General features: G+C 44.0%; 4 protein-coding genes and 3 pseudogenes across 7 annotated transcripts; 2 read left to right on the forward strand and 5 right to left on the reverse strand.

The window, feature by feature from the left end:
• Positions 1–2495: 2495 nt before the first annotated feature.
• MOB3C (MOB kinase activator 3C) lies at positions 2496–11286 on the reverse strand. 2 transcript variants are annotated; one of them, XM_036854752.1, is made up of 4 exons: positions 11154–11286; positions 7118–7586; positions 4844–5046; positions 2496–4519 (listed from the first exon to the last, which is right to left on the reverse strand). In XM_036854752.1, exons 2-4 carry the CDS (start codon positions 7533–7535, stop codon positions 4490–4492), a joined length of 651 nt encoding a protein of 216 aa, XP_036710647.1. In that variant the 5' UTR covers positions 7536–7586; positions 11154–11286; the 3' UTR covers positions 2496–4489. The 2 variants fall into 2 exon arrangements, with proteins under 2 accessions (XP_036710647.1, XP_036710637.1); XM_036854742.1 differs by having other exon boundaries at positions 4038–4519; positions 11150–11286.
• Positions 11287–28523: 17237 nt separating this feature from the next.
• Positions 28524–54271, reverse strand: ATPAF1 (ATP synthase mitochondrial F1 complex assembly factor 1). The gene is made up of 9 exons (XM_036868054.1): positions 53878–54271; positions 49348–49456; positions 46188–46238; positions 45379–45441; positions 42139–42189; positions 40913–40960; positions 37325–37420; positions 35530–35637; positions 28524–29566 (listed from the first exon to the last, which is right to left on the reverse strand). Exons 1-9 carry the CDS (start codon positions 54204–54206, stop codon positions 29372–29374), a joined length of 1050 nt encoding a protein of 349 aa, XP_036723949.1. The 5' UTR covers positions 54207–54271; the 3' UTR covers positions 28524–29371.
• LOC118899891 lies at positions 50392–51492 on the reverse strand (annotated as a pseudogene).
• Positions 54272–57929: 3658 nt separating the features above from the next.
• Positions 57930–59423, forward strand: TEX38 (testis expressed 38). The gene is made up of 2 exons (XM_036832452.1): positions 57930–58030; positions 58688–59423. The coding sequence occupies exons 1-2, from the start codon at positions 57994–57996 to the stop codon at positions 59293–59295; spliced, it is 645 nt and encodes a 214-aa protein (XP_036688347.1). The 5' UTR covers positions 57930–57993; the 3' UTR covers positions 59296–59423.
• A 1474-nt stretch (positions 59424–60897) lies between these two features.
• Positions 60898–97503, reverse strand: EFCAB14 (EF-hand calcium binding domain 14). 3 transcript variants are annotated; one of them, XM_036859200.1, is made up of 11 exons: positions 96330–97117; positions 94624–94772; positions 89824–89969; positions 79536–79634; positions 75976–76086; positions 73558–73662; positions 72338–72529; positions 70581–70667; positions 68029–68140; positions 66858–66983; positions 60898–64372 (listed from the first exon to the last, which is right to left on the reverse strand). In XM_036859200.1, the coding sequence occupies exons 1-11, from the start codon at positions 96509–96511 to the stop codon at positions 64197–64199; spliced, it is 1485 nt and encodes a 494-aa protein (XP_036715095.1). In that variant the 5' UTR covers positions 96512–97117; the 3' UTR covers positions 60898–64196. The 3 variants fall into 3 exon arrangements, with proteins under 3 accessions (XP_036715095.1, XP_036715103.1, XP_036715111.1); XM_036859208.1 differs by having other exon boundaries at positions 94624–94795; positions 96330–96457; XM_036859216.1 differs by lacking the exon at positions 72338–72529 and having other exon boundaries at positions 96330–97503.
• Positions 97504–136707: 39204 nt separating this feature from the next.
• LOC118894544 lies at positions 136708–136980 on the forward strand (annotated as a pseudogene).
• Positions 136981–139311: 2331 nt separating this feature from the next.
• On the reverse strand, positions 139312–140510 carry LOC118896779 (annotated as a pseudogene).
• Positions 140511–143540: the final 3030 nt, after the last annotated feature.

Raw genomic sequence — 143540 nt, forward strand, 5'->3', positions numbered from 1 at the left:
ATTCTGTAAAATTTCTTAAAAGGTTTGCGTGCCTGTAATTTCACCGTGAGAGTTTCTCCTTGAGTAAAGTATTACCCCCAGTGGGTAATGGTGGTTTAAAATAAAAAAACGTAAAAAGTTCATTTCTTGCAGAAAACTACCTGCAAATAAATTAATATTTCAACCAGGCTCCCCTCCCCTCCCCTAGGCTGCAAGTGTGATGAGGGAGTGAGAGTGCTGACTTGGGGTTAAGTCAGGCCCTAACTGAGTGTGTTTCCTCCGTTGTGAAATGGAAGTCAACATCCCTTCCCTGCCTGTCTCAGGATTGCTGTGAGGGTCTGGCGAGCAATGCTCGTGAAAGAGCCTCTTGGACTTCCTTCCCATCATCCACCCGACCAATGTTCGTTCCCTTTCCCTTATTGGGCTCAGTCTTCTCATCTGTATGATGGAAGGAGGTCTGGAGGTCTGGAACAATAGGGAACATTCAAGGCTTTGCTAGATTTCCCAGTCTGGGTGACGGCTGGAGTGGGGGCGGTTTCTCCCAAGCTTCTGTATTAAGTAAGTCACTTCCAGAATCTCTCAGTTCAACCTGAAAGCCCCTGTGTAAGTTGACCTCCCCCACCATCGCCTTCCAGGCCCATCCAAGCTTCAAGTCCTCAGAGGCTGCGCTGGCCTGTTCCCATCTCTGTTCCCTGAATGTCTCAATAGCTAGATGATCCTTAGGTCTGTGTTCCAACCCAAGTTCTCAAAATTGCTGTGTTCCCTGCATGGCAACCAAGTTCAGTTAACAGCAGAGATGAGGGCTCTGGGGGGCTCCGAGGAAGAATGGCTTAAGGAAGGGCTCCCCAAATCAGATGGAGCTCCAGCCATGCCTGTGGCTCCCTTCACCACACACTCCACACAGCTCCTGATGATGGGGCAGTGGGAGTGGCAGCAGGAAACTTCCAACAGGCTGCAGTGTTCCTGGGGGCCAAGGGTGGTGGGGCATCTTTTACTCAGCAGGTGAATGCTCTGCTCCAAGGTGGGGAGAATGCCTGGGCAGCTAGGCTGCAGACGGGTTTGTTTTCCTGTTGGCTCAAGAGCCGTAAAAATATTTGGAGCAGGGAATGAGGAAGGGAGCCAAACTATCCCGCTACCTTCAATACATTGCCTCTCCCAGGATCCTCTCCTGCCAAGTTTTGCCCTATGGGGGGCTTTTTTCTCTGTGTAGCTGAGGCCTCAGCTCTCTCTTTTATCTTCTCCTTTCTCTGTCTAGTCTTCTCCAAGCATCTGTCTCTGAATTTCTCAAAATAGTTTTGTGAGGGCTTCCTGATGTATTCAGACATTGTCATGTAAGGTGCAGGCCTTGGCCACACAGTTCTGAGATAAGTCTACACTCATATGGTGTATTCCAGAACAACTATGATCCCAGAGCCTGAAGTTTCTAAGAGTCTAAGCTGTCCACTAATTGAGGAAGTAGTCCGTGACCTGTCATAGGAGGTATGCAAGCAGAGCCACCTTTTAGAATGCTGGACTGGGGCCTCCTCTGGTAAGCCAGAAGAAGGGGCTGCAGAGTGCAGGGCCTTACAGATCCTACAGCAATGAAAGGAGGGATACCGGGCACCAGGAAGGGAGCTAGGCAACTAGCCAAAGACAAACGATTCAACAAGCTATTATATGTCAAGCATCTAGAGCTGTACCTAACACATAGTATTAGTTATTATTGTGAATGATCCACAGACTGTAATGAAGGAGCTTAGAGATCAGTAAGTCCCTCACTTCCACACCTGATCGTGAAGTACATGCCAGAGTACCTTGGGGGCTGGGCTGGGGCTGGAACCCAGGTCTCTGTCTCCCAGGAGAGGCACTGCACAAAGCCAGGCTGTCTCCTCAGGTAGAAGGAAGAGCTCTAGGTGGGCCTTTGCTGACTCTTAGGAACCAAGCTGGTTTTCAACTCTTGGCTGGGCAGTTGAGGGTAAGGGGCAGTGGACTGACGGCAAGACCTGAGCTAAGAGCATCAGGTGTCTCCTGGGGAAGAAGCTCAGGAGTCAGCCCCATGTCTTGCCACCACTTGGAGCTCTAGCCAGCACCCGACAGACAGCCTTCTTTTGAGAAGCGTTTCCTCTACTGTGATTACAGTTAGGGCTGTATTTCTGCCCTGTTCCTTAACCCATTAGCTCCAATAAACCACCCAGATTAAGGGGGTGGAGTGAGAGCAGCCAATGCCAGGTGACCTGAGCTGAAACAGGAAAGACTTTCCCAGGAGACTGAGTTCCCCGAAGGTAAGGGCCAGCCCTCCCCACTCTGAGGTTCCTAGCCTAGCCCAGGAATTCTGGGTCTAGGATTCTCAGAGCCCTGGGAAAACCTTGGTGACTCCACCCTGGAGAGCTGGGCCAGACATGACCACATCAGCCAGGCCTCCACATGGCCCAGGATCTCTGGACAAAAAGCCCTCCCTGCCCCATTCTGGCCCAGTTCCTTCCACAGCCTGCCCAGGAGCCATGTGGCACCCAGACCACAGCTTCCCACCAGGGCCCTTAGTTTGCCTCCTTTATTTTACCAAAAATAACAACAATAAAATTTCCCTCTGTTTCACAAAAAAATACACCCCCCCCCCCGCCCCCTGCCGCGTAATCAGCACTGGCCATAGCCTAGACTCCATCTTCCAATCCACAGTCCTCCTTGGCAGAATCTTTGACACCCCCCCCCCCGCCCCCCTCACACCAGAGCTTCTGGCAAAGCTGCTGGGCCAGTGCTTCCCTTGGGAACTTCTCTGGAGGCAGCTGTCCCAGGTCCAGCTGGCTGGACCCAGGAGCCCCATCTGCTTCCCCAGAGATCCGGCAGCTGCGGGGCCATGGAGAGGGGCATGATTTTGGAGGTTTAGGCTCAGCAGACAACCCCAGCAGACCACAGGGGTGGTGGGGCACTCTGACATCAGGCTAGAAATCCTTGCTCAAAGCAGGAACAGTTGTATCCTGGAGAGGGGCTGTCAAACCCTCCTTTGGAGTGCATCTCATCTCCCTGTGTAGCAATCCACAGGCCTGGGGTGGGAGTCAGAACCCCTGGTTTCCATTCCAGCTCCACAAAAGCTTTGCTGGGAGGCCTTGGACAGTTTCTCCCGCCTCTCCTCTGGCTTCAGTTTTCTCTCATGTACGTGGATGATTCTGTGAGTGAGACTGGATGATCCTCAGATTCCTTCTGGCTCTCCATCCTGGCCCCCCAGCCTGGAGTCTCCAGGAGAGGAGGGCCTTGTCCCTGCCTCAGTTTCCCCACCTGTGGGTCTGGGTGCAGGGCTGGGCATGGCAGTACTGAGTAATAAGTGCTGAATGGACATGCCAGTTTCTCTGTGGATAGCTACGCTCTGAGATCCAACCAGCTGGAATGTTTCAGGGATGGTTGGGAAGGAGGCAGGTACTTGCAGGATGGGGGCTCTCCAAGCCTGGAAGAGTCCATTCACAGCTATGTGGTCCTCAATGTCCCAGGCAGGAGATAAGGCTCTGGAGCTTCCCAATTCAAGCTCACTAGCTTTGTGGGTTGGAGGATTATCTTGTGCCGGGCTTCAGATCCTTACAACCACATCTGGAGATTCAGGAAGCTAGACTGGAGTGTATGTTTCCTGATTTAAGGACTGGGGATCTTTGTGGACATGAAGAATCACCCCCGACGCCCATGAGGCTATCTATAATCAGGCCTCCTGGAGGCAGAGGGATGAAGGAAATGACAGCTCCTGGGCATCTCTAGCTGAGCAAATCAGAACCTATGGTGGGCCAGGATTTCAGTCAGGGCAGGGCCCCCCTTCCTACCTGCCCCCATCAGTAGCTCCCCAGAACTCATGCTGATGGAAGATGGTAACCTGGAAGATTCAAACATGGAGCTACATGTACAACCACAGTTCGTGCACTTACACACATAGTCAGACACACCAAATGGGAAGACTGACTTGTCATCATTCCTAAGTGGTCATGGTCCGATGGCCCTAATCCCTACTTCCTTCCTTCCTTCCTCCCTTCCATCCATCCATTCATCCATCCATCAATTTACCTAACATTTATGGAGGGCCTACTATGTGCCAGGAACAGTCTAAGGCAGGTAGCTCTCACAGACACACCCCACAGTCAAAATCATACACATACACACCGATACACACATGTCATCCGTGTCCACTCACACATAGGCTGCTCACGCTCTTGCATCTTTCTTGCCGTTACTTCAGCCACATCCACGTTCCCCAAACAGGCTTGGCAACCACCATGGAAGGGTCAAGTGTCAGAGCAGACTAGACTTCACGCTAAGGGTTTAGCTGCTCCTTTTCACCTGTCTGCCCACCTTTAAGCTCTTCCCTGCTCTACTCACAAACAGTCAGGGGGACATGTGGGCAGACTCCTGAGAACCAGAAGTCCAGGGGCTTTGTGTGTGTGGAGGGGCCCCAGGGCCTTCAGGTCCCTCTGCTACCAGACTTCTGAGGGTCCCCTCCCTGGCCACTCTGTGTTCAGATGGTCCATCTGATGGGCAACAAGGTCCAGGGCTGGGCTCAGTGACAGATCCGCTCTGTCATCTCCCTCTGCAGAGACACAAGGTGGGGAGGGGTCAGTCAGAGCTCAACCTGCCAGGCAGCCCGTTTCCAAACCACAGGGCCCGGCTACTCTTCTGCCTGAGCCTGGCCCCTTCCCGCCACCACCGCCTCCCAACTCCAGGCTGCAGATCTGTGTTTGTAAACTGATACTTGAATGAAGTCGCTATTAAAGTACAAAATCCATTGTTAAATGAATTGCGGTCCCCTAACATATCCACTTGGATATTGGATTTTCTTAAAGCAGGTAGCCTTCGGATCTGAAAACTCAGACGCTAGCCCTGGTGGGGGAGGGCAGTGGGGGCTTGGCCTCACCAGTGGCTCCAGCTCCCGCTGGTCCACCAGGCTGAACTCTCGGATGAAGTAATAGAAGTGCTTGTAACAGGTGTTGACATGCGCCTCGGCCCCCATGCTGAGAATGCTGTCGAAGTGGTGGATGTAGACATGCACAAAGACGCGGAAAAGGCGGGTCAGGATCTTGGTGCAGACCTGCTGGAAGTTCTTGGGGAAGGGAACTCCTAGGGGGCGGGATGGGCAGATATGGGGCATCAGCAATCTGATGATGAAACTCTGCCCAACCCTGCCCTCCCCCACACAGGCAGCCTTTGCCCAGGATGGCCTCTTCCCTAGCACACTTCCCTGTGGGAAACAGAGATCAAAGTTTGCTTTCTCCCGTACTTCCCTTTTTAATGAAGCACTGTGCCTCTCCTCTGCTGAAATACAAATCGTCTTCTGATTTTCCCATCACCCTGAACAGGACTCTGCAACTTTGTTGGGTCACTGACCAACCCTTCTTAGACTATAATGGAAGTTATGCCAAAACTCTCCCCAGAAACATGTGCATCTGTAGGTGCTCGCACACAACACCCTTGGATGCAATTCCAAGGGGAGTTCATCAATATCTGGGGTCCATTTTTAAAAATATGGGCCTTCAGGATTGAGTCCTAACTTCCCAGCTTGGTGCCTGCTCAAGGCTTTTCATGATCTGATCCTGACTTGCCTCTCCAGCCCTACCGACTCCTTCCCCTTCGCAGCATTCACACGGCAGGCCCCAGACGCCAATCCTGAGAACTGCTAAATCTTCATGAACAAGTTCGTATATCTCTCAGTCCTTCAAATAGTCAATAAGACTTACAAGAACCTTCCATCTGTGAGCCAGGCCCTGTGCTGGGTCCTTTGCACCTTTAGCCTGGTATGATAATGGGTATGGCAGCCATTCTAGATATGATAAAACAGAGGTGCATAAATGTGGAACCACTTGCCCAAGGCCACACAACTATTAATTAGTACAGACTGGAGGTAGGATTCAAGCCCTCTTTGCACTGCACTGCAGCACCCCTCAGGGAAAAATGCCACAGACCCTGCCAGAGAGAAGGTCCAGGACCTGTGAAAAAGGCACAATTTCTGTACAGTCCCCCATGCTCACGGTGGAGATCTTGGTGGCTACACCCTCTTCTCTGCTGTGGCAGAGCCATCCCAGGATTAAGGCACAGGCACCTGGGATCTCACAGGTCTGGGGGTGAAGGCTAGAAGGGAACAAGCGCTCAGACGCAGGCCCACACTGACTCACCCCACTCCATGAGGCCCTTCCCCTTCCTCACTGCTCTCGGGTGGGGCTAAGCCCTGTCTCCCTGTGAGCCCTTCCAGGCCCAGCCCAAGTCCCTCAGACTTGTCCTGTCCATCTAGACGTGGGGCCCTGGGCCTCAAGAGACCTGAGCTGGTTCTGAGTCCCTCCTGATTCAGTGCACTGTCCCTCTCTCGGCCTGTTTCCTCTCATGTGAAATGAAGATACCCATGTTGGACATGATAGTGCAGGAAATGGAAGGCCACCGACTGGGGAGGGGCGTGGGCACTGATTTGTGACTCAAGGCCCTCAGCATTCAGACTTCTCCCCTCTGGGCCTGACCACCCTGCCCCACCCATCTCTGATTCCCATAGCCTTAACACAGATGAACAGGAGGCCAGGTGGGGCGGGGCTGCTGTGATGAACACAGGGTCATGCCTGCTCAGCTCCTGAGCCAATACCATCTCTTGCTGCCCTTGGGTGGGGAAGCTGGGCCAGGATGACATCATTCATCTCCTCTCCCCACCCTCACCTGCCCAGGCTGCCCAGCTGAGAAAAGAAAAGGCTCCATGGGTTGGGCTTGACAAGGGAAAATTCTGCCTTCAGAGCCCACTGAGGAGGAGATACCGTCTGGCCCCCATGGGGCCCCACCCCCTTCCCTTTCCTGGGGCCAGGAGTCAGAGGGGACTCCCAGGAGGCAGCAAGTCAGATCAGCCCAAGCAGGGCGACCTGCTAGGAGCACCTAGAGGCACTTGTTCTGGAAGGTTTTGAGAATCATAGTGGTCTTGCCAGGGTGTTCCCTGGAGGGACACTCAAGCTTCAGACAAAAAGAGGCCCCAAACTGGGAGCCAGGCCGCCCTAGCTCAAGATGCCTGATCTTGAGCAGACACGATCTCCCTGAGCCTCCGTTTCCTCTTCTACAACATGGCTGTATCAAGCTAAATGCCTCATCTGCGCGATGGGCCCCGCTGGCTCCCTTCCTCCCTGGCCAGGCCTGACCGACCTGCCTGCCAGGCGGCACTCACCCACGCGCGTGGGAAAGACATCCTCGTCGTTGATGAGTCCCTCAATCCAGTCCATGAGCAACGCCATGTAGCGCGGCGCCGAGAGCTTGGCCGGCCGCCGGTACTGGCGCTCGTCCTGCCAGCGGTACTCGTAGCGGGGCCCGCCGGCCATGACCGGGCAGCTGGTCTCGCTGCAGCGCTCGGCCATGGTACCGTAGATGAGGTTGATGCGGTTGAAGAAGTCCACCACGTGCACGGCGATCCAGTCGTCGATGTTCTCGCCCGGTGGCAGCCTCACCACACTGCGCAGGTCCAGACCCGACTTGAGCGACGCCTGCGCTTTCTTATACAGCTCAAAGCGCTGTGTGCCCGGCTCAAAGCGCTTCCGCGGCCTGAACGTCTTGTCCTTGGCGAACACCTGCTTCAGGCACAGCGCCATGGCCAGGATGGGTCGAGGGCCAGGGGTCCAGGGGCAGGCCCTACGGATGCCCTGCCAGGGCCAAGGGCATGGGGGAGCACGGTGGTCAGGTCCTTACCAAACGGGCTTGACTTCCCAACACATCATTTCCCTCCCACCTCTCAGCTTTTGGCCTGGAATTCTCTGCCTGAAATCTAAATCCTCCTCATCCCCACAGTCCAGCATCCTGCCCTATTTCCAGATACCCTAGCTCCCCCTGCCAAGCGTCCACAGCCCTCCCACCTTGTTTAGTTTCCTCTCCACTTTCATTGTGTCTCAGAGAGGGCTGGGCCTGGGCTCCAGAGAGGTGCTCCTCAGACTTGCTGTGAACCATTAGAGAGCTGGCAGAGGCTTCCTGCAGGCAGAGGCCCCTGCAGGAGGCAGGGGCCTGCACAAGATGACCTCTGGGGATCCCACGGGCTAGTTAGTACAGCGTGGGAGAGCCGGCCTGCATTGTCCTGGGGGTAGGGGGAGAGCCCCCGCCCTCGGCTTCCTCTGAGATATCCCGCAGTCCATCCGGCCACCGGGGATTCCCAGGGAGCAGGAGGGACTTTTCTACCAAAAATGTCCTTTCCTTGTATTACCCTGAAAGGAAAGAGCTCTCATATGGCCAGCTGGGTGGCCTCTGAGTGTGGCTGCAGGCACTGGAGGGAGGGGGAGGTGGCAGGTCTAGAAGGGCACCACTTCCTCCAGCAGTGGCTGGAGATCCTTCCTCCCAAGCTAACCTCCTCCAGCCTGAAACACAAACCAGAACAGCGCTGGCCCCTCCCACTGCACCTGACATTCAGTAGACATTCCTAGAGCACATACTACGTGCCCGGCACTGGAAGGTAGGAAAATGCAGTCAAATCACCCAGCTGGGCCCATCCAGAATTCAGAAGAATTTGCTTTTCCTCTTAGAATTGAAGGATCTCAGTCTCCGAACAGACTTTGGGGACAGTGATGGGGACAGCCCCAGGCTTTGAGGCTGGAGACCTGGGTTCTAGTCTCATCCACCACTGCTGGGTGACCCCTGCAGCAGGTATGGATTGGACCATACAACTTCCTCGGTCACTCACAGGCCAAGTTCCTGGGACTTCCAGGGTAGTCACCTCATCTCCCCTGTGAGTGTGTGAGCTCTTGGGAAATGCAGAGCCAAGTACCAACTGGAATTTAGCCACATGAGCACTGATCCTGACCCCAGACTGAGCACTAAGGCTGAGTGTAGGCGAAACACTGAGCTTTTTGGCTGCAGGCTGAACTCTGACCTGGCCCTGACCCTGGTCAATTTGAGTCCTGGATTCTGACCCTAGACTGAGGCTTGAATACAGCCACAAAGCCTGGCCTTGACCTCAGAGCTGACACTGGAGTATTTTCCTTTCTCACATCTCTAGAAATACTGGGACAGGTTTGGGGAAGGGAGGGTGGGAACAAGGTGACAACTGGGTGTAACCAAAGGTACATGTGGGTCATCATGTCAGACAAGTCAAGCTAGTGGAGAAGTCTGAAACACACAACACACAGGCCAAGAAGGGAAAGTCAAGTAAAATGAGAGGAGTTTGGAGAGTAGGGGCAGGTCTCCCAGCAGGATCTTGTCCTCTTGAAAAAACCTCAAAGATGTGGTAGGTCATCCATCCCCTACCGCTCAACTTCTCACCCAAAGAAGTCCCCACTGTGGGACTTCCTGATCCAAGAGGAGATTTCCATGCTTGAATTGCAGCCTGCATTCTAAACTCTGCTTGGGGCAGGAGCTTCCAAAATCATTCACACTGCAGTTAGGTTGGGTCCATGGGCTCTCCACCTTTGCACAGCCCCCCTCAGTGACAGCTACCAACAGACCCTCACCCTGGCATTCAACACCTCACCCTAGCTTTCCTGCCTCACTTCCCTACAGAAACCACCCTGGGCTTCTTCCTGATCCCTGAACACGCCCCCAACTCCTGCTTCTGTGTGTTTTCTTACACTGGTCCCTTGGCTTGACTCACACTGTCAGGTTGAATGCTACCTCCTCCCACAGTCCCTCTACTGAACCCAGATCTCTTTGTCCTTGGGTGGAGATTACTCTTTGGCCATTGGTCCCCCACCAGCCCCACCCCCTAGCCTCGGTCAAGGCCTGGCACATAGCGGATGCTCAGGCTTTAAGGAAAGCTCAAAATCAAGAATCATAGGGTTGAAATAGCCCTGAGAAATCAACTGGCCCAACCCACTTCTTGTATGGATGGGGAAACTGAGGCCCACTAAGGGGACTTGAGGAGACTGCATTCACACAGCAAGTTACAGGCAGGGGATCTCCAGTGGCAGAACTGGACACTGGGATAAGGTGGGGCATGACAACTAGTAAAGGGCCATTTTCCTGCACTGGCTGGTCGCTGGTCTGGTGGAAATAAGGGGAAAGGAGGGGAGTGGAGGGAAAGGGGAAGCATCTTCCCATCAACTAGACCAACCTAATTCCTGTTCCCCCAGCACACTGAGCCTTCCCCACACCCCACAGCAACTTTGGTGTCCTAACCAGTGAGCTAGAGTCCCACCTTCCTGCTGCAGAATTTCAAGGCCTGGGTCTTTCCCCAGGAAAATGAAAGCTTGGGGGTGGGGGGATGGATAGATGCCCTTGTATCCATGCCACTTGTCTGTCTTCACTTCCCACTCCCATCCCTTTACTGAGTTTCTAACTCTCACAGAATCTCTGTCCCCTCCCTGAACTTCCGAACCATGGCCATTCCCCCTCTCGGCCCCCGTTTCCTAAATCTGGTTGTCCTTTCACTCCTGAAGTGGCTAGTGATGGCTCGCTCCCTGGGTGAGCATCTGGGTTTCCCAAATGAAGACCACCGAGGGGCCCTGCCTGCTTCTGATGCTCAGCCACACCTGCCACTCCCCCAGGCCTGACCCAGGGTCTTGGCCCCAGTCTGAAACCAGAATCCAGCCTAGAGTAGTGCATGTGTGTGTGTGTGTGTGTGTGTGGTATGTGTGTGTGTGTGTTGTGTGTGTGTGTGTTGTGTGTGTGTGTTGGGGTGTGTGTTGTGTGTGTTGGGGTGTGGGGTGTGTGTGTGTTGGTGTGTGTGGGGTGTGTGTGTGTTGGGGTGTGTGTGTGTTGGTGTGTGTGTGGTGTATGTGTGGTGTGTGTGTTGGTGTGTGTGTTGGTGTGTGTGTGTGGTGTGTATGTGTTGTGTGTGTGTTGGTGTGTGTGTGTGTGTGTGTGTGTGTTGGTGTGTTGGGGGTGGGGGCAGGCGGGAGGGCTGAGGGCAGAGATCCAAGAGAAAAGTAGAGGCGAGGACTCCCAGCTCTTCCCCGCGGCGCTTGGCCACCTACGACCATTCCTCGGCCTCTCCCAGGACCCCTGACGCCCCTCCCTCCCCAGCCCAGCTGCCAGGACAGACGGGTCGTAGGACCCAGAGGAGCAGGCCTGAAATTTCCGCCTCCGAAGACACGCCCTCCTCAACCAACTCGCCTCAACCTCAGCCCCGACTTTCCAGCCCAGAGCTTCGGACCCGGACCGAGGGCTGTGGCCAGCCTGCTTGGGCACAGGTTGCCTCGGGACGGTGCCACGCCGGGACGGCCGGAGAAATGAAAGTGGAAACTAGGCTGGGCCGTGTGCGCGGCGGGGCGCGAGGGGCACTCACTCACGGGGTCCGCCGGGTGGGCTAGCGCGAGTCCTGTCTGGCCGCGAGGTCACATCCCCAGCAGGCGGTCCCCTCCTTTTGCTCGTCGCCGGCCGCGCCGGTCCTCTCGCCAGTCTGCCTGCCGAGCCCGCGTCGCCCTCCCGCCCCCAGGCGACGCCAACTCCGCCCCGGCCCTCCCTGCCTGGCCACGCTGCGGCCAGGGGGCGGGGAAGGGGCGGGGAGAGGGGACCCCCCCAACCCCAATACCCCCGCCTTTCCGGAAAGTCTGTATCGCTCCCCGCTTCCCAGGGGCAAAGGACTAAGAGCTGGCCCTCTCAGGAGGGCCAAGGAGGCAGCCTCAACTTCTTCGACTGTAAAATGGGGACAAGCCCAGCTTCTGTCTGGAGCTGGATAATGGTGGTTTCCTTGCCCTCCTAGAATCTTCTGTGTCTCGAGTGTCCCTGAGCTCGAGATCACTATACACTCCCATACCCTCAGCTCCTGGCATAGTGCCTGGCACATAGCAGGCACTTAATGAATGCCTTGGGTACAATGAGCTGAGTCCCTTACCTCAGCACTGAAAGGACTGGCCCTCAAGAGTGCTCAAATCACAGACTTTCACCTCCCCCACCAGGGCTGGGGTCTTGGCTCAGGCTGGGCAGATTCTCCTCACTCCTGGCAGAAGTCACCCCATCTCCCCCCACCACATTTTTGTTCCAGCTGTTCCCACTTTGGGATATCTTCTTTCCTTCCTTTCTTCCAGCCAAATCCAAAGCCTTCAAGACCTGATTTGCTTTTGCTACTTTTCTACTTGGGTTCTTCCCCTGAGGGCAGACAGATATTCTGCAGCAGCACAAAATGCACACGGTGCGCCCCAGGCCCAGGGACCAGTTGGCTGGCTCTGCCCTAGGGTGGTAGGGAAGGTTCGAGGCCTTCTAGGGTGGGAGAGCCAAGGCAGACAGATGGGCTACAGAAGTCACCTTGGAGGGGTATGAGAGGTGAGCAGGCAGGGATAAGGGAGAGCTCGAGGCAGGAGATGGGCATGTACATGGCACAGAAGCCCCACTGGGCTCCCCTTGTGTCTGGATCTTCTGCTTGCTGGATGGCATGAGAACACACTGGATCCTTAAAAATCTTAGCTCATAGAACTGAAGATTCTTTCTTTTGTTGAATACCTATTTTTATCCCGGTCTAAAGCTCTCTTTTTTTTGATGTCTGAGTCTTAACTCAGCCCCAGATCCTCTATAGGCCAACATTTGCATGCTCTAGTGTATGCAGAAGGAATTCAAACCTAGTCCTTCATTTGTCTGATATCCTAATTAATACCCTTTATTGAGCATGGCTGTGCACTGAGAGCAGGGGATCAGGTGACGGAGCTGACCCAGTTGCTGACCTCAGGTGCTGACAGGTCAGCTGGGGGGTCAACACACAGAGATAACACAGGGTCAGAGCTTAGTCATCCAGTTGTGAGAACACGGCTATGGACTGACAGCGAGCACTTGGTAAGTGTGGAGTTATCGGCGTGAAACACATGGAATACCCAAAGTGGGTGCTTTGAGGAGAGTTTAAAGAAAGCAGTATTTAGAGGTATAGACAGGGTGTAGGGAAACCACAGGGATAGCTTATCACCAAAGGACTAGTAGCCCTTTGCTGTCTATCCTAGGCTGGAGGGAGGGGAAAAAGTGGGAGCCATGAGGATGGCACTACTGACCAGAGCTGTGGCCCGAGCCCGAGGGACATACCCAGCCCACAGCAATCATACTGCAAAGGACTGGGGGTAAAAAGGGGCCCCACTTCCCTCCCTCTGATTTCTGGCAAGATTTCCCCATTGGCCAAATCCTACCAGAAGCCAAGGACAAGGGAACCAGTTGATGCAGCCCATAGAGGTCGGCCTCCTGGGACCTAGAGCTTGGAGGAGGAGGTTGGAGTGCATCTGGAGGGACAGCGGAAGATACTCAGCACGTGGGCCCAGGGACTTTGACTTCACAAAGGAAGTAGAAACTGCTTGTGCTTTCCTTATCATTCAGTTCTAAGTATTTCATAATTTCATTGTCATTTCCTCTTTAACCCAAGGATGATTTAGAAGTGTTTAGTTTCTCAACCTATGGGAGGTTTATATCTCTTGTTGACTTCTAATTGTATTTCATTGTGGTCAGAGGTCATGGACTGTAAGATTCTTTGGAATGTGATGTGACTCCCTCTGTGGCTTTGTACATGGTCATTTGCTGTACCTCTGAGCTGGGTTTTATAAGATAGGCAGGAGTTTGCTTGCTGAAGAGTGAAAAGCATGGAATCTTACACTGTGGGAAATTTAGATGATCCATTTTGAAGAAACTTCAGAAGTTCCCAGCTTATCAACGGAGCCCCTGGGTGTCTGCCTCAATACAAGCTGACAGGCTGGCATGTGGGATGGGAGGCAGGTGGAAGGGTTGGGAGAAGCCAGAGATAGCCCAGATCCTACAAACATCTGTACCCCCTTCCTGTGACTCTCAGTCTGGGCTAGAGAGACTGTGTTCTTCCAGGAGGCTCTGTTGGGGCTGAGAAGACCCAGACCTTGGAGAACAAGGTCCGGGCTTTACCATGTATTAGCTGTGTGTCCTTGGGTTACTCCTGCCCTCTCTGATGGCATGCTGTAATACCATAGTACTGCATACCTACACAGGACAGGCACTGTTTCCTGACACTGTGTCCTGAGTATGATAAGTGCTCACATAAGGCCATCTCTGAAGCTTGGCAGGAGTCATCAAGGACCTAGCTGAAGATGTACCCTCTCCCACTGCACAGCCCAGGCTCCTTGATGGGAGAGCCAAGTGGCAGTGGAGTGGTGTCCAGACCTGGGTTCCTGCCCTGCTCTTGTCTCTGGGAAAGCCTCTGCCTCTCTCTGGGCCTCACTTTTCCCCATCTGTACCACAAAACATCTTCCAGCCATACCATTCCAAGTGCCTTATCAAGACCAGCTTCCTGCTCCTGCTTCTGTGGGCCTGGACCCAGTGACTCCACTGATACGGAGTGACCTCTCCCTGGGAACTCCCCAGCCCCTCCAATGCCAGGAAAGGCCCCCCAGTCCCAAACTTCTCCCAGAATGAGCAACAGTAGCCCCAGCTCACCCCACCAGGCATCTGGCTGCTCCTGTAGTCTGATGGGGCCCACCTTCTCCTCACTCGCCCAAGAAAAGGTTTCTATTTCAGTTTCTGACACTCCCTGCCCAGAAGGCAGGATCTCCCATCCTGGGTCTTCCATCCTAGCACACTGAGGAAAAACAAAGGACACCCTCATGGCAGTAAGAGGAATTAAGGTTGGACTTCCTTTAGCTTGAAGAAGACAAGTTTCAAGGGAATGTGACAGGGGAAGACAAGGTTGAGAAGCATGTACATCAAAGACCTCTCTGAGCCTACTTCCGCTTCTGTAATACAGAAACAAAAACAACTGGGACTTCCCTGGGGGTCCAGTGGTTAAGACTCCACGTGCCCACTGCAGGGGACATGGGTTCGATCCCTGGTCGGGGAACTAAGATGCCACATGCCGAGTGGCATGGCAAAACAAAACAAGACAAAACAAAGAAACAACAACAATAATAGTAATGATAAGCCTCCCATGGAAGAGCTGTGAGGACCAGATGTGCTAGTCCTCGTAAACAGCAGAAGGCTGCAGCCAGTCTTTCTGGGGGTGCTGCCTTCAAGCACCCTGCAGGCTTTTGTGTAGAAGAGGGATTGCACTTATTTCTGTGGTCCTGGCGGGCACGGGGCAGAGACCAAGGTAACACGAGGAGACACTTGGCACATCAGAGCTCTCCAACCATGCAGCCTGGATGGCTACACTCACTTCTCCCGAGGGAAGTGTGCAAGCGAAAATGGCACAGCTCCCCTGTGACATGGGCTTCAGAGGGTTTCAGTCCCTTTGAAGAGCAGGAGTGCCCTCTTGACCCTGAGAACCTTGCCCATGCTCCAAGGCCCTCCTCCCTCTCAGCTCCCCATCCACCTCTTGAGTTGGAGGCAAGGAGACCTCTAGAGGCTGTGGTGGAAGCCTGGGGTGCATAAGGGCCTTAGGACAATTTCACAGCCCCCCGACCTGACCCCCAACATGGCCCTGCTAGGCCCTGCCCCCTCCCCCAGGTGCACGCCCTCCAAACACTTGGGTTTGTTCTCAGCTCAGAAGTGTCCCAGGAGTGGAGGTGATAGCTGGGTGGGGGGAGGTTCACCAGTGTCCCAGGCTCAGCCTTCCATAGAACCCACCACGAAGCCTGCACAGGACGTTCTGTCCAACCCTAACCCCTCCTCCGCCACCGTGGTGCCTCACATTCAGCCTCTGAAGCGGCCTGCCTGGAGCACCACCCCAGTTCAAAGCCCTTCTCCTACAGGCAAGCCTCCGCAGACTGCTCCAGTCCCCATGGCATTTTCTTCCTTCCTCCGCAGTATCCTTTGGCCAAGTGTGTTCAGTAACATGTGCCTCAGAGTTGCCAGTGGGGATGGAGGTTCCTTACAGAGAACCATCTGATTCTGACTAGGCCTGGAAATCTAACTATCAGTTATATGAAGGATTGGGAATAGAGGAACAAGTGAAATGACACTGGGGATGAAATCAGCAAAATCCGGAAGGAGGAAAATTCTCTAGGATAGATTCTCAATAAATAAATAGCAAGAAAACAAAAGAGATGAGGGGACACCTATTAGTTAAAAGTGACGATATGGAATATTACTCAGCAATAAAAACAAATCAACTATTAATATTTGTAACAACTTGTATGGTTTCAAGGGCATTATGCTGAGTGAAAAAATTCAACCTTAAAAGGTAATATACTATATGATTTCATTTATATAAATTCTGAAAATAACAAAATTATAGTGATGGAGAGCAGATCAGTGGTTGCCAGAAGTAAGAGTTGGCAAGGTGCATGCAACTGTAAAGACACAGCACATAAACCATAATGGAAAAGACTATGAAAAAGAATATATATACATATATATATGTGTGTGTATATATATGTGGATCACTTTGCTGTACAGTAGAAATTAACACAACATTGTAAATCAACTATACTTCAATAAAATAAATTTTAAAAAAAGGACATAGCACAGAGGACTTTGTGGGTGACAGTTCTGTATCCTGCCAGTTCTGTATCCTGACAAACCTATGCATGTGATAAAATTTCATAGACTTATATAAAAAAGGAAAAAAATGAAAAATGAGTACATATAAAAACTGGTAAAATCCAAATAAAGTCTGTAGTTTTAATAGTATTGTACTGATGTCAATTTCCTGGTTTTGATAATTCTACTATGGTTATGTAAGGCTATCATTGGAGGAGGCTGGGTAAAGGGTACACAGGAATTCTGTATCATTTTTGCAACTTTTATGTGAGTCTAAAATTATTAAAAAATAAGAGTTTAAGAAAACTGACTTAAAAGACTATCCAGTTGCAAGGTATGGATCTTATTTGGATCCTGATTTGAACAAACCAACTGTAGAAAGAAAAGTTATAGGACTAACAGATACACACTACTATATGTAAAATAGATAAACAGCAAGGACCTACTGTATAGCACAGGGAACTATATTCAATATCTTCTAATAACCTCTAATGGAAAAGAAACTGAAAAAAAAAATATATATATATCTCAATCATTTTGCTGTACATCAGAAACTAGCACAGCATGGTAAATCAACTATACTTAAATTTTTTTTAAAAAACCACCAAAAAATTAGGAACACTATTAATAAAATTCATCATTAATAAATCTAGGGTGAAAATCAAATTATCATCTCCATATGTATTGGAAAAACATTTGACAAAATCAACACTTGATTTTTAAAAGTAACTCTATAAGATAGAAATCAAGGGCATTTTTCCTAACGTGATAAAATATATGTTTTTCAGAGCCAGACGGAGTAGTTATGGTACTAATATTTATTTTTTTAAAAACTGCTAATTGTTAAGCGGTAATTCAAGAATCATTTCTACTAAAGTCACAAACAAGATGAGGATGCCCACGTCTATTATTTAACATTATATTGGAGGTAATAGCCAATGCAATTAGGTAAGAGAAAGACATTAGAAGTGTAAAAATGGAAAAGAAGGAAAATGCTGTTATTTGCAGACAATAAGGTTGTCTCCCTAGAAAACGCAAGAAGTCAACTAAAAATTTACTATAAACAATAAGAGAACTCAGTAAGGTAGCAGAGTACAAAAGTATACAGAAATTAATAGCTTTCATATATTCAAACTACAGCTAGCTAGACAATATCATGGAAAAAGAAAGTCCCACTTACAATGGCAACAAAAAATAACTAATAATAAATCTAACAAGAGATGCAAACCTACATGAAAAAACTTTAACACTGATGGATACAAAATAAGATGAGCAAATGGAAAGATAGCATTCTCAGATAGAAACACCGTCATTATTAAAGATGTTGGGACTTCCCTTGTGGCGCAGTAAAGAGGCCGCCTGCCAATTCAGGGGACACCGGTTCGAGCCCTGGTCCAGAAGATCCCACATGCTGCGAGCAACTCAGCCTGTGCGCCACAACTACTGAGCCTGCAGTCTAGAGCCCAAGCTCCACAACTTCTGAAGCCCAGGCGCCTAGAGCCCGTGCTCTGCAACAAGAGAAGCCACCGCAATGATAAGCCCGCGCGCTGCAAGGAAGAGTAGCCCCCGCTCGCCACAACTAGAGAAAGCCCGCTCACAGCAACGAAGACCCAACGCAGCCAAAAAATTAATTAATTAAAAAAAAAAGATGTTGATTTTCCCCTAAGTTAATGAATAAATTTAATCTGATTTCAATAAAAATTCCTATAATGTTAAAAACAGTTATGAGACAATTGGGGAAATTTGAATATGACTGCACTTTTGATAGTATTAAGGAATTATTGTTATTTATTTTAGGAATTTTTAAAAAGTACTTGTCTTTTAGAAATATAAATGGAAGTATATATGGATGAAACAATATGATATCCAGGATTTGGAGGGAAAGTGGGTGGGGATATAAATGAAACCAGATTGTCATGTGTTGAAATTTTTAAATGTTGGATCATAGGGACCTGGGTTCATGCTATTATTGGCTCAATGTTTGAACGTTTCAACAATAAAATGTTTAAAAAAGGAACCACACTAAGGGCAGATTTCTGGGCCTCTTCTCATAGAGATTTTGTTTCAGTGTCTCTGGGGTGAGCCCATGAATCTGCCATTTAGCAAGCGCCCCAGTGGTGTTTATATAGAAGACTAAGGTTTGAGAACCTCTATTATGGACTGAATGCTTGTGTCCCCCCAGATTCATATGTTGAAACCTAACCCCCACTGTGATGGTATTCGGAGATGAAGTCTTTGGGAGGTGATCAGGCCATGAGGATAGGGCCCTCAGGAATGGGATTAGTGCCCATATAAAAGAGACCCCAGGGAATTCCCTTCCCCCTTCCACCATGTGAGGACACAGTGAGATGACAGCTGTTTATGAACCAGGAAGGAGGTCCTCACCAGACACTGAATCTGTGGATGCCTTCATCTTGGACTCCCCAGCCTCCAGAACTATGAAAAATAAATTTGTTGTTTATAAGCCACCCCATCTATGGTATTCTGTTATAGCAGCCTGATGGACTAAGATAACCTCTTCCTGTTCCCCATACTATTGGTACTTGTGGGGTGGGGTAAAAATGGGGGACTTCCAAGAGGGCTAGGGTGATGTCTTCTAATAATAAAAGTGGTAAATTAGTATAGTTTTAACATCTTACAGAGGCAGCATGGTGGGGTGGAAACAGTATATCTATTTCATTCATTTGTTCATTCATTCATTTATTCCATAAGTATTTACTGAGGGCTCATTAGATGGCAGGCACTGTACTGGGGCCAGGTACAGATATTGCCCTTGCTTTGTAGGTGATGACAAAGCCTCAGTCTTCTGAGGAACTTCCACTAGGCCCAGGTGTCCCACTTCATAGCTCATAAGACTGAGGCTGCAGAAGATGCTTAGTAAGCAGCAGGTCAGAGAGGGGGTGGTTCTTAAAGGGGAAGGGTCCTCGGCTATCAGTCTAATCTCAACAGAGTACATGAGAAAACTGAGGAGCAGGGAGCAAAAGGGATCAGCCCACCGATAAATACTGATGATGATAGACATTCTCTGAACCTTCTCTACACCTGTGCTGGAGATGCATTTTCTCTTTTCTTCCTCTCATCAACCCTGGGAAGGAGGGAGGTTTGTCTTTCTGTAGCTGTTAAGTTGTCCTTCCCTCCAGAGGGAGGGATGGAGGGGCATGAAAGAGAGAAAGATAATCCCCCTAAGGGGGAAGAACGCCTTGGACATGTTAGGATGACACCCCAAACTCTGCCCTGCAGTTCTCTTTGGGAGAACCCCTAGGTGCCATCGTGGCTTCATTTCCTGGAAGTGGGAAAACTGTGTCCCCCACATCCAGCAAGCAGCAATTCAGGCAGTGGGCAGGAACTACTTCTTGGTGGAGACCCACACTGCACTCCGTGGAGTCTGGATTCCATGGCAAGTACAGCCTGTGACTTCCCGAAGTTGTTATCCAGCTGGTCATGGGCTGAATTTGGGCCTTTTTCAAGAAGCATCTGTAGGAGCACAGCATTGCCCAAGGCTAAGAGAACTAAGGGCGTGTGCTCTTCTCTTCCAGGAAGTCTTCCTGCCTTATGCCAGCTGCCTGGAACCAACCCTCCTCAGGGGGGAGCCCTTGGCACAGAAAGTTCTTAGTGTTTTGCAGAAATGCTCCTTGCTTAAGCCCATGAGATTATTGTCTTCCCTTTGGACTGTAAACCCTTAAAAGTGGGTTCTTATTTATTTTACCTTCTCCCCTGGAACACTGTAGCAATAACTGACTGTTGTATGGAATTTTCTGGTTTACAAAGTGCTTTCATCACTCCAGGTTTTGAGTCCTGCAACAACCATGGGAAGTGAGTATTGGCAGCAAAAGGTGAAATGACTTGGCCAAGGGGCACAGCCTGAAAGTGGCAGAGTTGGGACTCAAACCCACGCCTCCCAACTCCATTCATGGTCCACCCCCTTGCCCAACATTGCCTGAGCGCTTAGCAGATGTAGTCACATGACCCGCCCTGTAAGTTAGGGAAAGGAGAACAAATTTGAAAGGGGGTAGGCACTTTTCTAAAAGTGTTCTTCTGGGAAAGTAGATGAACACAGACATTTGTACCTGGATCCGTGTTAACGCAATTAACAGCATTAAGATCATCAACCATCCTCAGTAACCTTGACACCACCTTAGATTTCTTGCTTACTCTTTGATACCCTGGCAAAATCTGCTGGGACAGGTCATACTCCATACAGATAACACCCAAGAAAGAACGTCATTTAGTGTGAGCCGAGGGTAGAAAAGGAGAAGGAGATAGGAAGGAGACCAAGTACAGAGAGAAGGGGTTCAGGAGACAGAAGGCTACTGGAGGGTCACTTGGCTTCTAGGGTGGAGGGTCGCCTGCCTCTGGGAATAAGGCACGTGGTAGATCACCTCTGAGATACCCAGAGCTTCCTTGACCTTGACAGCAATTCCTTCTCCACCCGGGCACCCAGAGGACACAGTGCAGGCTGCTGTCTCTGAGAAAAAGTGAGAAGGGCGAGAAAGTTCCAGCCAATCAATCCCAGCTCCAGTGGGGTGTGAGTCTCCCAGCTGAGCTTTGTAGCTGAGTTTCCATCCATTCTCCATCATTGCTGCCTGCCCAGCTCTCCATACATCATCCGCCTCTGCTCCCTCACCACAGGCGAGAGCAAATGCGCATACGATGGATGGAGAGCTTCAGCCTACACAGGCAACACACAATTCTCCATGCAGCTGCAGGGGCCAGGCACAATAATCCAGTGCAACAGATAATCCAGCATTGGGCTCCAGGGGTCACGGGCCTGGGGAATTCTCAGCTCTCACAACTGAACGAGGAAGCTATCTGGACTTCAAGAGTCAGAAAGCCTCTGCTTTCCTCTGTTGTCCCTCAAGGTCCTCACCCAAGACATGCTAGGAACAGCTAGCCTCTTCCCAGAAATTGTCCCTAGAAGCAGACCATAATCAAACCCTTCTTTTTCATATATCTTCCACTTGTGTTGCCTGGGACGAAAGTGCAGAGAAAATTTGCAACAAGAGGATGGAAGGAATGTTGCTACCAATACCCTGTATGATGTAGGGGAAGTCATTTCACCTGGTTTGGGGTCTTTTTCCTCAGCTATAAAATCACTAATTTTTGCAGGGGTTCCCAAACCAGGCTGAGCCTCAGAATTACCTAGAGTTTAAAAAAAATTGTTTTCCAGGCCCCACCCAGACCAAAAAAATCCATATTTCAGTGGTGGGGCCCAAGAATCGACATCTTTGGCAAGTTCTTCAGGTGTTTCTGATGCCCAGCCAGGTGGGTAAATTACAGGCTTTGGTCTCTTTAAGCTGTAAACTGTTATGTGCAGTGAGTCGACAAGGAATTAAGTAAGTAGCGGTCTGTAATCAGGAGTAACTTGGTCTGATAAGCCAAATAATCTGGCAGGCCCTGCACCTTGGCCTGGAACTTCAAGTGCCACCTGGCTCCTGACCCAGATGTCAGCTCCCGGGCTCTGAGTCCTGCATTCACACCTCCCTTTCTTTGTCCAGGTATGGGCACTGGGTCCAGCCAGCTGGTGGTTAAGGAGAGAGAAATAGTGGTCACTCCAACCTGTATGCTCTGGTCTGGGCTTAACCCAGCCTTCCCCTCCTTGCTCCCGCCCGCCAGCTTGTGAATCCAGCCTTGAGATTCCCCAATTCCTAATGTCATGCTCTCTGGCATGATTACTATTGCTCAAGCCTCTTTAAATTCTTGGAAGAGAATTTCTGAAAATGGCAATACAGTGCAGGAAAAATAGCACAACAGAAACTTGTGTTCTAGAAGTAGAAGATCTATGTTCCAGAAGCAGAAGTTCCCACCTCATCTATATAGGAGACGTGTGCCTTGAAAAGGTAAAGTACTTAATCTAACAGCTACTACTCTGCACTTTTATTATGTGTGAAGTATAGAGCTAAGTACTTTACATATATCATTTAATTCTTTCTTAAATTTGAGATAGGACCATTAATTTTTAAATTTACAGGTGAGAATACAAAGGCTCAGAGAGGACTTCCCTGGTGGCACAGTGGTTAAGAATCCGCCTGCCAATGCAGGGGACACGGGTTTGAGCCCTGGTCCGGGAAGATCCCACATGCCTCGGAGCAACTAAGCCCGTGCGCCACAACTACTGAGCCTGCGCTCTAGAGCCCGTGTGCCACAACTACTGAAGCCCGCGCGCCTAGAGCCCATGCTCTGCAACAACAGAAGCCATTGCAAAGAGAAGCCCCTGCATTGCAACGAAGAGTAGCCTCCGCTCTCCACAACTAGAGAAAGCCCGCACGCAGCAACGAAGACCAAACAGATCCAAAAAATAAATACATAAATTTATTTTTTTAAAAAGGCTCAGAGAGATTGAGTAATTTGTCCAAAGGCAGAGCTGAGATTCTAATTTAGTCCTTACTCTTAACATCTACGATGCTGTCTCCCCAGTGTCCTCATTTGTAAGATGAGAGTAATGTTATCCTCATAGTATTGTTGAAAAACATCAAATGGAAGAAACTTAGGTAGTGGAAGCAAATATCTCCGTCTTTTGGAAGTCATGCACCAAGTGAGACTCAGGAAAACACCTCTGTGCTTCCTCTTTTCCCCTGCGAAATCAGTGTCAAAATATAAGATCTGTCAGCTTTTCCCACCTGACCAGAGGCAGGGCCAAAATGCGAAAATAAATGTAGATTGAAGAAATAAGAATGCAAGGTGGGGATTCACGCCAAATCATGAATATCGGAACAATAACAACAAGAGTGATCTGGGGATCACAATGGACCAAAAGTCAAACATGACCCAGTAGTGATGCTTCAAACCAAGGCAAGGATTTTTGTGTGTGTGTGTGGGGACGGGGTGGAGTAAGTGAAACACTTGAGGGGACACCTCTGATTACCTCTGATTACTGTCATGGCAGATGTAGAAGAGCACCAAGGAAAAGCAAGTATCACATCTGTAGGGAGGGACACGGGTTCCGGGCAACAGGCAAGGTTCAGGTCAAGATGTGATGGGAATGCTGGGCTGAAACCAGCCAGATGAAATGATATAGGGATAAGTGTAGAGACCCAAAAGTCAAGAGTTCCAGGTAGGAAAAGCCATGTTTGACAGCAGATCCTGGGAAGACAGCTGAGGGTGGAAGTGGGGATGAGGGTGAGGGGAGGGCACGGTGGAGAGGCAAAGTGGAGAGGTGACTTCGGAGTGGGCCAGGCCAACTCCCAAAGGACTTCCATCCTAAATCCACTCTGGTCACCCCACAAGATTATCTTTGGCTTAACTCCAGGCCCCAACGGTGAGGCAGACACTGGTGAGTTGGTCCAGAAGCAGGGGTTGGGTTTTTGGGTCATATAAGGAAAGACAGAAGTTTGCTCCATCTGCTGAAAAGACTCCAAGGCAACTTGAGAGCTATCTTCACACATCAGCAGGAGATGCTGTGGGGTAGAAAAGCCAACAGACTTTTCTGGGAGGCTCCAGCTATGTGGGGCAGAACAAAGCCCAGTGAGGGGAGGGAGAGATGGTTAGATTTCAGTGCATGGTGGGGACAAACTTGCAATCACTCAGAGCTGTCTCTGCAGGGCCCAGGTCAGCTAGCAGGTAGAGAGCCTGCAGTCCCTGGAAGTTTTCGAACAGTTGCCCAGTGGCTTGGAGATGCTGTAGGCAGGGCTGCTGTGGTGGGTGGGAGGTTAAACTTGACCAGGTTTTTTTCGGTCTTTCTTGGAAACGGTTTCTTCAAATGACAGCTTATGGGAAGCCCAGTAAAAAACAAAACAAAAACAAAAACCTTGCTTCTCTCTGGTTGAGTTGGGGATAAGGACCAGGCTCCCGGGATCCCCACCTCTAGGAACGGTTGGGATGTTCTTGAAGTACAGTCGAAAACTAGTTACTAGAGAGCGTATGGGATCTTTTTAATGCTAAGCCCTGGTAAGCCAAGACAGGAGCTTGAATGTGCCAGGCTGGTAAAAATAATTGTTTTGCTCCCCGAGTTTGTTCGCTGTCTCAGTTCCTTCTGCTTACAAACCCTGGACCGGCTGCCTCCTCTGATGGCTCCTTGGCTTTGTTTTCACATGCAGCCTCTGCAGTAAGAACAAGTGAAATGGCCACTGCCTGGGGCTGGCCTGGGGCATAATCGCGATGGGTTTGCCACGGCTGGGTCTCATTGTACAAGGATGTTTGTGGACACAGGTGGTCTGAGCTGAGCAGTCATCCAAGAGGAAGTTATTCAACAGTCACTGGTATCTTCTCTCTCTGTGCTGGGCTTCATGCTGGACCCTGGGAATACAATGTCCAGTAAGATATGATCTGTGTCTCTGAGGAGTGTCCAGTCTATGGGAGAGACAGCCTTGTAAAGGCAGAGCACAAAATGCTGGGGAAGCTCAGGGGAGTACACAACCAGGTGGGGACAGCGTAGAGGGGGTTAAGTGCCAGGGAAGGCTCTGGTAGAGATGCTTCAGTGGAGCTTTGAAAGACAAATAAGAATTAACTTGATGAAGGGGGAAAAGCTGGCAAAGTCTATGCTAAGATCAGAGCAGAGGGAAGAACAGCACACTGTATTTGGGGAACTGCCGGTCATGCGGACTGACTGGAGCTAAGGGAGTCAGAGGGGCCTAGCAATAGATGCGCCTGGAGAAGTCACCAGAGACCAGTTCTTAAAGCTCTTGTGAGGTGATCCAAAGGGACTTTGTTCTGAAAGCTCTAGGCAGCTTGGGAGGACGTATAAGTCGTATGAACTGATTTTGTTGTAGCTCTTGCAGTCCCTGGGGCCCAGAGGGCTCAGAAGTTGCCCTGTGGATTTGAGGGATGAGCCTGCTCCGTGGGCGTGACAAAGGATACCGTGAAGTCTGGAGCACGGCCTTCTATTCCTGGCTTGGTTCCTCATGCAGCGACCTTCAGGTCATCTCTTGCCTTTTCGTGCACCAAGTCTCTCCTTTAGCAGAATAGGGGTAAAAATGCTGCCACCACCCTGCCACATTAAGAGAATTGCCAAGACCAAAATGTTCCATGTGGTATGAAACAGAGCACAAAAAGGTCCTCCTTTAGGTAGAACATGATGTCCCTTGAAAGAAAGTTTGGATGAATCAGAAATGTTATAATGAGTGCATTCTGTTCTTAAGTTGTTGGCAGGATAACTGGCACACCTGTTTCTCAGAGCAAGGGCTTGTTCAAGAGACACCCATGACTTCTTAAGGCCTGAGCTGGCTATTGGAGCTGGGGTTTGGGGTGATTGGGAAGCTGCCCTCTTTTCTGAGCTGGAGGTAGGGGAAGGCAGGGGGTGCAAGGAGGGCAGCAGCAGATCCCACCAACCAGCAGGTTCCTGCTGATCTCATTGGGTTGTTGGAAGGACTGAGACAATCCAAGTAAAGGGCTCAGTACCATGCCTGGCTCATGATAAGCCCCCAATAATAGATGTTAGTGGTATTGTTAACGTGTATATATTTTGAGACCAACTCTGAACTCAGAGTGCCTCCTGTCTCTTGGATGGAATATATATTCTTTGAGATTTTAATATCATCTACCTTTTATTCCCTGTTAAGCCATGGGTGCTTCAGGGCAGCTACCATGGTCTAGCAAGATTTGCATTCCCCACAGCACCCAGTAGTGTTCTCTAACCCTCCTTGCCCCTCTTCTGAGATGGCACTGGTCAGTTTGCCTTGTATTGTAGTTAGTATTCATGTCAGTGTCTTGCCTCACCGAACTCTGAGCTCATCAACGTTGGACTGAACCTTTAAATCTGTGCCCAGAAACAAGCATGCTTAGCTTGGCCCTGCTTCAAGGCCTTAGCACTTGCTGATCTCTTTACCTGGTACTTTCCCCAGCTCAAGCATCAGCTGTCACCTCTGCAGAGATGGTGTTCCTGAACATTAAGTTATTGCCTTCACTCCACATTCTATCATATTTTAAAATTTTCAGTATTTGAAATAATCTTGTTGGTTTATTCATTTGTCTTCTCCACAAGAATATAAGCTCCATGAGAACACGGGCCTTAGTTGTCCCCTTCATTGCTGTATTCCCCAGTTTCTTATAATTGTGCTTGGCATATAATAGGTGCTCCATAAATATTAGTGAATGCTGAATTGATTCTAAATTAAATGGCTGGGGGAGTGGGCCTTTGTACCTCTTCTCCAAGACTGAACAACAGGTCAGTATTGCAGAGATTGCAAAAAACAGAGCATGTGGCTCCTGCTTCCCAACTGCTTGGGGAAGAAAGAAACAGTAGTATAAACATCATCAGAACAAGACAAGGCAAACTCTTACGAGGCGCTAGATGTGAGGCACAGAATCAGAGGCAAGAGACACAGGTGGTGGCTGGCTGGAACACAGCCTGAGTGCAGGGATCATCGTACTCACTCCACTGTGTCAGCACCTAACTCAGAGGCTGTAGAGGAAGTGCTCTGTGAGCGACTATTGAATTGCACTGAGCAGACAGCCCACCAAAGAAGTGCAGGAGGTTAGCTGAGATACAGAGAATTTGTGTTTAACTTGCTATCTTCCTACTCAGTTAAGTTTTCGACCTTTGTGTGTCAAGAGAGCCTCTTAAATTCAAACTATTTAAATATAAGCATATACAGAACAAGATAATGTTTTGGCTAAAATCCATGTCATTTATTTATTCAACAAAAACCTGAGTATCTTCTCTGTTCCAGACCATGTCCTTGGTGCTGAGAATGGAGATAAACCCTGGCCCTCAAGGAGCTCACAGTCTGGGGGAAAGATACATACATGAGTAAATATAATGTAGCGTATGCCGAGGGGACCCCTACAGGAGGCAAAGAGCAGAGGCACCGGATTCTACGGTTCATGTCCACAGGAATGAGAGACCTGGCTAATGGGTATTTTTTGTGAAGAACAGATAAGGTAGTGGTCCTCAGAGTGTGGCTGGCTAATTATCTACATCAGAATCATCTGGAGCACATATTAAAATGCAGATTCCCAGCACTTCAGCAGGTTGGGCTTTGGGACCTGGGAGTCTGCATTCTAAAGTGCTCTAGGTAATTCCACTACAACTTAAAGTTTGAGAACCTGTGAGATAAGGTTTGCTTATGAAACTGGAATGAAGAATGATCTGCACATCTGAAATGCTAATTTGTGTTGGCCTTCGGTGAGAGGTAGGGCAAGAAGGGAGGAAGAAGGGAGCTGACATTTATTAAGCTCTATATAGTCTCTATATAAGTTAATTTAATTCTCACAATAATCCTGTGAGGTAGATATTATTACTCTCATTTTACAGATAAAGAAACAGAATTAGAGAGCTTAAATAATTTGTTCAACATTTGGAGCTAATGAATCCCAACACTGAATCTAGATTCACTTAACCGTAAAGCCTGTCCACTTTCCATAACACCATGTTGTACCAGGGGACTGATTAATGTAACAATTTTCTTTTAGTCCTTTGCCAGATCTTGCTAGGTAAATATAAAGAACAGCCAGATGGTACTCTGATCATGTCCGATGTAACTGGCCACGGATACATCCTTCTTTGGCGAGTGGGGGATTCAGGGCAAACTGGGAGGAACAATAAAATGAGCAGCCAGTTCTGACTTCTTTCCCCATCATTTTCTCACCTTCTGGTGGAGGTGTTATGAAAGGTACTATGGCTAAAGCCTGGGTCCATCTGGAGGGAAAAGGAAACATATCCATGAAAGTAACTCCACCTGATGTCAAAGATTCCTGGGACTCCAAACATCCAGACTCAAGTTTCTCAAAAAAAATTAACTGTCAGGAACAGAGGCCTGAATTTGCATTAGGAAACAACTCAGCCTTAAGAGAAATTGTGAAAGACCAGCAACTTTTCCAGGTTAAACAAACACTATCTGTCTCGTTCTACACACAGACTCAGAAGTACAGCAAAATAAACACAGCTCAGAAAATAATGGGAAGTCCAACCCCATTTAAAGGACTTGGGGACAAGCCCAACTTATAAAAAGTCTCCTGTAATAAAGAAAACACACACACAGACTGCAAATCCTGGTTACATTCCCACTCACCATATTTTGTCATTCGCCACACCACAGGCAGGAGCAGCAAAGTGGAGCATGTTAGATGAAGAAAAGGAAAGGTATTATAATCGAGGCGGCTGACAACAATACCGGGGGCGGGGACACGCTCTGGGGCCTCGAGTTCAGAAGGCTGGTGTGTAACCGCCACCCGCTTCTATCGCTGAGCTTGGAGCCACAACAGTGGCACTACTAACCAAACCTGAGTTTCCTGCGCTGGAGAGCTTCTTTCTTATTTCTGGCATTTCAAGCAACTGCTGAGTCCAAAGATGAGTTTTGATGAAATCAGCCCACAGTACTGACGCTATGGATAGCACACAGCTTAGATTTCACTATTTAGTGTAACAAAGATTATAAGCCAGACTTTATTTTATTGCTACCACACCCAATATGGGTACATTTGCTTCCGCCAACCTTTTCTATAATACTGGCGTGGTTTAGAGTTGTTAAGAAAAAAAAAAGCAAATCTGGATTCATCCTCTCTTTACAAAAGTGTTGATTTATTTATACTGCACTTGATTCAGCCCCTCCAAATACACAGCTTCCAACAGGCAGAGTTAGAGAAGCAGGTGCCACAAGCCATAGTTTAAAAATATGCAGGCAGCAGGCACTGTACCCGTTTAACTGTAACTGAAATCTGCTGATACTTCAAACCAGCTACACTAAAGCCATCTCTGGGGGCATCTAGACGGAGTCTTAATCCTGATGGCAATATCTGGTTGTTCTAGAGTCTAACAGGATATCTGGGTTATGCCTTTGGCCAGCCAAGTGGGAAGAGTATGTAAAGCCCACATCTAACTACAGCAGGTCTTCAAGCTTATTATCCTGTCACAGTTTATAAAGATGAGGAACTAATCATTTGGGAGCTGTGCAGTCAAAATGTCCAGAAAACAAATATACTATTACAGTGTGTAAAATCAAGTCAACCATCTTGTGGATCCTTGGCTGTCTCTGGTTATGACCTCAAACACTTAAAAAGGAAACCTCAAGTATGCTGGGAGATAATGATCAGAATGCTTGGGTACCTCTGTTCCTGACAATCAAGTAACGGGGCTCACCTCCATGTTACTTCTTGCAATAGGCATACAGGGCAGCTCCTTAGAGACTGCTCATTATAGATGCTGAGCTCCCGAGAGGTCAAGGGGTGGGTAGGCTCAGGACTATCCAGGGCTGAGCAGACTCTGTAAACCAACCTTACAGCTCTAAGTCTTATCCTGGTTCTGAGAACATTTCAGTTCTGCTCCAAGTCCGCTTTGTTCCAATTCAGCGATGACAGACATATATTTGAACTCATTTGGTCTGAAGTTAAAGGTCTCCACTAACCCGTAGGTTTCTCTTCGATCAGTGGCATAGAAGAGCTGAACTTGGTTGGCAATGCACTGTGCCTCAGCAACATTCTGAAAGGTAAAAAGAACAGTCAGGTCCTTTCCAGCACAGGGCCATGAAGCTCTGTGTCTAAGTCCTATGGCAGTTGGGGGTCCTCACCCAGGAGTCACTGCTTGCAGAAAGCTTCCCTGACATCCCAAGTCTTGGTGAGGTGCCCCTTTTCTGTGTATTCAAATTACCGTACACGTCCCTCTAACATAGTATGTATCATACTGTATTGTATCTCTCCTTTTTTTTCCTCTTTTTCTTTTTTGTCTGTCTTCCTTTGTGTGAATTTCTCAAAGTATGTGCTTCTTTTACATCCTGCACCCAGTGAAATTTGGTGAATGTTTGCTAATAAATTAATGCATATGTTAAAAATTTCCCTCTTCATTCAGTTCTTTAGTAACTGTTAAGTTTATCTCAAGGGGGAAAAAAATAGCAATAGTTACCCAGTTCCATGAACCAGTTTGTGAGTTACTACTAAGTTCTTGACTAACCAGACATACTCTTGAATAAAACCTGTTCCTCATACCACCTCAGTCAAAAAAGTAGTGCTAAAGCCAGCTGTAGTTTTACAATTTGTCCGTAAAGTCTATGACACAATGTTTTTTTCTTCTTTCTTTTTTTTTTGGCCGTGCTGCATGGCTTGTGGGGTCTTAGTTCCCTGACCAGGGACTGAACCCAGGCCCTTGGCAGTGAAAGTGAGGAGTCCTAACAACTGGACCGCCAGGGGATTCCCTATGACACTCTTTCTTCCCTGTGATGGAGCCTCGTTTCTCTTTCCTTGAGTGTTGGCTATACGTAGTGACTTGCTTCTAACAAGTGGACTAAAGTGGAATGATGAAAAATGACTTCTGCTATTCAGTCACAGAAGACATTGTAGCTTCTGTCTTGCTATCTCTCTTTAATCACTTGCTTTGGGGAAAGTCAGTTGCCATATCAGGAGGACATTCAAGTAGCCTAGGGAGAAGCCAGTGTGGCAAGGAAATGAGGCCTCCTGCCAACAGCCATGCAAGTGGGGTCAGAGGTGGATCGTCAAGCCCAATCAGCCTTCAAATGACTGTAGTCCTTGCCAACATCTTGACAGCAACTTCATGAGAGACTCTGAGCCAGAAACACCCAGCTATGCAGCTCCTGAACTCCTGACACACAGAAACTGTGAGGCGATAAATATTTGTTGTTTTAAGCCACTAAGTTTTGGAGTAGTAATTTGTTATGCAGTCATTTCTAACTAATCAACCCGCAAAGCCCCAGGGAAAAGAAGGGGCCACCTTCTCTAAAGCTCAGTAGCAGGGAAATGGTGACCAGATCACTCTATGTAACAGAAGTGGGGTCAGGACACAGGCTACACTCTTGAAACCTTACAAGAGATTTACTTCAAAAACTCTTACTTTTGCTTCCTATACATTCTCTAGTGCTAGCTGATCAGAGGCACTTATTCACGATTACAATGTTCACACAACCGAAACCCAACCCCAAACGATAATGGAAAATTCCTACTAAAACTGTCAAAAGTGTGCTATGTCTAGCTACAGTGATGAAAATAGGTTTATAAATACCACAGCCTGCTTCACCTCCATTCCCTCCCATGGGCCTTGCAGGTCATTTCTCACAAGCAGGCACTGATCTCTGAGACTGGATCTTCAATCAAAAGCCATTTTCCAAAATGCTGGCTATTTCAAATTAATAGAATTTTAGAGCTGGAAGGGGCCTTAGAGATCACCCAGTCCTCATTTAATGGACCAGGAAACCAAAGCAGATGAGGGTCAGGGATGGACCCAAGGTCATATGGCTAACAAGTGGCAGAGCAAGGACCAGACCTCTGGACTCCCAGGCTGGTACTCCCTCCACTTCACCCTGAGAGTATTTCTGGTGGGGCAAATAATTAAGACTGATCAAGGTTGATAACTCTACTTCATCATTTTTACCTTTCTTATATTCAAACATGCCTCAAGAACAAACCATCTCTAAAGCAACTGCATAATCTGAGGCAGATCCCACCACTCTCTGAGGCCCTGAACTGTAGGGACTGTGAGTCAACTTTTATCTGAGGCTTAGGATGGTGGAGGTAAGGGTAATTTCAGTTGTGTACATTCTAGAACAGTGCTGCTCAAACTGCAGAGTCCTAGGTGGACGTGCCTCTGGTCCCTTCACCTCTCTTTCAGCTGTTATATCCTGGGGTTTTACATAATAAGATTCTTTGTGGATAAAAGGCTCTGACCACTAGTTTGAAGACCACTAGAATGGTGGGTAGAGAGTTAAGATATGGAGATATGTGCAAATGTCTCTCATGGAGGATTATGGAAAGCTCCCCTGCACCCCAACCCCTGCCCACTTATTCATTCCCTGCCTTTTATTCTCTCAACATGAAACAGTAGTCTCTTCCCGTTCCAAGACCCAAGAAGATAAACATATTAATTCCCTATGTTGCTCAACAAGGAGGTTTATTAACAAACCTGATTTCTCCCTCTCTTTCAATCTTAATAGCTACAATCAAATTACCAAGTCTTTCCCATTTTATTCCCTATATATTTCTGGAGTCATTCTCTCTCCTCCATCCCTACTACCACTGCTCTAGTTTAGGTCTTTACTACTTCTTGCCCAGACTATTGCAACTGCATTTTAAATGATCACACTGACCAGGCTAGAACTAAAAAATATTTAGGAAGCAAATACTTAAGGTTAATGGTCTTAAAATCCAACTCTTTATGGGTCAACCCCCATTCAAAACCCTTTAATGATCTTTTTGTGCCCACAGGATAAAGCTGATCCTTTAAACACAACCCACCAAACCTCCATTTTTAACATACCAGTGATAGCAAACTGTTTGTAATACCCCAAGTCATTTTATGCCTCCCAGCATTTATGTATTCTATTTCCACCACCTGGAACATTCCCCTCCCCCTCCCCACTTTACCCTGCTAAACTCCTGCTAATCTTTGAGTTTCAGCTCAGGTGTCATCTCTAGGAAGGCTTCTTCCTCCTTCTGGGCTAGGAACGCTCCCCCTGCCCCCTCCCCCAATGCTGTGCATGTCTCTATCCTAACACTTACTACCTTCCAATGAAATCATCTGTTGACACACATGTGGACCCAAATAAGGCTTTCTAATACTATACTAAATTTTCATCATTAAAGTTAATCAGTTCAGAAGAAACCTCTAGTTTCCAGGTGTTTCTATCCATTTGCTTTATTGTATTTGGAAACACTATGCCTAAAGTGCAAACTCATGCATGAGTGTGCAGGGGATCATATATTTATATTACATTTCTAGGTTTCCCATCTCTGAATCATGTATCTCTACACTAAATTCTAACATGTCTAATTCTGTACTACATTAGAAACTCATAGTCAAGTTGACTTATACAAGGCAAATGTATGTTGTCTGGTATGATGTTAAATGTTATAAGGCTAGGAAGCAAATTTTAATAATTATGGGTTTGAGACCACTAGGGTGAGGTGGTATAAATGCTAAAACAGAAAGGGTCTCCTCTGACCTCTAGAGTCCACTTCTAATACAGTTAGATATTATGCTTTGCTGAAGATCAGAAAATGCAGTACAATATCTATGTCACTCACTCCTGTGGTCAAATTTTAAACCTTATCATTATTGATAACTATATCCCCTCCAAATCTCAACTTGAAACATCCGTACTGTGTCTACTATTTCCTATATTTAACACTCACTCCCAAACTTAAAAATCCTTTAACTCAAGTAGGACTCGCAGTTCTGTCTCTAACCTTTCTCTTGTTTCCACTTCCCTCTTTATCCAACTTGTACTCCATTGTCAATAATTACAATCATTCCTTTGCATTCACTTTTAACTTCTTGGTCCCTATCTTACTTCATTACATCACTTGGCTAAACCATAACCCTAGTTAAATCCAACTCTCGATCTTCCCTCTCTGTGCTTGTACCTGCACAGCCATTCTCTCTTCCATTTTCCTAGATCACACATCAACAAACACTTTCTGGAAAGGGAGACACTGTTAATATTTTTGGCTCTATGGCCCTATAGTCTCTGTTGCAGCTACTCAACTATCTGCTGTAGAGGTAAATCAGCCATAGATAACATGTAAATGATAAGCATGGCTGTGTTCCAATAAAATTTTATCTACAGACACTGAAATTTGAGTTTCATATACTTTTCACAGGCCATGAAATATTATTCTTTTTTAGTTTTTTGTTTGTTTGTTTCCTCAACTACTTAAAGATGTAGAACACGTTCTCAACTCATGGGCCTATCCTAGACAACAATTTCACACTTTCTTGTTTCCACTCAAAAGTCCAACACCTATTCTTCCATCTTCACTCTCAGCTGACGATCTTTCTTTTCACTAAGCAATCTGAAGAGAACTTCTTACAAGCTACCACCACCTCTATTCGTTTAACTGTATTTGTGTCATTATATCCTGGTTTCTCTCCTGTTGTTACATTTCTGGCAAAGATCAACCCCTCATTCCCAAGACTCACCCCACTCAAGAATACCACTTCAACAACTCTCCAGCCTCCTTCTCGTGCATTATCAATAGTTCCCTCTCTACTGGATCTTTCCATCAGCATATACATATGTTATTTCTCTCATTTAAAACAAAACCAAAAACACACTCTCATCCCCACTTCTTACACCCCATTCTCTCCTTCCCTTCTCAAAAACATCCCCTGAAAGACGTGTTTATGCTTACTCTTTCTCTTCCCATTCTTTCTTAAATGTACTCCAATCATGCTTTTGTCCTACCACTCCTTTGAAACTGCCCTTATAAAGGTCCCCAATGACTTCCATGTTGTGAAATCTAGTAAATTCTCAGTCCTCATCTCATTTGCCCTACCAGCAAGTGAGATTTGGCTAGTTGAGCACCCTTGTTCCTTGAAACATTTTACCTTAGCTTCCAGGGGATTCTACCATCTTAGTTTTCCTCCTATCTCACTGACTCTTCCTTTTTAATCTTCTTTGCTGATGCTTCCTCATCACTCCAAGGCTCAGTTCTTAGACCTCTTCTCTTTTCTACCTTCATTAACTTCCTTGGTGATTTCATTCAGTCTCATGGCTTTAAATAAAAACCTGTATGCTGACTATTCTCATTTTTATCTCTCTAGCTTGGACCTCTCCCCTGAACTCCAAGCTCATATATCTAACTGCCTACTACTTGGATATCTAATAGGCATCTCAGTTTTAACATGTTGAAAATTGAGCTCCTGATCTTCCTCCCAAACCTCTTCCGCCTGCAATCTTGTCTGTCTCAGTTAATGGCAACTCCATTTTTCTGGGTAGGATTTTGGGTGACTTCCAGTTGAGTGTGATGGGTAGAAGGAAGAATGGGAGAAATGGGACTGAACAGTTACAGGAATAACAGACAAGGAAGTAGAGTCTCAATTATGTCCTAGACTTGGGGCTTACTGCTACTATGAGATACTAGCTGAGTACCATAACTTTTCCCTTTCTTGTATGCAGTTGATTAAGAGACAGAGGAAAAATAAGTGGGTGCTGTAATAAAGAACCTCAGGAGGAAGAGGCACTAAGTGCCCACTATCTTGAGGACATCCTGAACTTAAACTCTGCCAGATAAATGAGACTGAAATGAGCAAGGACTACACGAACAGGCTGAACAGTAATCATAAAACTGCTCCTGGTCCTGGATATGTAAAGAACAAACACAACAGACATCATTACTAATGGGCATATGGTCAATGCTCTATCCCAGGAAATGGGAAAAGGAGGAAGGAAATTCACTATGTATGATGAATGCTGTACATGTGAACAGTGTGGAGGAAGATAAAAGATTAAGAACTATTCTAGACTTTGAACTCTTCCCTACATTTAAGAAGCCATTTACTTGTCCATAGTCTCTTGCCTGAAACCCCTAGGGCCAGATGTGTCTTGGAGTCAGAATTACTGGATTTTAGAAAGGTAACAAGTGCAGATACCATATAACTGTATCTGAATACCTTCAGGGTCACCAGGTAAATCCAAAAAGGTAAAAGTTGATTCTTACCAGAAACGTGGAATCCATTTCTGCTGTCATCAGCACTATGCCCTTTTCTTCCTTAAGTTCAGGGTAGTGATATAAAATCAGCTGGCTGGCTGCAGCTTCCCCTCGGGTCTGTAAGGAGGAACACTTAATCAAGGCTCAATAAGGTGCCACCACAACAAAACTGCGACTTCACAGCAATAGGGAGTCTGGAGGGAATTCTGGCTCTTAACAGCCGCTTGGGTGGCTGGTGAGTCGGAGGACTGGCACGTGGCGGTGGCCAGGTCTGCCAAGGCACCTCGAAACTGACAGCTTGCACAGTGTTATTTGTGTCTTCAATTGAAAAAGGTTTGGCTTTTCTCCCGGAAAATGTTTACAGTAGGCAGTGAATCCTTCATCACGGCCATATATTTAAAAACAAAACGGCACAAGCAGCTACCAAGTCAAGTCCTAAAGAAAGCAATATGCCTGTGTAATTGCCGCTTTTATGGACTAGTGCATTTCACAGTTGAAATCTACTCCCCTTGGCTGGCTCTGAGGACTGAGCTCTTTTAAGCTGTAGCAAACAGCTGGAGAGTTTGCACACGGGCCAGATTTGTAATGTGCAGTTTTAAAATATAATCTGGGTGGGAGGAAGGGGGAAAAGAAGAATGGGAACATCATAATTTCATGAAGAATGGACAGGGCAGTGGTGACTAGACCTCCACTCCAGACTAGGAAGAGAGGCTAGGTTCAAAGCCTAAGCCATCACATAGTATAGAAGGAAATAACTATACATTCAGAAGATCTCTGGGTTTCATCTTTAAAATTTCAGCAAAAGTCCTTTTAATTATCAATACCTAATTATTGCTAGGGTACTCTTAATAATAGTTCAGCCTCAGTTCTCTCGAACATACTTCAAATACACTATCATTTTGGTCATAATTATGTTTCTGGATCTTTTTCCTATACTTGTATATGAGCTTCACGAAGGCAGTCCTAGCATAGTTTCCAACACAACAGCATAATGGTTAAGTTCATAGACTTTGGAGTCAATAACCTGGAGTCAAGCAAACCCAGCTCTACCACTTACTAGCACTGTGAACTAACTTCTCTGAGCCCACTATTTTTTTTCTTTTCTTTCTACTTTTTTTTTTTTTTTAAACAAACACAATACAAGTTTTGGATACAATCACAAGGGCTACAGTCATGAGCAAATTCTCATTCTGTTTTGTGCTCCCTTTACCCCAACTTCAAAGCCATTATAATACATTCTTGTTTTTGCCAGATTCAGCCTCCAAATATAGAATGTCAATCCTAGTGATGATCTCATTTAAAATACTTTTATTTCAAAAGCTTCAAATGCTTTGGATCAAACTTCTTAATCTAATACTTGGGAGTAAAACAAAGAAAAAGGAAGGAGGGAAGCAAACAAAACGACATCTGTGAAATGAAAACTATGCATCTAGCACCTTAGAAAGTGCTGACTTGGTTAATAAAACACATGTAAGACACAGAGCCTACCTTAAGGTTATAAAGATAACCATCATGACTCACCCATGTTTGTTAAGTGAGGTACATGCAGTAAATGTTATAGATGTATGGGGAAGAGAGGAGAGAGCCAGAAATAGTCAGAGAACGTGTTTTGGGATCGTTTCAATTTCTAGGTAGTGAGTGGGGCCTAAAAAGCTAGCCCAACAAAGTATGACAATTCATCAGTGCTACAGCAAATCCTGCTGGTAGTTAGTACATATTCTGTGTCCTCAAGCCTCAGCAAGGGCTCATAATACCACAAAGGGGTAGGCCTCCTTCATCTAGGGGCTGAGCACAGGCCACCTACCTGAATATTTATAAGTGCAGTGAAGTGGAGTTCAGTACCTGTCCACTGCCCGACAAAAAACTCATAACCTTCCCTTCTTGGTAGTGCACACAGAAACTGTGGGAAACAAATACATGAGGAGACAGATGAATAAATAAAATCATTTGCTCTATGTCCAACCACCTGTGTCATTCACTCCATTTCTTCAAAGTTTGGTTTTAAAAACTTTTTTTAAATTATGAAATTCATATGTGATAATATAACAAACACTCATACACTACCCAACCCACCTAAGAAAGAAAGCATTAGAGATCCAATTGAAGCTCTCTCTGTAAACCCATTATAATTCCATTCCAGTATAACAGCTAAACTGCATTTGGTGTCTGTCATTCCCTTTCAGTTTTTTATACTTTTAATGTATAGGTATACATCCATAAACAAGAAATAGTACTGTTTGCATGTTTAAAAACTTAAATCGTATCAAACTATATGTACACTTTTGCAACTCGCTTTTTTTTACTTCACATCATACGTCTGAGATTTACTCATGTTGATAAATATAACTCCTAATTCATTATTTTCACTGTTATATGGAATGTGACTACAGAAATTTACCACAATTTTATCTATCCTTCTTTTGATGAACTTTTGGGTCTTTTTCAATTTCTAAACTTTCTAATGCTGCTGCATTAATTTTTGTCACAATTATTGTAATCACTTCATATTCTACTATCTGAGGCTGATACTGAAGCATGTCTCTAAACACCAAGAAATAATAAGTTTTATGCTCAAGATGAATTGGGGAGGAGTGGTGAAGAGAATGGTGCCAGAACAAAACAAAGTATCATCAGTCCAATATGCATTAGTCATGGAATTGTCTCCTTACGGCTAACCACTAAGGCTCTGTTTTATTATTATTAGATGAGATAACATCAGTGCCTACCTAATGGGTAAACACTTTTTTTAAAGCTTTATTGAGGTATACTTGAAGTATAAGTTGCATATATTTAAAGTGTACAATTAGAATAGTTGTGACATATGTATACAGTGAAACCATTACCACAATCAACACAATGAACATATCTATCATCTCTAAAAATTCCTTTGTAATTCATATCTCCCTCTCTCCAACTGTTCCTAAGCAGCCACTGACTTGGTTTCTGTCACTACTGGTCAGTCTTCATTTTCTAGAATTTCGTATAAATGAAACCACACACTCTATACTTCTTTTTGGTTTGGCTTCTTTCACTCAGCACAATTGTTTTGTGATCTATCCATGTTGGTGCATATATCAATAGTTCATTCCTTCTTATTGCTGAATCTTACTCCATTATATATGTATTGTATATGATGTATATGTACACACACACACAATTTCTTTATTCTTTCACCTGTGATGGAGTTGGGTATCTTCAGTATTTGGTTATTAAAAATAAAAAACAAGTCATTGAATGGACATATGCTTTCAGTCCCTTGAGAAAATATCTAGGAGTAGAATGGCTGGGTCTTACGGCAGGTATATGCTTAACTTTTAAAGAAACTGCTGAACTGTTTTCTAAAGTGGTTGTACCATTTTACGTTACTACCAGCAATATATTAGAGTTCCAGCTGTCCCATATCCTCACCAACACTTGGTATGGTCAGTCTTTTTAATTTTAGTCATCTTAGTGGTATCTCACTGTGGTTTTAATTTGCATTCCCATTATGACAAATGATGTCGAACATCTTATAACTTCCATTGCACTTCATTGGTGAATTGTCTGACTCTTTTGCTCATTTTTAAATTGGGTTGCTTGTCCTCTTATAAAGTTGTAAGAGTTTTTAGTATATTCTATATACAAGTAACTTGTCAATATATGTTTGCAAGTATTTTCTCCCAGTCCGTGGCTTACCTTTTCATTTTCACAACAATGTCTTTCGAAAAGTAGAAATTTTTAATTTTTTTATTGTGGTAAAATAGACATAACAGTTACCATTTTAACCATTTAAAGTGCACAATTCACTGGCATTAAGTACATTCACACTGCTGTGAAACCATCACCACCATCCATCTCCAGAACTTTTTTCATCTTCCCAAACTGAAACTCCATACCCATTAAACAATAACTCCCCACCCTGCCTTCCGCTCATCCCCTGGCAACCACTGTCCTTCTTTCTGTATATGAATCTATTCTAGGTACCTCATATAAGTGGAATCATACAGTATTTGTCCTTTTGTGACTGGCTTATTTCACTTAGCATAATGTCTTTACGGTCCATGAATGTTGTAGCATGTGTCAGAATTTCCTTCCTTTATAAGGCTGAATAATGTTCTACTGCATGTATATATCACATTTTATTTATCCATTCATCTATCAGTGGACTCCTGTGTTGCCTCTACCCTTTGGCTACTGTGACTAATGCTGTTATGAACATGGGTATACAAAGACAAAATTTTAATTTTGATGAAATCTCATTTATTGATTTTTTCTTTTATGGTTTTGTGCTTTTTGTGATGTATTGATACTTAAATCTCTGCCAAGCCCAGGTCACTAAGATTCAATCTAAGATTTTTTTTTTCTAGATCTTGAGTTAATTTTTGGATACTGTGTGAGGTAAGAGTAGAGGTTCATTTTTTTTGCATATGGATACTCAAATTGTTTTGCACAATTTGTTGGACATGTGTTGAAAAGATTATCCTTTCTCTATTTAATTACCTTGGCACCGTTGCTGAAAAACAACTGACCATGCATACATTGGTTTACTTCTGAATTCTCTATTCTGTTCCATTGATCTATTTGTCTATCTTTATGCTGTTACCACACTGTCTTCACTACTGCAGCTTTATGAAAACATAGTCTTGAAATCAGGTAATGTAAGTTCTCTAACTTTGTTCTTCTTTTTCAAAATTGTTTTGTTATTCTAGGTCCTTTGGATATCCAAATAAGTTTTAAAAATTGCCTTGTCAATTTAAAAAAAAAAAAAAAAGAAAAAAAAAGCCTATTAGGATTTTGATTGGGATTATATTTTATCTAGAGATCAATTTGGAGAGAAATGACAACAATATTGAGTCGTCCAACACAGTATATCTCTCCATTTACTTAGATGTTTTTTATTTTCTCTCAGAAATGTTTAGAAACATTTTTTGAGAATCTTAGAAATTAGTATAGACACCAAGTCGGCTGATCCATCTCACCTATTCCCTTTCTCTTAGGTCTTCTGGCGGCTCAATACCCCAGCAACAATTTCATAATTCCTTTTAGGTATATATAATCAAAATAGCATGGCCAAAACTGAGAAGAAACTGTCAATAAAAGAGAAACTTAAAGGAGGCTGAAAAGATTAAGGTCTCAGGTGTTGCTTCCAACATTCACTTATATTAATAAATTAAGATCCACATCAGAAAGGGCTGAGATGTTTCAGAGAGCTAAACAGCCACAGGCTTATTGGGCCAAATCCACATGATTTCATAAGGCTAAAAATCTTACTTATCAGTCCAATCAACATGTGAGCGTCTTTGTTAAATAACTATAACATGTGAGATGGTATGGAGCATGAAGAGATTGGTTAGGAAACATCCTTGTCTGGCAGCACTGATAAGCAATCCTCATATGGTCACTGGACACTTACTGTTGGACAGGACTGAGCCCGGTTCCAGATCAAATCAAACTTCTCTTTCTGTAGGTTAGAAAAGAATAAAATTCAAAAACAAGAAAACATAAAAGGCCACAATCACATTTAAATTCACAAAGACTGAACTCTAGAACTAAAATACAACTAAAACAATCCCAAGTTCCATCATTTACAAATCCCTCTTACAACAAAGAGGAAAAAGCAGAGGTATGCTTTCCTGTTCAATATCAGAATTATGTGTGAAGAGTGGATACTGCAAATGCTCTAACACTTCAGGGGACTCTGCCCAGTGTCAGAGACAACAGGTCACTGAGTTTGTCCAGGGAGAGATAAGAAGGCCTGTTCAAACAATGAGTCAGCATTGGAGACCTAAAATATCATGAAAAGCGCCGACCCTTCTGAATGTTGGACTCATGAAAGGAAAGGGTATATATGTAAAAGAGGAAGAAAATAAAAGATAGCAATACTCTCACAATAACCAAAAGGTCTGGCTTTATTTTTCCATCTGTAAGTTTTCCTTCTTAAACTTACACGTGTAAGTTCAGTATATATTTGGGTGCTTGATATAAACTTAACCTAAAGCTACTTCCTCTTCAGAGAAGAACAATTAAAGAACTAGCTGATAACCCAGTACATTAAATGCATTCTTCTGGTAGAAGGCAGCAGGACATAAACCAGAAGAAGTCAGCAGCATTCCTTCCCAGTCACAGATCTTAATGGTCAAGCAGTGGCCCGTTACTATCTCCAAGAAAGCAATTTTGAGAAAGGAAAAAAAAAATGCCACTTGCTAAGGGGAAATGCCAGAAAAAAGACTAGGAGGAAGCTCCAAGTCAGCTCAGGTACAGGTCACTCATAGACAGGAAGGGAAGAAAGCTAGGCCAGAGGCCCTGTCCTAAATTCCAACAGCTTGGCTGGAAAACACCAAAAAGAAATAAAAGACACTTGGAAATTGCTCAGCAACATAAACTTACACCATGCTCCCTTGTCAGAGACTTGACTCAAAGAGACATTTCTAAATCAGAAAGATGAAAAACAAAAGCCATAAAAATACCATATGGAGCTCCCAATCTTTGGTGCTTAGGGCATAATAAAAACCCTCAGAGCTATAAATGTAAGTTCTCAAGAGGCAATAAACATAGGAAAAGTAAAAGCAACTGCCTGCTAAGGTTAGAACCCTGACCTTCATGTTATAACACTTTCATTTTCCCCTCCAAACTACTTACAGGAATAACTGCGTAGACTGTATCTTTTGCTGCAAAATACTGCTGCCAAATCTGTACAAAAAAGAGAGTGTCTGTGACACATCAGTAATCTTTTCAACCGGTACCAAGAAGTGGTGACAGCTTTCATTGCTCAGAGTAATATGCTATTTGATAACAGGGAGGAAATCCCAACGTTAATACTTTTATTACTAGTACATGATTACAAAAAAGATTTAATACCACCGACTCTTCTAGATGATTAAACTGTAACTCTTTTCTTTTTTTTTTTAAAGAATCTCACATCACTACCTGGAGAATATAGCCAATATTTTGTAATAACTGTAAATGGAGTGTATCCTTTAAAAATTGTATAGAAAATAAAGCGCATTTTATTTTATTTTTTAATTTTATTTATTTATTTATTTATTTATTTATTTATGGCTGTGTTCGGTCTTCGTTTCTGTGCGAGGGCTTTCTCTAGTTGTGGCAAGCGGGGGCCACTCTTCATCGCGGTGCGCGGGCCTCTCACTATCGTGGCCTCTCTTGTTGCGGAGCACAGGCTCCAGATGTGCAGGCTCAGTAATTGTGGCTCACGGGCCCATTTGCTCCGCGGCATGTGGGATCTTCCCAGACCAGGGCTCGAACCTGTGTCCCCTGCATTGGCAGGCAGATTCTCAACCACTGCGCCACCAAGGAAGCCCTAAACTGTAACTCTTAATAACAAATTCCTATCAGAGAAACGGATTCTGAGACCTTGTTAATCACTTCTCCCAAGGTGTGCCTTGTGTGTAATAGACAAGCTTTTTTTTTATCATATCTTCTCTCCTCTCTCCCAAAACACGCACTGTCCGGCCAACTGTGGGCCCTCTCAGAGAGCCAGGATCAGTCATTCGGAACCCAGGGTCTGAAGTCAGGCAGATCTGGATGCAAATCCCAGCTCCTATCATTTGCTGGCTATGCTACTTTGGGAAAACTACTGGAAATCACTAAATTATATCAATATACTCATCAATAAAATAGCAGTAATATTAACCTTAGAGGATTACTGTGAAGACTACTGAAATAATGTTTGTGCTTAGCACAACAGAATTACAATGCAAACCAAAGCCAAGGTGCTCCGAGGGCAAAAAAGATGCACTTACTCCAAGTTAGGGAACAAGTGCCAGAGAAAGGGACACCTGAGCTGTATCCTGAAGAATGATCAGGAGTTAGCCAGGTGAACAGGGAGTCTGGGAAGATAAACAGGTAGGAGAGAAGATAAGAGACACATTCTAAGCAGAGAATGACAAGCAGTAGCAAAGGCATAGAAGTTGGGGAAGGCATCATAGCCAAGGTGACACCTGAGGGAGCTGGTGTTGAAGACTGGGTCACCTTCCTTTAGAGCTGCTCTGCTTTGTCAACATTCCCATGAAAATGGGGGTGGAGGGGGGCAACTGAAGATACTAATCAAAGTGTGATCTCACCAACACAAAGCACAGAAGGACTATTACCTCCTAGGACCTGGGCAAATCACTCTATCAATGCAGTAAGGTTGCTTTTCTTTTTTTTCTTTTTTTTTTTTTTTGCATGTCAAAACACTGTCTCCTCATTTTAAGGACAGCATATCCTGCTTATTTTTATTTAATTTATATTAGTAGATAGTTTATGAATCAACACTGAATTTATGAGACTCACAGATGTTCCCTAACATAGTTGACCTTGGTTACTCAAAATTATATTAATGAACACAAATTCGTATCTAAAAATATAGGTCTAAATGATATTTGTCATATGATGATCAGGCCTCCTGGGCCTGGCTTCTCTCTCCCCAAAGGACATGCCTGGTGTCCACTTTCTATTGGCACTTCTTCCCAAAGGCAGTTTGAGGTCTCCTGGAGACTTTGCGTTAAGCCTCTATTAACAGAAGTTAGAACTCTGCGCTGTTCTCTTTTTGTTTTTGTGTCTGTCTTTCCACTAGGCTGAAACCCCTTGAGAGTTGGGGATTCTCTCATTTATTTCTATGCCTGGCACAGAGGCTGACATTTAATAATTGTCTGCTGAAATGAATGACACAGCGCTCAAGGACACCCACAGTAATTGGCACAGCTTCCCATAAGGGAATATGATGTAGAGTCAAACAGACAAGGGTTTGAGTCTTAGCTCTGCCACTAAGTTGCTTCATGTCTTTAAGTTACAGTTTCCTCAGCTGTAAATTGGGAATAATAGCACCTACTTTATAAGGGGGTTATGAGAATACAATGAAATAGTGTATATAAAGCACTAAGTACAGTACCTGACACATAGTATACTGCTTTTATTATTATTTTGATTCTCTCAACATACCTAAAATATAATTCATGGAACTATAAGGAATGCCAATAAATAGCTTATTATATTCTAATTAGAGAGAAAAGAATCAGATGTGAAAATGTAAATAGCATTTACAAATGCTAATTCAAGCAATATGGAACGCTTGGTATATGGAATGACCAAACAAGCGGAACAGATCACACGTGCTTTGAAGGAAGGTGTCCAGGAAGTTTCCTGCAGAAGGTCCTAAAATAATGGAGGACTCTGAATGTCAAGCAAAGGAATATGGGAAGTCACTGAATATTTGAGAGCAGGTTACTAACATAATATTTATTTTTACTTATTTATTTAAAAACACAAATATAGCACTTATTCTGTGCCAGGCACTGTTCCAAGTACTTTATAAATATTAACTCGTTTAGTTCCCCAAATAACTCCATGAGGTAAGTACTATTACTATGTCCACTTTACAGATAGGGAATCTGAGGCCCCCAAAAGTGAACTAACTTACCGAAGTCATTCTGCTAGTAAGTGGCAGAGCTAGGACTTAAAACTGGCAGCTTGGTCCTAGAGTCTGTGTTCTTAACCAATAAATACACTATGTGAAGTAGAACTTTAGGAGGATTGAACTGGTGAGGATATGATAGGGGGAGAGGGGGTGGGAGAAGTAAGAGCAGGGAAACCTATTTAGAAAGGTAGTCATCCAGGCATAGAGTAGTGATGATTTTAAATAAGATGTGGACAACAGGAATGAAAAAGAAAGGGGAAATGTGAGTTGATTAGATATATAGGAGTGAGACCAAGTTTTTGTATGCACTATTTTTCATGTAATTCATCACTTCTGCTTTCAATGATTGCCTTTCATTTTGACTAGAAAGAGGTGTCAGGAAATGTATGCTCCTTTCTACTTTCAGATTTGGTTCACAGAGCACACATTTTCATAAAGTATGCCAATTCATTTTCATTCATTACCTGTTTTATTTCTTCTGCAGTTTTGTCTTTCACCATCTCAATGTTAAAGATTGAACTGAGAGTCTGAAAGAGAAAATAAAAGGCAATTAACACCCACAATTAAAAAAATAAAACAGTTTAACTCTATCTGTAAGCCTTGTGGGAAGCAACATGGGAGGACAGTAAAGCAGATCTTCAATAAGTGGAGAATGAGTATAAGAAAACCCACATGCTCAGAAAAGGGAGCCCCCAGGGCAGGTTTCACAGTTCTATTTTCAGGGAATATCTACTGGTACTTCCCAAATGTTTCACGCTCACTAATAAGCGTTGCAGCACTTTGCAGCTCCTAAGAGGAGAAAGTTTGGTTGTTACCTTTAACTGCTATTCTGCCAGAAGTGGCTCCTTATTTGCAAGTTAAATGACAGAGTAAACATGTTTTTATTTGATTTTTTAAGACTACTTCCTGGGACTTCCCTGGCGGTCCAGTAGTTATGACTCCGCATTTCCACTGCAGGGGGCACGGGTTCAATCCGGGTTGGAGAACTAAGATCCTGCATGCTGCGCGGCGTGGCCAAAAAAAAAATCTACTTCCTATACAAAGTAGGAAGTAGTACACTACATTTCCTTCACATTTCCTCTAGCACCCCCAGGACCCACAATATACTAGGAGTCGTATCAAGGTCATAACAAAAATTCGTAGAAATATCTCTCATCTCCACAGTTAGAAAATCACAAAATCACTGAACCACAGTAAATATGTTCAAACTTGCAGCCACTTGTTATAGATGTTCCATATGAATTCACGCTTGGATATTTAATTAGAAACCTACCTTGTCCTTGGTGAATCCTCTGCTCATACACTGTTTCCCCAATGTGTCTGTCTGAAATATACAATGGGACAGGATATTAACTATCCTTTACTCTTAAGAAGAAGACCACCCTCCCTAGGTGAGGTGCCCAATACCTCATTTAGTAATGCTGCACCTCAGAACTCACTTCTCTCCACTCTATACAGTAACTGTACACACTGTTCTAAGAGTTACTGTTTGTGAGACAACTTTTCTTTGACTGATTCTGAGATACAGAGATGAGAAAGGAGTTCTTTGTTAGTAAACACCATCTGCTGGTACTGAGAGTCCACTCTATCCCTGCCACCATGGATGAGGGAATCCTTCCCAGAAGAAGCCTACTTGGGTTTCCTGTGCTCTCCTTCCCAGTGAGCCACAGAGGAGGTAAGAATGGAATGATGTATTTTCCAAGCTGCTTCTTATCTGTGACAGCACTTCTGAAGTCAGGCAACCTCAGCAGACTACTGAGTCTTTTCCAGTACTCCATCTTAGTATTCCCTCCCTCAAATTAGACTCCCCCTCAAAAAAGGCCAAGAACAACTGAAAGTGATTATTTTCTCTCCTAGCCCACTCTCAGATAAAGGCCATGGCCAGGAAATCCAATTTTGAGTTGTTTCTGACAGTAGGGATGTGTTGTTCTGAGTTTTCCATTCAATTTCTGTGCCTTTCAGAGAGGAGTGCAATCCACACCTGGGATTCTGAAGCTGAAACATACTTTCTGCATTAAACCCTGTTTTTCATTACTCTGTGCTTTAATGAATCCAAACCTTTCATAAATGATGTCCGTAGAACCAGTACCCACAAATTAGACAAAAGCGTGCTGTAGAAGAACCTACTGGATACACCCTATGTGCCCAAAGTCTCAAGAGCAATTAATGAAACATTTAAAGCATGTCTACTGCAGATGCTTTGGAAACCTATGGGGACCTGTTTTTTTGTTATCACAATAATTGACTGGATGTTTTCACCTGCATTTATGGGAGAGGCAGCGGTGCTAAATGAGCTGCAATTTTGCAGATGAGTTCTACATAATGAATTTTCCCTCACCCCACACAACCTTCCAATTCTAGCCAGATCTTCCTTCCTTCCTCCCTCCCTCCTTCCTTTCCTTTCTCTTTCTTTCTCCTTTGTAAAACAGTTTTATTCAATACTGAATTTTTCAGAAATGCAACTACTATGTAACTTAAGAGAAGACTGTACATTGTGGAATCTCATGAGGGTCACTGATAACAACACTGCTTATGGTTTGGGAGTTTTTATAATTACCAACATAACATCCCGTACCAGTCTGCATTTGTTGCTTACGTATTCATGGTGATTTCATACAGAGGTGAAAGAACCTGATGACTGTACTAGGTCTCACAGCATAGTTGTGCCCAAGAACTTACATGCTGAAATCTGTATTTTATTTAAAAAATACTTCCCTTTATTACAGTTAAGGCATTATATTTATTTTTTCCCCCTGAAATTATGTGTGTAGGTGGGTTATATTGTCTACATTTCATTTCAGGGTAGAATTAGAGAGAATTAAATACAATTTATTATAAAAAGGGGATGTTGGGTATCACATGGTAGGGAACCAATGACTCAAAGTAAAGAAAAGGCTTTAGACATGGAGCCATTAGCCATTAGCCTTCCTCTAGCTAGATAAGAAAGACAGTAAGTGAATATTTACCTAAAGTTGCCATAATTTAAATTAAATCTTTACTTATTCTGCTCTTGTCATCATAAAGCTGAATTTCTAAGTCTTGTTTCAAAAAGGGGCAAAAAGCTTTCCCAGATAATATTGAAAGTTTATAATACAGTAATATTTCTCATAGCTATTGATTTGTAATATTGACACTATAAATGTTTGCTAAAGGAAATTACATTTGATAAAATATTTGTAGTAGAAAGTTATTTGTTCATATAAAATTGTAAACTACGTTTATCACAAGTTGAATTTGCTCCCCAACCTTGTAATGATTAACCCATTAACTATTCTTATTCTAATTAACTCAACCAGTTATTAAAAGACTGAGTGGATTCTCTTAAAATTTAGGATACCCAAGGCAAAAAAAGTTATTTTCCAAGTAAAATAAACATCTCTCCTTTTACAATGTAGAACCCCAATTTTCCACTGTAACTACCTTATTTCAGGCCCATGCAGCCCACACCTGGATATATTCTCCCTGGCTTTGGCCTCTCCCACCCCAATTTGTTTTGTGCACCACCTTAGATTAGTATTTTTCAAATCATAGGTTGTGAAATCAATTTAGTGGACTGTGGCCAAAGTTTTTTAAAAGATGAAAATAATAATAAGAGTACATTGCATGTATCAATAGTAAAAGTAAGCATTTGCTTCAGTTATAATTATATACATATATGTGTAATGAATTGCAATGTAAAATATATTTCTTACCGTAGGTCATGGTCAAAAAGTTTGAGAAGCACTGCATTAGATTAATCTTCCTATACAATTGTCCCCTGGTATCAGTCAGGGATTGGTTCCAGGACCCCTGAAGACACCAGAATCTGTAGGTGCTCAAGTCTCTTGTATAAAATGGTGTAGTGTTTGCATATAACCTATGCACATTTTCCCATACACTTTAAATCATCTCTAGACTACTTATAATACGTAATACAATGTAAATTCTATGTAAATAGTTGTAAATACAATAAATGCTATGTAAATAGCTACCTGTAAGTGGCAAACTCAAGTGTTGCTTTTTGGAACTTTCTACAGTTTTTTTTTCCCCCTGAATATTTTCTATCAGCTGTTGGCTGAATCCACAGATGCAAAATCTGTGGATGCAGAACCTGCAGATAGGGAGGGCTGACTATACACAGCTTTCAACATGCTTTTCCCCAGCTCTGGTTCTTGTTTAAGGGTAATAAGAGCTAACATGTATTAAGCACTTTTTCCTCCCTGATCCCTACATGTGTGCCTTGCCTTGACCACTCGACTATATCCCCTGGGAGCAGAGATTACCCTTTTCATCCCCTTATATCTCCACCATGACTACAGTACCTTGACAGAAAGAGCAGAATACCATTTATGGATGGAGCTGATCCCCTCAATGAGCCCACTCCCGGGATAAGGGTCAGTGATGGGGATGTAGAGCACTGGTGAGCCAACAACACCCAAAGGGGCAGGTCTTACCTTCTGTTCCACACATTTGATAAAGTCACCTTGCTTGGAGTGCCCCACTGGCTGCTTCCGAAACTCACTGCACTTCTCCAGTCGGGACTCAAAAGCAGTTGGGTCAGACCTGATCAAAGGTAAACCAAAGGATAAACCACCTGGGCCTTCCTGGACATTTTTTTTTTTTAAATAAATTTATTTATTTTATTTATTTATTTTTGGCTGCGTTGGGTCTTTGTTGCTGCACGCAGGCTTTTCTCTAGTTGTGGAGAGCGGGGGCTACTCTTCATTGTGGTGTGCGGGCTTCTCATTGTGGTGGCTTCTCTTGCTGCAGGGCATGGGCTCTAGGCGCGCGGGCTTCAGTAGTTTTGGCACGTGGGCTCAGTAGTTGCGGCTCACAGGCTCTAGAGCGCAGGCTCAGTAGTTGTGGCGCACGGGCTTAGTTGCTTCGCAGCATGTGGGATCTTCCCGGACCAGGGCTTGAACCCGTGTCCCCTGCACTGGCAGGCAGATTCTTAACCACTGTGCCACCAGGGAAGCCCGCCTTTCTGGATTTTGAAATAACAAAGCACCATGTTCCACTTCCACAGAGAGAGGACACAGACAGTCAGAGGCTGAAGGATTTGTCTTAATTTAGTTAGGCCTGAGCACAGGCCTACAAATCAAAAAAGTGGAAAAAGAAATCCACTTATTCAACTGTTATTAATCCTCAAGGGGCCTGTGTAACATTTTTCTCCTGCAGGATATTCCCTAGGGTGACACAGGGCTTGCTCCCTCAGGTACTTACACTCTGGGTATTTGGAATTTAAATCCTTAAGACGGGAAAGGTACTTTGTGGTCATCTTGCTGGGTTAGATGAAAGAATCCTCAGGCAGGAATCCCAGGTGTCAAGCTTTTACTGGAACACATCTGATTCTTAGACATCTCCCTTCCCTCCCCGACTAGGCAAATCTCTATTCAGATCCCGGCAATTCAGAGGCTTCAGGCATCCTATTTTGCAGATTTAGCACCTGAGTTCTCCCTGACCCTCTCTCCAAAGAACCTGCTCCAGTTGATGGAACATCAGAATTTGTCCTTTATGTCAAAATGGGGTTGGTCTTCAGGCGTGAAGTCCAGGTTGGGGCTGCCATCTGTTAAGAATGCTTCAGGCTGTGTAGCTGACAATACTTGGCTGTGTACACTTCGGTGAAGATGTCATCCAGGGGCTCCAGCTCCCGGGCCATGAGACCTGTAGTGTCATGGGTGACGCCTGCAGGCTCCAAGGGCATCCTGGTCACCCCTCTGGTCCTTCTTGGTCAAGGCAACGTAGGGCGCTCCTCCTCCATGTAACTCCTTTCTGGAGGTGATGTTGAACACCACTCCCTTCACTGCCATGTACTTGGATAGATCTTCCTCCCTTCCGGAGAAGGCCAGCTCCTCCTCGATGAAGAGCTGCACCAAGGGCCTCACCTGGTAGGGTGTGGCACCTGCCTGGCCAGGGCTCAAGTACCAGGGCCTAGGTCAGCGTTGCCAGTGAGCAGATGGAGACGGTGAGGGGTGGCCCAGGCAGTGGAGCCCTGTGTACTCTCACCCTGGACATCTTTTATTATTAAAACATTCTGAGTCTAAGTCTACCTCTCTGTATCTTTCACTCCCCCAGGAACAAGAGAAAATGTCTAATTCTTTTTATGAGTACCTGAAAATTGCTCTTATGTCACCTCCTAAGTTTCTCTTCTCTAGGTTGAATTTCTTCAGTTTTTTCAGCCCCTCTTCATATATGTGATTTGTAAATCATTCCTTACTGTGGACCTGCTCTCTGGGCTTGTTCGTTTATGCACACTCTAGATACAGTGGGCCTAAAGCTCTCACCAGTGTAGAGTGTGATGCAAAAACCCAGGTACTGGACTGGAGTGGGGTCAGCAGGGCACACAGCCTTGTCTTGTCGTTGGCTCACACTGAACTGGGGTTATAAGTGCTCCAAGAGCCCAAGTTTTAGTGAGTATGCTCCAGCACTAACCAATCGAGGACTATAATTCCTTTTAAAATATCTCACGATAGCCTACCTGTTGGTCTTGGGCCTCACGGCGAAGCTCTGTCTTGCCTCTTTCCTTGACTTGGCCCAGGTTCTACTGATCCTTTTTTGGCCCTGCTTTCACTTCATACCTCCCTTTTCCTCTACCTCATGTTCTTTTCCTTTTTGTAGCCCCAGTTTTCCCTCCCATCTCACTCAACTTCTTCTAGGACTTATTCCTTCCTCTCTCCCTTTCACTCATTCAACAAACTTGACTTGTTGTCTCTCGCCTGTTGGTTAACTTGCTGGGCTTCAGAGATACAGAAATAAATAAGAAAGAGTCCCTACCTCAAGGAGCTTACTATCTAGTAGGACAGAAAGACATGTAAATAAGTACATTAGAGTGCTACAGGTATTATGATGAAAATTTGCTCAGATATTCCCAAATGGTTGAGGTGGTTTCAGGCTCTGTTGCTCCCCTTACCTGGAACACCTGCCCCCAACATCAGTCCTTTATTCCTTTGCACTGGTCCATAGAGCTAAAAGGAAGTTTTGGTATTAGATAAAGCTAGGGAGACTGGCAGGTACTAGAGCACAAGGGCCTTGCATGGAACACTAAGGATATGGAGTGGCCTTGGAAAGCCACTCTTTAGGAGACAGCAGTAGTATGTGTAAATACTGACACAGGAATGATTTAGCGGGGAAGGAAAGTAAAACCAGTCATTCATTTGTTCATGAATAAGAATGAACAGGAGCTGTGAAGTATTCAGAATATTAGTAGACCACTCTTCTGAGATGCTTGTCTGTGAAAGGGATCAGTGAGAAAAGGCTGAAGGGGAATGTAGGTCAAGAAAAGGTTTTTAAGATGACAAATACTTGAGTATATCTGAATTCTGCTGAAGGAGAGCAAAAATACTCATTCAGTTATTCTGTCATTCTTTCAAAGAAAGATCATTATAGTAGCAGTGACATGGACTGGGGGTAGATGGGTCTAAGACCAGAAGTGAGGAAGACTAGTTAGAGCAGGGGTCCCCAACCCCCGGGCCACGGACCGGTACCAGTCCGTGTTAGGACTGGGTCACACAGCAGGAGGTAAGCAGCAGGCAAGCGAGCGAAGTTTCATCTGTATTTACAGCCACTCTCCATCCCTCGCATTACCGCCTGAGTTCCGCCTCCTGTCAGATCAGCGGCAGCATTAGTCTCATAGGAGCGCGAACCCTACTGTGAACTGCGCATGCGAGGGATCTAGGTTGTGCGCTCCTTATGAGAATCTAATGCCTGATGATCTGAAGTGGAGCTGAGGCGCTGATGCTAGCGCTGGGGAGTGGCTGCAAATACAGAGTATCATTAGCAGAGAGGTTTGACTGCACAGAGACCATAATAAATCAACTGCTTGCAGACTTATGTCAAAACCCTATCAGTGAGTGGCAAGTGAAAACAAGCTCAGGGCTCCCACTGGTTCTGCATTACGGTGAGTTGTATAATTATTTCACTATATATTACAATGTAATAATAATAGAAATAAAGTGCACATTAGATGTAATGTACTTGAATCATCCCGAAACCCTATCCCGCCCCCACCCCCCCGCCCCTGCAGTCTGTGGAAAAATTGTCTTCCACAAAACTGTCCCCTGGTGCCAAAATGGTTGGGGACCGCTGAGTTAGAGGATGACTGCAATATTCGGGGTGAAGATAATAGAGTAAATTAAGGCTGTGGAAGTAGATGAGCTAGAACTCAAAGAAGTTACAGTATCAGTCTTAGGTTTCCTTGCCTAAGACAACTGTCTGCCCACCCTGCCAGATTCTCTCCCAAGTCCCTTCAATTTTCACTTTTGATCTCTTTCAGCTCTTCCCAGTTCAACTCTTTGGACCCTCCACGGCCCCCTTATACCCATCTCAACCTCCTCTAATCTCCAGGTCCTTCTCTCTGGAAGGTGAAGGGTAGTGTTAGGAACACCAGATACCAAGTCAGACAAATCCCAACCAGGTGTGTGACCTTTGGCAGGCCTCTTACTCTCTCTGATCCTCAGTTTTCTCATCTTAATGAGAGAGTTCAACTGAGAGCCAACTGTAACACTATTAATCTTTGATGCCCTGCTCCCACCCAATCTCCTTTCCTTACAGTCAGGGTCCTCAGCTAGAAGCCTGGGAACCCGAGTCTTAGGACAGGGCTCAGCTGACTCAATAGGTGACCCTGAGCAAGTCAAGTCCCTTCTCTGGAAGGCTCCATTTTCCCATTTCGATAATGAGGACAGGTCTCTCGGAGTTGCCTGCCTCTTAAGGGCTGTCGTAAGAGTCGACCTCAGCGTTTTGAGAACTAAAGCAGACAGAAAGACAACTGGGGCTTCGCAGAGACTCCCGGCTCTCACACTAGCTGTGTGATCTTAGGCAAGTGACCAAGCCTCTCTGAGCCTAAATAACCATCTGTAGAGTGGGGACAGTGCCAGTGGTCCTCTAGCAGGGCTGCTGGAAGGGCTGAGAGCGCCAGACACAGACACACCAAGAGCGCGGGTCGAGCTCCGCCCCTCCTCCCCGCCCGCCGCCGGCCGGGCCCGCACCTGCGCAGCTGCTGGATCTTGTCGCGGTAGCGGTCGTAGAAGGGGTTGGCCTCGATCTCGTTCCCGACACCACTGCCTTCGGCGCCCCCCGCGGGCCGGCCCGAGCCGGGGCGCACCGGGAACACGCGCAGCTGCGCGGGTGACACGAGCCCCAGGCCCAGGGCGCGGCTGCGCACCGCGCACAGGCCGCGGTAGATGCCGGCCACCTGCAGGACGGCCGGGCCCGCGCCACCCGCTGCCGCCACCACAGCAGCCATGACCGCCCCCGCCTCCTCCTCCTCCTCCCCAGGCGCGTCGGCCTCGGCCCGCGGCCCGCGCGCCCACTCCATCGCCCTCCGGGTGCTCCGCGCCCGCGCTCCAGCAGCGAGGTTCCGCGCGCTGAAGGTTCCGGGAGCCGGTGAAAGGCGTGGTGGGAGGCAGGGGGTTCGCCGCTCCTGCCCCGGCCCCCGCCCGCGCCCCGCGAGCTCTGCAGCTCTAGCGCCCCCGCCCAACCTTCTCGCCGAGCCTGCGACCAGCAGCCCTTGCGGGCCAAGTCTCCTCTTGAAAGCTGCTCGGACCTACTGGTCCTCACCGAGCTTGCTCCCTTTTAAATTCTTTAGGCACATGCTGGAGTAGTCATCCTTCAGCATCGAAGGCCCTTTCATCTGCTGTAATCACAGTAGCAGCTTCTCTTTATTGAGCGTTTCTATGTGCAGGACACTATCTGCTTCATACTGTGAGAGGCAGGTTTTATCCCCATTTTACAGACGAGGAAACTGAAGCTGAGAATCATTAAGAGACTTGTCCCAGACTTGTCCAAGGGCTGAATTCTTTTAAAGATGCCAGCTGCCTCCGAAGCCTTTTCTTCCTCTGCTTCCTGACACCCACCTTGAACTCCAGCCAAACTGAACTACGCTTCTCCCCAAAGAGACACCTGGATTTGTCCTTGACAAGTCTTTATACCTGGAATGCTGTCTCTCCACCCAATGCCACCATCTTCTTCACCCCCTGAACCAGGTGTGAGTGAACTCCTGGGGTCAAGGACAGTGACATCAACACCTGGTCTCACCTGCGCCCAGCACAGGGCCAGGCCTGGAGCAGGCCCCCTGTGATGGCACTGATCAGTCTGCCCTCATAAAAGTCCTCCTGTCTGGGTCTTACCTGATAGAAACCCCTCTTGAATGATGGACCTCTCAGGGGCAGGGACAGTGCCTTCAACTCTGCTCAGTCCAGCCTGCACTTTCGGAGATGGGCCTTGGGCCCTGGCCTGTGCCGGGAGTAGTGTGGTGAACCCTGAGATTAGCAAGTCCTTTAAGTGTGCCAGCCTGTACCTGCCTTAGCATCCTTGCACTGGCTGCTCCGTTTGCACGTAGCTATCTCCTCATCATCTAGGGCTCAGTTCACAAGTCAGCACCTCAAAGGGACTTTTCTTGATGCACCCCCATCACTTTATATTCTTTATCCCACTACCTTATTTTATTTTCTTCAGAGCACTTAAGGCTACCTGAAATTCTTACGTATTTATTTCCTTGTTTACATTAATTCATGGAGCTTACATTCTAGTGGGGTGAGACACAATATGTATACATACCTATATACATACATAAATAATGTTAGGTGATAATACATGTTATGAAAAAAACAAAGCAGGCTAAGAGAGACAGAGATAAGGGGCCAGTTGAGCAGAGACCTGAAGGAAATAAGGCATGGTCTGTGTAGATATCTGGGGGAAGAGCCTTCCAGATGGAATAGCAAGTGCAAAGGCCTTGATGCAGGAGCATGCTTGCCCTGATTGTGGAACAGCAAGAAGGTTATTGTGCGAAGGAGGCATGGGGAGGGGTAGTTTGATCGCTCAGGGCTTTGTAGGCTTTGGTTAAGGACTTTGGTTTTAAATCTGAGTGAGGGTCCTCCTTGGTGGCGCAGTGGTTAAGAATCTGCCTGCCAATGCAGGGGACACGGGTTCGATCCCTGGTCCGGGAAGATCCCACATGTCGTGGAGTGACTAAGCCTGTGCACCACAACTACTGAGCCTGTGTCTAGAGCCCGTGAGCCACAGCTACTGAAGCCCGCGCCTAGAGCCTGTGCTCCGCAACAACAGAAGCCACTTCAATGAGAAGCCCGGGCACAGCAACAAAGAGTAGCCCCCGCTTGCAGCAACTAGAGAAAGCCTGCACATAGCAACGAGGACCCAACACAGCCAAAAATAAATAAATTAAAAAAAATAAATTTATAATAAAATAAAAAATATAAAAAAGGCTCATTCTGACTGCTGGTGGAATACAGGGCATGGGGGACAAGGGTGCAAGCTCTCCCAAGGGTGATTAATTTGTCCTAGTTTACCTGGGATTTTCCTGATTGTAGCATCAAAAGTCCTATGTCCTGGAAACTCCCTCAGTCCCAGGCAAACAGGGATGGTTGATCACTCTAAAGGGAGACCAGGTGAGAGAGGGTGGTACTTGTATTAAAGTGATGGTGATGGAAAAATGGTCAGATTCTGGGTATGTTTTGAAAGCAAAGCCTAAAGATTTTGCTACTGGAGTGAATGTGGGTGTGAGAGAATGAAGGGCGTCAAGGGTGACTGTCAGGTTTTTGGCCTGAACAACTGGAGGGAGAGAGTTGCCATTTACAGAGAGGAGGAGGCTGGAGTAGGTTTTGGAGATGGACCATCAGGAGTTTGGTTTTGGACATGGTAGTTTGAGATAACTTAACAGACTGGCAAGGAGGGATGTCAGCCAGGCTTTTGGGAGTATGAGTCTAAAGTCCTGAGGAATGGTCTGGGCTGGAGGTACAACGTTGAGAGTTGACAGTATAGATATGATAGATATGCTATTTAAAGCCATGAGTCTGGGTGAGATCACTGAGGGAATGAATGTGGACAGAGGGCTGAGGACTGAGCCCTAGGGCACCTGACATTTAGAGATCAGGGAAAAGAGGAGAAACTAGCAAAGGAGACTGAAAAGCAGAAGCCAGTGAGGTAGAGCCCAGAGTAAGTGGAACCTGGAAAGAAATCTGTGCTCATTAGTGCCCCAAGTCCCATGCTGGGGGCTTAAAGAGGGAAGTACTTAGATGGTGCCCAGAAGCTGAGCTAGGCCTAGTGGTGCAACCTTCAGGGAGGCACACGTGGGTTTAGTTAGTGGAGGGCTTTCTAACTGAGCTGCCCATAAATGGATCAAGCTGCTTCAGGAGGTGTGGGCAAGTCCCTGACCCAAGCAATTCCCCAGGGATTAGTGCTCGGTAGGGGAGATCTGCCTCTAGGGCTCAATCATGTGCTGGGAGTTGGACTAGACAACTCTCAAAGTGCCTTCAAACTGGAGACGGTGTGATTCTAGGAAGCCAACTGAAAGAACTTTGTCACAGAGTAGGGGGTGTTGAGCCGAGCCTTGAAGGATAAGTAGGTGTTCAGTGGGGGGAGAGTGGGGAGGGGCACTCCTAGGTGGAGAAGCAGTGTGAGCAAAGCTCCAGAGATGTGAATAAGCAGGGTCTGTTAAGCAGGGTCTGGTCAGAAGGGAAAGGTGTGTGAAGGATGGGGAGGAAGGTGAAGCTGAAAAGACATGTAGGGCCAGATGGTGGGGAGCTCCCATAGGGCCTGATGCCCCGGAAGCACTTGCCAATACTTGTTGAAGGAAGGTAATGAAACAGAAACAAAAGAGAAATTGTAAGAGCCAAGGAAGGAGGTGTTGACCACATAGCTCCCTTGAGCGGGTTGTCTCCTGACAAGTCAGTCATAGCTGACTTGACGGCAGGGCTGCCCACTGCTCTGGGTGCTCCCTGCCCAGGGATCCATCAACTGTTCCTTAAAGCCTAGGGACAAAATAAGCCCCCGAGGAATCTAGGGCCCTTCCCTGGGGGCTGCTCTGTGGGTCAGAGGTAGGGGGCCGACAATTCAGAGGGTGGGTCAGTCCCTGGTAGAAGCAGTAGAGATGCACTATGCCTAGGAAACACCACTGGTAGAGTCTGTTCCTTCCATTAGACTTCACAAGCGTTGCCCTTGGATGCTCAGTGTTCAGAACTCGGTGACCCACCTTTAGGGAACAGTGGGGTCTGGGCATTCTGGGGACTCCTATTGGCTAGACAGATGGGTAGGTGAGCTCCCTCTCCCCAGAGCCATCGGCCAGCTAGGTACCAAGGTTTGACCTTATGGATTCACAAAGGGAGGACCTCAGCCTCCCTGGAGGTAAATGTGCTCCCTCCCCGGTGGTAAATGTGCTCCCTCCCCAAATCCCTGCCCCTTGCTTTATGACCTAGGCTTGGGGGCACTCAGGGAAGACCTTTTGCATGGATGGGGGTGATGGCTGCCTGCGTGGAAGCATGCTTAGGACAGGGTTTCCTCTAGAAAACTATGGATTTCTTGAGGGCATAGACCATGTCTCTCTGCCGGCCCAGCGGGGGTACCACAAATACCCCAGGACATCACAGCTGAACGGTTAGGGGTGTGGTGGAATGGGATGGGACATTGGTGTCCCGTCAACTGGTAAACTTTTACTTTCTTGATGGGTTTTGCCTTTAGTGAGGCTTCTCGTCCTGATGGATTGGATGGGGCCAGGGTTGGGAACCAGAGGCTTGAGTAAGCCTGGGCAGGTCGTGCCCCTCTAGACCTAGCTTCCCTTATCTGTGAAGAGCGAAAGGTGGCCTCTTAACCTCCCTGGAAATCCTGCTTTGACTGAATAAAAGAATGATAAGGCCAGTCAATGAGGAGAAAAGGCAGGAATGCAGAGAGTGGTTAAGTGGAGGGAACGATTGGTGAAAGGGTTGAGGAGAGGAATGAGAAACAGCTGAGACCCCAAGCTACAACTATCAGTCAGCTTGCTTTTTTTCTTATTGCCTTCCTTAGTGTGGGTGTCACTGTACTTTGGATTCCTGGGGCTGTGTTCTGTGATAACTGGCGGCTGCATTCTCTTTCTGCACTGGAGGAAGAACCTGTGGCGGGAAGAGCGTGCCCAGGAGTGGATGGAGGTGATGCGAGCGGCCACATTTACCTACAGCCCGCTGTTGTACTGGATTAACAAGCGACGGCACTATGGCATGAACGCAGCCATCAACACGGGCCCTCCCCCTGATGCCACCAAGACCGAGACTGACACCCAGAATTCAGATCACCCGTGGGAGTTGGATGTCCCTGAGAGCAGGAGCTATGCTACTCAAGACAGCAGCCCCAAGGTGGAGGCCCCCAGCCCCCTGCAACGTGCAGTGCAGCTGATCCCACAGCAGCCCCTACCTTCCCCAGTGCCGCGGCCCCAGGCCAGCCCCCCACTCCCGATTCCCATTTTTCAGGAGGTGCCCTTTGCCTTCTCGCTGTGTAACCTACCCCCGATGCTGAACCACTCAGCCTCCTACCCTTTGGCCACCTGTCCTGAAAGGAACGTCCACTTCCATTCCCTCCCCACACTGGCCCAGAGGGACCACTGCTTAAATGCCAAGCTGTCTGCTTCAGAATTGTAGCCTCCTCTCACTGAGGATGGGAGCTGGAGGTAGCGGGGCAGTGCAGGAAATGGAGCTGACCTCAGGGAGGTGGTACTGACACAGAGGCCAGGGCCCATCTAGATGCCACATAATCAAAGATTTAAAAAAGTACAAGGCTCCCTTGTGTCTCATTTGCTGTTAGGAGGGAAAATGTCTGAGGGGGGCACTTTGCAAACCAAGCTGAAGGTCAGAGTCTCACCAATACCAATGGGAACTGAGGGTTGGCTGTGGGGAGACACGCTGAACCAGTACTTGTGATGGGCTCAACATCCCTCTATCCAGTATTTAAGAACAAAACCGTATGCCAGCCCCTGGGCTATGTACCCAAAGGCACTGCCATTCTGTGGGACATTAAGCACAGTTGCGACAAGAGTGACAGCCACTGAGGATGCATGAGCGATGGTGATTGGTAGTGGCCAAAACAAGTCAGTATGAAACCCATGAGCCACACTGCACTGCTGCTGGAACTGCATTCTTTGTTAACATCTAAGATGTATTGCGTTCTTGTGTGGTTGTCTACATTATTTCTAATACAAGAACACTGCCAAACAGATATCACAATCCTTTTCTTACAGATGAAGTTTCCAAGGGCATTTGCCATATCATTTTTATGTTGCAGAGCAAGGTCTCAAATTTATGTCTGTCTAGCATCAAATTTCCTGATCTTCCCACCATATACCATGGTGTCCATTCCCTAATGATGTCTTGTTTGAAGACACTTGGAAAATGATTTATTGTGTGTGTGGGGTGTAATTAACTTGGTTCAAGGATTGGCTTGGGGGAAGGGCTGGTCAATGAACCTCCTAAAAAATGTATTTTTTTTTCTTTAATCTTTCTCAAAGGGATTCATGGCCTCTCCCAAAGTTAAGATCCACTGTGTGCAAATATTAATTTTTGTACCTTCTGGAAACTATTCTAAAAGGAGAGACAAAGATAATACTGGCTATTTGGTCCCAGTTCAAAGATAAGAAAACCCAGCTCTGCTCCAGGATATAAAATTTTCCCTTTCACTTTGGAAATAAGAAAATCATCTTACCATATTTGTAAATGAGCTAAGCTTTTTTCCTCCTGAGAGGAAAGGCCACCCAGATGGTGTGTGTGTGTGAGTATGTGTGCAATCTCAGAATCTAGCGGTCATGTAGAGCTATTAAAAACTTTTTTTCCTGTGTGTGAAAAAAGCCCAGCCCCTCCCTATATGACCCCTTATCTTGAAATGGATTTCAAGCCTTTTTCCTTCTTTTTTTCCAAAGACATTGGAATATTTCTTGTAAACATGCTCTTACATTGAATCTCAAAATAAAAAACAGGCGTAAGTGGAACTTCTCTGGTTGATACAGAGGCAGGGGCTCACTCTTCCCTCATCCTGCTCCCTTCCCACCCTGCACATGCCAAAACAGGCTTCATTTCTTCAGGCCAAATTGGGCGGATCTTCAGGCAGATTCTTCAACGTTACTTTCTGTCCACCATCTGTTAGGCTTTGCATTCAAAAGGAGGAAGGAGTCCATAAAAATAGGGATCAAAGCAGATTTTTTTCTTAGTAATTGGGGGGATGGGGGGGCGAGGCTTTAATCACAGACACAGTGAGAGAAAAAAGAAATGTTTTATTTAAATTAAAATTGTTTTATTACTGATATTAAATTAGCAAAGCCCAAATCAAGTGATGGAAATCTTGAATTCCCTCCCTAAACAGAACCAAAATTGCTTAAACATTACCAAAATAGCTCCACTTAAGCAAAGTAGATTTACATTTCTTAATATGAGAAAAAAACAAGGTAGGTTAGGTTCGTATAACAAACAGTACACGCTCTATAAAGTCCTAGGAATACCCAAATGTGTTCTGGTTTGGATATGAAAGAGGGGACCATATCAAACTGGCATTGGTAAGCAAGCCAATGAGGTGTAGCAAACAAAAGCTGTTACTAAAAACAACTCAACAGCAGGCCATATGAGTATGAGCCCATCACAGTCAAAATCTTCAACTGTGACCGGCAAGACCAACATGGGGGGCGCGGGGGCGCACAGATGTGGTTATGTCCAGCGATATAACGTGAGGGGGAACGCCAAAGGAAGGGAAAGCAACCAGCAGCAGGTGAAGGGTGTCCACTCTTCAGCTGTGCTGTATCAGACACAATCCTAAGAGCCAGGCCCTTCTCGGCCTTTAAGACGACACTACAGTCATCCCTAAGCCAGGTTCTCTCTTCTTTTGGTTCTTCTCTTCCTATAATACATTGCCTCTCTGATTTATGGGGGAGGCTCTCTAGGTAAACATTATACCAGATAGAAGGCGAAAGAAAAACAGGACCAAGAAGACATGCTTTGGGTAACTCAGGAAAGCAGCAGGAGGAGCTGCCGGAGTGAAAAGGTAAAAGCATTTGAAACGAAAACCAAAACCAAACTCACTACTACTACCTAGCCTTCCTCTCAGGGCTGAGGTGTGGTAGGTGAGGCTTGATTACAGATCGACACAAGTCATAGGTTGGATAAGTTAAGACAACTTTCAAATAAAAATCCCTAATTAATACTGAATGATATACGCTTATAAGAATTCTTTTTTTAAGCCAATGAACATGCTCAACTTAGAACAAAGGAGTTCAAGATGTCCTAGTTCTGCCTGGGAGATATGGCACTTTCCCAGGCGGTGTGGCAAGGGTACTCACAGGTCTGAGGGTGCAGCAGGAACACCTCTGCCAAATCTGGTGGGGAGAGGATGGAACCATCCAGCTGGCTCAGGGATGATGGTAGGTGGCGGACAAGCTTCAGGTGGGAAGAATGGAGGCTAAACTAAAAAGCACAGCTGATGCAAAAGAAAAGTATATACGAAGAGTTAAGGTGTCCTCAAAGTATTTGCCTATGAAGAAGAATTTGAAACTAAAAAGGACAAGTTACATTACCCTCAAGTATACTTCATATAAATCAGTTCTCAAAAAAATACCTTCCAGGTACAGACATACTATTTATGGTACAGTACATATAAATATAGCAGTATAATTCAATTTATTGCTAGAATTTTATTTGGTTGTTACAAAATCTGCAAGGGTATATATATTAAAAAGGGGGGGGGGCATGAAAGGCAGCCAGAAGAGTAGGTTATCTTCAAGTTACCTAAAGTGCCAGGCTAATTTTATACTATATTTAAACCTTTCCAAGAAAGTAAAATAGCATAGGTAGGCAAAGGAATTGTTTGAGAGAGAGAAATAGAGCGAGAAGCATAAGCCATAATGAGGTAAGCAGACACGTTCATGGGAAAAGACTTCATCCCACTTTAACTAAATTTTAATATCTCTAGGAAAAAAAACCAAGGTTAGCCAACACCGAGCTGAACATCATATAAAAAAAAAAAACATCCCTTAAATATTTAAGGGTGCTCCACTGCATCCATGGCTAACAGGGCAACTTGGACAAAGTTAAAATGGAAACAAGGTTTACTAAAGAAGTCTGAAAGCTTCTCTAGTTTCTCCCTGACTTGGCCTACAGCACAGTTAAGTTTTGCAGAGTTTTCCTTTTGTGTTGCCTGAAGATTGCTTCTAAGATCAACACAGCACACACAGAGGTGACATGGAGGAATAATTCCTTCCAGTTCAGGGACCTTTAGTAGCAGGGCTACAGAAGTATTTAATGGGAGAAGTACTGCACTTGCTTGTATTAGATTTGCTGCCACCACGTGAAGCCCCCCGCCCTAGGCCTGCCTGCCATGTTTGGCAACCTCCGGACAGAAAGCCTCTAGCTATTTCTGAGCTGTAATTGCAAGGAAACCTAATATGATTTCAGGTGTTTCATTTCACAACCTTTTTTGGCCTTAGTCAGCCCACAGAAGAACATATTAGGTTCTTGGTTAGGCCCCAGGTAAAATCTCAAGAAGTTTCCTGGATCAAAATTAGAGGCAGAGCTTTCCTCTATAGTTCCTGAGTAGCCAGGCTGAGACAGTGGCCGAGGGACTGCAGCCCTGCCATTCAGAATGGAGACAGTATCAGAGGTGAAAGTCAGTTACGGCTTAAAGGTAGACTTGAGTGGATGCGTGGGGGAAGATAATCTAGTTCACTCAGGGAGGAAATGTAGCTCCCACTGGATAACTTTTTATGCTCATAAACCCTGAAACAGGATTAAAAGAGAGAAAATCCCCAACAAGACTTCTCTGGTTCACAGGTTGGGAGGAGCTGAGAGGATAGACCAAAGAGCCAGAATCCTGAGCCTGGAGGCAGCACCGTACCCACAGTGTCCACTCCCTAAATCTACTCCCCCAGCACCAGGCCAAACCCCATGGCAGCACCCAAAGAGGATGTCTTAAGGAGATGGGGACACAGCTTCAAGCTGCTACCAGATCAGATTAGCAATTTTTAACAGCAAGTCATTTGTTCACGTCCTGTTTCAAACCATTCTTCCTACTTCCCACAAAATATGCACAACTCTTTCTTTCATTTTAAATATTTACAAACAGAAAAGGTCTATCTGTTAAAGGAAAGACATTTTCTGAGTCTGTATAAAGTGCAGCTAATTTAAGGCAAATTTATGCGAAATATAAAAGGTGGCTTATTCTCTCTATATACACATTTTCCAGTTTTAAAAGATAAGGTCTCCTCCCCTCAAAAAAAAAGGAAAGAGAAAAAAAGAGGGCTTGACTTTTTTTCTGGCAATTTTAAAATTAAGATCCTACTGGTTTAAGGAAATCATAGATTTCTGAGTAGCCTATTATAAGTAAAATGGTCTTTTTTAAAAAAATAACTTTTAGCTTTTTCAAACAAGTTAAAAGGTGGCAATGTGTCTGCTACTGTAGTTTGGAGGACTGGAGGATTGATGGGTAGGTAGAAGGGTTGTTTTTGTTAGCTGAGTAGATATTAGGTAGTCCAGGGCATACATCCATTTCTAAAATAAGCCTGATGAGGCTAGACACCTAAAGCTACTCTTAGCTCCAGGAATGAGTATCTTCCATCTCCATCAGAATCAAACTCCCTCAAACGCTCTGGTTCTGGCACAGCAGAATGTAAGGAGTCCCAGATTTCCTGGTAGGTCAGCTTCCCATCCACATCCTGCCCAGTCTTATGGAATAAATCCTGAAGATCTGTTAAAAAGGAATTACAAAAAAATGTATATGTCTATACATATAACTAAATTTAGTTAACAGTTTAAGAAGTAGTCTCAACAGAATTTAAAGCACTGAAAGAAAAGCTACTTTGCAGACTTTGTTCCCAAAAGGTAAAGTTTAAGATCTCACTAAATCTGAAAGACTAATTCTTGATCCTTTAAGAATGAGAGGAACACTGTAGGGCACTATCGTCCCAAAATAGAATCAGTGACAGATAATCACAGGAGAAGTGAATGGACTGGCTTTCTCTCTGTTCAGGGCTGTTCTTTTAGATTTTCCAGATTTTATTCTTATGTTGAAGGGGTCGAAAGGACTGTAGAAGCCTAAAGAGCTAACTGATAGGAGCTCTGATAGCCTATAAAACAGACTACGTATGGCATATTGTCAGTTCAACAGTTACTATATAACCCAGCAATTCCATTCCTAGGGTATGTACTCAAGAGAAATGAAAACATGTTGTCTACACAAAAAGTTGTATACATATGTTCATAGCTTCATTGTTCCTAATAGTCAAAAAGTGGAAACAACCCAAATGTCCATCAACTAATGAAAGGATAAACAAAATGCAGTATATCCGTAGGATGGACTATTATTCAGTCATAAAAAGGAATGAAATATTGCTGCACGCCACAACATGCATGCCAACCTTGAAAACATTATGCTAAGTGAAAGGAGCATATTGAAAGAAAGAAGCATACATAAGACCACGTATTATGATTCCACTTATATGAAACACCCAGAATAGGCAAATCCAAAGAGACAGTGGTTGAGAGATTAGTGGTTTCCAGGGGTGGGGGCAGGGGGATAACAGGGTGTAACTGTTCTCTCTTGGAGACTGACCCCCTCCCCGACCCAAGAGAGGGCCCTATAATAAATACCTAGGAGGGCCGATTGTTTACACAACGTCTAAAAAGGGCTTGAATGTGTCCCCACTGAATGACTTAGTGGATTCAGTCTCTAATACCAGAGGACAGTACTATCAAGCAATTTTGTAGACAAGCTTTTGGGTAAGTCCCTACTTTTAGTCCTAAGAGAGCCCCAACAAAGCAGCTAAATAAAGTCTCAAAAGCTCTCCGAAAAGCCAGAAAAGCAGTGAGACACTTGTTCCCAATGCCTGCCACCAAGTGGCTAGCTGGAAAATGTTTGTGTGTGTGTACATGGGGCATGAGTTTATAGAGCATGCTATGTACTCTACAGCAGTATTCAAATAAAAATCTGATTGGTGCCTCAGGTCATTTATAAAATGTAGTCATTCAAAAGTGTATAAGGTCTATGTTAGGGATTAAAGTATAAATGTTAAATTGGCTATTTCTTAATCTGCTCTAACAGTCTTTCCTCCTTTTATTCTCATCAATTCTTGATGTAATAATGAAGAGTAGGAGGAGGCAACTTGTGTTGCCAATAAACACAACTGAACACTCTCTTGTCTCTCCAGAAAACAGAAAAAAAAAATTGGGGACAGGGAAAAAAGTAATTGCATTTAAATGACAATATAAATTTAAGCCTTCTATGCTTTAAAAGCATTAATTGTAGCCTGTAGACAACTCATTCACTTAACAAATATTCACATGTACCAGGCACTAGACTAGGGGCTGGGAGTGAAGTTAAATGTTATAGGTCCCCAGGAAATTACAACGGAGTGACACGTGCAAATGTAAGATATTATGAGTGCATACACAGGAGGAGCCTAATCCAGTCCTGGGAGGTAAGAAAATGTTTCCTGGTGGAAAGGTATCTAAACTGAGGTGAAGAGCCAGGCAGAGATAGGGTGACAGGAATGGGTGATTTTTCAGGCAGTTAGCAAGTGCAAAAACAGGAGACCAAACACCACGAAGAGGGATGGAACACACACTGTTGGAAGCAAGGCAAGCACATTTCTCTGTGAATCATATCCTTCCTACTAAAGTTCTTCTTGCTGATTTTCAGCCAAAGGACCCCTCATTTTCGGAGGGCTCTGACAAATAGGGTCAACTTTTACTTTATTTTGCTAATCTCACAGTATTGTGTTTGCTTGCTTGTCTTCTCCACTAGACTGTTATATCCATGAAGAAAGTGAGAATGATTCTTATACTGTATTCTTACTGCTTACACTGGGTCCAACTAGGCACTCATTGAATGAATGAAGAAGACTCTAAAATACATTCATAGAGAGATAATATAGTGCAGTGTGGTTAAGAGTGCAAACTTCAGCGTCAAACTGCCTTGGTGTGAATTTTGCCTCAACCAATTATTTGCTATGTGGACTTAGGTAGTTTCCCGATCAGTAAAATGGGTATAATACATGAATGTTGACAGTCCCAGGTTTGTTATCAGGATTATATGATATAATGCATATCAAGTATCTGGCCTATAGGAAGTGCTCAATCAATGTTAGATATCATTCTTTATCTTACAAGTTAAAAAAGTCAGAAAGTTATAACTTTGAGCACTTCCTCTATCACTCCATAATATAAAAATTTACCTTCGATGCTAGAAATTCCTGGTAGGGAGACAGGCCTTAGCTGGGCAGCTTTCTCAGTCTGGCCTCCAAGAGACCGTGGGAATTTTGGCAATGCTGATGGCTTTGATGTGAAACTCTGAACTTGCTCTGTAACAAACAATACAGTTTTAGTATTACTAATGTGACACCAAGTTAAACCAGTATTGAAGGTCCTAACCTTTTAGGACAAATTCATATGTACTTAATTTAAGAGAAACAGCTGAGAATTAAGTAGCATAGTGACTACATGAAGTTAAAGATACGAGTTGAGATGTTTTGTGGGTAAGTGAAGATCAATCAATATTATGTAACATTAAGGTTTGAAGCCGTGGTCCCACTGGATGCTCTTATAGTACAAGTTAGCATTCCACATGTTTAGAGGTTGAGAGTTCAAGCAGCAAGTGAGAAAAGCATTGCGTATTTGACATCCTAGGAGCTGTGCTATGAGCCCGATCTGGGGGTATGTGCCACCAGACCAGCTGGTGCTGAAAGAGTGCTAACATACGATTATGTAGCACAGTGTTAGGGCAAGGCCTCCCACTGTACTTTGTCTCTCACTTAAAAGAGAATAAGAGAAGTTGTATTGCTTTCCCCAAAATGAAAAATACTTGTGGGAGGGTAGGGGTCAAAACCAACATAATCTAATGCCGTGGTTACATCCTCATAGAGCAGCACCAGCAGAGGTTGATGCACCTGCTAATATCGATTAGGTTATGTCTCTGACTAAAGCCAAAGGCCCTTCCAACCCAATGATCCCATTGTTATTTGTTAATGGTTTTTCAGAAGGACTAATATTTAAGTAAATTTTTATGCATTTACAGAAATGAAGACTCCCGTAAACAACATTTAGGGCTGGTTTAATACATGCTACGACAGTAATGTTTTTGCCTATAATTGGATGCAGACAGCATGGAGAAGTCTATTTCCAGCTAAACATTACCCATTTTTCCCTTAATAGACTGGAGTACAAATCATGTGCAAAATGGGCTTTTTCTAAATGAAAGCAAAGTGTAGCAGCTTCACCTCGGTGCGCTCAGGCATCATTCACTCAGTGCCATCAGTCCTGCTGGAACACCTTTCCCCACTCTCTGTGTGGGAGGCGAGCTGCCCAAGCCTGCGTGAAATATTCAGAAGCCAACCCTGAATATCTCACCTTCATCGGCAGTCTCTGGAGGCCTGCTGCTCTCAGGTTTGCTTGTGAGAGCACTGATCAGCTGCAGTTTCTCTCTGAGCTTGTATACCTGAGAATCTGAACTATCTTCTTTCTGTCCAAAACAAAGATCACAGAAGGTTTAAGGCGGAAGGAAGACCTCATCTGATTCTTCATGATATACCCAAAGCCTATTTAGCCTGTATTGCTTGACCCCAAGTAGGCTTCCTCTGAAGGCAATGAAGGAATGAATCAACAATTACTAGAGATATCTTCAGTACTCAGCGTTGATCAGGGCCTGGCTGGATTTGAGCCTAGACCATCAAGGGAACATTATGCTACAGATGATCTGATTCACTGTGTGCATTTGGCAGACGGGGAAGGCAAGCATGTGTCAGCAGTAAAGGAAACATACACTTGCTCAGGTGCTGTTGTGATACCCATTTCCTAAATGGGTAGGATATTGTTTTCTAGGTACTATTTCACACTAACTAAATAATTTTCCTGAATAGCTTACTTTACCTTGTGACTAGATCACTTTAGGCAGAGTTTTATGCTCTTATCACCTTAAAAAAAAAAAAAAAGCAACCAAACCACAAATATTCCCCCTGATCTTCCTTCTCTGCCACCATGGTAATGATTCAACTGGTGGCAGGAACTGTTAGGAACATAAGGGAGCTATAATATTTCTTTTTTTTTTACTGTTCTTCATTCATTTATTTATTTTTTAACATCTTTATTGGAATATAATTGCTTTACAATGGTGTGTTAGTTTCTGCTTTATAACAAAGTGAATCCGCTATACATATACATATATCCCCATATCTCTTCCCTCTTGCGTCTCCCTCCCTCCCACCCTCCCTATCCCACCCTTCTAGGTGGTCACAAAGCACCAAGCTGATCAGGGAGCTATAATATTTCTAATTCGAGGCCTTACTTGTATCTTTAAAAAAATTTTTTTCCTCTACCCTGCCTCATTCCCAGATGATATAGTGGCATATAAAAAATACAATTAATTATAAAAAGAGAGAAGTCTGGTTTCTGTGAGGTCAGTTTCTAACTGCGTAGGCTAGCGTGAAAGGTCCTGAGCCCATGTTTAGTTAGAATATCGACCATTACACATTTCTTTTATTCAATATATATTTACTTAGTTCTCTCTTATCCTTAGTCTACCCTAATAGTTACTGTACAGTAGATCACTCTTAGTTTATTTAGGGAGCCAAAATATGGATGTATATAGCTAAAACTAGGTACTAAATGCTTGAATAATTTATGGCAAGGAGAAATTACATTTCTTTTGGACACTTAGATGAGGTAGGACAAAGGGACTAATACAATGGGGTAACAGTTAAAAACACAAAGTGTCAGAAAGTAAAGCCAAAAAATTCAGGCAAAAATGTGTACTAGCTCTATTTTATTCTGATATTTACTGTCAAAATCTGAACTGTTGCTGAAATCACTACTATTTTCCAATAATAACCACCCGTTACTTTTTTCGTGCTTGAACATTTTTATCTGGATCTTAAATTTTTCTTGTCATTCTCTAGGTGAAGATAAATTTTTTTTTTTTTTGGGTAGCAGCAGTTAGAAAACTCAACAAAAGCCTAGCTTATAAAGCACTAAAATCTTAATATATGTGATTTTTATCCAGACAATACAAAACTGTTAAGGAAGAACAAGTCTAGATGCAAAGCATTACATTGAAAACTGCCTGACATATGGTTCATTTCCAAGTTCATTTCCTGTGAACCCCATCCTTGAGCTCATCGAATGCAATGTGCATCTGAAATGATATTTTAGTCACTCAGTCACAATCTTTCTGGCTTTTCCTTTATTTTAGCCCAGTTTAGTTTATTTAGTTTATAATATTAAACAGTACTCTCATCACAGAGAATGCTGAAAACAAACTTTCTTTCCTGGGATAACAAAGCACATCACAGACTACTTGTCTTATCTTGACAATATGTCTGGGAAGATCAAAAAAAGGGAAGGTACAAGGTGAAGGGAACTGGCTGAAGCTTAAAGGGACTATGTATGTACTGAGACTGCAATCTTTCTTTTCCCCCTTCCACCCCCCAAGAGTCTGTAATTTTAAAAATAAGAAATAATTTTTAGTTTAGACACCATTTTTAGATTATCTATGCCTCTCATCATTAGTACAGATAACTTACTGTCTTAGCTTAAAAGTCACTTCCTTAGGGAAGCCTTCCTGTTCTCTGTTAGCACTGTTATACCCTATACCTTTCCTTTGTAGCACTTATCATACTCGTGATTATCTGCTCAATTATGTGTTAATGATCTTCTGGCTGATGGACTTTGAGCTCCACCAGAATAGGTGTCACGTGTCTACCCTGCTCACTGTGGTCACACCAGCTCCTAGCAAAAAGCTGGGCAAGGGGCAGGTTCCTGATAAAGTATTTGCTTATTTACTAACATACTAATTTACTAATTACTCTGTCTTGAAGTTTCAAAAAAAGACCAAAGTGCTCCCTTTGAGAAAGAAGCAGGTGCTCATGCATTTATTCTTACTTCAGAGAAAGCCTCCTATTATTTACCTTTATGCTCTGGGATTTTACTGACTCTGTTCTGTTGGTCACTTGATGCAAAGACTCTCTCTTCAGAGTGGCAGCTCTATCATTCATCTTAAAGGGTAAAAGGAACAAAACAAGAGAAGATTAAAGGAAAACATTAAAACTTAAACAACATCCAGCATTTTAAAAACAAACTGGCCAAACTTATTTAAAGGGTCTCGATATACAACTAATTCACTATGCTGTACACCTGAAACTAACACAACGTTGTAAATCGACTATACTCCAATAAAAATTAAAAAAAGTAAATATATAAAGGGTCTCAGAACACTTTCAACAGAAAACCAGCAGGAGAATGAGAGGAGAGAGGGAGAAAGGCCTCAGAGAGACAAAGCTGAAACTGGTGCTTCTAGTTTCCGTCACAAACTTTAAAACTTTGAAGTATAAAAGGCGAGAGGACTTCTACCCAAAACCATGCTGGGTATGATGCTGCTGGAAGAAACAGTAGGACAGATGGCACTATTAGCAATTTCCTCTTCTGGAAAAAAATAGGGTGAGGAGGGGAGGGACAGTATGGAGAGTTTTGAGGCTGGTGAGTTTTCACTATAAGCCTTGAAAACCAACCTTCAAGACCTAATACTCATCAAATCATCCAAAATTCCTAGCCTCTACCGTACTCAGTTTAGCTAAGTTCAAAAAGGCTTTTAAAAATAAGGCTCCTTTAATCTTCACAGCTTTGTAGTAAATTACACACCCCTGTAAAGGAGGAAGAGGAGCAGGTCCTCTTACTCTACCCTCAAAGCCAAGGCCGGGCAACTTGCCAGGGCTCCACTGTAGCAGAGCCAGTTCAAAGGCTGCTTCCGATGTGCCAGAGCTTGACTTTACTTGTAGGCTTGCTTCCAGCTTTGGTAGTTACTTGATTTACACAATTTATAAATTTATACAATTTATACAGTTACTTGACTTATACAATTTATACAATTTCCTGTATTTGGTTTCCATTTCTATATGCCTATGTCTTTGCTGTATGAAATCTTTAAGAGTGGGGCTTGCAGCTATTAAAAAATAACCCACGTGGATTCCAGAACAATGTATATGTGAAAGGTGATTAAAAAAAACAACCACCACATCTTATTTGCAATAACATGAAAACCAGTAAACCATACGGTCTGTCAGCATCAGTGACTTAGTACGTCATTCAGGTTCCTCTTATGTAAAATGAGATAGACTCAGTGATCTCTTAAGGGGAGGAGCTGGTCTGACTGATTTGTCTTAAATAGCTTTCCTGACATTATCTGCAAGGGGATCCCCCTCATATGCCCATGAAACAGGACAAGTCTGAAAGCCGAGTCTGGGCTTAAAGAAATGACAAAAGATTCTCTAGTTATTGTCACTGTCATTGTTCCCACCCTTAATAAATTAAAAAAGTAAAGATCAAGAAGACCTCCCTTGGAAATATGTGCCAGAGCTTCCCTACCAGATGAGTCACTGGTAACATAAAAGGAAGCTTGTCGTCTCTGCCAACTACTTGTGGTGAGGCCTTGGCAAGCAACTGAACCTCTCTACATCTCCCTTCCAAATCAGGACTGACATCGTCTGTGCCATTCACATCACAGAGCTAGTGTAAGGATTAAAGGAGACAAGGATTAAGCATAACACAAACGTGGACCCTCTCAAGTACCCTAGAAGTCGTGGTCTGAAAAGGTTGTGGAATGTCATCCATGTACAGACAAAACACACTGCAACACAGAACATGTCACAAAAGACATGAAGAGGCTTACCATGCTGAAGGACAGGTTCGCTCGCTTTTCTACCTTGCTCATAGCAACCAGATCTCTTTCTATCAAGTTGACTCTCTGGGTAAGATTACTGACTGTCTCATTCATCCCCTCGAGTTTAAGATCATTCTCTCTCTGGTACCCCACTAGGGCACTGTTTACTTCCTCTAAAAAGTTGTGGAGGTACAGGATATCCTGGAGTGGAAATAAATCAAGTTGTGGAATCCAGCTAAAGACATGTACTAGACAAGCAGGCCAGCAGCACTGAACAACCATTACTATGTCAACTTATTGAAGTAAACTCCTTTTCCTGCTCTTGACCATAGATCGTCAGTCTCCGTTTTGTCCCTCCACTCTGAACTGCTCCCAGTTTACTCCCTCTGGAACTGTCTGACCTCAGTTAGACAGGAGGGGGAAAGAGGGAAGAGACTACCAACATGATTCACTCTCTGGTCCCAGAAAGCTGAGAGCTTGGGAATTGATTTCCCAATGTTTACCTCACCTGCTGGCGAGAAAGCCTGCTGGGTTATTAACTGAAACGCTCATTAACCTAATTTGTCAGAACAAAACTACCGTAGAAACAATACCAATTACTGAATTGGCTCATGTAGCAAAACCATAACAGGTAGTGCATTATTTAGTACAAGATTCAATTATTTTTGACATTCTCCAGTACTGATTGTTATTTAGAAAGGAATGATGATTATAGGCTTTAAAGGGCATTAAACTCAGGACAGGAATTCTTCTCAGTGAAGATTTTTATTCTTTTTAATGTGATTCTGAACTCACCCTTTTCCCTCCTCTGGTCTTTAGAAAATCTTGATTTTCAAGGATATGCTTTCTAATGTTCTTAGTATTTACTGTGACCCAAAACAGCCATCACTTTGAATTAATCTGCTATCCATCCATCTTTAACTTGCCCAGATTGCTATTCAAAAACTGTTCAAAAACAGTTTCAGGATAATCTGGTCACTTTATGACTTTCAAGATGTGAAAAGGAATTTACTCCACTGATCGACATGCAGCGAGAAAAAGCAGACTGCCAAGGAAGACACAGGCAGCATGCTGGCTCCCTGGCAGAGCCGCACCCCCCTCTGCTCAGCTCTCAGGCAGGCAAGCGTGCGCACAAGATGCCTGCTCAGGGATCGCAACATGGAGCCTACACTACTCAGGCCGCTCCAGAGTTCACTGGTCACAGGGAGTTAAGCCAGAGACAAAAGTACCTGTTTCAAATTCTCACTGTGGGTTTTACTGTCAAGTTCAGATGTAGCTGAAGGTGATGGAATGATCTGGTTGCTTCCACTGGTTTCCTTTAAGGCATGCTGATTCTGTGAACAGGAATGAAGGTTGGTATAGGCAATAAGTAATAACTAAGTCTACTTATCCATCAGGGATGGTCCTGGAACATTCCAGCTTCTCACAGGTGGCATCCACAGATTAATCAACAATTATTTCCCAGGAGCCTTGGTATGACCAATCCTGTGCTAGGCCTGAGGGCACCAGGTACTTCTGGGGGTCCCCAGCCTAAAGCCTGGACTGGATCAGTAGCACCCAGACTGCGTCAGGGAACTTTCTCAGTCTCTGAATGGAATGAACTCCCTAGAAACCAGGCCTCCTCTCCCTGTCACCTGTACTCCCAGAGAAACTATACAACCACTATATCTCCCAGGACCAACTCAGTCTGAACCTGGTTAGTGTCATTGTTTCCCCAGAACTAAAGAGATTTATACATTCCAAGAACAGCCAGTCAAGGAACCACTGGCTTTGGACACTGAGCATGTAACCAACCATGCACATTATTAGCTTTTCAGTTTGTACAGCACATGCCAAGAGTTATGAGGGTTACCCTTCCTTTCTCATCCCCTTCCCACTGCTCAAGTCTCTCCTGGTGGCGACTGAAGTATAACATGCTTATATACACTTTTCCCTCTAATGGGAAAATCTTTGTATGGCTTATTCAGTAGGAGGATTACCACTGGCAATCATGGAAGTTTAAAAGATGCACATTGAATGATAACAGGATGCAACTGGTCAAAATAAATTGTTTTCCTTGAAATCTGAAATCCTAGACATTTGTCAACTCTGCTTTTATAGGAAACAAATGGTAACAATAAAGAGAAAAGGAGGAGAGGATGAGAAAAAAAAGAAAAAAAACCCATGGTTCTATAAAGTATGAATTTTTGAGTTAGTAAAAAGTATTTTAGAAAATAATTACTTTGAGAAAATGCTCAAGCTATTAAAATAATAATAATAATAATAATAATAATAATAAAAGAACTGTTGAGTTAGAGAAGTCTTTATTATTATGTATCACACAGTTACTCAGTGGCAAAGTTGGAATTAGAATCCAGGGTGTCTGGATACCTAGATCAAGGCTTTTTCCTCTGGGTCAGCCCCACTAAATAAAAGTGAGGAGTATTTGTTCTGAAGAAAATGAAAAACCCTCCTTTCTAGAGCTCTAAAATAGCCCAGGTCTCCTTGGCACAAACTGCCCAGTTTAAACTTGAAACTCCAAAGCTTGAAAAGAGCATGTAGGGCAGATCTAGAAATTGGTGGAAAAGCTAGGGAACTTTTGTGTGCCTTGAACTGTCCTGATTTCACATATGTATAACTCATCTCTCCAGCAGGACAGCAAGGGCTGTGCCATCCTTTTTCACCCTTCATACATCTTTCATGGAGCTGAGTATCCATTAGGAGATTAATTAAGGCCTCTGAATGACTGCAGACAGCTTACACCTGCGCAGCATTAAGCACTGTTTGAAAACAATTCCTGAGCACTGCAGGGTTTGCTTCTGTCTCAGTTATCTGTTGCTGTATAATAAATCATCCCCAGGGACTTCCCTGGCGGTCCAGTGGTTAAGACTTCGCCTTCCAGTGCAGGGGGTGAGGGTTTGATCCCTGGTTGGGGAGCTAAGATCCCACATGCCTCGCCACCCAAAAACCAAGGCATAAAACAGAAGCAATATTGTTACAAATTCAATAAAGACTTTTAAAACGGTCCACATAAAAAAAAAAAAAATCATCCCCAAACTTTGTGGCTTAAAACAAGTTTATTATTTCTCATGATTCTGTGGGTTGACTGGGCTCAGTGGGGGTGGGGTGGCTTCCTGTTCCCCATGGTACAGGATGAGGTCACACACGTGGCTGTATTCGACTGCGAGACTGGCTGAAGCAGGAGCACCCAAGATGGCCTTTCATCCTCTGGAGCTCCTCTTTGCTTTGCCTCTAATCATTCCACAGTCTAACAGCCCTGCCCAAACTCCTGATCCACAGAACAGTGAGAAATAATAAACTGTTGTTTTAAGCCACTAAGTCTTAGGGTGATTTGTTATATAGCAATAAATAAGACACCTCCCCACTCCCCTTTCCTTCTTTTCCATTTTCCTTCCTACCCATTCAACTTTAAGGACAGTGTCTTAGTGCTGTATCTCCTCTACCACGTTGGCAAAAGACTCAGCTTTTAATCCTATCTACCTCAATTTACAGATTGTAGTAAAATCAATCAACACTGCTTATTTTATCTTCTAAAAAGGTGCCTGTGGGGCCTGTTTAGGTAAATGGAAAATTGGTATCACAAGATTACACAGAAAAGGGTAGGCAGGAGTATGCTGACTTTCTGTAGCATTTGTAGATTTCCGTACCATATCACTCTGCAGTAACTCCATGGTTTTCTTGTGTTCGTCCACAGTCTTCTGTATTGCCTCCACAGCAAGATGGACGCTGTTTAAAGTACTGCCAATGGAAGCTACACTCTGAACAGAAACATGTAGTAGGGTCAGTGTTTTTTCCTTTTTAAAAATTTTTAATAACTTTATTAAGATATAACTCAGAAACAATAAACTGCACGTATTTAAAATGTATGACTTGATAAGTTTTTACATATATATATATATACATACATATATATATATATACCTGTGAAACCATTACCACAATCAAGATAATAAACATCCATCCCACCCAAGTTTCCTCATGCCTCCTTGTAATTCTTCCCTCCCTGTTCCCAGGCAACCAATGATCCACTTTCTATCACTATATATATACATATGTCACTATCTAGCTATCTATCCATACACTTATATATATATCAGTTTGCATTTCCTAGAATTTTACATAAATAGAACAGTGAGTGAGCATGTACATTTTTTTTTTTTTTTTTGGTATGGCTTCTTTCATGCAGCATAATTATTCTGAGATTTATGCATGTTGTAGCTACTCAGCATGTTGTGGAGTAGCATTCCATTCTACAGATACATCACCTTGACCTGTTGATGGTGTTTTAGGTTTTAGGTTGTTTTCAACATTTGACTATTACAAATAAAGCTGCTATGAACATTAACGTACAAGCCTTCACGTGGGTATATGCTTTCATTTCCCTTCATCATAAGCTTTCTCGTGATCACACTTCCTAGGAGGCGAATGGCTGATCATATGGTAGATGTAGGCTTAACTTTTTTACTCCATCTCCTCATCAATACTGGTACCCTCAATCTGTTCCATGTTAGCCATTCTAGTGGGAGTGTAGTGGTATATCATTGTGATTTTACTTAAACACTGACCTAATGGAGGATTATTTCAAATATCTTCGAACTATGAACTCCATGTAGTTTATACTGACACAATTAACCAGAAACTACACATACACACACACACACACACATAATTTTCATAGAGGAAAGCCAGATCTTTCCTTAAAAACAAAACAAACAAAACAAAAAACCCCCCAAAAAACTAGTTTATAAATCTGGGATCCGTAGATAAAGTTCTCCCACAAACTGCCTCTGTCAAGCCCTGCAGGCAGATGGCCAGAGCTATCATTGTAGACTGCCACTCTCAGGAGCAAATGATGACTTTTGAGTAAAAATGGGTGGAACCATTTCTGGCCTTGGAAAACCCAGCCTTGCAGAGATGAAGGGAAAATTCCATTTGGCAGCATGTGTTCTTCTGCTTTAGAATCCCGTCAGTAACTACTGAGTAGAGTTAGATATGGCTAGTTGCTTACTTGCTTTCATTAGGTCTAAGGAGCCCAAGTGGATTGCAGACTTAGGAATATAATTCAGAAACAATCTTTTAAAAAAGGCTTGTCCTAAAGGAACATCCAAGAGTGTTACTAATTTGATAGGTTTTGGTCTTTCATTAAGATATACTGACAATTTTATAGTGTTCCATTAGTATTTTTAACCAAGGGTGTTTTTATTATACTGATAGCCAAGAATCCAAGAGAAAAATAAATGACATTTTCAACATTAAAAAAAAATAATTACATGAGATACACTGAAGTTAGGTTTTTTGAGATGACCTACCACTTCAAAACTGAGCCACCTGTAATAAAAGTAGTGCCTGACATTATAAATGCACAGATTTGCAAAGAGACAACATACTGGGTAGAAGTCTCTAAGCTGGGATTTTGTCTATGTAAGCTCTGTTGTTATAGAAGCTACAAGCATTCAAAGACATCCACTGTTAGAGAATCCTCACTGGCTGGATGCATGAGCCCATCAGGACGCAAGAAGATAGTAAGCTCTTGTTTAAGATTTTTTTTTTAAGGAAGCAGCTGACAGAGCCATGTGAACTCTAGAGCAAAACCCTGAAACTAGTATTCTCACCAACTGCAAAGTGCCTGGCACATACTGGAGGAAGCCCCACAAATGTTTGTTGAATTAACGAATGCAAGAATAAACCAATTTCCTTTTTGAATGCAAGACTGCCAGAGTTGCTTCTGTATTAAAGGCTACAGAGGCCTACCTTTCCCCCTACTTGACCCTTGGGAAAAATGGCAAAAACAGTCTGGCCTCATCAAAGTTGTCCCTACTTTTTTTTTAAGTTGTAGGCAGATGACCATATTGGACAAACAGCAGACTATAGAGACTGAGCACACACAGGTGGTGTGGCTGTAAAATAACAAGTTCCGTTTCTGGCTTAGGAATTTCTCACTCCTTTGAGGAAACAATTTATATGTTTATAGAGCCTGGTATATAATCAAATCAAACTCAGCACACACTGACTTTCTTTTAAATTTTATTTATTTATTTATTTATTTATGGCTGTGTTGGGTCGTTTCTGTGCGAGGGCTTTCTCTAGTTGCGGCAAGTGGGGGCCACTCTTCATCGCGGTGCGCGGGCCTCTCACTATCGTGGCCTCTCTTGTTGTGGAGCACAGGCTCCAGACGCGCAGGCTCAGTAATTGTGGCTCACGGGCTTAGTTACTCCGTGGCATGTGGGATCTTCCCAGACCAGGGACTGAACCCGTGTCCCCTGCATTGGCAGGCAGATTCTCAACCACTGCGCCACCAGGGAAGCCCCCACACTGACTTTTAAAAGCCAGAGATTCTATATTTGATACCCATTGTTTGCGGTTCCCTGCTCCAGAATCCCTCTTCCACTTCCTGCTACAGGGCCTCATGTTGCTTGTGTGCCCATTAAGCACCCTCTTTTCCTTCCATTCCCTACCCACTCTCCCCACCCAGCTCTAAAGATTCCAACATACTCTTCATCTGGTTGGTTACTGCCTCCTGCTCTAGGTTGAATCATAGGGATCAAGTAAACAGAAATTCTAAAGTAATGTTTGCCTAGGCCCTAGAGTCTAGGGCATATACCTAAGAGTGATTTGCTTAGAGGGTGTGTCTCTCTACCTTTATAAAATAATATATATTGTTTTCCAAAATGCTTTTTACCAATTTATACTCCCGGCAGGAGTGTTTGAAAGTTTCCCTCTATCCACATCGTTGCCAGTACTTATCACATCCTGAATTTTTATTTTGCACTTCCCCAAATTATCTTTTTTTAAAAAACAAAACCAACGAAAACAAACAAAAAATCCCCTCTCTTTCTCAATCATGGAAAATAATAGCAACTTAGAGCAACTCTCATGTACAATTGCTCTGCTTTCATAAAGACGTTGTGGATGATGAACTGAAAAGGCAAGTAATGAAAAGCAAACCCACACATGTTAACACAAGAGTCCCAGCAAAGCAATCCTGGGACTTGGAAAGCCAGATAAAAAGGTGTGAATCCATATAAACCATAGCTAAAACCACCTGTTGCAAATTAAAGGTCCAACTAACCAGACCAAAGCAGAGATGTCTTGAACTCTATTACTGTCCTCTTGGAGTAGCTGATTTCAAATGCCAGCCTTTCAAAGAGAATTTGTAAGAAGACAGAATTACAGTAGGTTAATTTCAGTGCCCATACACAGCACTTACCTTCTGAAGTCCCTCTACAGTGGCAGGCAGGCTAATTAAGTCTGCAGCTGACTTGACATTGGCTTTGAGGTGGTTTACTGCAGAAGTCAGCAGAGAAATCTGAAAGGAAATGAGTAATAACCAATGAAAACAGAACTTGTAGAACAATGCTCCCTTCACACACTCTACAGCTGATGGTGATGTCAAGCACCTTTGGACATCACGCGATTCTGTGATCCAGACGTTCTGCCCGGTCACGTCACAGGAGTAGAAGAACTCTGCAGAGTACCTTGGATAGACTTGAGATGTGGGAGGAAGCAATAACACCCCTTCTCTCCCTGCCCAGTTTAAATACCAGTGCCAAGGAGGGAAAGGCAGGCATTATTCTTTACCCCACTCCTGGCAGCTACAAGATCCAAAAATCTTAAATTACCCAAAAGATGCAGTAATTACAACACAGTCCTTCAACAACTGGACAGGAAGAAAGCTAATGATCAAGGATCTCTAAAAGATTTTATTTTGGTAAAAAATACCACCTCAGTTATTTGCTGAACTTTTGTTTCTGCCCAAGTGGGAACATATAAAGTAAAAGCCCAACATCACAATATACAGTCGACAGCAACTGAACCCTGACAACTTGAATAGCACTTTCAACTACTTGGGGATTTAGTTTTGGTTTAACAATGTGATTAATATTTCAAACTCAATAGCTCAACCAAAGCACTACTTTGTACCCTGAAGGGGCTCAATAAATACCCACTGACCTGCTGGCTGACTGATATACTGAATGTATTAAAATAGGAACTGAATCAAAACAAAAAGTATCTTCCCTTCTGCTATTTATGGGTAAAATTCTAAATAGCTGGACTTCTCTCTAGAATGAGGACTGGTGGAACCTGTGTAATACTCAGTTTCAGGATGCAGAGATCATATTCTAAAAACCTTGCAATGTGGCTCAAAACTTGGTTCCACACTGCTTTCCTGTCCCAAATTCTAGGATGAGGACACAGATCTACCAATAGCAATTATATTCAGAATGGCCTCACAGAGTAACCATGAAAGTTTCTGGGCACTTGTGACATGCCTAACCCTGTGGTAGGCATCAGATGGATACAAGACACAGTAAACCTGACCCCTTATTCTTTTATTCAGCAAAAGTCTAGCACCTTCTCTGTGCCCAGAACTGTGGAGAAAGTGGCAAATAAGACTGTTAGGTTTTGCTTTCATGGAGCTTACATCCTGGTAGGAGGTGACAGAAGAACAAAGAAGCAAAGTATTAGATAGTAATAAGTACTGTGTACAGCATTTAAAGAGAGCTCCTGGAGTGAGCAGCAGCGTGTTCTGAACAAGGGAGTGCAGTGAGGAGCCTTGGAACTCTTCTCCCTCTTTCCTTTTAGGAGGGATGTGTTCAGGGGCGTCAGACCATTTTCCTTTCATTCATCCACTCATTCATTCATTCCTGCAACAAATATCTATTAAACCCTATTTATTCCAGTGGTGAACAACACAGATGTCAGTGGTCTTTGGTGTTTACATTTTAGTGCAAAGAGACAGACAATTTGATATAAGAAAAATATTAGATAGCAGGATACATTAGAGGAAAATGAAAATAAGGTGACTTCTGTTTACAACAGCCAGGACATGGAAGCAACCTAAATGTCCATCAACAGATGAATGGATAAAGAAGATGTGGTGCATATATACAGTGGAATATTACTCAGCCATAAAAAGAAACGAAATTGAGTTATTTGTAGTGAGGTGGATGGACCTAGAGTCTGTCATACAGAGTGAAGTAAGTCAGAAAGAAAAAAACAAATACTGTATGCTAACGCACATATATGGAATTTTAAAAAGCGGTACTGATGAACCTAGTGGCAGGGCAGGAATAAAGATGCAGACGTAGAGAACGGACTTAAGGGCATGGGGAGGAAGGGGAAGCTGGGATGAAGTGAGAAAGTAGCATTGACATACATACCCTACCAAACGTAAAATGGATGGCTAGTGGGAAGCTGCTGCATAGCACAGGGAGATCAGCTTGACGCTTGTGGCGACCCAGAGGGATGGGATAGGGAGGGTGGGAGGGAGGCTCAAGGAGGGGATATGGGGATATATGTATACATACAGCTGATTCACTTTGTTGTACAGTAGAAACTAACACAACGTTGTAAAGCATTTATACTCCAATAAAGATGTGAAAAAAATAAAATAAGGTGACTTGATGAGTGTGACTGGGTAGCTACTTTAGATTGGACTGCCAGAGAGGGCCTCTATTAGAAGATGAAATTTAAACTGAGATCTAAATAATAAGGAATTAACCAGAGAGAGAAATAAAAAGAAGTACATTTCAGGGCAGAGGGAATCGCTAGGGCAAAGGTCCCAGTGTGGGGAAGAGCTTGGCATATTTGAAGAATAGAAAGAAGGCCTGGGGGACAGGAGCAAAATATGAGTGAGAAAAGGAGAGGGAGAGGGGGAGGGGAAGAGAGAGGAGGGGGAGAGGCAGAGGGAGGGGAGAGGGAGTGAGGGAGAGGGAGAGGTAGAAGTAGATAGGTAACATTAAAGAAACAAGTACTAAATGTGATACTGAATACAGTCTGAGAAAATATTAGCACAGGTTGAAAGGGACAGGCTTCATTGAATCAGGACTCAAATCAGACTCTGATAGAGAAGTAAGAGTTTTATATATAGAAATAAATCAGTTATCCTTTCTAGGTTAGAAGGGTGACTGTGGCATCAGGGTAGGTAGGGAGCAATAAAAAGAATAGGCCTGGGCTTCCCCGGTGGCGCAGTAGTTGAGAATCTGCCTGCCAATGCAGCGGACATGGGTTCGAGCCCTGGTCTGGGAAGATCCCACATGCCGCAGAGCAGCTGGGCCCGTGAGCCACAATTACTAAGCCTGCGCGTCTGGAGCCTGTGCTCCGCGACAAGAGAGGCTGCAATAGTGAGAGGCCCGCGCACCGTGATGAAGAGTGGCCCCCGCTTGCCACAACTAGAGAAAGCCCTCGCACAGAAACGAAGACCCAACACAGCCATAAATAAATAACTAACTAAATAAATAAAAAATTAAAAAAAAAAAAAAGAATAGGCCCAGGAATACTTTTCCTTCATAGCATTTCTCAGAGTGACAATGATTTATTTATGTGTGTGATTTTAAATTAAGATTTCTCTCCTCCACTAGACTGTAAGCTCCATGTCATCAAGGACCATGTCTGTTTTATTTTCCATAATACGCCTGACACAAAGACAGGCATTCAATAAGTATCTACCAAATGAATGAATGGCTAAGAATGAACACTGTGTCTGGGATGGACGCTGAGAAGGCTAGTCCAAGCAGAGTAGAGGGTAGAGTCTAGGAAGTAGGAGATAAGGCTACATAAGTGTGAACTCATTTTCCTCACTGGTAGTATGGTATAACAACAACCATCTCACAGGGACATGTGATGGTTTTAAAATATGTCCACAAATTCTTTGATAGTCCTCCCTTCAAGAGGTGGACGCTAATTCCCTTTCCCCTAAGTGTGGCCTGCACTGAGTGTCTCACTTTTGGCCCACAGAATAAAGTGCAAGTGACAATGTGCAACTTTGAAAACTAGGTCATAAAAAAGCACTGTCTTCCTTTTTGCTCTCTTTTGGATCACTCACTCTGGATAAGCTGGCTGCCATGTTGTGAGAACACTCAAGCAGCCCCATGGAGAAGCCATGGTGGGACAAACTGAGACCTCCTGCCAACAGCCATGTGAGTGAGGATGCTTCAGTCCCAGTCAAGCCTTCAGATATGCAGCCCTGGCCGTATATCTTAGCTGCAACCTTAGAGAGATCCTAGCCAAAACAACTCAACTAAGCTGCTTCCAAATTTCTGACCCAGAAAACCTGCGAGATAATAAATGTTTGTTGTTTTAAGTCATTAAGCTTTGGGACAAATGTAACACAGCAACAGATGACTAATACAGGCTATGAGGCTTAAATGAGATACATATCTAGAGCTCTCAGCACAGTACCTGATACAAACAAAATACCAAGTAAGTGTTAGCTCTTTAATAATGAAATTTAATAAGCACTTAAACATGCAATTCTCCATAAGTGCTCCAAAATACTCAGACTAATCTTCAACATTCTAACTCTATCCATTTAAAAATAAAATGGGTGAGAAACTTCAGCTCCAGAGAGATACTCTCAGCAAACTATAAACCTCTTAAGAGCAGCAGTTACATCAAGGAGGTTTTAACACATGCCCTTAAAAAGATATGAATAACACTTAGGTTTGAAAAGCACATACAGAAATAGGTATTCTCATGCACTGTTAATGGAAATGTAAATTGGAGACGACTTGTTAGATGGTTATCTAGGATTATCTGTCACAATTTGAAACGTTTACACCCTTTAATTCAGCAATTTCATTTCTAGAAATCTATCCTAAAGGTTACTTGTTTAATCAAGAAGAATAGAATACCTAGGAATAAATCTAACTAAGGAGGTAAAAGACCTGTACTTGGAAAACTGTAAGACCCTGATGAAAGAAACTGAAGACGACACAAACAGATGGAAAGACAGATCGTGTTCATGGATTGGAAAAATTATTGTTAAAATGACCATCCTGCCCAAGGTAATCTACAGATTCAATGCAATCCATATCAAAATACCAATGGCATTTTTCACAGAACTAGAACAAATAATTCTAAAATTTGTATGGAAACACAGAAGACTCTAAATGGCCAAAACAATCTTGAGAAAGAACAAAACTACAGGTATCATGCTCCCTGATTTCAAACTATACTATAAAGCTACAGTAATCAAAACAGTATGAGACTGGCACAAAAGCAGACACATAGATCAATGGAACAGAATAGAGAGCCCAGAAATGAACGCACACTTATCTGGGCAATTAATCTACAACAAATAAGGCAAGACTATACAATGGGGAAAAGACAGCCTCTTCGATAAATGGTGTTGGGAGAACTGGACAGCTACATGAAAAAGAATTGAACTGGACTACTCTCTCACACGATGAACAAAAATAAATTCAAAATGGATTAAAGATTGAAACGTAAAGACCTGAAACCCTAAGACTTCTACAAGAAAACACAGGTAATAAGCTCTTTGACACTGGTCTTATTAATACTTTTTAAAATATGTCTCCTTAGGCAAAAGAAACAAAAGCAAAAATAAACAAATGGGGTTTCATCAAACTAAAGTGCTTTTACACAGTGAAGGAAACTGTCAACCAAACAAAAAGGGATCCCACTGAATGGGAGAAGATATTTGCAAATGATATAGCTGATGAGGGGTTAATACTCAAAAATATACAAAGAGCTCATACAACTCAACATCTAAAAAACAAACAACCCAATTAAAAAATGGGCAGAGGATCCGAACAGACTTTTTTCCAAAGAAGACAGGCACATGAAAAGATGTTCAACATCACTAATCATCAGGGAAATGCAAATGAAAACCACAATGAGATATTGCCTCATACCTGTCAGAATGGCTACTATCAAAAAGACAACAAATAACAAGTATTGGCGAGGATGTGGAGAAAAGGGAACCCTCTTGCACTGGGAATGTAAATTGGTGCAGCTGCTAGGGAAAACAGTAGGGAGATTTCTCAAAAAAATAAAAAACAGAACTACCATATGATCCAGCAGTTCCATTCCTGGGTATTTATCCAAAGAAATGAAAACATTAATTAGAAAAGATATATACACCTCTAGGTTCACTGTAGCATTATTTACTATAGAAAAGATATGGAAGCAACCTGAGTGCCCATCAATAGATAAATGGATAAAGAAGTTGTGGTGTGTATGATACACACACACACATATATATATATATATATATATATATACAAAATGGAATATTACTCAGCCAGAAAAAAGAATAAAATCTTGCCATCTGTGACAACATGGATGGACCCAAAGGATGTTACGCTATGTGAAATAAGTCAGACAGAGAAAGACAAATACTGTATGATATCACTTATGTGTGGAATCTAAGAAACAAATGAACAAACATAACAAAACAGAAACAGTTACAGATACAGAGAACAAACAGGTGTTTGCCAGAGGGGAGGAGGCGTGGGGGAAGGAAAGAACTAAGTGAGGGAGATTATGAGGTACAAACTTCCAGGTGAAAAATAAATGAATCACAGGCATGAAATGCACAGTGTTGGGAATGCAGTTAATAACTATGTATTATCTTTATATGGTGGCATAAGTAACTAGACTTATTGTAGTGATCATTTTGAAATGTATATAAATATCAAATCACTATGTTGTATAACAGAAACAGTATTATAGGTCAATTATAGTTCAAAAACAAACAGACTCATAAAAAGAGACCAAATTTGTGGTTGGTTACCAGAGGGAGGGTGGGGGGAAATTGTGAGGGGAGGGGGAGTGGGAGGAAGGTAGTCAAAAGGTACAAACTTCTTGTTATAAGATAAATAAGTACTAGGGACGTGATGTACAACATGATAAACCTAATTAACACTGCTGTACGTTATATATGAAAGTTAAGAGAGTAAATCCTAAGAGTTCTCATCACAAGGACAAATATATATATTTTTTCTACTTCTTTAATTTTTTATCTATATGAGATGATGGATGTTCAGTAAATGTACTGTGATAATCATTTCATGATGTATGTAAGTCAAACCATTATGCGGTACACCTTAAACTTACACAGTGCTAAATGATAACTAGTATAAAGGCTAAATGATAACTAGTATATCAATTATATCTCAATGAAACTGGAAAAAAACAAATTAAAAAAAGGTTACTTTATGCTCACCAGCATAAAGATGTATGCTCAAGACTATTCACTGTTTTCTTATTTGTAATAGCACAACTCTAGAAACATCTAAATGTCTAACACTAAGGATGTAGATATATTGAGTAAACAGAGAAAGCTGTAGAATGTATACCTAATGATTCCATTTAGTCACACACACACGTGTGCATGTGCACATGCTAACCTAAAAGCTAATTCATATTAAAAGCTATTACAATTCTGTAAATGCATATAAAGGGGACTGTAAGAATGTAGCCCAGACTATTGACAGCGAAGAACTATGGGGACAGGGAATGTGTGTTATGTGTCTGTATCTGTGTGTAATGGGGGCACACACAGAGATGGGGTTGAAGGGGAGTTTTCGTAAGAGTTCTATGTGTATTTTACTATTAAATCTTATATAAGAATACATTCACATATTACTCATGAAATTTTAAAGACAAAAGATGGGAAAGAAATATACACATAGGAAAACACATCACAAAGCTTTGGAAGGGGTGTGACAGATTTCCTTGGCTGGCCCTTTCCCCATGCCCTCCACTGGGCCTTCCAAGACTATCTTAACATACTCAATCATAAAGTACTTGGAAGGGGTCTACCCCATGTGTGTTTTACTCAGTGCCCCAAATCATGTACACAATTGGTGCTACACCAACTTGATGGGCAAGGATATGATTATTCCAAATGACCTATCAATTGTGTAGTTCCTTTTTTTTCACCTGAGGGAACAACTCCTTCCACTGACAACTGGCCAGATCTTAAAGGGACAACAAGCTGTGTTCTAGGTGGAACAATCTGGGTAGAAACTACTCTCCCAGGTACGGCTCTATCCTGAGGCTGTGGCAGAGCCTGATGCTAGTCACAGGTATCTCAAGAATGGTAATGGCCTCACAAATGGCCAGTGTGGCTGGCTGACAGCTATCATTTCACCCAAAACCAGAGCAGCAGCCTGAAAGCCGAGGCAATGTAAGGTGAGGTGCTGTTCCGCTTCTCCCCATGCCCCAAACGCTCTAGGGCTAGGGTATCAGCTGCCTCACGGAAAGAATATGCTCTGGAGAGCTGACCACTAATTCTCCAATTACCAGGCAACACTTAGGACTTCTTACTCACTTATAAGACCTGGACCACATACTGTCACTAGGACCCAGCTACAGTCCCAGAAACTGCAAAGCTGGATTCCATTTTTCAGCATTCCTCTCTTGGGTGGAATAATGCCCAAATCTGTAGAAAACTACAGCAAAGCTACATGTTTAACTAGAATAGAGAGACAAGGGGCACTCTCCCATTACTGATATCTGGGACTGCTTTGGTCTCTGATAGACACATTCTAGCACGTCAGATTGGATTCAAGTGTTATAGAACTGATCTCTAAAGTCACACATTGCAATTCAAAGAGTCTAAAAAGTTGAATTAGGTACAAACCATTAAGGAAAAATCTCCCACATTCCAGCCAAAAGATGAGTCATGACTTTCATGCATATTACATGACTTTTCATTAGTGAAATTAAAAATAGCTACTGTAGACCATTTTATTAGACCATTTTATACTATAAAAGCCTGAAATGCTGCTTTTCTGCTTTGGGGTTAAAATTAAGTGCTCTTTAAATAGTAAGTAAAAAAGTTACTAAAACAGACAATCATCAATGATGAATGATTATGAGCCCTGATAGGGACTTGACTTCACATCCTTTCAGCTTTATCTACTAAGCACCTACTGTGTCCTTTAGAGGTTATAAAGATGGAAGGCAGAATAGAAAGTTGGAAAGAAAACAGGCTCCTATAACTTGAATATTTTGTTAGCATTGCTACACAGCTGTTGACCTTGGGCAAACTACTTAATCTCATTGAGCCTTAGTTTTCTTACCGATAAAATGGAGATAGCACCTCCTACTTCATAGAGTTATAGAAGCGAAAAAAGAGAAAGGAGATCTCATATGTAGTACATCTAATTGGGGCCTGCATAAAGAAGGCATTTAATGAGTGGCAGTTACCATCTTAAGTGCCATCATCATCAGTACTATGCTCAAAGCTCAGAACACAATATACAACCTTCTGGTGTAATTAGATGCCTCAGAATGGTAAACTCCATGACTGGCTACTATAAAGAACCCACAGTTTGCCCCAGAGAGAGATGCTAATTGTCTCTCAGTGCTTCATGGTGGTTTACTTTCACCTGATGTACTGTCTGGACAAACTGCTCATTTGCTCTGTGAATACAAGCAAGACCACGGTTTATCCTATTTGTCTTGTAAAAATGGAGTGAATACCTGCTTTTCCCTCATAACTCAGAGTCCAAGGCTAAATGATAACTAGTAAATACTAGGTGCTGCAACCCATCAATTATTTCATGAATACTTCTTAAAAATGAAAGAGAACTGAATAAAAAATAATAAAATATCATAAGGCAGCATAATATTAAGGGCAAGTGACTGTTTTCAGAAACTTTTATTTCAGTTATATACATGTATGCATGTGTTTACTGGGTAATGATGGAAAATATTTCTTACTGTGGGTTCCAGGCAAAAGTTTGAAAGCTTCTGCCCCAGGCCACTGATCTCTGGTCACAAGTGCTGAACCACCCCACTCCCAAACTACTGCTGAAAGGAGAGGGTAGCTTCAAAAACATTGGCAAGCACTTTATTCTAGCACGGTGCTCTCTGCCCTGGCTGATTCTGAACTCTGCGACTCTACTCTGAAGAACAGAATATCCTCTTAGCCACGACAGGGATGACAAAACAATTTTTAAGCACTTTGTGGGTGTACCATTCACTTGGCACTTGAGTTTTCTTCTCGACGCACATGTCTTTCTTAACTAAGCCACAGAAACTGAGAACAGGGGCTATAGTTACCAAGTGGCAACTGCAGCACCTTATTCATATAAGCACAAGGTTTGACTGTTGAATCCTGACAATGCTGCATCAACATCTTCTGAATATGCTCTTTTCCTCTGGCAGAGTCCCTCTTTCGGAATGAATGTGAGATCTGGCCAATTTAGGGACTGGAAAAGTTTTGGCTCTAGTCCTGCTTGCCTGGTCAAGGTATTTAACCAACTCTGTCATTTCCTCCAATGCTATTCTAGAATAATACTTATCATTAGCTGCTGATAAGTTTTTAGTACAGCATATAGCACTACATCCCAAGGCTGTAAGTCTGTAAACTATATTAAACAAAATAAGCTCTCATTATCTAATAAAAACAAGTTATCCAATTTTCTTGGGCGTTAGATGACACTGTTCTTAAATTGAATACCTACACTGTTCCTTAGGAAAAGTTGATTCAAGAATTTCTAACTTCCTCTGTTAAAACTCTGTTCCTTTGCAGAAAGGGTTAACATTTTAAATACTGGGTAAATGCATAACTATTACCTATTTTACCTGACTTTAATGTGTTGGGATCACAGTATGCAAAGCACCATTTCAAAAAGTAAGACAATCTGAAGTGAGTTCCCTATACTTACAGTTACATACTAAACAGACAAAATGAAATATTCATTGCTTACACAGAAATAAAATCACACTTTTGCTACCTGCTTATTCATTTCTGTGATGTTTATCCAGACTTTGTTCAATCCCAGCTCTCCAGATTCAATCTTCTCAAGTTGTTTTTGTTTGCTGAGTAGTTCTTCGTTAAGTTTGGGTATTTCTTGGAATGAGCTTTTCTGATTAGATTCCACTAAAAGCAAAAATAAGAACAATAATAAATAGCCATAAAGTTCCCTCATGGCTCCAAGATGAAAAAATGATCATACAGCAGGAAAGAAGATAGATTAATGAAAGTTAATTCTGGGAGGATAATGACAATTCGTATCTATCAACTCCACTGTTCTTTTATCAACTCCACTGTTCTGTTCAGTGAGCACTGAACACACTGTGCTATACTTATTTACTTGTCTGTCCCCTCCATCAGACTGACAGAGAGCTGCCTGAGGACAGGTCTTATTGGGTCCTGTATTGCCAGGGCCCAGCACAGTCCCAGGTACACAGAAGCATGCAAATGCTTGTCCAGTGAAATGACTGTATGGTATGAAATGGAGTTAATGTTACCCTATTAAGTTAAACAAAGAAAACTCAACAAATAAATAAATTCAACAACAAAAAAATCCCCACAAAAATCAGGGGGTGGCGGTGGTATCCTCACTGTAAGCAAACCCACTACCTGAAAATTCAGAATTATTAAAGGAAATTAGATATTTTTATTCACTTTTCAAAAATATGTGCTGAAGGATTTCTTTAAAAATAGTAGACTTGGCTAAGTGCTTTTTTTTTTTTTTTTAATTTATTTATTTATTTTTAGTTTTGGCTGTGCTGGGTCTTTGTTGCTGCACGCAGGCTTTTCTCTAGTTGCGGAGAGCGGGGGCTACTCTTCGTTGCAGTGCGTGGGCTTCTCACTGCAGTGGCTTTTCTTGTTGTGGAGCATGGGCTCTAGGCGCACGGGCTTCAGTAGTTGTGGCTCGTGGGCTCCAGAGCGCAGGCTCAGTAGTTGTGGCGCACGGGCTTAGTTGCTCCGTGGCATGTGGGATCTTCCCGGACCAGGGCTCGAACCTGTGTCCCCTGCATTGGCAGGCGGATTCTTAACCACTGCACCACCAGGGAAGCCCTGGCTAAGTGCTTTTAATGTAACATTTGATTTACACACAGTTTGCAGGAATACATTCATCTCATGTGGTAGGAATATTTTCCCAGTCAGTCGAAATTAATGTAGCACTTATAGCACCCAACTGAATTTCGTACACATATTCAGTTAGGTTATAAAGAAAAACTTATCCCACACACGTCTGCGATTCTCTGGTGGTAAAACATCCTAAGGCTGGGGGAGAGTCTCTTTTTTTCCTGCAATCTATATGAATTAAGTAGAAGAGGAAGTAAGACAAACACATAAATAACTTGGATTAAAATTATTAACTAATAAACATGTGAGTCTGACAAGCCCTGAAAACACTCTGGATCCTGAGGATTGTATGAGCTAAGAGGGGATTATATTCATGATCTGATTTGGGGTTTTTTGGGAGAGATAAGACAAGTAAAGGCACTCTGATTACATAAATGGAATGAAGTGTAGTAAACAAACAACTTATGATTACTAATTCATGTTCTTTCAACATGGAAAGCAACTTATTTAAAATTTAGTATAGTAATACTCAAAATAACTTACTTAGCTCTTTTCCTGATCTTTAAGATCAGGAAATGGAGACTTTTGCCTACACCCTTTAGATACAACATACAATGCCAATAACAATATTTTATAATTATACATCTTTATAATTTGCAATAAACTTTTATGTAATTACTCATCTTGTGATCGAGTCCCTACTATGTGCCCGGCCCTGTACTTGGCACTAGTGCATACAAAAGACCCTGAAGCTCTCAGTCTAGTGGGGAGCAAGGCGTCGCCCCAGAATTACTATACAGTGTGACAGATGTCATGACAGAGGAATGCCCGAAGAGCTTTCGTAGCACTAATACATCTTTACATATTATGGATGGGAAAATGAGGCTCAGAAAGAATAAGTGACTTGCCTATGTTTCATAGCTAGTAATGAGCAAGTCAGGATTCAACAGTCAAACCTTGTGCTTCTAAGACCAATACTCTTTCTAGTGTACTTCAGCTGTCACAGATGCTTATATCCTAACAAGACCATTTTTAAGCTCTGCACTGAATGACCAAACTGCTACTCTCCCTGTATGACCAGAAATGAAGATGTCTGATTTATCAATACTGTCCTTTTCTTCCAAATTCTTTCCCCTCACTTTAGCCATGAGCGATAGGGAAGACTGCTTGGGAACAGAATCTCCTTTATAATAACTGTAGAGTCCTTCTGGAGTACCTGGTTCTAGAAGAATACTGAGCTGAGAGTTTCAGGCCAGCCAGCACTTCAAGCTTAAGGATCAAGTTACTCCTTGGCCTCAAGGGAAAAATACCAAGCCTATCTGCTTTGCTTTCTGTTCCAGATATTTCAGCAATCCTGCCTCCTTTCCTCACAAGTGTCTCGGAAGATAATGAGATAAAGGACAAGGGGCTCTGAATTTTTCAAAAAGGTATCTAAACCAGGTCAGCAGGTGGTCTTATTTCCACTGTCCTCTTGAAAAACAAGAAATAAAAATAAACTTATTGAAATATATTGAAAGTAGAAGCATAATTCAAAGGAAGATTATTTAAGTTTAACAAGATTAACCTCATTTAGCCAAGAAAATGGTTTTCACAAAAAAACTCTTGCCAAGTAGTCCACAATGGTTCAGCCTGCAGACTGATTTATGCCCCAGGCCCTACCCCATCCTCCCTCAGGAAGTCCTGCTTTAGACAGAATAGGTGCTGGCATATCTATTGCAGCAAACCAAAGCCCACAGAGCAGCTGGACTGACAATTCCAAATCTGCTTCATTCAACTGGCTGACAAATGCAGTCAGGGTCCCAGGGGAAGGCTGCTCAGTGATAGAAAGCAGGTCTCACAGTCCAGGGTACAACTCCTGGCATCTCCTGAATAGAGTATTTCCAGGTATTAACATGTGCTCAATAAATATTTGTATTAACATGTGCTCAATAAATATTTGTTGCCTGATCGATTGTCAGGTCTATTACATGTATACACTTCAAATATGCATTTCTAAACAAAGAAATTTCCTGAAAATGAAAAGCTCAGCTAAGGTACAAATTACACTGGTGTTCTGAAAACACAGGCACAGAGCAATCAGAGAAATGAATCCCTGGAAGGCAGAACTGAGCAATGTTTTGAAATGTATAAATAAATAATTGCTATATGTAACCAAAACAAGCTGTAGTACAAACGTAGGAGGCCCAACTAGTTACGGGGAGATGATGGCACAGACAGGTGTCGTCAGTGGTTATTTATAGTTAAACACTGCTTCTCAGAACCTCATTTCCAAGTTATGATTACTACTTACCAAGAAAACACTGGCCTTAAAAACACCTTGTAATACTGCTAAGGACAACATTCAGGAGGGAAAATAACTAGAATACAAATCTCATTCTTACACTGTACTCTGATCCCACCAATTGATAAAACATATAGGTCAGGATGATCCTGGCAGAGAACTGTGGCCTACCCAATCCCATTCCCTGAATCAGAAGCTCAGAAGAAAACCAAAGTTAGTATTTCAATATATTTTTTTCAAGCAACATCACCAGGAACGTCATTAACATACTCACTAAGGATTAGCTGTCCCTAGGTCAGGTTTGGAACTTAACTAACTGCAGGCAGCAAAGAGAAGCTGGGGTGAAGGAAAGCTAGGATGTTGTGATCACCTATGGCTTAAGAGAGGAAGTAAGGAAACAACTCTAATTCTAGTTCTGGGGCCAGATTTCTTTATGACCTTGAGAAAGCCTGGTGGTCAGTTTCCTGGTGTGTTAAAGCTGTTAGGGTTAGGGTATTTTTGATTAACCTGAAACTGCTTCCTTAGCTTAGAAATTTTTTTTAAAAATTAATTTTATTATTTATAATAAAATTCAGGTTGTAATTGTAGCTACACACTAATTGTTAGTTAAAACAAAGACTGAGTAAAGCATCTTTTGGGTATAACTTTACTTTCTTTTTTTTTGTACTTTGTTTTTGTTGTTGTTTTTTAAAAAGTTTTACTAGCTTTAGAAAATTAACCCTTGAAACCTAGAACTAAAGATCTCAGTGTTACTAAAGGAAGATCTTTAGGTTAAAACAGGTTGAAGCTACCATGCAAACACACCTTTCAGAAAAAGTACTTTGGATGTGCAAAATACAACTTGACAGTTTTGAATATATAAAACTCTTCAACTTAAAGTTTCTTAAACTTTAAAACACTCATGAGACAAATATTTATTTCTGACTTGGCATACAGTAAGCACTCCGTAAATGCTGGCTATCATTATTACTGCTCAGTCCTATGTTTCTATAGGTTTTTCTTGAGGAGGAAACTGTCTGACAGACACTCCCACATGCTTTCTCAAATGTCCCTGTGAGGAGGAAGGAAACAGCCTAGTGTTGCTATTGCCACTTTATAGTTGGGGAATATGAAGTGGCAACAGGTGGAGATTAACCAAGATTCTAGACTTCTGGATCTTAGCCCTTCCCTTCTGCACTGTAAGTGTTGACTGCAGTACCATTATTTCAGATGCTATTTGTCCTAGTGGTGCATAAGCACAGTTTTTTGTTTGTGGATTTAAAAATGAGTAACTGTTACTGCATTCAAGCTGACAGCTAAGAAAGAGTTTAAAAATGCTGACAGGAACATAATTGCTTCATCAGAGTGAGCAAAAATCTTGATTCAGTGTGGTTCACTTTGTCCTAGAACCTGGAAAAAAGAGTCCAAAATTATACTCTGAAAAGGGTGACCACTTACTTGTTCTAAATTTTTCCTTGAGGGCATCCAGATCCTCCTTCAGAGCAACTTGCATCCACACCAAGCCAACGCAGGCCACGACACAGGCGGCAAGGATGACAAAAGCACAGAGGGGATAACAGATCTTGCAGCATCGTAAATAGTCTCCCCTGATCATAAGGACAAATTCAACCAGGAGTACAAAAGAGATTATGAATACAGCTTTATTCAAAATAGCACGCTTCACCATGCAATTATAATCTCTAATGAATACCAGTTAAGTCACCAGGGAACGCAGGGGTAACACACTTAAATCTGAACAGCAGGTTGAATATGTCTAAATTATTAATATGACCTATAAAGAGTTCATCTATAGGGGACAAAGGTTTCAAACTTCACATGAAACAGAGGGAGTTCCTGTAAGCTACAGGAAGCACCTGTGGGCACTGCAGCTCACTGCCATCATCAATTCACCATCAGTTTCTTTGGAAACTGGCTCAGGTTAGGGAAGTGTAAAGACCAGAGCTTCTCTGCCATTCCATCACTGTACTGTAATTCACTTATCTATTTCTCTCTCTTAAATATATACTCACTCCAGAGGACCTCGTTTCAGTTTACTGAAACTTTATAAACTTTTGAGTGAGTTTTACTCCAAATGGAATGAAAACAAGTGGACACCTGGTACACTCCAGCTTATTGGCTCAGAAGGAAGGGAAACATAGAAAGGGGTTAGATTTCACACCAAACTTCAACCAGCACTCAAGGTCTAAACTAACCCAACAGGATAACTATTCCAGTTAACTATTCCACTTCATCAGATCTTCACAGCCCAAACCCAGGATTACCCTGAACTGGCAAAGAAACCAATCTCTTCCTTTAACATAAAAGGACACAGACATTCTAAACAAACAAACCTCAAAGGATTCAATCTCTTTTCTTCCAGCATCCCAACCTTCTGCCTAGCTCTTGCTTCCACAACCTCAGCAGCATACTCTTCTTTAAACGTGCTCCTTAAGAGAGTCCAAGGGCACCTTCAAGGTTCCCTTTGGCCCTTTTCTACCATAACCCCCAATTCGCAATGTCTTTGTGCTCACTACTGGATTTGTCTAGTGGCTGCACCATCTAAAAGTGGTTTGAGAAAACCTGCTTCTTCTTTTTGTTTCCCACCCGTCATTTCTCTCGAGGCTCATGCTTTTTACAGAATGTCCCTCACCATATTCCCCCATCACCAAGATTCAGACCCATCAAGAGTGCAAAAAAAACAGAAACAAAACAAACAAAAAAAACCTCAACAACAACCCCTCCCCCAAACAACCAAAAAAATCCAACTAACCTAAAAAAAAAAACTGCAGTCTTAAGGTCCCTGTCTCTCCTATACTTAACAAAAGGTCTACTCCCCCAAATTTCTCTGCTCTTAGTTTCCTATTCTTAGCTTCTTTGCTACTCCCCCCGTGGTCTCTCTGGGCTCTTAGCACATTCCCCAAGTCCACCCTTCCACCCTAGATTCAGAGCTCTTCTTTGTATACTCAGAGATAGACCTCTAACTTACCCTTCATTCAGAAACTGAACTCATCTTCTCCCTAACATTCTTCCTCCCTCTGTGCCTTCCAAGGTCTACACACTTTTTTCTTCCTAAGAACTCCCTTCTCCTTCCCTTTAATTTGCCTCCTTGGTAGTGCAAGGAGATGCCTTTTCCCCATCCCACCCCTGAGTACTGCATTACTCACTTGACAAAGCGAGAGCGATTTCCAGCTACACCAAATTCCTCTTCCTCCTCTGAGCTGGACTCAGAGTCTGAGTCAGGAGGCTCGGTGCGAAGCAGGCGGTGGCCTGAGCCTTTCTTGGGCTTCTTTCTCCGGCTGTCCCCAGCCAAGCCGATCAGTGCATTGAGCTCTTTGCGTTTTTTCATCTTCTTGTGTGGGGTAAGTGGAGCACCCAATCCTGAGCTGCCAGGTTCGTACCCGACGCCCAGTTCTCTCGAGGCCTTGGAGCCGCCTTCCAGGGTGAGGAATCCTGGGCCAGAGCCCCTCTGGTCAGTCCCACCCAGGAGTGGGACTGACCAGATCTGCTGGGGGCTGGAGATCGGAGCCCAGAGGAAACTGTAACTCAGATAGGTGGGGGAAGTCACATAAAGATGGCCAGGGAGCTGGTGATCCAAATGGATAAAGCCCTAGGCATGCACTGTCAGTTACCGAAGGGGGTACTGGACGTGGAGGAGGTGGGAACCTTTGTCTCCCAAAGAGGATAAAAAGTCAAGTCAAGATATTCTCAGCCCTGGTCAGTAGATAGTATTTCTAAGGGTGCTCCAGGAGCTGGGGAAGGACACAGATGGGTGTTTTGGACTTCCGGGGTAGAATTTCCAATGGAGAGAAAAAAAGAAACTTGTTCTTCAATGGGAGGAGAGGGGGAGATGCAGAGCGAAACGGTGGGAAGGCGCTGTTCCCTCCCTAGCTGGCAGCAGGAGGGGGCTCCCAGCCGCTACAACCCCGACAGAGAAAATACCCGAGTCTGAGATGATCACCGTCCTCCGGCCTCCGTCCTGAGTTTGAAGGAAGCCAGAGGCCGAGGAAGACCCAGAGCCCGGCCTGGAGGGCTCGGCCTGAGAGGAGCCAGTCCCGCGCCTGGGGAGACCCCAGCTCTGCTGTCTGGGCCTGGGGGCGCGGTGAGGAGGGGCGACGGCGGCTCAGCCCACCTGAAGCGCTCCCACCCAGAGTTTGAGGTGTTCCGGCACGGGCGACTCTCGGCAACTCACACGCGCCGCCTCCACTCCAGCCGCGACTCCGGCCCCCGCTCCGGCTGCGGCCGCACCTGTTCCCGACTCGCTGGTGGCGGCGGCGGCGGCGGCGGCGGCCGCGGGCTCCAGACCCGGGCCATCGCTCCAGCCCCAATTCACTTCCCCTTTGGCAGCGACCGCCGGCGCCGCCTGCCAGTAAGGCGCGCTCCCATTGGCCGCCCGTCTGGTGACGTCACGCGAGGGGGCCGGTGGGGAGGCGGGGTGTTAAAGGACGCAGGCTCAAGCGAGGGCAGGTCCCACCTGCCGGTCGAGGAGGCCCCGCCCCCAGGAGGTTCGGGGACCTGTAGCTCACCTGACAAGGGCGAGTTTTGTTTCTTGAGGAGCAGGGATGGGCCAGGCAAAGCATCCAGCTGCTCTGCCTGCTTGGGAAATTCATCAGCCGCCCGGGCCCCCCCAGTTGTGACTAACCCAGCCTAGAGGCTCCAACCCTCTGACTCTCATGCTGTTTATTAAAGGTTTAGGCGTGTTACAGATTAATGACCTGGTTGAACACGTTCATTCATTCATTCCGTAAATATTTATTGAGAGATTACCATATGTCAGGAGCAGTTCTACCGCTGAGGATACAGCAATAAACAAGATAACCACTATCCTTGCCTTCCTGCATAGGGTTGCCCAGTTTAGCAAATAAAAATACAGGATACTCAGTAACGTTTGAATTTCAGGTAAACAACGAATATTTTTTTAGTATAAGTTGCATGGGATACCATGCAACGTCTGGGACATCTTCATACTTTTTAAAGTTAATTCTATTTTACCTGAAATTACTTTTAACTGGGTGTCCTGTGTTTTATCTGCCAACTCTATTCCTGCAGCTTATACTCGAGTGGGAGGACAGCAATAACATATAAAATGTCAGGAGATGATAAATATTATGAGGAAAACTGAAACATGATAAGGGGACGGGGAGTGCCTCTGTGATAAGGGGACCTTTGGTTAGAGATCAGGAGGCAGTGAGGGAGTGAGTTGTGCAGTGGCCAAGAGGAAGGAGTGACCTGAAAGAACTGCTGTGGCTGGACTTGAAGAGCAAGAGGAGAGCGGTAGAAAATGAGGTCAGACAAGCATCAGGGGAAGATCTTGTAGGGCCTTATAGACCACTGTGAGGACTTTGGAAAACCCTTGGTGCTTTAAGCTCTGGCTTAGATTTTTAAAAGATCACTCTAGCCACTGTGTGGAAAAGAGAATCAGGGAACAGTGAGGGACAAATAAAGATGATGGCAGTTGTGGAGATGGTGAGCATCCTGGATGCTTCTTGACCACAGAGCTAACAATATTTGCTGATGGTTTACAGAGAAGGTGAGCAAAAAAAGAGGAGTAATAGATGACTCCAGGGTCTTAGGGTGCGACAGCTGGAAGAAAGGAATTGCTGTTTACTGAGATGGGCAAGAACAGATTTGGGGCAAACTTGAGAAGTCAATTCAGTATTCAGATGGACTGTTTGGTATACCTATTTGGAGTTCTGGGCAGAGGTTGGGGCCTGAAATGTAAATCTGAAAGTCATCAGATGTAGATGGTATTTAAAGCAAAGTGCTTTGAACTACTTGGAAAAGGGTCACTTAAAGTAATTTTTATACCCACATTCTTATTGTGGCAATCACACTGTCTTTGTCTAGGGATACCCACCCAAAGTCTGGGTCTGTCTCTTATTTATCTTTATGTGTCTAGACCAGAGGTAGATGATCCGATATATATGTGATGCCTACATGAGTGGGCAGAGTTATACAGAGGTATAAGTGGAGTTTTGGAATCAAGAGATCTGCAATGAAATCATGCTTTGAATATTTGCTAACTCTGTCAACATGGAAGCCATATAAATTCTGAGCTTCAGTTTTCCTCTCTGCAAAATGAGGATTAATATCTATTTCACAGGACAGACAAATGAGAAGATGCTTGTGAAAGTGCTTTTGAAGCCCCCAAACATGGGCAGTTATTTTGGTTTTTTTTTTTGTCTCCTTTTGTTTCTAGAGCTGCACTGCCCAATATAGTAAGTAGTCATTAGCCACATATGGCAATTTAAATTTACATTTAGCTTAATTAAAATTAAATTAAAAGTTTAAATTAGTTCCCCAGTCTCACTAGCCACTGTGCTCCACAACCATACGTGGCTAGTGGCTATTGCGCAGCACAGAACAGTACATTTCCATCATTATAGAAAGTTTTATTGGACAATTCTGCAGTAGCACCTCCCTGAAGGTCTGGGGATGGACAAGAAAAGGTCTTGACTTCAAGAACCATTTCACAAACAAACCCTATGGTCATAAGAAGACACAGGCAAAAGGGGTGACTGGCCCAGGATGGCCCTTCCCATGGCCCTCCTGTGCTGTAGATGTTACATGTTCACCAAGGGAACCAGGGGCTGAGGAACCCAAGGGAGTAAGGTGGAGCCAAGGATGTATCACCTAGTTACAATGACATCTGGTCAGCCAGGCCCTGCCCTTTCATGCAATGGACTGGTCATGGGTGGGGAGGCTGGAGGAGGGGAGTTGAGAGCTAATGGGATGCTTCTGCTGGACCTATCATTCAGTCCCTCTGTCTGACTGTTTGTCTATTGGTCTATAGATAACACACCCTTCTGTGTTGGGTAAACATCCCATGAGATGCTGAGTCATCCTTTGAAAACTGATGGCCAGAAGTTTTTTTCTCTCAGGAGCTCTTGGTACCTCTCTAGCCTCCTCCCTCATACCTGGGACCCTCAAGGCCTGCGATTAATCCAACCGTCTCAGAGCGAGGGCTCCTGCACTGAGGAGCCCATGGTGCCCTCCTACACCAGGACTCCTCAAGGTTGTAACCCATCTTTTCATTTGGGGATGTTCATATTATGATCTTGTGTCTAGGGAGGCCTGTTACCCATTCAAAACTTGCCTGAAACGCAATGTGATCTTGGGTAAGTCACTTTGCAGCTCTGGTACTCCAACTTTCCTGTCTGTAAAATGAGAATAAGAATATTCCCTGCCCAGCTTTCTGCTCTGTGCTTTTTGGGGGAGGGAGCAGCATGAAAGTGTTTTTATGCTGTGAAGTGTCATGTAGGGTGGGCGATGCCTGCTGAATCCTCCTAGCAGCTCTGTGGGGAGAGTGAGCAAGGATGACTTCCCTGTGCTCAAAATTCCATCCTGTGTGAGTGGCAAAGCCTCTTGAGATGCTGTGCTATCTTAGAAGACTCTACAGAGCACTTTCACTCGGGAAAACTGAGGCAGGGAGTGGGGGCAAACTTGCCTAGGGCCATGATCAGAAATGGGATCCAAGACTTCTGATTCCTGGGCTGAAGCTCTTTAAGATCTCAGAATCCTCTCTTCTCTGGGGTCGAAGTCCACATCTGAACTCTGGCACTTGGCAGCTGTGTGACCTTGGGCAAATGGCTGAGCCTCTCTGAGCCTCCACTTTTGTGAAATGGTGGTAATAAGAGTACCCAGGACCAGCCATATAATTTGCGGGGCCCAGTGCAAAAGAAAATGCAAGGCCCCTTGTTTAAAAATCAGGAAAAAAGCTTTTTTCCGTTCTCTCGTGATTTCTTGCTCAGCACATCATGCTGTTTATTGCTCACTAGTTAATGTCGTGCTCCCTTGGGCATGGGGACCCTCACGGGGCAGGGGGGGCCCTTCCTCATGAGTTGGCATGCACTGCCAACCCAGCCCTCTTTGTGCCTGCACCCAGGCCCCTGTCTAGGATGACGCGGGGCAGGGGGACAGGCAGCTGAGAACCCATCCTGGGGATGCGGAGAGGGAGGTTAGGAGAGGCAGGACTATGTATGAGTAGAGCTTCCAAGTCCCCAGTGTATGCTCCATGTTCCATCAGACTTCACTTTCAAAACAGAAATTCAAAAATAAAATGATTAAGAATTTCAAGATGGCGACCACAGAGCATTAAACCCCAATTGTGGGGCAAACTTCTGAGTTACGGGTTCTGTGCAACTGCACTGGTCACATACCCACGAAGCTGGCCCTGACAATACCTAACTCACAGAATAGCTGTGAAGAAGTAATGTGCCTGACTCATAGTAAATGCTCAATAAATGTACCTGTTCCATTAATGTAATTATTAATTATTAAATGTGATTTATTACAGATTTATTAAGTGTGATTTTGATGATGACCCAGTTGTGGCAATACATCTTCATTTACCCAATAGAAAACGCTGCTTCCTGCTACAAGAACCCCCTTTGCCATCATCTTTCTTGGTGTTTTTCTGTGGTTAAAGTGGGGGGAAGGAACCGAAATGAACTTTTAAAAATACTCAGGTATTAGGCATTTTTGTGTTAATTGTGACTGCAATAAGCTAATCCTCACTAGGCAAGCATCTTATCCTTGCTCTAACTGAGAAGAAAATTGATGCTCAGAGATTGTAAGAGGCTTGCCCAGGGACACACAGCACATCAGTGGCAGATACTGGGGCTTGAATCTGGATCTGAGCCTCTGAAGCCTGAGTTCTGCACCTGGTGCCCAGCTCCATACTGGCGGAGTCTGCTGCCTGGGCCTTTGTCTGCAGCTCATCTAGGAAGGGACAACCAGCTGAAGCGTCTTACCTCTCCTGGGATGGCCTCATCTGCTCCCCCCAGCCCCTTCCCCATTCTTTTTGCTGCTGTGTCGGCAGCTGCTTCCTGTACCCTGATGAGAGGCCTAAAGACAATGGGAAGGGGAAGGATTGGGTGGTAGGAAAGGGGCCAAGCTCCAAGCTAAACAATGGTTTTTCTCCCGGTGGGTCCCAGGCAGCAGGAAGCAGCACTGGTTCCCAGCATTATTGTGGGCAGGGGTGAGGGCTGCCCCCGCCGGGTTTCTTCTTCTATTCCAGGCACAGTCTCCTCCGAGTTGCTGCAAGCTTTTGTCCCTTGGCTACGTAGTAGCCTCAGTTTCCCCATCTACTGACTGTGTCTTAGCACCCAGAACAGGGTCCAGTGTTGGAGGGACCTCAGGGACTGTTTGCTGAATTAAATTATTGGAAGAACAAAGGAGACTCTAAAGAGTTTCCAGGCATTGTCCTTCATCTTGGTGACTCCATCCATCCATCTATCTGACAATCCTGCCTTAAGGAAGCCCCTACCGTGTGTGAAGCCTTGTGTGTGGCCCTGGAATACACCAGTAATATCCAGGCTCTGTTCTGTAAGAGTTCCCAGGAAGCAGGCAGTGGTCCCCAGGGTTTATACTGGGGGGAGGAAAAAAAAAGAAAGTCTGGAGTGACTGGGTTTATTTTAGGATGAGAACAATAATCCCGGAAGGAAAGTATGTGCACCATGGTCTCCAGACCACCTGCTGCTGCCCTCTTCCCTGGGGGCTTGAGCTGGAGAGGGGGTTGCAGCTGGACCAGAAGGAGCCCTGGACCAGTACAGTCTGCTGTTGAGTCTCAGCCTCTTCACCCACTAAACTGTGTGATCTTAGGTGAGTTCCTTTTTCTCTCTGAGTCTGTTTTCTCATCTGTAAATTGGAACTAACAATGCACACCTCCTGGCAGTGCCTGCGGTAGGATTAAATTTAAATGGTGGGCATTAAAGGACTTCAAGGGAATTGCTAAGTGCATTGAGTGGACAGGGAGGCCAGGAAACAGACCTCTGAGAAATCCTATCTGGAGCAGGGAACTTAAACAGCACAGGCTGGAAGAGAAGGTGATGGGATCGTGAAGGGAAGGCTCTTCTAATTGAGGAGGGGCTGTGTGTGTGTGTGTGTGTGTGTGTGTGTGTGTGTGTGCGTGCTCCATCCATCAATGCCGGGTGTGAATGAAGGCGTAAATGGCAGGAGATGCTGAATCAGCAAGGGGTGGGGGTAACCAGGAGAGGCTGCCTTTACTGAGGGAATAGCACTAGCTCTGTGTGTCTAAGTCAGCCTGAGACTACAGTCCAGCTCCATCTGAGACCAGTCCCTACTTACCTGAGAAGACTGGCACTAGAAGACAATAGACATGCATGACCTCGTGCTGCCCTCTGCTGGTTTCCTGCACAACTGCACCTCTTGGATGGGGACAATTTCCATTCAACACAAATGATAACTCTCCTGTGTCCAGCCCTGTGTAGGCAGATGGGGACACACAGATAGACATGATCACACTCCTGTTGTGTAAGAACTTCTGGGGTGTGTGTGCGCGTGTGTGTGTGTGTGTGTGTGTGTGTGAGAGAGAGAGAGACAGAGACAGAGACAGAGACAGAAACAGAGAGAAACAGACACATGAACAATAAAGATGTGATCAGCACCATGATACAAGATGCAGAATGGGTAGGGATGGCATTAGGGAAAGATTTTGAAAGGAGGTAAGCTTTCATCCATCCATTCATCTATCCATCATATATTTATTGAGCACTTAATGTATTCTAAGCCCTAATCTTTGTTCTAGAGCTATAACAGGGGACAAAATATACAGATATCCTTGCCTGCATGGAACCTACATTCTAATGAAAGGAAACAATTCATAAATAAGATGGTAAATATATACAGTGTTGGATGATGAGTACTAAGGAGAAAAATGAAGCAAGAAAGGAGGACAGAGAGTATTGCTGGAGTGATTACAACTTTTGAAGTGAAATTTGAATAAAAAGACCCAAGGGAGAGGGATTTTAGCTTCTGAACATGATTAAGTTGTACTGGACTTTCTGTCCTGCGTAAATAACTAGAAAACTGGACAAATATATGAAACAACTTTTCAGTCATTGGACAACTGTTAGCACAGAACTATGATCCTTGAGAGAAGGAAAACAAATAAGATGATTCTGATGATCACCCTAGCTTTATGCCTGAGGCACTTTCTGGCAAAGCAGGGAGAGAAAACCCAAGTAGACCACAGGGGTATTTTTGTGTTGATGAGAGGGATATTGGAGTTTGGAAAGGCTGACACATTAGAATTTGCAGGGTAAGAGTACCAGAGAGGAAGCAGCTACTCAGAAATGAGCTCAAGAAATATGTATAGGGGGTCTCACTTGAGTCTTTGTCTAAATGCTAAGTTGTGCATGCACAAGATGAAACTCCATGAGTGTGGGTAAATAACTACTGGGGAGTTATACTTTCCAGAATTCAGACTGGGCTGGGAGACATTCACGTTCCATCTGTATAGAGTGGAGAGAACTTGTTGAACCAGGGACATTCAGTAGAGACCTCAAAAGAATCATAATAGTAGGGCTAAAGTAGCCTTAAAGACTACTCTAGAGCTACATTAATAAAGCTTGAAAACGGATGGAACTGATCCACAAGTAACTTAATTGCCTGCCCAAACAAAACACACTTCAACATTCTTTAAAGAAAGGAAACAAAATTCAGACTCTCAACAATGAAACATTTACAATGTCCAACAACCAATAAAATGATTAGACATGAAAAGAAGCAGGAAAATATCATCCATAAACAGAAGAAATCTTAATTCATAGAAACAGATCCAGAAATGACAGAGATGATGGAATTAGCAGACATAGACTTTGAAGCAACAATTCTAAATATACATTAAGAGATTTGAATGGAAACATGAACATAATGAGGAAAGACGTTGAAGTTACCAAATGGAACCTCAAGAGTTTAAAAGTATAATATCTGAACTAAAGAATACATTGTATGTCTTTATAGCAGATTAGATACTGAAGAAGAAAATATCAGTGAATTTGAAAACACAGCCATAGAAAATATCCAAACTGTAGCACAGAAAGAAAAAAAGACTTAAAAAAATGAATAGAGCCTCAGTACCTATGAGCACTACAAGTAATCTAACATATTTGTAACTGGGGTCCCAGGAAGGGTAGGGGTGAAAAACATTCGAAGAAATAGTAGCTCCATTTTTCCAAACTTGAAGACTATGAACAACAGACCCAAGAAACTCAACAAACCCTAAAAGGATAAGCACATAAAAAAAACCATACCAAAGCACATCATAACCAATTTACTAAAAAACTAGTGATAAATAGGAAATATTAGAGGCAGACTGAAAAGAAGATCTGTATTATATACAGGGGAATAAAAAAAGAAGTATCACTGATTTCTCACTAGGAACAATGCAAGGCAAAACACAATGGAATAACCTCTTTAAAGAGGTGGGAGAGAAAGAGAGAAGAGAGACAGAGAGATCAAACTAGAATTATACACCAGTTAAAATACTCTTCAAAATCAAAGGAAAATAAAGACATTTTTAGTCAAACAAAAGCTGAGAGAATTTACACAAACTACTTTGCACTAAAAGAAATGCTAAAGGAAATTCTGCAAGCTGAAGTAAGGTGATACCAGATGAAAATTTAGATCTATACAAAGAAATGACAAGCACAGGCAATGTTAAATACAGAGTCCTTTCATCTCAGTTTTAAAAAATTTAAATTAACTATTTAATGCAAAATAATAACAAGGTACTGTGGTGTTTATCACATATGTAGAAGTAAAATGTATGGCAAAAAAGGATAGGAAGGAGAAATGGAAGCATATTATTATTTCCTTCAATATGTATGAAGTGGTATAATATTGTTTGAAGGTAAAGTGTGATAAGTTACAGATGCATATTTTAAACCTTAGAGAAAATAAAAGATGCATGACTGATAAGCCAATGGTGGAAACAAAATAGTAAAACAAACAAATAAACAAACAAAAACCCCTCTATCCAAAAGAAGGCAGGAAAAAAAAAAAGACATCAAAAATTGAGGGTAGTGACTAAAATTACTTAAAATGAAATCTGTAATTTTAAATTCTTGCATTAGAAAGAAACAAAGGTTGAAAAGTAATTATATAAAAGTTTACCTTAACATAATAAGAGGGACTTCCCTGATGGTGCAGTGGCTAAGAATCTGCCTGCCAATGCAGGGGACACGGGTTTGAGCCCTGGTTCAGGAAGATCCCACATGCTGTGGAGCAACTAAGCCCCTGCGCCACAACTACTGAGCCTGCGCTCTGGAGCCCGCTAGCCACAACTACTGAGCCCATGTGCCACAACTACTGAAGCCCCTGTGCCTAGAGCCTGTGCTCCGCAACAAGAGAAGCCACCACAATGAGAAGCCCATGCACCGCAACAAAGAGCAGTCCCCGCTCTCCGCAACTAGAGAAAGCTTGAGCATAGCAACGAAGACCCAACGCAGCCAAAAATAAATAAAAGGCTTTCCTTAAAAAAAAAAAAGCATAAGAAATAATTTTAAAAAACATAATAGGAAAAAAAAGGAGCAAACTAAGTTAAAAACAAATACGGTTGACCCTTGAACAATGTGAGGGTTAATCTGTGTATAATTTAGAGTGACCCTCTGAACCCGTGGTTTCTCTGCATCCACAGATTCAACTAACCACGTAGATCTGTGGTATTTACTATTGAAAAATATCTGCTTGTAAGTGGGTCCATGCAGTTTAAGCTAACGTTGTTCAAGGGCCAACTGCAGAAGGAAGGAAATAATAAAGATATGAGTGGAAATCAATTAAGTAGAAAACAAACAATAGAAAAAAATTAAACCAAGCTTGGTTCTTTGAAAATATCAATAAAACTGGTCTATCTCTAGTCAGACTGATTAAGAGAAAAGAGAGAAGATGTGAATTATCAATAACAGAAATAGAAGAGGGAACATCACTACATATCCTTCAGATGTGAAAAGGATAATAAGGTAATATTTTGAAAAACTTTATGCCAATAAATCTGACAACTTAGATGAAATGGACAAATCCCTTGAAAAGTACAAACTGCCAAAACTTACTAGAGAAAAAAAACTCTGTATTGAATAACCCTATATCTATTAAAGAAATTAAATTTGTAATTAAAATCTCTCCCCACTTCCCCCCAAAAATAATAAAGGAGAAGAAAATCCAGGACTAAATAGCTTCTCTGGTAAGTTTTGTTAAACACTTGAGGAAGAAATAATACTAATTTAACACAAACTCATTAAAAAACATGGGAAGAGGGAAATTTCTCCAATTTATTTTTTGAGATGAATATTATCCTGATATTAAAACCAAAGATATTACAAAGAAAATTACTAATTTTCTCTTATGAAAATAGGTACAAAAACATTTAACAATTGTTACCAAACTGTAACCAACTACAAATAAAAAGCATATATCATGACTAAGTGGGGTTCATCTTAGAAATGCAGGATTAGTTTAACATTTGAAAATCACCATGTTATAAAATAAAGGAGGAAAACAAAATTTATCACAATACATGCAAAAAAAAGAGCATTGGTAACATTCACCAACTACTTATAAGAAAAACTCTAAGAAAATTAAGAGTAGAATGTGATAAAAAGCAACTATGAAAATCCTACAGCTAATATCATACGTAATGCTGAAAGAGAATACTTTTACTCTTAGATTAGATTAGGAACAAAACAAGAATGTCTGCTCTCACTATTTCTGTTCAACATTGTACTGAGGTCCTATTCATTGCCATAGCCAAAAAAAAAAAAAAAAAAAGGCACATAGTTAGATATGAAGAAGTAAACTGTATTTACAGGTCAGATGATATGATCATATACTGTAAATAAAAAATCCTAAGGAATCTACAAAAGAGCTATTAAACTAATATATTAGTTTAGCAAAGTCACAAGATAAAAGGTCAATGTACAAAAGTTAATTGTATGTTTATATACTAGAAATGAACAACTGGAAAATAAAAATTTTAAAGTACCATTTACAATGACTTAAAAACATGAAATATTTATGGATAAGTTTAGCAAATTATGTGTAAAATCGGTACACTAAAACTACAAAATATTGCTGAGAGACTAAAGTAAGACCTAAATAAATGAAGACATGTACCATGTTCATGGATTGGAAGACAACATTGTTATGATGTCAGTTATTCCTAAATTGATCTATAGGTTCAATGCAGCCTTAAGCAAAAAACCAGCAGGCTTTTCTTTTTTTTTTTTGGATAAAAATTGACACGCTGATACTAAAATACATATAAAAATGCCAAAAACCTATAATAGTAAAAAAAATTTTGAGAGAGAAGAACAAAGTTGGAAGATTTACAATATTTGATTCTAAGACTAGCCCCAAGGTGGGAGCATGTTTGCACGTTTGAGGAACAGTGAGGATACTGGTATGACTGTAGCAGAATGATTGATGCAAAGAGATAATGGATTTCATTCTAAGTGAGTTAGGGAGCTCTTAGAGGATTTTGATAAGAGGGATTATATGATCCCACTGAATGTTTTAATAGGATCACTTTGGCTGCCATGTTCAGAGCAGAATGAAAGGTGAAAGAGCAGAAACAGAAAATCAGTTTAGAGGCTACTGCAATAATATAGAGGTGATGGTGATTTAGACCAAGTGGTAAGAAGTGGTTGGTTTATGCACACATTTTTGAAGGCAGAGCTGACTGAATTTCCTGATGAAATGGTTATAGGATATGAAAGAAAGAAAGAGAGAAGTTAAGGCCTGGGCAACTGGACAACAGAACTGCTGATTACTGAGATGGGGAAGCTGGTAGGAGGATGAGACCACGGGTTTTGTGTGGCTGAACCACACTGACTCCAACTTGTCAGCTTCATCTTACACCTGAAGTCCTACACCCTCCCCTTTCTGCATGACTGAGCTTTAATCTACTGACAAGGAATGCGCCCAAGCCAGATAAGTTCTCTATCAACTTTCACCCTTGCCTCATTTCATATGAAAACTGGAAGAATGCTTTTTGCTGACGCAGATGGTTAATGGTCATGAGACCCCTAGGGGAGAGGAAAAACGCCCAGTTCCATCTGGTGCTGACGTGCTTCTCACTTGGTAGTCGGGTTCTACTTTTAGCTTTGGCCCCTTTAAATCCTCCTGTACCCCTTCCGCCGGCTGGCGTGCAGCACCGCTACAAATGCCTCTGGATCATAGTCTGCCCAGTCGTGCCTGCATGTAAGTTACCCACAGTAAACTTCATTATTGCACTTTATGGAGTTGCCTGCTGTGTTTTTCAATCTTAAAGTTCCTTCTCAATTCAGAGGATATTATTCCATATCCCTCCTCCCAACAATTTTGTTAGAGACGTAAATCTGAGATATCTATTGGTTACCCAAGTGGGGCTATCAAGTAGATAGATATATGAATCTGAAGTCTAGTGTAGAAGTCTAGGTTAGAGATGTATTTAAAGCCATGGGATTGGATAAGATGACTAATGGGATGAGTGGAAATAGAAGAAAAGTTCCAAAGACTGAGCCTTGTGGATCCTCCAATATTTAGCACTTGGGGGGATAGAGGGGTTCATCAAAGAAGTAGGAAGGAAAGCTTTGCTAGGAGCAAAGGTGTTAGGAAGAGAAGAGACTGATAATAGACATATGGGCAGCGGAAGTCTTGAAGGGCCTTGAATGCCAGGATAGGGATATCACTGAAGGGTTTCTAAAAAGACAGAGTCATGATCAGATTCAAGACATAGAAAGATTGTTCTGGTAGCACTGTGGGGCTGGAATGGAGGTTAGGAAGGTGTGAGGCTGTAGGCAGGAAGACCAGGGAAGAGGCAAAAGCAATCATGAGGTCATCCAATCAGGCCAAATCAGGACTGATGATCTCCTGATCTGGGATTTCCCTGTCCTTGAGCTCCTGGAGCCCAGGGATTTGTCTGCCAAAGATTCTAGCTGGCTGTTCCTGGCTTGACCTGAACCCTGAGAAAAAATGAATAGTCGAGGCCTCTGTCCGTGGTGCTGATTTGTAAGGTCCTCTCTCCACCTCTTGAAGGCACTTCTGTGTTCCTATCTTAGCTTTCAGGACGGGCACAGAATCAACCAGCTCAGCGTCACTCTGCATATAGCCAGAGGCTCAGAGCCTTGGGATGTGATAAAAGATGTTGTTGGGTTGTGTGTCTGGCTCCACCTCTTTTCAGATCTCCCAGGGCATTGTTGCTTTGATAGAGTCTTACTGTCCAGACAGATTGAGAAAGGCTTCACATCTAGGGAATGGAGGGCTCTGACCCAGTCACTTTCCTAGGCCCCACCCCACCCATGTGTTTGAGGTTGTTGGACGTGCATAGTTCCTTAGACTTTTTTCTTATAGGGACAGTTCCTTAGCCTATTTCCCATTCTGCTCAGCAATTATCCTTAACAACCCAAGCCCAAAATTTCTGGCCTTTTATATTTGCATGTTGACTTTTCCTGAAAAGACTTTTTATGCCTCCTTCATCTGAATGAATCCTAGGTGCTCTTCAATGCTCAGATTAGGGGTACCTTATTCCAGAAAGCCTTCTCTGATATCCAGGTTGCTTAGGTGTCTCTTTCTTTTCCTACTCCTCCTCTTCTTCTTAATTGACACCAGTTGCACAAAATTGGCTTATCTATAATCTTGGCTCATAACACTGTCATCATTAGTCTTTGCATAGACCTCTTTTCTTCCCTCCTTCCCTCCTCTTCCCTCCTTCCTTCCTTTCTCCCTTTCTCCCTCTTTCCTTTCTTTCTCCCTCTCCCTCCTCCCTCCATTCCTCCTGCTCTCTCTCTCTCTCTCTCTCGCACACACACACACACACACACACACACACACACACACACACAGACAGACATACAGAAGCTCACAACCCAACCCAGCAAGTAACATCAACAATAATTACAGAGATTGGTTCAAGACGGCAGAGTAGAAGGGTGGGTGACTCACAAACTGGAGAACAATTATACCACAGAAGTCCACCCATTGGAGTGAAGGTTCTGAGCCCAACGTCAGGCTTCCCAACCTGGGGGTCTGGCAAAGGGAGGAGGAATTCCCAGAGAATCAGACCTTTAAGGCTAGCGGGATTTGATTGCAGGACTTTGACAGGACTGGGGGAAACAGAGACTCCACACTTGGAGGGCACATACAAAGTAGTGTGTGCATCAGGACCCAGGGGGAAGGAGCAGTGACCCCATGGGACACTGAACCAGACATACCTGCTAGTGTTGGAAGGTCTCCTGCAGAAGTGGAGGAGTGGCTGTGGCTCACCAAGGGGACAAGAACACTGGCAGAAGGAGTTCTGGGAAGTACTCCTTGGTGTTAGTCCTCTTGGAGTCCACCATTAGCTCCACCAAAGAGCCTCTAGGCTCCAGTGCTGGGTCACCTCAGGCCAAACAACCAACAGGGAGGGAACTCAGCCCCACCCATCAGCAGACAAGTGGATTAAAGTTTTACTGAACACTGCCCACCAGAGCAACACCCAGCTCTACCTTCCACCAGTCCCTCCCATCAGGAAGCTTGCACAAGTCTCTTAGGTAGCCTCATCCACCAAAGGGCAGACAGCAGAAGTGAGAAGAACTACAGTCTTGCAGCTTGTGGAATGAAAACCACATTCACAGAAAGACAGGCAAAATGAAAAGGCAGAGGACTATGTACCAGATGAAGGAACAAGATAAAACCCCAGAGAAACAACTGAATGAAGTGGAGATGGGCAACTTTCCAGAAAAAGAATTCAGAATGATGATAGTGAAGATGTTCCAGGACCTTGGAAAAAGAATAGAGGCAAAGATCGAGACGATGCAAGAAATGTTTAACAAAGACCTAGAAGAATTAAAGAACAAACACCTAGAAGAATTAAAGAGCAAACAAACAGAGATGAACAATACAATAACTGAAATGAAAAATACACTAGAAGGAATCAATAGCAGAGTAACTGAGGCAGAAGAATGGATAAGCGACCTGGAAGACAGAATGGTGGAATTCACAGCTGTGGAACAGAAAAAAGAAAAAAGAATGAAAAGAAATGAAGACAGCCTAAGAGACCACTGGGACAACATTAAACACACCAACATTCACATTATAGGGGTCCCAGAAGGAGTAGAGAGAGAGAAAGGGCCTGAGAAAATATTTGAACAGATAATAGTCGAAAACTTCCCTAACATGGGAAAGGAAATAGCCACCCAAGACCAGGAAGTGCAGCGAGTCCCAGGCAAGATAAACCCAAGGAGAAACACACCGAGACACAGAGTAATCAAACTGACAAAAATTTAAGACAAAGAAAAATTATTAAAAGCAATGAGGGAAAAACGACAAATAACATACAAGCGAACTCCCATAAGGTTAACAGGTGATTTCTCAGCAGAAATTCTACAAGCCAGAAGGGAGTGGCACGATATATTTAAAGTGATGAAAGGGAAGAATCTACAACCAAGATTACCCTAGACAGCAAGGATCTCATTTAGATTCGGCAGAGAAATCAAAAGCTTTACAGACGAGCAAAAGCTAAGAGAATTCAGCACCACCAAACCAGCTCTACAACAAATGCTAAAGGAACTTCTCTAAGTGGGAAACACAGAGAAAAGGACCTACAAAAACAAACCCAAAACAATTAAGAAAATGGTAATAGGAACATACATATCGATAATTACCTTAAATGTGAATGGATTAAATGCTCCAACCAAAAGACACAGGCTTGCTGAATGGATACAAAAACAAGACCCACATATATGCTGTCTACAAGAGACCCACTTCAGACCTAGGGACACATACAGACTGAAACTGCAGGTATGGAAAAAGATATTCCATGCAAATGGAAATCAAAAGAAAGCTGGAGTAGCAATACTCATATCAGATAAAATAGACTTTAAAATAAGGAAATAAGTAATGTTACAAGAAACAAGGAAGGACACTACATAATGATCAAGGGATCAATCCAAGAAGAAGATATAACAATTATAAATATATATACACCCAACATAGGAGCACCTCAATACGTAAGGCAAATGCTAACGGCTCTAAAAGAGGAAATCAACAGTAACACAATAATAATGGGGGACTTTAACACCTCACTTTCACCAATGGACAGATCATCCAGATGGAAAATTAATAAGGAAACACAAGCTTTAAATGACACAATAAACCAGATAGATTTAATTGATATTTATAGAACATTCCATCTGTAAACAGCAGATTACACTTTCTTCTCAAGTGCACATGGAACATTCTCCAGGATAGATCACATCTTGGGTCACAAATCAAGCCTCGGTAAATTTAAGAAAATTGAAATCATATCAAGTATCTTTTCTGACCACAACACTATGAGATTAGAAATAAATTACAGGGAATAAAACATAAAAAACACAAACACATCGAGGCTAAACAATACATTACTAAATAAGCAAGAGATCACTGAAGAAATCAAAGAGGAAATCAAAAAATACCTAGAGACAAATGACAATGAAAACACGACAATCCAAAACCTGTGGGATGCAGCAAAAGCAGTTCTAAGAAGGAAGTTTATAGCAGCACAATCCTACCTCAAGAAACAAGAAAAATCTCAAATAAACAATCTAACCTTACACCTAAAGGAACTAGAGAAAGAAGAACAAACAAAACCCAAAGTTAGTAGAAGGAAAGAAATCATAAAGATCAGAGCAGAAATAAATGAAATAGAAACAAAGAAACCAATAACAAAGATCAATAAAATTAAAAGCTGATTCTTTGAGAAGATAAACAAAATTGAAAAACATTTAGCCAGACTCATCAAGAAAAAGAGGGTGAGGACTCAAATCAATAAAATTAGAAATGTAAAAGGAGGAGTTACAATGGACACCACAGAAATACAAAGCATCATAAGAGACTACTACAAGCAACTCTATGCCAATAAAATGGACCACCTGGAAGAAATGGACAAATTCTTAGAAAGGTATAACCTTCCAAGACTGAACCAGGAAGAAATAGAAAATATGAACAGACCAATCACAAGTAATGAAATTGAAACTGTGATTAAAAATCTTCCAACAAACAAAAGTCCAGGACCAGAAGGCTTCACAGGTGAATTCTATCAAACATTTAGAGAAGAGCTAACACCCATCCTCCTCAAACTCTCCCAAAAAATTGCAGAGGAAGGAACACTCCCAAACTCATTCTATGAGGCCACCATCACCCTGATACCAAAACCAGACAAAGATACTACAACAAAAGAAAATTACAGACCAATATCACTGATGAACATAGATGCAAAAATCCTCAACAAAATACTAGCAAACAGAATCCAACAACATATTAAAAGGATCATACACCATGATCAAGTGGGATTTATCAGGGATGCAAGGATTCTTCAGTATACACAAATCAATCAATGTAATACACCATATTAACAAATCAAAGAAGAAAAACCATATGATTATCTCAATAGATGCAGATAAAGCTTTTGACAAAATTCAACACCCGTTTATGATAAAAATTCTCCAGAAAGTAGGCATAGAGGAAACCTACCTCAACATAATAAAGGCCATATACGACAAACCCACAGCAAACATCATTCTCAGTGGTGAAAAACTGAAAGCATTTCCTCTAAGATCAGAAACAAGACAAGGATGTCCACTCTTGCCACTATTTTTCAACATAGTTCTGGAAGTCCCAACCATGGCAATCAGAGAAGAAAAAGAAATAAAATGAATACAAATTGGAAAAGAAGAAGTAAAATTGTCACTGTTTGCAGATGACATGATACTATACATAGATAATCCTAAAGGTGCCAGCGGAATACTACTAGAGCTAATCAGTGAATTTGGTAAAGTGGCAGGATACAAAATTAATGAACAGAAATCTCTTGCGTTCCTATACACTAACAGTGAAAGATCAGAAGGAGAAATTAAGGAAATAATCCCATTCACCATTGCAACAAAAAGAATAAAATACCTAGGAATAAACTTACCTAAGGAGGCAAAAGACCTGTACTAAGAAAACCATAAGACACTGAAGAAAGAAATCAAAGATGACACAGACAGATGGAGAGATATACCATGTTCTTGGATTGGAAGAATCAATATTGTGAAAATGACTCTACTACCCAAAGCAATCTACAGATTCAATGCAACCCCTATCAAATTACCAATGGCATTTTTTACAGAACTAGAACAAAACTTAAAATTTGTATGGAGACACAAAAGACCCCGAATAGCAAAAGCAATCTTGAGGGGAAAAAAACGGAGCTGGAGGAATCAGACTCCCTGACTTCAGACTATACTGCAAAGCTACAGTAATCAAGATAATATGGTACTGACACAAAAACAGAAATATAGATCAATGGAACAGGATAAAAAGCCCAGAGACAAACCCATGTACCTATGGTCACCTAATCTATGACAAAGGAGGCAAGGATATAAAATGGAGAAAAGACAGCCTCTTCAATAAGTTGTGCTGGGAAAACTGGACAGCTCCATGTAAAAGAATGAAATTAGAACACTCCCTAACACCATACACGAACATAAACTCAAAATGGATTAAGGACTTAAATATAAGACTGGACACTATAAAACTCTTAGAGGAAAACATAGGAAGAACACTCTTTGACATAAATCACAGCAAGATCTTTTTTGACTCACCTCCTAGAGTAATGGAAATAAAAACAAAAATAAAAAATGGGACCTAATGAAATTTAAAAGCTTTTGCACAACAAAGCAAACTATAAACAAGATGAAAAGAGAACCCTCAGAATGGGAGAAAATATTTGCTAACAAATCAACAGACCAAGGATTAATCTCCAAAATATTTAAACAGCTCATGTAGCTCAATATTAAAAAACCAAACAACCCAATCCAAAAATGGGCAGAAGACCTAAATAGACATTTCTCCAAAGAAGACATACAGATGGCCAAGAACACATGAAAAGCTGCTCGACATCACAAATTATTAGGGAAATGCAAATCAGAACTACAACTCACACCGGTTAGAATGGGCATCAACAGAAAATCTACAAACAACAAATGCTGGAGAGGGTGTGGAGAAAAGAGAACCCTCTTGCACTGTTGGTGGGAATGTAAATTGATACAGCCACTATGGATAGCAGTATGGAGGTTCCTTAAAAAACTAAGAATGGAATTACCATATGACCCAGCAATCCCACTACTGGGTATATACTCAGAGAAAACTATAATTCAAAAAGACACATGCACCCCAATGTTAATTGCAGCACTGTTTACAATAGGCAGGTCATGGAAGCAACCTAAATGCCCATTGATAGACCAATGGATAAAGAAGAAGTGGTACATATATACAATGGAATATTACTCAGCCATAAAAAAGAATGAAATGGGGTCATTTGTAGAGACGTGGATGGACCTAGAGACTGTCATACAGAATGAAGTAAGTCAGAAAGAGAAAAACAAATATCGTATTTTAACACATATATGTGGAATCTAGAAAATGGTACAGATGAACCGGTTTGCAAGGCAGAAATAGAGACACAGATGTAGAGAACAGAGAACAAACGTATGGACACCAAGCGGGGAAAGCGGGGGTGGGGGTGGGGGTGGTGGGATGAATTGGGCGATTGGGATTGACATGTATACACTAATATGTATAAAATGGATAACTGATAAGAACCTGCTGTATAAAAAAATAATAAAATAAAATTTACAAAAGAATAGAAAAAACAAAAACGAAAACAATAATTACATTTAAGTGTCCATCCTCTTTCCCCATCCCATGTAAACACCATCCTGAAATTTCTATTTGTCATTTCTTTGATTTTCAAAACAAACACACATACACACTTTTTGTAGTTCTAGCTTTTTTTGAAATTTACAAAAAGAATATCATTCTGTATACAATCTTCTGAGACTTGCTTTTTTCTTTCAATATATATATTACCAATATTCAACCAAATTGTAATATGAGCTATAGTTCATTCAATTTTGCTGCTGCATATAAAATATCCTTTTCTGAAAATATATCACAATTTATCGATTTTCCTGTCAATGGATAGTAATGGAGTTGTCTCTATTATTTTGCTATTACAAACAGTACTGCTAAAAATATTATTGTACATGTATCCTGGTGCATCTCTCCTCATACACACCCACACTTACATACACACACATACATATCTTGAAGTGGAATTTCTGGGTTGTAAAATATCTGAAAAGTTAAACTTATAAGATAATACTAAATTTTTAATCAAAATGGTTGTGTAAATTTACACTCCCACGAACAGTGTATCGTAGAATAGTTGACCAACATTCTTTCTAACATTTGCTATTGTCAGACTTCTTTGTTTATTTTTTATTTTTAACCATTTTTAATTGCAGTATAGTTAATTTACAATGTTGTGTTAGTTTCAGGTGTACAGCAAAGTGATTCAGTTATATCTATATATCTATATCTCTCTCTGTATATACATAAATACGTTCTTTTTCAGATTCTTTTCCATTATAGGTTATTACAAGATATTGAATATAGTTCCCTGTGCTATGCTGTCAGACTTCTTAATCTTTGTAAATTGAATGGGGTTATTGGGATTTCATTGCAGTCTTTGTTTTCCTTTACCTGATTACTAATGAGGTTCAGCAAATATTTATTAAAGATATGGTTTCCTTTTCTGTGAAATGCCTAATTGTGACTTTAGTTCATTTTTCTATTGTTTTTCCTTCTATGAATGACTTGAGGCATTTTATACATTCTTGATATAAGTCCTTTGTTGGTTTTCTGTTACAATTGTATTTTTTCCAGTTTGTAAATTATTGCTTATCTTTCTTTAAAATGTCTTTTAATGGACAGAAGTAATTATTTTAATATAGTTCGCTATTCTTTTTCTTTTATGATTAGCTCTTTTATTGTAAATTGTTTAAGAAATTATTTCCCAGGTCAAAGTTATAAAGATATTAACCTGTATTTTGTACTAAATGCTTCAAAGTTTTATATTTTCCGTTTTGGTCCTTAGTTCATCTTGAACGGATTTTTTGTGTATAGGGCAAAATATGGATCCAATTTCACATTTTTCATTTCTGTCATATTACATGATAGGTCTGTTTGGGGATTGTCTATTGTAATTCATATTGGCCAGTTTCTATCATCACACTGTCTTAATTACCGTGATTTTATAATATATTCTGATAACTGGTAGGGCAAGTCTTTCCTCCCTTTTCTTCTTCAGAAATATGTAGGATATTCTTGGCCCTTTCCTCTTCCATATTAATTTACAATCAGTTTGTTAGGTTGAATTTTAAAAAAGCTCTATGGAGATTTTGATTGAGGTTGAATTGAATCTAAAATTAACTGTATTAAATATTTCTATTTGGAGACATGGGATAGATATGTCTCTATTTATTTAGATCTTTCATATCTTTCAGTAAAGTTTTCCCCCCAGTTTTTAATTTGGGAACAATAATCAGGACTATATATATCCACAAGAGTAGTCAATCAATACCTGCGCACCCTTGCAATATTTGCTTTAACTCTCTATATTTATATAAGTATTAATGTGTTCTTTTGTTCTGAACAATTTGAGGGTAACTTACTCTCAAATTATGAAATTGTACTCCCAAATATTTCTGCATATAACTCCCAAGTACATAGATGTTCTTCTGCATGAGTACAGTGTAATGATCATATTCAGGAAATTTGACACTGATGCATTATTATTTTCTAATATAAAGTTCTTAATAAAAATTCTTCAATTGTTCCTTTAATGCCCTTCATAGCTGATTTAAAAACATCAAGATCAAATCAAAGATCTCACACCATATTTAATTGCTTTGTCTTTTTTTTCCTTTAATCTAGAGCAGTTTCCCACCTGTCACTGACCTGTGTGAATTTTTGTCTTTTGCGATATTTTTGAAAGTATAGGCCAGTTGTTTTGCAAAAATGTCCTTCAATTTAGATTCACAATGGTTGTCAAATATACACTCCCACCAGGAAGTGTTGTATGATTGTTTCCTCAAGGTTAGATTCAGGTTAAACACTTTTTGCAGGAATACTATAACACTGAGATGTCCATCTCAGTGTATCACATTTGAGGGTACAGTGTCATCTGTGTAATTATTGGTGAAGTTAGATTTGATCATTTGGCTGAGGAAGTATCTCTCAGTAATTTATTATACTTATTTACATGTAGATCTTACACAACTTTTAGTTACTATTATGCCTAAGTACTTTATAATTTTGTTGCTATTATAGTTGGATTCCTTTAAATATTGTTTTCTATGGCAATTGTTGGTTGCTGGTGTATAGAAATGCAATGACCTTTGTATATTGCCTTTATGTCCAATTGCCTTGCTCTCCTAATAATTCTAATAATTTGTGGATTTTTTTGTTTTGTTTCATTTTATGTGGACAATCATATTATCTGTGTTTAATGACAGCTTTATTTCTCCCTTTCCAGTCATTTATGCCTGAATGTCTTTTTCACTTATTAGGGTTGAAGTTTCTCCTTTGTGCTCTCTCAGCCCCAGTGCTTCCCTGTCATACAAAATTTTTTCTCTTCTGAACCTAAATTCTAAGGAAGGACCAAATATGTGTGTTTCCCTGCCAGTTGGTCCCTGTCTGTTGTCTTAACTTCTTTCTGTCCCTGTGAGTCTTTGTCAATATCCATGTCCTAAGAAATTTCTATAGGTTGTGGGAACCAGGATAAATTTCTCTGGTGGAAACCCACCTGTGGAGTCTAACAAGATTAGTGGGGTGAAGTTAAAACAAAGCTTTGAAGGTGAGGGCAACTCCTTCAGGAGTTGGTCCAGGAATTCCAGTGAGAAGGTATTACAATGTGTGGCAAGGTCTTGAGAGCCTTACCTGAATACAGGGTGGGCTTATACTCAGAGACAGCTGTGGCTTTGGCTGGTTGACTCTGTTGACCTCCTACCACACTTCCCTGTTCACTGCTTTGGGGGAGAGGGGACTGAGGAGCAGAAAGAAGGATTATGCCAAGAGATGCTGTGATTGGAGACCTGTAGGTCATCCTGGGCTTGGCTCTATCCTCTGTTGTTTTAGGGCTGAACAACTGGGTCCTTGGGACAGGCTGGCACAACGGCAGGTCTTTCCTTGACTCCTCCAGTCATGCACAGTCCTCATCCCACCCCATCAATACCTGCCTGAAGCATGGCTGCCTCTCCCATCAGACTGGAGCTCCTCAAGGGCAGGGCCAACTTCTTATACCTTCCTGTGGTCCCTAGCACCCAGCACATTGGGGAAGGGACATCAGAAAATGCTTGATCATTAACATTTGTGGGGTAGCTCAGATCATGTCTGTCCACAGGCATTATCCAGGCCTAATCTCTTTTCCCAAAAGTCACGACAATTCTGTGAAACATGGTAGGGATCATCACCCATTTTATAGCCAAGGAAACAGAGGTGCAGAGAGGTGAGCGATACATCCAATTTCACACTGCTGGTAAGTGGCTGGCAGTCTATATGCTGCTTCACATCTGCTGCCTCTGGAGGGATCCACATCTGGAGGGAGGCTGGTGTCCTCCCACTGGGGAATGCTCAGTGTAGGGAGATTCCTGCTGTGGGTGGGGAGATAGGGAGCTCTGTCTGGTTTCAGCCTCCTGTGATTCTTTCCCCGGTGGTGTCTGCTCCTTTTGGCCAGCAGAGGGAAGCACTGAAACACAGAACTTTCTAAAGCCCAGGACTGCTTTGGGTTCACCCTCCCTTTCCATGGTCAGAGCCTCGGCAGAGTTCTAGGCAAGTAATAATGACTGACGTTTACTGAACGCTTACTATGTGCCACAATTATTATCATATATATTATTTTTAATCTTTAAAACAACTGCACGTGGAAGTGAGGACAGTCTTCATTTTCCGGATGGGGAAACTGACTCAGAAATTAAGTCACTTTCCTGTGGCCGTGGAACTGGTAAATGGTATACCTGGGATGTGAACCAGGTCTGCTGGTTCCAAAGGATTGGTGTGTCTCCCTTAGCAAGTTCAGGACAAATGTCTGTTGAACAAACTTGTTGAATGAAGTCAAGGCAGGGTCCTCCTCCCTCCCAGACACCCTGCTCCTCCAAGCCATCCTACTTCTTGGGGTTGACACCACACAGAGCTGAGTGCAGATCTCCAGCTTGAGGAGGAAATCATCCTGCTCCCTGCCTTCTACCTCCTGATTCTGTCACTGCCCAAAGTCTCCCATAATGTCTTTTTCTTCTTTCTTTCTGAAGCTGCCTCCAATGCTTCTTTTCCATCCAAAGCTGGGACAGGAAACAGGAGCTTGGCGCTAGAGTCTGGGACACTGGACTGGACTGGACTGCTGACCTCTGACCTCTGGTCTTGCTGCTGCTAGCCTTACACCCAGGTGATCCTCAGTGGCCACTGCCCTAGTATAAGCCTCCACCCTCTCTTGTCAGCCCTCCTCACTGGTCTCCTACCCTCTAGGCCTTTCCACCTCTCCACATTAATCCCCACATTAGCCAGAGTGGCTAATGCCTCAGTTCCCTTCAAATCTTTCAGCCCTCCCCATGGCCTCTAGGGTAAAGCTCCAGCTCCTCAGCCTGGCCTGCAAGGCTTGGTGTGATCTGGGTCTGGCCTGCCTCTCCAGCCTCTTCCCTCAGTCTGCCCCATCCTCATGCCCAGTGCCCCGGCATTACTCAACAACTGGCTGGCTGTCCCCTGCCTCTGTGGCCTTGGCCATCCACATTATTTTCTCTGCTAGGGAAGGCTTGCTTATCTTTCCAGACTCATTTCTAGTGACTCTCTTCTGGGCATGCTTCCATGACCTCTCTTTCCACCCCAGCTGGAACAAATTCCTCCTCCACTCCCTTCCCTGTTGTTCCAGTAATGGGAAGCACTTCACTGCCCTAATTCGTTCCGTGTTTTTCTCTCCCACTCCTCTGTGAGTTCCTCCATGTCTGAGATAGCTCTGTGTCCCCAGCCCTCAGTACGGGGCCCAGCACATAGTAGTAGCTTAGTGGGTGTCTGTTGAAAGCATGATGGCTTTACTGCTCAGGCCTGTGGCTTCAGGCTCCTGCTGCTCCAATCTCCTCTGAAGTTATGGGAAAACTGGGCAAAGTTGTATGAAGAAAGAGCTGGCTTCAATGTCCCTGCTGGTCAGGCTCCCCCTTCCTCTGGACACCCTTCCACAATGAGTAAGCGTCCCCCACCATAGCCCGCCATGGCCAGAGGGAGATCCTGCCTTGGAGTTCTGCCTTGGCATAAGCCTTGAGGCACATTCCCTCCTTCCTTCTCTCCCAACCACTTCCCTCTCCAAAAGTCTGCCAAGAGTCTATAAAATGTGCAGCTCCTGGCATCCCCTGTTGCCTCCTGGCTTTACTCACCCTCTGTTGTCAGTTGTCAGGAGACAGGGAGAGGGAGCAGGTGGGGTTGGAGATAGGAGAGAGTGGAGGTGGAGAGGGTGAGTCATACCTTGATGTTCTAGGGCTTCCATCTTCTTGGTGAAGGGGCAAGGAGAAGTAACTCCTCCTCTTTGGCACTTTTTGCAAGGAAGGGGATGAATGATTTAATATCAGGAACCCCGACATCTTCCCTGAGGGAAGGTCCTCAGAGGCGCCTGGAGCCAGCAGGTGCCTGCCTTTTAGCAGAAACTGATTCACATTTTCTGCTCTTGTCTTGTCCTCTCCCACTCACAGACATGTTTGCATACATAAGTTCTGATTTGCTTTACTATTAGACACTAACCATGTTGTGGAGGGATTCACTTTTCAATCCATCTATGCTGATTTTAACTGTCTGGTTTAGTCTGTGAGTTTTGACCGCTGGAGGAACCATCACCCACCTCTGGGTGTGTCCAGCAGAGTCCTGGCCAGTCCCAAAGTCAATTCCAGATACTCATTCCCAAGTCTGCAAATTGCTGTACCCTCTCTTGTAGCAATGCTTGTAGTGAGCGCCACAAATTTTACACATTTGTCAAATTTTAAGCAACCATGTGCATATTATGGAAACAAGCCCTGAACAGTTTCACTTGCTCTGGGTTACTCATTCACCAGTGCAGTCCAACGTCCAAGGCAGAGGGTAGTGAGTTTACTGCCTTTTGGGGGGGTGTCAGACAGGCAAACTGGCAGCAATTCCCTGGGTTCCCCAAAGTCCTCTAGCCTCTGGGGTCACACTGCCTTTTGCCACTCAAATAGAATCATCTGGGATGCATTTCCACACATGGTGGAAGATTAGCCTGGCCCTCACAATCAATATTTTCAGGGATTCTCAGGGCCTTGTGTTTCTCCTGGTGATTTCTTGGTCTTTGTGGTGATCTTAAACTTGTCTACAAATTCTTTCTATCAAGAAGTGACGTCTAGGGCTTCCCTGGTGGCGCACTGGTTGAGAATCTGCCTGCCAATGCAGTGGACACGGGTTCGAGCCCTGGTCTGGGAGGATCTCACATGCCGCGGAGCAACTAGGCCTGTGAGCCACAATTACTGAGCCTGCACGTCTGGAGCCTGTGCTCCGCAACAAGAGAGGCCGCGATAGTGAGAGGCCCGCGCACCGCGATGAAGAGTGGCCCCCGCTTGCCACAACTAGAGAAAGCCCTCGCACAGAAACGAAGACCCAACACAGCCATAAAAAAAAAAATAATAAATAAATAAATAAATAAATAAATAAGTTAAAAAAAAAAAAAAAAGTGACGTCTAATTCCCTTCCCCTTGCCTATGGGCTGTCCTCAGTGATCTGCTTCTCATAAACAGAAAGAGGCAAGGGAATTCCCTAGTGGTCCAAAGGTTAGGACTCCATGCTGCCACTGTAGGGGGCATGGGTTTGATCCCTGGTTGGGGAACTAAGATCCCACATGCCACATGGCATGGCCAAACAAAATGAAACAAAACAACCGGAAAGAGGCGAAGGTGATGCTGCTTGATTCCTGAGGCTAGGTTATACAAGATGATAGAGCTTCTGTCAGGCTCTCTTTCTGGATGCTTGCTTTTGGAACCCAGCCGCCATGCTGTGAGGAAGCCCAGGCCACACGGAGAGGCCATGTGCAGGTGTTCTGACCAACAGCCTTAACTGAGGTCCCAGGTGACATATGAGTGGTGAGTGAGGAAGCCTTTGAGAGGACTCCAGCCCCAGCCACTGTCTGACTGCCACCACGCTATGTCCTGGCAGTGCTATCCTCTTTCTTTGCTGCTTGGGTCCACACACACCATTTCTCCTCCTCCTTCATCCTTGCAAAGCATTACTCATGCAAAGCTAGTATGTGCAGTGGATGATACTGAAGGTTTGGGGCCACAGAGGGGAGCTGCAGCAAAGACCAGGACAAATGAGAACTTGAATTTGAGTATATTAAACTCCCTTTAGGGAAAATTCACAGGCATTCCCTTCCACGGGGGATTTTTGCTGGTCCTGTCCACCCTTGGGTCAAGGCTTTCTGCCATCATCTTGGGCCTCTCTTTCTCCCTCCACCCTCAATCCTCCTCTCCCTCTGTAGCTGCATTAATTCTTGCTTTCACAGGCAGAGCCATCCAACTGTTGCAGTCTTAGTCCATAAACATAAGGCTGCAAGAAATGAAAGATGATTTCTCTCCACGTAAACTTATTTCCTTTTCCCAGTGCCCTTCCTACAGGTGGCAGAAACATATCTCAGTCACCTTGGGTATCCTCACTCCTCTGCCAGGTGTGTGTCACATTCTGGGAGTCACTGCAAGACTAGTGCAGCTGCGGTGTGGTGTCTGTTCTTGGGGGGTGTGCCCTGAGTGTACATGGTTCTGCCTCACTGTTATTGTCAATTAGCAAAGGTGGCCACCGGGTCTTCCCTTGTGTCCAACCGCAAGGTCTCTCCAGGTCCATCTCCCTCTCAGCAGCCCCTGAATCCCACCTGGGTGCACAGAATACTCATTTGCTCCCATGCTGTGAGACTGTTAAAACCTATCAGCCTAGAAGCACCATGCAGCCCCTTCCTCACCACATTTCCAGAGCCACCTGGGCCGTGCTGGTTTCCTGGGCTTGACCCCGGGAGGGCGTGTGTCCCTTTTTGCTCAGTGAGTTCCCACATAGGTAACATGAGGACTTTCTCAGGGACTCATCAGAGTCTCATCTCTTCCTCACCCCTGGCTCTTTCTCTGTCCCTGCTGCCCCCTTCGGTTCGGTTCCAGTCTCAGCTGCGGGAGGGTGGCGCCGATTGTTCATGTATTCCTTTAAATCTACTATGTATGTTACAGAGCTTATGCTCCAAATCCTTCAGGGCTTAGGCTTTTGAAGTTAGAAAGCCTGGGTTTTTGCAATTCCAGGCCTTGGCTTTTGAATCCCTAAATCAAGAATTTCACTCTGATTGCAAAGAATTGCAGGCCTAGCTGCCTGGGTGGGTACTGGGAAGGGGATGGGGAGAGCAGTGCATAGAGACAGAAGAGTCCTGGGAAGTAAACGTCTTACACAGTGGTTTTTAAAAAAAAATTTTAAATTAAAGAATAGTTGATGTACAATATTATGTTACAGGTGTACAATATAGCGATTCACAATTTTTAAAGGTTATGCTCCATTTATAGTTATTATAAAATATTGGCTATATTCCCTGTGATGTACAATATATCCTTGTAGCTTATTTTATACATAATGGTTTGTACCTCTTAATCCCCTACACCTATATTGCCCCTCTCCCCTTCTCTTTCTCCACTGGTAACCACTAGTTTGTTCTCTGTATCTGTGAATCTGCTTCTTTTTTGTTATATTCACTAGTTTGTTGTATTTTTTAGATTCCACGTGTAAGTGGTATCACACAGTATTTGTCTTTTTGTGAGTACATACTTTAGTTCACTATATGTGCTAATATGTTTATTCAGGTTATTTTTATCAAGTTATTTAGATAGAAAGATTTTTAAAATAATTAAAATTAAATAATATGTATTTATTTTCCAATAACCCTAAAGAATGGAGAAAAGGTAAGAAAATCTGATTCCCCAAAACTTTGTTACCCCTCATGTGCTTGTTTCAAAGGAGGTGAGGCATTTTGATGGCTGCAATCTTCAGTTATTTTCTAACTACACATTTTTCCTTAAAAAAAAATTCCAGGGCTTCCCTGGTGGTGCAGTGGTTGAGAATCCGCCTGCCAATGCAGGGGACACGGGTTCAAGCCCTGGTCTGGGAAGATCCCACATGCCACGGAGCAACTGGGCCCGTGAGCCACAACTACTGAGCCTGCGTGTCTGGAGCCTGTGCTCCGCAACAAGAGAGGCCGCGATAGTGAGAGGCCTGCGCACCGCGATGAAGAGTGGCCCCCGCTCACCACAACTAGAGAAAGCCCTCGCACAGAAACGAAGACCCAACACAGCCAAAAATAAATAAATAAATAAATTAATTAAAAAAAAAAAAAAGAAATGTTCTTGAGTACCAGGCGGGGTGTGCTGGTGATGCGGGGATGAAGCAGACCCTATTCCTGCCCTAATGGGGCATATAGTTGGGGGCGGGGGGGACAGATCCATGCTCAGCTGGTTCTAATGCTGTGGCAAAGTGGAAAGGACGGGTTTTGTGGTCAGACTGACCTGGGCAAATCCTGGCTGAGTCATCTTGGGCAAATGTCTTTACCTCTCTGAGCCTCAGTGCCCCTTCAGTAAAATGAGGATGATAATTCCTGCATATAGAGGGTGGGTGATGAGGGTTAAATGAAAAGAAAAATCAACATGTCAACTTGGTGCTCCAGGCATTATTTCAGAGATTGTGATTATTAAGAGGGGCCTGCGGGGGGCTCTCAGGAGGGAGGGTTCTCTCAGCTTGGGGTGGAGGTGGACTGGGGAAGGTCACCAGGCTGGGCCCTGAAGGATGAAGAGGAGCCCCTGGGGAGGAGCTAGCTGCGCAGGTCCTCAGCGCCCACCCTCACAGCACGGTCCTCACAGGCTCTGCCCACCCTGCTCCAGGCAGGGCCTGCCCTCCCTCAGCTCGCTGGGCCCCAGCTCACGCTCTGCCTGTGTCCTTTCTCTGCGACTGTCCCCGAGCTTCTCGGGCTGGCCACCACCTCCCACTCGACCCTCCTACTCAGGGCAGCCTCCCCTCTGCCCGAAACCTGTCTTCTCCAGCTCTGAGAAGGATTCTACGTCCCTCTAGGTCCCCTCAGAAGCTCACCTTCACCCCACCCCATTCTCATGCTCCTTTGCCCCCTGGGTGTCATCAATCCTGCCCCACAGTTCTTATGTTCCCTGCCTGCTTGGGACCTGGATCCGTCTCTTATTCCCCCCTCTGTCCTGCATTCTCAACTGTGTTCTCTACCAGCACCTTCCCTTCAGCAGTAAAAAACACTCAGGTTTCTCCATCTTAAAAGTTAAGCACCCTTTGGTGCTCCTCAGCTGCCCCTCTTCACAGCCCTGCTCAGAAGGGTTTATTATTGACCCTTGCTGTCTACAGTCTTCCCTTCCCACTCACTCCTCCATCCACTTGTTCTGATTTCTGGTCCAGGGTTGTTCCCCTGACATAGCTTTGGCCCAGGTCATCGGCGCTCCCCACCCCTCCCTTCGCTAAACCTGCTCAGCTCATATCAGCAGGGCTGAGGGCCAGCCAGTGTTTGCTGACCACAGAAAGGGGAGCTGTTCCCAGGGCAGGGCTGGAGACAAAGGTACTTAGCACATTCTCTCGGAGGTTTTAGAAGCCGTCCTAAGCCTAAGTATTGTTTAATTGCCTGAGCTGCTGCAGGGCAGGGGCAAGACCCACAGGATGGGGTTACCAAGTTACCTGAGGCAGGTAACTTGGTAACTTGGTCCCTTGCCTGACCTGCACCTGCCCCAGCGATCCTTGGTTGTCCTTGTTGGAGATTGGGCCACCATCCGGCCTGTTTTGCTGAAGTGGAGCCCTGTTTTTTGAATTAGAGAGAAAGGAGTTTCTGAGGGCACTGACTCAACCCCTCTTCCTCTCCCCCACCCACTAAACCTCAGCCCTGCTTGCCCACTTCCAGTGATGGGGAGCTCACCACTCATGGCTCAGAGGTACCTGCCTGGCAGGCTGGTTTTGTAATGGGTCTGGCATGATAAGAGTTTTCTGTGAGTTCCTGTTCTCTTGTCCTTTTCCTGTCTCCAGGCAGTGCTACAGGTTGAAGAGTTTTTGCCCTATTGGGTCTGATACCAAGCCTGTTATCTTTTTTTTTTTTTTTTTTAAATTTTATAGCTACTTTTATTTTTATTTATTTATTTATTTTTGGCTGTGCTGGGTCTTCGGTTCGTGCGAGGGCTTTCTCTAGTTGCGGCAAGTGGGGGCCACTCTTCATCGCGGTGCGGGGACCGCTCTTCATCGCGGTGCGCGGGCCTTTCACTATTGCGGCCCCTCCCGTTGCGGGGCACAGGCTCCAGACGCGCAGGCTCAGTAGTTGTGGCTCACGGGCCCAGCCGCTCCGCGGCATGTGGGATCCTCCCAGGCCAGGGCTCGAACCCGTGTCCCCTGCACTAGCAGGCAGACTCTCAACCACTGCGCCACCAGGGAAGCCCAAGCCTGTTATCTTTTTGATGAGTCTCTACAGTTGGCTCAGCCCTGCCCTTTGGTTCAGGGGAAACCCAATGAAAGGCCCGCTAAACTGCATGGAACCCCTTCTTTCTACGCATGCACAAATTAAATCTTATTATCTAACCTTCACAAGAACCCTGGTTGGAATGGGTGGTATGTTTTGGGGGTGGAGTGGGAAACATCTAGAGCACTTTTTTCTGCATTTTCATAACAAATGCTTTGCTTTTACTTAAATTGTTTTTCTGAGGGACACACTGGTGGGAGATTCTTGGAAATTATCGGAGATTGGGGGTTGGCTGAGACAACCAGATTGCTTCTTAGGGATGGTCACAGGACACCGGGCACTGGAAGTGGGCTCAATGTGCATCTGTAGCACTTCCCCCACTCTCCCCTCTCTCAGCAGGGTGCAACATTGCCCCTCCCCTTTGGAGTCATAGCATCTTTCTTCCATTTTATTTTGTGCTTTCTCTTTTCTATTTCCATAAAAGGTGGCTTTCCCCTCCTTTTCTATATTTCTTTTTCTCCCCTTTCTTGCTTTCTTTTGGGTTGACTGAACATTTTTCTCTCATTCCATTTTCCATATTATACTCTTACATGGCTACTAGAAATGTTAACATGCATCAGGGCTACTAAGGCAGGCCTGTTCCTAGGAGACATGGAACTCCTCTGATGGCAGATTTTGGCTCAAGGGCTCTTTGCCAAACTTTCCTTAGACTATATGGCAGCCCAGGACACTCCTCCCCAACCCTGCTTCCCTCTCTCCTTCACTCGGTGTCAGACTTGCATCATTCTGATGGCTCTCCCAGCCTTTTCAGGCTTCCTCCCCATTTTCCCATATAGGCACTTCTCCAAATAAAATCCTTACATGTTTAAACCTGTCTTGGTATCTACTTTTTGGAGGACCTAGATTAACTTTCTCTCAGACTGTCTCTTTCTCTCTCTCTCTCTCTCTCTCTCTCTCTCACACACACACACACACACACACACACACACACACACACTCTACATACATATATCATATGAATTATATGTGTGGTATATGCATTATTATGTATTATATACACATACATATATATTACATATACATATATATTTTTTTCTGAACCATTTGAAGGGAAATTACATTCAGCATGATACTTCACTCCTAAATACTTGGGCTTTCATCTGAAGTATGTATTGGAATGTTCCATAAATAAAAATTATAAATTTATCATAGACAAGGCATTTATTCAAAATTTCATTTTTCCATTTCATGACCACTGAGAAATTTCATATAGGATTACATAGTTCTGACTTAATGGTCCAAGAAGGGAGGACCTGGGCAGTCCTGAGGAGGAAGCATCCCTGGAGGTAGGTCCTGGAGGGGGAGTAAGATGTAAAGGGGAGAAAAAGGGAAGGATGACACCATGAGTAGAGGCTCAGAGGCTGGTGAGATGGGGGCAGAGAAAGAAGGTAGCCCTGAGAGCAGATGGCCTAAACCACATCCTGGGAAACTTGTTTGGAGGGGAGATGGGGTTGGACTGTCAGGTAGAGGAGGCCACACTGGGTGAGGTGGTGATGGGGAGGTTTGGTTTTGTTTCGCTTGAGAAGATTTTGGTAGAGGCATTATTCTGGGGAGCACCATGTTCCGTGGCCTGACCTTGGACAAGTCCCTGCTGCTCCAGTGTTCTGACAGGCATCGGTGGCTATGCTCCTTGCTCCCTGGTCACCCGTGATGTTGAGAAGGAGTGGGAAAGACTGGGAGTGGTTCTTGCCACCAATGGGGAAGTGAGGCGTACAGCCAAGGACTATGGTAGAGGCAGGTGGCCTGAGGTGGGGCAGGTGGCCTTTCACCTGAGCTGTTGCAAGAGGAGTTGGAAGTCAGATTCTTCAACTTGTGTCCTGAAAGGTCAGGTAGGGATGCTGAACCCAAATAGTGGTCCATCAAAGAGGCACAGAAGCCAAAATGAGAGGGATGGAGGAATCAGGAAAGATGAGCAGGAGGGGAGCAGGCCAAGGAAGAGTGGGCCCCGGTGCACAGTCCTGATTGAGTGAGCAAGGTCCATTTAAAGAGATGATAATGGGATGGAGCAGATTGGGCTCAAGAAAGCTAATAAAGCCTGAGAAGGGTGAGAGGCTTTGAGGCCATGTTTGCATCAGGAAGGATTGGGTAAGATATGTCCTGAGCAGAGGATGGTAAGAGCAATGGCTTCATAAAGCAGAGGGATGAAGGTAAAAGATCCTCCTTGACTTCCATCTTCTCTGTCCAGAAGAAAGGTCTTAATTTGGAATGGATAGAATTGACTTCGCAGAGAGACTAGTCCAGAATTTGGATGAGCCAGGAGGTTGTCCCAGGTCTCTGTTCTCTGCCTTAAATGAGCACGTGGAAGACCAGCTCTATACATTGTCAATAATGCAAAGCTGGGAAGGAGAATTAATGTGATGGTTGATCAAATGTACCCTCAAAGAAGTTATGAGAAACCAGAGAGAAGTACTAAACTTATTAAGATGATATTTACCAGGGACAGGAGCATGAGAGAGACATAGTTTATCAACAACACACATGAACAAGATTGAGGCAGGTTTAGCTCAACATAAGCCAAGGCATAATTCAGCCAGGGGCAGCATTTAAAGAAAGTTCTCAGCCCAGCACTGTGGTCGCTGTCAGGCTTGACAATCCTGTGAGCTTCTCACTTCTGTCTTCCACCTTCCCTACCCACCCGGTCATTCCCGTCAGGTTGCATGCACAGCACTTAGCTGCCTGGTAAATCAAGCTATTTTGTCCCCTTCATCTCTTCCCTCACTTGCTTGAGACCTGGAGGGACTGGTTTGCCCTCTCATGAAGCTTCTGCCTATAAGGGCTGTGCTTCCCTTGATTAGGTGTGTCTTCCCCTATCAGTGCGATGTGGGGCAAAGCAGTGTGGGTATAAATGCTCTGCTGATGAGATATGTATGTGTGAGTGACTGGAGATGTTTGGGGGTGACTAAAGGGGGCCTTGACATCTCCTGGGTGCTCAGCAGTTGCCTGAAAGGGAAAGGCATCAGACCCATTAAGATATAGGACAAAATCAGGTCCCCAGGTTGGTGGGCAGCTCCGTAGAAGAATACCAGGCGATGCAAAATGATTGATGAAAACTAGACTCTTCTGAGGAAGCAACTGTGGCTGTGATTCTCAGTGTCCGCTTCAGCTTCTAGGGAGAAACAGGTTCCGAGGCTCCAAGTCCCAGAATCTGAGTGAGCTTGAAGGCAAGTGACCTCTGGTGAGCACAGGAAATATCAGGAAGTAGACCCTTTGTGCTCCTCTTCCTCTGTCTCTGTCTTCTCACTCTGCCTACACAATGCATGGGATCTTTCTCATCTCTGCAGCTTCAATTGCCACATGATGGCCCCTGAATGAGACATCCTGGCTGTTTCTGACCAGCTTCCCTTCCCCCTTCTTCTGGTTTTCTATATGCATCACTCCTTCTCTGGTTGGATATAATCTTGGTGGAACCATTTGCCAAGATGCCTACCCTTCCCTGGTGAAGGGGTGAGCGCATGACTCCAGTTGGACAAATCTGAATTTTGAGATGTTTCATCTGGGCAACAGTATCCTGATGAGACTGACCACTAGTTCTTGCTATCTGAATCCCCAGAGCTCCCTTGAGTCTTCTCATTTCTGAACTGATACAGCTTCCAAAACTTTATTGCTACTCCAGGCTCCCCACCCTGTGTTAAAACCTTGAGGAACGTACATCTCCATGGGGAGCCCAGAGGTACCTCATACTCATTGGCCAGTTCTGATCATATCATCTCTCATCCCTTTGCTGCTTCCTTGCCCCTCTTCCCCAAACTTACTTCTCTCTCAGCATTTCCATCTACCCAGATGCTCAGGTTAATGATCTGGGAAACATCCCTAATTCTTTCTCTTCATCACCTTCAGCCTCTAATCAGTCATTAAAACCAATGGTTTCTTCTTTCTTAATATGTAGTATGAGCTCTCTCAAAATCCTCTCTCTACCCTCAACTATAAATCTGTGAACATCACACCCATCCTTAGCTCCTCTCCCCCAGTTTTAGAGAGTGAGGGGTCCCTCCTCCTGTTTAAGGTCACCCGTTACACGTGCCGTAGACTCCATCCTTCCTACCTCTCCCAGACTCGTTTCATTGGTCATCCCCTCTCTCCTCTATTTTCTCTCTTGTTTCTAGCCTATAAGCTTGCCCAAGTCCCTAAAACACCCTTACCTGACACTACATTGCTTCAAGAAACCATCCAAATCTCTGCTCTTTCCTTCCCTTCCATACGCCTTGAAAGAGTTGTCTGCACTCCCTGACTCCTCTTCCATACCAGCGTCCTGTAATCATGCTTCCAGCCCCATTATTCCACTGACATGGTGCTTGCCAAGGTCACCAGTGACTTTCTAAATTCCAAATCCCAAGGCTGCTTGTCATCCTTGTGGATTTCTTGGTGGCTTTGGACTCAGTTCTCTTCATCATTTCCTCTTCCAACCAACTAGTATTTACTAAGTGAGGGGAGATAACAGTGTGAGAAGACAGTCATGGTTTCTCCCTTTGTGGAGCTTAAATTGCACTCAGGAGACAGACATTGAACAGGCAAGTGAAAATATGCTGAGAGTCAGGAGACACAAGTGCAAGGCCCCATGGACGTATATAGAATAGCTACACCCAGTTTTGTGCAGAAATTCATAGAACGATTCCTGGGGGAAGTGATGTTTAAGCTGAAAGATGATTAAGACTTAGCAAAGAGAGGGGAAAGAGGATTCCTGGCTAAGGGAAGAGCATGTGTGAACGTCTGAAGGCAAGAGGGAGCAGAGTGCCCTGGCAGACCTAGAGGGAGGTAGGTGGGAGCTAATGGGAAGGGGATATGGACAGAGGAAGAAGCTAGGTTGTGGGAACAGGAGCTGGATTGGCAGCTCCATGAGGGTTGCATTCCAGATTTTATCCTTTAGCTTAAGGGCAATGGGAAGCTGTAGAAGAGTTCTCTCTGGAGAACCCTGCCTAATACAGGCTGTACCTCTGCCGTCACATCAGGGCAACTAGATAGTGTTGGAGAAAAAGGTAAAACCAAGGGTGGGACTTCCCTGGTGGTCCAATGGTTAAGACTCCATGCTTCTGCTGCAAGGGGCGTGGGTTCGATCCCCGGTCAGGGAACTAAGATCCCGCGTGTGGCGCGGTGCAGCCATAAAAAAAAAAAAAAAAAAAAAACCAAGAGAGTGGCCAGCCGCCGTGACCATCTCTGCTGTGACTCGGCCTCCTATCAGCTTGTGGAGTCGGCCATGTGAACTCTTGCTGGCTCAGGCCCTGTCCTCACCTCCCCACTGTCCTCGCCTCCCCATTGCTTTGTAGAAGCTAGAGGCTTGTCTTTTCCCCTTTAGCCTCAGAGGTTGCACCCTCTGGGGAGACTAGAGAATTAGAGAAAGTCCTGGAGTTTGTCCCTAGGACCCCTGTCCTCTGGGCCACGGAGCTTAGGACCCTCTGGCTACTCCCGGTTGCCAAGGACTCTACCCAATGAACTCTGTCTCCTGACTGGACTCCATCCCTGACAAGCTCTCCTCCCTTTTCTGGGAATTTACCCTCAGGGCTGTCCAGCTCTGCCAGAGACTTTCAGTCTCAGAGATTGCACAAATCTAGAGATGAAAGTTCTCCTCCCAGGTCTTTCAGTGACTTGCTGGCCAAGTCAGTCTCTTCTCTAGGACTTATCCAGAAACTGAAGGACTTATCGTTAAGGTTCCCAGCTCTGAACTCTGTAGTTCTGATGACAGGAAACTGATAAACTAACCAATAGCCAGAGAGCTGGGGGTAAGGATGGGGATGTTTTCTTGTGTTTTTCTGGAGACAGAGCAAATTTGAGGGAGGTATCTGAGATTCTCAAGGAACTTTAGGGGCTTCATGGTGGAGAGAACTGTCTTCATTCCTCAATGCTGTACCTGGTAACTCTAGGCAACAATCCCACCTCGCTGCCAAATTGGAACCTTCCATGATGCTGGGGACTGTGGGATGCTGGGCATTTGCTGAGCTGGCAGTAGTGGGTTAGCTGGAAGCCAGGACTCTGAGCTCTACTCCCAGGACCCTCTGGGTCATCTCAGTAAGAGAAAGTGCTTCTTAGCCTGGGGCCCCAAAGCCGAGAATGGGATCCTCTAGCACTTTCCATTCAGAAAGCAAAATGGAAGTGGCACTACTTTCTTTATATTCCCTTTTAATATTCCAGTGAAGTGGCTGGATTTTCCATCTCCCCAGAATCAGAGAATGCCCTTTGCTCCTCCCTGGCATTCTTGCTACTGTGACTATCTCAGGAAATCCCGAGGAGCTTGCTGGAGTCGGAAGACTACTTCTGGCTGTGTTTAGCTCAGACGGGTCCCCCTGGATCCAGGAGGACATCATAACTACCACTGGAACTCAAGAGACCACCTCCTCACTGCACTGCCACACTGCTGCTGACACCCGTCATGGCATCACGTCCCGTCTGCAGCTGCTCCCCACACAACTCTAATCCCTGCCCCGGAGCTAGTGCATGCAGTACCTGTACCAAGGTAATGTTTCCAATTTAACTTTTAAATTATGAGACAAGATTTCAGACACACTGAAAATATAAAAAATGATATAACAGAAACCTATGAACTTAACTCCCAGGTCTAACTGATGTGAATATTTTGCCATATTTGTTTCAGATGCCTCTTTCTCCTTTAAAAACTATTAAATGCTAGATACAGCTAAAATCCTACCCTGATCACCCCTCTTCCCTCCCTCTCTCCACAAAGTCTAACCTGAAATAAGCATGTTTTCATACATATTTTATACTTTAAAAAATGTTATGTGTGTAATACATAGTATTGCTTTTTGTGTGCTAAGATTTTACATAAATGCTTACTTGCTTTTTCAACTTCCTACTCTCCCCCTGGCTTTGTTTTTGAGATTTATCCATACTCATATATGTAGACCGAAGTTATTCATTTTAACGGCTATATGGTTTTCCATTGTATGGGTTATTCAGTTTGCATATCCATTTTCTTACCAAGCGAAAGTTGGAATGTTTCTACTTTTTTACCATTGTAAGCAGAGCTACAAGGAACATGCTTGCATGGTCTCCAGGTACAAGTGTGGATATTGGGTACATGCCTAAAGAATTGCTGGGTGATGAGGTGTGCACTTCTGCAACTTTGCCAAGCATTATCACAGTGATCTCAAACTTACACTCTTACTAGAAATATATGAGGGTTTCTGTTTCTCTACATCCTCACTGATACCTGGTATTTTCAAACTTGAAAACTTTTGCTAATTTGTTGGATGTGAAATGGAATCTCATTGTAAGATTAAATTTTCATTTCCCTGATTTCTAGTGAGGTTGAACATTTTCCCATGCTTCTGGCCATTGAGGTTTTTTCTATGAATTGCCTTTTCATATCTTTTGTCAGTTATCCTTAGGATGTTTGTCTTTCACTTATTATTTGTAGATCTTTAAATATTTGGGAAGCTAATTTGTTGCTAGTTACGTGTTTTGTAAATATCTGATTCAGTCTATGACCTGCCTTTTAATTTGCTTATTATATCTTTTGTATGCACAAACTTCAAATTTTAATGTGGTCAAATTTATCAGTTTTTAATGTGGTCAAATTTATCATTTATCAAAGCTTTATGGTTTGATATTCTTCTAAAAGTTTTAAAGTTTTTTTTTTAAAGACTTAATGTTCAGGTCTTTGATCCATTTGGATTTTTGTGTATGATATAAGGTACAGATCTAATTTTCCCATTTCCATGGGGACAGTCAATAGTCACAGCACCATCTATTGAGTGTTTCATTTACCCTTACTGATTTGTAATGCTACTTTTGTCATATATGATGTTTTGATATTCTTAGTTTTTCTGTTCCATTACATGAGTACATTAAAAAAACATTACTAGAGCTTTAAAATGTCTTGATATCTTATGGGGGTAAATCTACTCTTATTCTTTTTCAAATTCCTCTGGCTATACTTAGCCCTTTATTCTTCCATAAGAATTTTAGGATCAGCTCATTAAGTGCTATGGAAATTCCTGTTGGGACTGTTTGGAATGGCATTGCTTTAGGAAGAACTGCCATTTTGTAATATTAAGTCTTCCCATCCATGAATTTGGTATATTTCTCCATGTATTACCTCTGTACCTCAGTGACTAGTGAGAAAAATATTCGGTTTCCTTCTTTAATGAGCTCACAGAGTTTTGTGAGAATCAGTGGAGATTATGCTCAGGAAAATCTTTCCAAAGTCTGCAATTCTGAATATATTTATTGCAGCCTTGGCATGTTGTTAAGACCAAACAATTTCTGGCCCCTATCTCCCTGACATGAAAATTCATAAAAATGGGGGACAGGAAGGGAAGCTCCACATTCACAGGCCTGCAAAGAGTAGCACACACTGCTGAAAGGAAACTCAGAGGAGGGAATCACAGAGGAAATTGGCCATGGACCAGATCCCAAGCTTTTCCACGGAAACCTGGGTTCTCCTGGCTACCAGCTTGGTGCTTCTCTATCTACTTGGGACTTATTCACATGGGTCTTTTAAGAAGCTGAGGATTCCTGGGCCAACACCTCTGCCTTATTTTGGAAATATTCTGGCCCACCATAAGGGTATTTGGGATTTTAACAATAAAAGGTTTAAAAAGTATGGGAAAATGTGGGGGGTTTATGATGGTCGATAGCCTGTGTTGGCTATCGCAGATCCAGACATAATCTAAAATTAAAATAAAAAATCATAGAAATGGGCCACCCCTTTTGCTGACAAATTTCCTGTGCTTTTTGTTTTTCCCTCTTAATTGAATCCAGTAAGCACTTGTCTACCCAACTGTGGAGCAACTGGTGATCAAGCACTGCAGTATGCCCAGGACTTTCTTTATTTTATCACTGAAAGTTCTGTTTGCTGGGAAACCTCTCAGTCCTGGGCACCTGGGGATGGTTGGTCACTGGGTTCTGTGCTGAGCCATGGGCACCCAGAGAGGTGAATTGGATGTACCCCTGCCTTTGAGGAGGGGGGAGGGTTGGAGGGTGAGAGGAGGGAGACTTGTAAATAAACGCAATTAGATACAACACTCTAAGTGCAGGAAGGGATCACTAACAGCCAAACACAGTAGTGTGGGGGTGGGGGTGGGCTCACGGAGGGCTTCCTGGAAGAAGTACACTGTGTACAGAGTGCCTGGAACTAGGTAGGCAAAGGTTGGGGGTTAGAGGAGAGAAAGAAACAGCCTTGTTTTTCTCCCAGCTGCCTCCAGACTCTCAGCCACAATTTTAGGCTAACTCTGCTCTCTTTCCAGGCATCAAACTCTTTCAAATATGATGTCTTAGAGCGAGATGGGACCTTGTCCAACCCTCCCATTGAACAAACGGGCAGATTGAGGACCTGAGAAGGAACCCACTTACCCAGGATCACATAGTGAGTCCATGGTGGAGGTTGGCCCAGAATTCAGCTCCCAGCACAAAAGGCTGCCTGGCACACCCCAAACTGTTTATTCCGGAAACCCGATCCTGGCCCCTTAGCCAAAGGCCTTTGAGGCAGAATCCTGGCTTGCCTTATAGGTTGTGCCTGAATGGAACATGGCCAGCTTGCAGGCCTCCTGACCCTGCTCTGCCCTGCCCACAGCCCATAGCCCGAGCCATCTCCCTCCACCTTGCACATACCTAGGCCTGGGCTCCAGCTAGGGGCGGCTGGGATTACTCTGAGGCAACTCTATCGCAGTGAGACAAGCTGTCTGGAAGACAGAGAAACCCCAGAATCCAAGCTAAAGGTTGTCTCACCCATTCTCCTTTTATTGATCACCACCCACCCCCAAACAACTACAAGAATATTAAGCTTAAATGTACAGAGCACTCAGCGTGAGAGGTGGGTGCTGTACACATATCCTCTCATTTAATCTTTCAAACAACCTGATGAGGAGGAGACTATAATAACCACTGTGTTACAGATTAGCAACCTGAGATTTAGAGAGGTTAAGGAACTTGCCCAGGGTTGGACGTGCACCTCAGGCCAGTCAGAAACCCAAGATGGCGCTCTTAACTGGAGCTCTTGGCTGCCCCAGGCAGCTAGTGTGTCTGATGAGGAGGTAGCGGGGGCCAGGCAAGGCTTGGTCGGTGTGTGGCTTGAACACCAGGTGAGGGCTTGCCCTTCTCCTGGCTGCCTCAGCCAGACCCCTGAGAGCAGAAGGTATTGGGAACTTACATCTGGAAAATGCCAAGAGGGGTGGAGCTGGACAGGGCCTGAGGGGAGGGCTACAAGAGTCCACCCTCGTGCGGAAACATGCCCTCCTACCTGGGTTCCTCCAGAGGGGAACAGAAGCCCTGTTTGCCTGAGGTCACACTGCCAATGGGTCTAGCTGAGGGAAGGCACTGAGTCATCATCCCTAGCAGGAGAGGGAAGGGAAAAGTAGGAAAGAAGAGAAGGAAGGAGAGAGGGTGAGAGACAAGGAAATTGGTCTTTTTGGAATGTCAGATGGAGTTTTCTCTGATGTGCCAAACACACCCCTCCCCCCCACGTGTTCTAAAGCAATTGAGAACTACTCATATCTCTTTTCTTGGTACCTGGGAAACTGGGTATTTACGCAGGGTTCCCAATTTTCCTGACTCCCCAGGACCAGGCTGGTAGAGCTGACCATTGACTCAGGGTCCACTGAACTAATCAGGGCAATAAAATGGGAGTAGCACATACATTTATTATTTATTTATTTATTTATTTATTTATTTATTTATTTATTGGCTGTGTTGGGTCTTCTTTGCTGCGCGTGGGCTTTCTCTAGTTGCAGCGAGCAGGGGCTACTCTTCCTTGCTGTGTGTGGGCTTCTCCCTGTGGTGGCTTCTCTTGCTGTGGAGCACGGGCCCTAGGCACGTGGGCCTCAGTAGCTGTGGCATGCGGGCTTCAGTAGTTGTGGCTCGCAGGCCCTAGAGCACAGGCTCAGTACAGGTGGATTCTTTTTTTTTTTTTTTGCAGAGAAGGTAAACTTGTATTTTATTTTGCCCAAGGAGGGGAACAGAAATCACCTTAATATAACATTGCCTTTCCTGTTGCAGTCACAGTCACATTAGCAGGCCAGAAAAGCCATCCCATTCCTGCGGTAGGCACTTGTGAATGGGGAAAGGGGGCCAATCTTGTGGCCATAGCATCGAACAGCCTCTCTGATGTGACAGGGCTGGATGGCATTGCTGTGAGCCTCAACACCACAGGCCGCGGAGCTCTTTTTTCTTTTCCTTTGTTTGGTTTTAGCTGAGTCTTGTCTAGCACTCCCATTCCCTAGGGATCCTGATGTGGTTCTCCCTGAGAGCTGTGATCCAGATGATGGAGCGCTTGGTGTAGGAGGAGGTGTGTTCTCAGGAGAGTCTAGGTAGGACCTCAGGCAAGATCCCTCAGCAGAGCTGTGATACTGAATGAAGGTGGCAGAAATGGCATGGCTGAAGGGGTCTCCTGCCTTGGTTACCACGTCCTGCCTCATGAGAAAAGCCAGATCCACTAACTGTGCCGCAGTTTTGTATGCTAAATATGCTAAAATTTCCATAGCGACAACATTGGGCTTTATCTCCATACTGCTGCGGTCCAACCAGTCTCAAAATTTGGAGGCTTTTCTGGAGAAACTTAATTGTCGACTTTCACAGAATTCTGCATATTGAGCTGAATCCATAATTCGAGTTTGTCTTTCTGCTCTCTCCATTCTTTCTTGTTTAACTTCATCAATTTCATCATCTTCAAACATTGCCAAGAGTTCTCCTGTTTGGTCAATAGAGTTGAGAAAGTCTTGAGCGATTTTTCGTCTTTTGTTCACATTATTACTGCCACTCAATTTGTCTTCCAGAAGATCATCCTTGTCGATGCCTTTGACAATCTTTGATTTGTAGTCTCGGAAAAACATGTACTTTAGCAGTCTTCTAAGTTTTGTCTTATCTTTGTGCATCAAAAACAGAAGATCTTCAGCAGAGATTACCCTTGCTCCCCGAAGCTGAGAAACTTCAGCAGCTTGCTGTAACAGGTTAATTAACTGAGTGTGTACTACATCTTCTACCAAAACTGCTATTTAGTGAAGAGGCCTCCTAGAATCACCTAAAGAAAACCCATATATTTTGGCAAGATGCACTTTCTCCAACCACAGCTAGATTCATCCAAATGCAGTGGCACTGGAGAGCCTCTGTCTCGCATCATACTCTGCAATTCTGCTGCAAAGCTTATAGACTTCCCTGTTCTTCTTCCACTACTTGAAGTGGCAGTAGACATTGGGCTGGCTGCAGTTATTCATCTGTGGCTTAAATGGACAGGTCACTTGCTGGCCTTATTCCAGATAGCTCATCTCTGTTCTAGGAACGCTTGTAGACCCGGCTGCGCGTCGCACGTGGAGAATATGGGGTTAGAGATGGTTCAGTTTCGGCGGCAGCGGCCGGGAACACGCTTGGAAAGGGGCGGGGGGTGGTGGGGCTGAGCGTGTCTAAAGGGAAAGGGTGGCTGGGCGCGGACGGGGGGACAAGATGGCGTGAGCCCGACTCTCTTTGTGGGGCGGGGGTGGCGGAGGTGGAGGAGGGAGGGCTACGAACCCCCCCCCACCACTCTCCGGCAGGAGGATTCTTAACCACTGTGCCACCAGGGATGTAGAATTAACATGTAGGCCCCACCCCCTGCCTTCTGACCCCTGTCATCTCACCCCTGCCCACGCACTCAGTTACATAACCAGGAGGCACAGAGCCCTAGGTCTTAGCTTGGGTCTCCCCAGAATGCAGAGCAGATGACTCACCCCAGAAAATAGGAGTGGTGGGTGGCTGGGAAGAGTGACCAGGGGAGGAGGCAAAGCCAATCGGAGGTATATTATTGAGCTGGTTACCCCTGGGGGCAAAGGGCTCAGCCCTGCTGGGGACCCTCTGAGGGACTGTTTACACCTCAGTATTGCTTGCCTGGGGCATGGGAGGGGAGGGTATTTGTTTATCCACTAGCTCCTGTTCTTCATTGGTCATGTTGGGGTCCAGGGCAGCCCACCCCAGAACATGCCTCAGTGGCATATTGATTATTTTGAATTGAAGTTATTTAAGAAACAGTCCGTATGTAAGGGGGCCACTTTGACTCTCCTCTCTGTTTCCCTGAGAGCGGGAAATAAATCTCCCATGTGAAACTTGCCTTCCCTGTACGAGGAGGTAGAAGGATGCCCTTTTCCCCAGAGATAGGGAATTCAGGGCTGAGAGTTCACCTCTTTACTGATTTGCTACCCAAGCCCAAACTTGGCTTAAATCCTTTGCTAATAAAGCACCCAAACCTAAGTTTCTTTGTCCTGTCAATTCCTCTCAAATTCACTCTCTTTGTCTAAAAAGCATAAAAGCTTTGGCTTGCTCTGGCCACTTCTCAGGCCCTATTTCTATGAGACCTCTGTATGCACGCACGAATCATATTTGTTTCTTTTTCTCTTGTTAATCAGTCTTGCATCAGTTTTATTATTAGTCTAGCCACAAGAACTCAAGATGGGTAGGGGGGGAAATTCCCCTTCGCCGACAGTCGATGTTGCCTCAGAGGTGTCAGCTGTCTGGTCCAACCAGGTGTGTGCACCTGTGCTGGCAGGGCTGTGCACACCCCTCCGGGTGTCCCACATGGCAGCTGCAGGGACGTCCTAGGGCAGAAAACTGAGAGATATGAGAGAGGTGAGGTGCCAACAGGCTACACCTGTGTGCAACTGGCTGCTGTAGAAACGGTCAGAGCACAAAGGCGGGCAGAGAGGCAGTGAGATGGGGCATAAATGCTGCTGGAGCAGAGATACCATCATTTGCCCCCTGGAGAGCACAGAGCATTGCCATGATCTCAGGATCCTCATCAAAGCCCCGTGACACCATCTGATTCACTGACAGGGGACAAATGGAGGCACCAAGGGCAGCAGGGTTTCATCTGAGGTCACCTAGTGAACCGCAGAATTGAAACCAGAACCCACATTTCCAGACTCTCACCCAAGTGTCTTCAGTCTACTTGGCTTACACAGAAGTGATCTTCCCAGGAACAGGGTCACCTGGCAGGCAGGGGAGTGCCTGAGTTCTGGACCCAGGCCCCTGGGAATACTGGGAGAAGTCCTTTTTTGGGGGGGGGGGGCAGAACAATGTTAGAATGTGAGCTCCTTGTCTGTCTTGTTTATCATTTTATTTCAAGTACCCAGTGAAATATCTGGCACATAGTAGGTGCTCAATACATACATGTTGGTGAATGAATGAATCAGTTTGATGACTGATAGGAGAAAATTGGCACCACTGCTGGCTCCTCTTCTCTTGTACACAGATCTCCTCTTTTTTTTTTTTTTTAATTAATTTTGTAAGTGAAATAGGGAGCATTTTCTTTTTTTTTTTTTTTAAATTGTATTTATTTATTTTATTTATGGCTGTGTTGGGTCTTCGTTTCTGTGCGAGGGTTCCCTCTAGTCGTGGCAAGCGGGGGCCACTCTTCATCGCCGTGCGCCGGCCTCTCACTATCGCGGCCTCTCTTGTTGCGGAGCACAGGCTCCAGACGCGCAGGCTCAGTAATTGTGGCTCACGGGCCCAGTCGCTCCGCGGCATGTGGGATCCTACCAGACCAGGGCTCGAACCCGTGTCCCCTGCATTAGCAGGCAGACTCTCAACCACTGCGCCACCAGGGAAGCCCCCCAGATCTCCTCTTTGATGTTTATCTTCTCAGGCACTGACAGATCTTTGTTCACTTGCTGTATGTAACTTAGGTCTGCTGGGTTTTATCTGTTCTGCTCCCTCACCTCTTTTTCTCCTCCCATTTGCCAAGACTATCCCCATACTTCCCAGGGATGCATCTCTTACTCATTTCTTTCAGAGTGTTACACAGCTCGCTGTTTTACCCAGAACCTAAAGTACCACACCATCCCAGGTGGAAGGGCTGGGGTCTGGCATCCTTGGAAGATCAGGGATTCTAAGACAAGTCCTCCTCCATTATGCTGCATCCTTAGATGTCCCTGTGGCAAAGCCATCCTTAGGGTGGATCAGAACACCTTGGAAGAAGGCCCCTCCTCTCTTTGGTCAGAGCCTGCAGAATAACCAACTTCAGTCCAGTCTAGCCCCTTCACATTCCTCCTGCCTTCCCCATCTACACACTCCATACTTCCCTCCCCTACTTCTCACACTTTCAGGACCAAGGTACTCAGCCAAAGCAGGTTGGGATGGCCCGTGAGCCAATACAGCCCAGGTGGAAGGAGCGGGGCTGGCAAAGATCAGGAAGCCCCGGATGCCAGGGTGACGAGCCATCTCCCCTGCCTCCCCCAACTCACTTTGGGCACTGACTGTAGTCCAAAGTGAGTAG

Source organism: Balaenoptera musculus, chromosome 1, assembly GCF_009873245.2.
Source record: "Balaenoptera musculus isolate JJ_BM4_2016_0621 chromosome 1, mBalMus1.pri.v3, whole genome shotgun sequence".
Taxonomy (NCBI): Eukaryota; Metazoa; Chordata; class Mammalia; order Artiodactyla; family Balaenopteridae; genus Balaenoptera; species Balaenoptera musculus.

What these genes read in the sequence shown, in the direction of transcription:
- MOB3C (XM_036854752.1), bottom strand. Translation starts at nt 7,535, where the DNA reads ATGGCGCTGTGCCTGAAGCAGGTGTTCGCCAAGGACAAGACGTTCAGG. An exon ending in TGTCTTTCCCACGCGCGTGG is followed by an intron (nt 5,047 to 7,117) that starts GTGAGTGCCGCC and finishes CCCGCCCCCTAG; the next exon opens with GAGTTCCCTTCCCCAAGAAC. An exon ending in AGCGGGAGCTGGAGCCACTG is followed by an intron (nt 4,520 to 4,843) that starts GTGAGGCCAAGC and finishes GTGTCTCTGCAG; the next exon opens with AGGGAGATGACAGAGCGGAT.
- ATPAF1 (XM_036868054.1), bottom strand. Translation starts at nt 54,206, where the DNA reads ATGGAGTGGGCGCGCGGGCCGCGGGCCGAGGCCGACGCGCCTGGGGAG. An exon ending in GAGGATTCACCAAGGACAAG is followed by an intron (nt 45,442 to 46,187) that starts GTAGGTTTCTAA and finishes TTTCTCTTTCAG; the next exon opens with ACTCTCAGTTCAATCTTTAA. An exon ending in CTGCACTTATAAATATTCAG is followed by an intron (nt 35,638 to 37,324) that starts GTAGGTGGCCTG and finishes TCCTCCTTACAG; the next exon opens with ACCCGAGGGGAAGCTGCAGC.
- TEX38 (XM_036832452.1), top strand. Translation starts at nt 57,994, where the DNA reads ATGGATTCACAAAGGGAGGACCTCAGCCTCCCTGGAG. An exon ending in GGACCTCAGCCTCCCTGGAG is followed by an intron (nt 58,031 to 58,687) that starts GTAAATGTGCTC and finishes TGCCTTCCTTAG; the next exon opens with TGTGGGTGTCACTGTACTTT.
- EFCAB14 (XM_036859200.1), bottom strand. Translation starts at nt 96,511, where the DNA reads ATGAAAAAACGCAAAGAGCTCAATGCACTGATCGGCTTGGCTGGGGAC. An exon ending in AGTTACTGCAGAGTGATATG is followed by an intron (nt 73,663 to 75,975) that starts GTACGGAAATCT and finishes TCCTGTTCACAG; the next exon opens with AATCAGCATGCCTTAAAGGA. An exon ending in AGGAATTTCTAGCATCGAAG is followed by an intron (nt 64,373 to 66,857) that starts GTAAATTTTTAT and finishes CCTTTTTAACAG; the next exon opens with ATCTTCAGGATTTATTCCAT.